This window comes from Physella acuta, unplaced genomic scaffold (assembly GCF_028476545.2).
Source record: "Physella acuta isolate Inbredline_101_S28 unplaced genomic scaffold, ASM2847654v3 ptg001037l, whole genome shotgun sequence".
Taxonomy (NCBI): domain Eukaryota; kingdom Metazoa; phylum Mollusca; class Gastropoda; family Physidae; genus Physella; species Physella acuta.
Genome location: NW_026732554.1, coordinates 106,372 through 246,725, shown reverse-complemented (window position 1 = coordinate 246,725; position 140,354 = coordinate 106,372). Strand labels below are relative to the sequence as shown.

Sequence of the window (140,354 nt, the reverse complement as noted above, 5' to 3'; positions counted from 1 at the left end):
TAGGGGGTTAATGCAGGCAGTGAGAGGGTTAATTGTTTCACACGTTGCAACTTGTGTATGAAAGATTTGTTTCACCAAATAAAACTCACTGTACTATTTAGTTTAAAAAAATGATTTCTGATTGTTTTGATTGATTAGGAAATCATGTGTATCCATTTCACATGTCAGATCAACATCAATTTTCGCGGATATTTTTGTAGACATTGGCACGGTAGGTTAGGGTATTCTGTTTGAAGTTGATTCAATGCGAATATCACTTTGATGTGACTGTTTGGCGTAGCAAGGGCTAAAGTTTAATGAGTTGACTTGTAGAATATGATATATTGACTTGATTAATATGGCATCCAATGTCACACATCATGTGGTCAATTATATGTCATCTGATGTCATTTAGATTCTTATCCATTATTAGTCATGTCACATATATAAAGGTCCGTTCTATGACATATCATGTCATTTGGACTGTGGTCCATTCTCTGACCTATCATGTCATTTATCTTATGGTCCATTCTCTGACCTATCATGTCATTTGGACTATGGTCTATTCTCTGACCTATCATGTCATTTTGGACTGTGGTCCATTCTCTGACCTATCATGTCATTTGGACTGTGGTCCATTTTCTGACCTATCATGTCATTTTGGACTGTGGTCCATTCTCTGACCTATCATGTCATTTTGGACTGTGGTCCATTCTCTGACCTATCATGTCATTTGGACTGTGGTCCATTTTCTGACCTATCATGTCATTTTGGACTGTGGTCCATTCTCTGACCTATCGTGTCATTTGTACTGTGGTCCATTCTCTGACCTATCATGTCATTTTGGACTGTGGTCCATTCTCTGACCTATCATGTCATTTTGGACTGTGGTCCATTCTCTGACATATCATGTCATATATCTTATGGTTTATTCTCTGACCTATCATGACATTTGAACTGTGGTCCATTCTCTGACCTATCATGTCATTTGGACTGTGGTCCATTTTCTGACCTATCATGTCATTTGGACTGTGGTCCATTCTCTGACCTATCATGTCATTTGGACTGTGGTCCATTCTCTGACCTATCATGTCATATAGACTGTGGTCCATTCTCTGACCTATCATGTCATTAGGCCTGAGGTCCAGTAGGGTCAAGCAAGTGGAACTTAAAGCCACCCAAATCTTCCAGAGACACGTGACGTCCGTAGAGAAACTAATGAGAAACTGTCTCATCACAAAATGGACTCCAGGAGTGGAGAGTTATTTTCCTCCTCCATTCAAGGAGGAAGATACAACTAATTGACTTGAATTACTTATGACAACTTTTTAATGATGTGAAATTGTAAGTAATGCGGTGTACGTGACTAGAGTGGCTGTGATCTCGCGTTGAGATGTGATCTCACGTGGGGCAGGTGTGTGATCTCTATTGGAAATAACCCTTTGAAATAAAAATTGCCTTCTGAGATCGGAAGTTTTCTGGGGGAGCAGCACTTAAAGACAGTCATCAGCATACGATGGTTATGGCGCCTGCTGGTGGGGAAATAAAACAAACATTGGAAAGTACCTGAGGTTCATTCAGTGATGCCTACATCACAGAACATTCATTGGTCACCCACACGTTTTACATTACGTGAGGGGATGTCTATTAATTGCGTCAGGATATTTTACCCGATATTTTACCCGATATTTTACCCGATATTTTACCCGATATTTTACCCGATATTTTACCCGATATTTTACCTGATATTTTACCCGATATTTTACCCGATATTTTACCCGATATTTTACCCGATAATTTACCCGATATTTTACCCTTACCCACCGTCTTGATACGTCGTTACAAACAGGAAGCCCCCCTCCCTCCTCCCCACCCCAATAAAATAAGCATGATTCTAGACTTTTTAGAAAACCGTTATGTCATATCTCTTACCCCCAACCCACCCCATGCGCTGTTGTGGCCCATTGTAACAAAATATGAACCCCTCACCTGCCCCCCTCTTTCTTGTGTTATCAGACGACAAAACAAGATCTGAATGACAAAATATCGAAATATCTGTTGATCAGATTTTAAAATAAATATCTATTGGTCTAACTGTGATGAAAACATGAAACAAAAACATGAGAAAAACATGAGGTATGGACCAGTGGTGCGTGGTAAAGTGGTGCCACATCCGGTGTACTGTGTGGTCTAGTACCTGGCTCTCAAGCGTACCGTGAGATTAACGTTCATGTCTCAAAACGAGGCTAAAATCTATCAGCTAATTGCGTTAAATGGCTGCCATTAGTTGAATCAAATAGAAGCCTTGATGTTGTGTGACGTCATTGGCCCAGCTAATGAAGCCTGCCATCCACCACGGCAATACACTGATCGCACCTCGCTTTTAATGTAAGTCAAGCCCTTTTTCGGGTCCTGATGATCGTTAGGGCAGATGAAGTAGAGTTCACCTGTTTCTGTCTGAGTTAGATGCGATACGCCATAATTGGTGCTATAACTGAAAGAATATTTATGTATATCTTTTAACATCTATTTTTTAACGCCCCCGTCTTTTTTGGCGGCTGGGCATGGTGCTGACCACATTATCCCTTTATATGCCGAGGTCAAGAAACATGAACTTCACTTCATCTGCCTAATGGATCGTTAGGTCTAAAGAGGAATTTTTACTTTTTTTTAAAAACTATATCTAACTAATACTTAACTTCCACATAAAGTCATGACATTAGATCTAACTAATACTTAAGTTCCACATCAAGTCATTACACTAGACTTAACTTAAAATTCATTGCTATCTGACCGTGCAATTTGTATGACAAGTAAAACATGAGAATTCATTGGAATTTGTATCCGTAAATAAATGAGAGAGTATGTTAGCGCTGGTGTGATTGGAGAACATAAGCTTATTCCTGATTGGATAGACGACACGAGGAAAAATGAAACAGGTTTAAGTTTCGTATAGTAAACATATTCAATAGCAGAATTAACTCAACATTTTGTACGTTAATTAAGTAAACATAATACAGTGGAAGAAATTGCTCAACAATAATATAATACGTAGTTTAATTTACTGAATCAAAAGTAGCATAAAAGTTTAAAATGTTTTGACTATTGTTAGAATGAAGGGTTCCTGTTTATTTTTATTTGAAAATAATAATTAAACACTAATTAATTTGAGACAAAGAAAATTAATCAAGATCAAATTTCATTAACTTTGCACAACATCATGTTTTTATCAAAATCCAGCTCGGTAATTAATCGTTTGCCCAGCCATAGTATGCTTTACATGCAAGCTAACCCCCCCCCCCCTTCTCTCTCTCTCTCTCTCTCTCTATCTCTCTCTCCCCCCCCCCCCCCCCCTCTCTCTCTCTCTCTCTTGCCTTTCTTCTTAAGTTTCCATCTTTCTTTAACAACTAACGGTTGTTCAACACCTCACTTGGGTTAGCTACAAATGACACAATGAAAGTTTCACAAGACACAACAGATATGTAAACATTTCTACCATAATTATACAGATGTATACTCATTGTTTTCATCGCTGTTTGTATTCTGAAGTAGATACTCGCACGATATTAAAATAACCATTCATCACAACACCGACTTCATGGTGTCACCCCCTCCCCTACACACACCAAAGGAAATAAACCGGGAGTGATCTCCCCTAAACTTTCTCGAAGAAAAAAGAATTGCACACCAAGGGAATGCCAAACAAAAGGTGTATGATAGTGAGGAATATTATTAGTAATTTATAAATTCACATGCATTTTTTGAGAAATCGGAAATAGCGTAAATTACAACTATCGGTCAACGAAAATTACTCAAAATTTAACAGAAGGCAGAGAAAGATCTTTTACTTACAAGTGAAATATCCTTTATCTATCTGAAACAGTACTCAAGTTATAAGCTTTTAAAAAATTCAAAGTAGAAAAAGTTCCACTTCCGATTATTGGAAATGGCTCAAAAGGTGATACGGATCTACAAATTTGATATTATACTTATATATGAAATTTCATCAACCTAGCTTTAACGGTACTCAAGTTATCGTGTTTAAAGACACACACACACACACACATACACACACACACACACACACACATACGGACAAGATTGCAAAACTATAGTTTTCCGAATCAAGGAGGTGTAAAACGTCGAGATTTGCACGATTACTAAACTTTCTCTATAGGCTACTTCGTATATACGAGAAAGTATATAATATATATATATATATATATATATATATATATATATATATATATATATATATATATATATATATATATATTATACTTTCTCGTATATACGAAGTAGCCTATAGTGTGTGTGTGTGTGTGTGTGTGTGTTGTCGAGATTGACAATGTGTATAAATACTTACAAGACATTTTAACTCTATATATTCATTAACTGAAATGGCAAAAAGGATTTTATTCTATATATTTTGCTATTTTTCGTCTTGGTGTCACCCCCTAAATCGTGTCACCTGGACGAAACCACCCCCCCCCCCCCCCCCCGCCTCGCGACGCCTCTGCTAACAACGTTTATCGTTTTGTCTACAACGTCACCCGGCTTTGACCGCGTCGTCCTCGCACTACACACAGTTTAACAAACAAAACAATAAGTAGGCACAACCTAACTAGATCCACTATCGTTGATACCATCTGGGTCTAAACGTTCTTAATCAAATATCTCTGTCCTAATCTTCTGTTAGTACGATGATGCTTAACGTCAAACCTACACATATAAGCATCTCCATTACATTTACAGAGAGAAAACAGCGCATTATTAGTTAACACACACAAAACACCATAGTATTTTACCTATACAAATACACTCATATTTCTATCTACATAAAAACACCTCCTTGTTTTGCCTACACAATAAAAGCTACACAAAAGCACCCTCACAATTCACCAATTCACAATAACACCTTCATATTTTAGCCACTTCAACACTCACTAAAATTTTACCCACACAAACCTCACTATTTTACCCACAAGAATTTCACTACTTCACCCACACACAAACTTTCCCGTAGTTAACCCACACAACCCCCACTATTTGCCACACACTCACCTCACTATCTCACCCACACACAAACTTTCGGGTTACCCCACACAACCCCCACTATTTGCCACATGCACCTCATTATAAAACTCACAAACACCTCACTATTTGACCCACACAACCCTAACTATTTGACCCACACAACCTCACTATTTTACTCACACACACCTCACTATCTCACCCACACATAAACTTTCCCACAGTTAACCCACACAAGTGTCGCGTGCACTGAGTATCAGGTCGTCATTAGTCTTTGTCGGGGTCAGTGAGTGGGGGGAGGGGGGAAATAGGTGGGTGGGGCTAATAGCTTGCACGTGCCTTGTCACAGGGATGAGGAGTACTGACCATTGAGTGAATGAGAAGAAGGGGCTGATGGCAGGGCGGGGGGGGGGGGGGGACTGGTCAGTGAGACCAGGATGGCGGGGGCTGAGACCAGGGCGGGGGGGGGGCAGAGACCAAAGCGGGGGGGGGAGCTGAGACCAGGGTGGTCGGGGGGCAGAGACCAAAGCGGGGGGGGGGGAGCTGAGACCAGAGCGGTGGGGCTAAGACCAGGGCGGTGGTGGGGGGGCAGAGACCAGAGCGGTGGGGCTAAGACCAGGGCGGGGGGGGGCAGAGACCAGGGCGGTGGGGCTAAGACCAGGGCGGGGGGGGGGGGGCAGAGACCAGGGCGGTGGGGCTAAGACCAGGGCGGGGGGGGGGGCAGAGACCAGGGCGGTGGTGGGGGGGCAGAGACCAGAGCGGTGGGGCTAAGACCAGGGCGGGGGGGCAGAGACCAAAGCGGGGGGGGAGCTGAGACCAGGGTGGTGGGGGGGGCAGAGACCAGGGCGGTGGGGCTAAGACCAGGGCGGGGGGGCAGAGACCAAAGCGGGGGGGGGAGCTGAGACCAGGGTGGTCGGGGGGCAGAGACCAGGGCGGTGGTGGGGGGGCAGAGACCAGAGCGGTGGGGCTAAGACCAGGGCGGGGGGGGCAGAGACCAAAGCGGGGGGGGGGAGCTGAGACCAGGGTGGTGGGGGGGGCAGAGACCAGGGCGGTGGTGGGGGGGCAGAGACCAGAGCGGGGGGGGGGGAGCTGAGACCAGGGTGGTGGGGGGGGCAGAGACCAGGGCGGTGGGGCTAAGACCAGGGCGGGGGGGCAGAGACCAAAGCGGGGGGGGGGAGCTGAGACCAGGGTGGTCGGGGGGCAGAGACCAGGGCGGTGGTGGGGGGGCAGAGACCAGGGCGGTGGTGGGGGGGCAGAGACCAGAGCGGTGGGGCTAAGACCAGGGCGGGGGGGCAGAGACCAAAGCGGGGGGGGAGCTGAGACCAGGGTGGTGGGGGGGGCAGAGACCAGAGCGGTGGGGCTAAGACCAGGGCGGGGGGGGGGGGGCAGAGACCAAAGCGGGGGGGGCAGAGACCAGGGTGGTGGGGGGGGGGGGGCAGAGACCAGGGCGGTGGTGGGGGGGGGCAGAGACCAGGGCGGTGGTGGGGGGGGGCAGAGACCAGAGCGGTGGGGCTAAGACCAGGGCGGGGGGGGGGGGGCAGAGACCAGAGCGGCTACGACCAGAGCGACCAGAGCGACTGAGACTTGTACGTCTGAGACAAAGAGTAATTTGTCGGCAGCCCTAGCAATGAGTCACCAGAGAATTGTTTTTTAATTTTATGGGAGGGACGGGAAGAACTAATCAAAGAAATCGTTGAAGGAAAGAAGGAAGTAGAGAATGGCCTGAATGGCGGGCAGAGAAACCGGTTCAGCTTTTGTCATGGAAGGTTTACCCACATTAGGTGAATGTGGGAAGGGTGGGAATACCCGCTAGTTGTGGGAATACCCGTTAGTTTAAAGAAAGACGTTTCCAGCTGTTTAAATTAGATTGCCGGTGCCTTTCTAAATTACTGGGTCATTAATCAAAGATCTCGGCATCTAATTTAGGCAACTGAAATAACTTTCCTGTCAATGTTTAATTAATTTTGTATATTAACCTAGCCTCACACCCCCACTTAAAACTTAACTTAACCTTTGACCTAATTACTTTTTTTTACATCTTTGCCCAGTATAGAATACGAGGCAGAAGCTGAACAACGAACAATGGTGTAAGAGGTAGTGACAGAACAACGAACAATGGTGTAAGAGATAGTGACAGAACAACGAACAATGGTGTAAGAGATAGTGACAGAACAAGGAACAATGATTGGATTTCCTCCAATTGGTTCTCATTCATAGCTCCGCTTGAGTTATATTGGCTAGTAGATACGAGACTAGTCTTGCTTCTGTGAGTCTTTTGTTGGCCGCATGTTGTTTTAAGCTGTGCATGATATGGGTCTAGGTCATTACCCCCCCCCAATTGATAATTAACCCCCCCCCCCCCCCCGCCACATTCTGAAAAGCCTTACCTAACCCTGACCTCAAACCCCAACTCTAAACCTTAACACTAGCGTCATCCCTCGACCCAGACCAAGACCTAACTCTAACCCTATCGCTAACTGGGCAGGGAGTAATTGACAGGGAGGTAATTAACTGGGAGGGGGGTGGGTATTTGCTACGTGTGTAATGTCGGGGGGGGGGGGGGTCCGGAGGTAATTGACGGGGATGGGGACGGGGATAATGTCCTGCTCCCGCCTAAATGTAGCCGTACAAGCAATAGTAGAGTGTTGGGGATCCGCTTGTTGGGATTTGCTTGCTAGTAGATAACCACTGGAAGAATTATTTCCATCACGGTTTACATTCGATATTTGCCCGATAATAAAATAAGCCGTCATCACAACATAAAAACGATTAGTGTATTATACGGTGAGATTAAACAAGCAAGTTAAACAACTGGTTCAATCGAATGTCGATACTGTCTAGACGTTAATAGAATATCGATAATGTCCTCACATTAGTATAGTATCGATATTGTCATGACTTTACTAGAGTATTGATATTATCATGACTTTACTAGAGTATCGATATTGTCATATTCTTTAGTAGAGTATCGATATTGTCATGACTTTACTAGAGCATCGATATTACCATGCCTTTACTAGAGTATCGATATTGTCATGACTTTACTAGAGTATCGATATTGTCATATTCTTTAGTAGAGTATCGATATTGTCATGACTTTACTAAAGTATCCATATTGTCATATACTTTAGTAGAGTATCGATATTGTCATGACTTTAGTAGAATATTGATATCGTCTAGACGATGATAGAGTATCGACACTGTCTAGACATTTTATATTTAAATTAATAAAGGATTCGATTCAATTAACGTCACTAATGCATGTTTGTGGCTGGTGCCCATTAAATCACAAGAAGCATTAACTATAAAAGGAACAAACGGATTTCTGTGAAGCCTGCAAAATAATTGTTACAGCAATTAATTAAAAACCTCAGTTGATATTGCACCAATGAACCAGTGACCTAAGTTGATATTGAGCCAATACGAAATTATCTGATTGTGTGCATTGCAGTTTGAGAGAGAAATATTTTCACCCAATAGAAAGCTCTAAAAATGTTTTATTTTAAATGCATTGACGTCACAAGGAACAAGCGAACACTTGCAAGGATTCTGGGTAAAAAAAAGAGGGCAAATTTAATGAAAGCTGACTGCTTCATGTCACTTGTCTTCTTCAACATTTCAGATTTGTGTCACACACCTTTTCTGGTGTGACGTAGTGTGGTGTCACACACCTTATACGGTGTGAAAAAATTTGGTGTTACATTCATTGTGCAAAAATTTGGTGTTACATTCCGTGTGAAAAAATTTGGTGTTACATTCCGTGTGCAAAAATTTGGTGTAACACACCTTTTACGGTGCGACGTAATGTGGTGTCATACACCTTATACGGTGTACTAAAATTTGGTGTCACACTCGGTGTGCAAAAATTTTATAACCAGTTAAAATTTGGTGTCACACACCTTTTATAACCACATAAAATTTGGTGTCACACACCTTTTATAATCAGATAAAATTTGATGTCACACACCTTTTATAACCAGATAAAATTTGGTGTCACACACCTTTTATAACCAGATAAAATTTGGTGGCACACACCTTTTATAACCAGATAAAATAGGTGTGACACACCTTTCAACGCGTGACACAATGTTTTGTCACTTCGTGTTGAGTGACAATTTGAAATCAAAGCGTGACGCCTAATTATCGTGACATTTTATTCAATAACATCCAAAATCAAACCATCCCAATTTAAGCCATTTTAATTAGTTAATTAGTTACGTGCTCGATCGGGCTATAGCCATCACAGTTAATGACAAACAAGTGATCTTCTAATTATAATCAGGTTTACTAATTAAATGTTAAACCTAAACCAGTTGCATACAAGTAGCAGGTCCTCACTAATTAATTAATTAGTGGTACATTAATTAGTGGTACCTTAAAATCAGTGACACCCAAATGAACTACACCCAAAATAGTCAGATATCAATGAATAACACCCCTGCCATTAAGCTCTGTCCAATTATTTTATTTTTACCGTCAAGAACCAGCGTAAAAGACAACGGACAAAAAGTAACACAGTAGGGCGCCATTAGATTGGCTCCCTTGATACGGGTGGCGCCCCCCTGTCATGCGCAGTGCATGTCGTGGCCATCATGCACTAGATGACCTTGAACTTGCCAGGATAATTTTGTACATTTGGCATTCACACAAGGCAGCGAACGTCAAGGGAAGCTCGAGCTTAATCAGATTAGCTCATACATTGATCGATATATTATGTTCATCGCCTTTCGATGGTTATCTTTTAATTACCACAATTAAGCAATAGTTTATTGCCTGCTTACGACACGTCACGTCTAAAAATAAACACCACAGGAAGCTGGTCTTTGTTTCACAACGAGGCGACTAGACACCAAAAACCACATGTGGATATTGCCACATTGGCGGCGAGAATTTTTTTTTTTATTTTGACATAATATGACGCTTACCCATCTATCCACTGTAAATAATAGATGCCGTAGGTCGTCTATCGTCGCTGTCGGTTGGTAAATATACGGGGTCACACTAAGTCAGTGAAGGTCGATTTGACCCGGTGACGTAGTGCAGTGGTGCCGGTGACGTAGTGCACTGGTTCAAGGTGACGTGGTGCACTGGTGTCGGTGACGTAGTGCACTGGTAGTGCACTGATTCAATGTGACGTAGTGCAGTAGTTCAGTGTGATGCAGTGCACTGGTGTCGGTGACACTGTGCGCCAATCTAGGTTACAGCCACTTTTATCTTTGATTTTTTTTTCTTGGTTGTGTCGATGGGTCGGTTGTACACTAAAAAAGTAAAGCGAATACAGTTAACTACTTATTTAGAAAAGATTTATTTAAAGGTTATTTTAATGTGGTTAGCTCCCTTAAAACAAAAAGTAATATTTACCTTACCTCGGTGTACACTAAAAAGTAAAGTAAATACACGTGACTACTTATTTTAATAAGATTTATTTAAAAAGAAAGCTAGTGCTTGTAGTTTGTAAGTAAGCTTGAACTAAATAGAAACTTTTAAACTACATCTAACCCAGTGGCGTAGCGAGGTCGGGTGTCACCCGGTGCGGCACTTAATGGTGTCACCCCCCCAGAGGCATAGAGACCCTTCCCAGGGACAAACTTTCAAATTTTCGATTTGCACCCCCCCCCCCCTCAAACTTTCGATTTGCACCCCCCCCCCTCGAGTTTTTCTCTATATATTTTGCTATTTTTTGCCTTGGTGTCACCCCCCTAAATGGTGTCACCCGGTGCGGTCCGCACCCCCCGCCCCCCCCCCCCCTCTCTACGCCCCTGATCTAACCTGAGGTAGGTGTATGCCAAAAATAAACGATAACTACAGCCGCCCCACTTGTGTCGTTAATATGTTTTTTTATCACTAACAAAATATTTGATGGCCTCTTTGATAAATACGTTTCACGAAACGTTGTCTAGGTCAGGGGTTGGCCTTCCATTTTGGGTAAAAACAAATAAATTTTAATAATGTAAAATGTACACACAAATATACCCGAGGAGTCGAACGGACAATTAGGTTTCAGTTATATTATTTTAAATACCGGAAAAAGCGTGCAACTTGTTATGTTAAAATTTTGACTTTTATAACATTTTAAATGATTGATTATATTGCAAGACATGTGCCGCATTCACTTATTCAAAGAGACACAGCCTATTTTAGCCGCTATAACGTTACCAGTTATATTTGTGGTAGGGCCCGCGTGACGTCAAAGGGCGCTCTAATGTTGGTTAGAGTTCATTCCCTTTGTTAGTCCATAACACACTTTTAATGGGATTTCATTTTTCGACGTCGAAAAAAAACATTAGAATGATATTTTAGTCACGATCTGATCCGCTAATTAAGCTAATTATCACTGTAATTAATACTTGACCAAAACAAAGTCTGTTTTCTGGTGAATTCTGTGCTGCAGATTAAAGCACATGACGAGCGCCAGTCATTTGCTGCAGGTTGTGACTAATCTGATGATGCTTCTGCCAGGAAGGCGACGAATTCCCTGGCAAAGACGCTGTCCGCCATCTTGTTTCATAGACGGACATGACGTCGGATTACGGAGCGTCGTCTGCCGGCGAGAAGTTCTAAGCCAGCGGCTCACGGTCGTAGAGCCGTCCACTAGCCGGCTTAAAATCTTACAAAGTTTTCATCAGGTTCTTGCCTCCCCTGGGGCCGTTGTTTCTGGCTGGATTTACTCCCCTTTTATGTTATGGAGAATAATCTCACCTTTAAAGATGGCGCTGACGAGTGCCTTATTTTTAACCAGTAAAAGAATAATTAAGCATACATTTTTTTTTTTAAAAACAAGAAAAAAAAAACAAGGAAGCAAGTTGTTTTTTTTTTAAATTTTATTTTGTGACTTGCACCGACGTGTGAGCAAAAATACTTTCTCGTGTAACTGACCTGAAAATCTGAGCTCGCAACGTTCGCAGTTTACTAATCACTCGTGTGAGCTAAAGAGCTGGCTTTATGATTTGAAAACAACAGAAAACGTGCAACCGTCACAGCCAGAGTTAAGAAACGTATGGCTATGTATGTCTTACAACGACAGCAATGTCAACATATCTAACCGTGATATTCGCTTGAGTTATGGACGGCGTGACTAGATAGAAGGGTGAACTCGTGACGTCATTTTAGGGAGCTTCGTGATGACGTATGGTAATACAAGACGCAGTGCAATACACTGATAAAATAGTGTGACGTCAGTTTCATGAACGACCCTCGGATGCCTGCGTGTTGTAAAAATAAAAAGTAAAAAAAAAATGATGAGTGCTAATCTAATTATAATTTGTTTTGTAATCTAATCTTCACGTTTCCAGGTAAAACAATCCAGTAAAAATGTTTTTAAAACTCATCTTTTAATTGCTGGAACTAAATGCTTAAGAAAACAAAAAACTTTAAAATGTTTTAATTTAGAAAACGTTTTTTTTTTTGTCGTGGGGATTTTTTCTTTTTCTTTCTTTGGTCAGTTTTTCACGTGTCAGCGAAATACAGCGATAACCGTAGACATAGTGTTAAATGCTGGGAGGCTGGTGTCACGTCATTATGTGGGAGGTTGGTGTCACGTCATTATATGGTAGGCTGGTGTCACGTCATTATATGGTAGGCTGGTGTCACGTCATTATGTGGGAAACTGGTGTCACGTCATTATATGGTAGGCTGGTGTCACGTCATTATGTGGGAGGTTGGTGTCACGTCATTATGTGGGAGACTGGTGTCACGTCATTATCTAAATGCTGGTAAGTTGGTGTCACGTCATTATGTGGGAGGCTGGTGTCACGTCATTATGTGGGAGACTGGTGTCACGTCATTATGTGGGAGGCTTGTGTCACGTCATTATGTGGGAGACTGGTGTCACGTCATTATCTAAATGCTGGGAAGTTGGTGTCACGTCATTATGTGGGAGGCTGGTGTCACGTCATTATGTGGGAGGCTTGTGTCACGTCATTATGTGGGAGACTGGTGTCACGTCATTATCTAAATGCTGGGAAGTTGGTGTCACGTCATTATGTGGGAGGCTGGTGTCACGTCATTATGTGTGAGGTTGGTGTCACGTCATTATGTGGGAGACTGGTGTCACGTCATTATCTAAATGCTGGGAAGTTGGTGTCACGTCATTATGTGGGAAGTTGGTGTGACGTCATTATGTGTGAGGTTGGTGTCACGCCATTATCTAAATGCTACGAGGCTTGTGTCACGTCATTATGTGGTAAGGGGGGAGGAATTTCACAATGCAATGGACGCCATATTTTATTGCAAATCACCATTTAAAAGTTGCAAAAACATTATCTGCCTCTATACATTTCTATAATTTTTTCAAAACCTAAATAAAAAGTGGTATAAGTATTACACTTAATTTTTTTTTTTAAACTGTAAATGGATAAAACAGTCGAATGAATTTTTACGAGTGTGAAATATCCAATTACAGCGGGCGCTTTGTAGGGAAATGTCAAAGTGATAAAATTTTTGTTCGGTAAAGTATTGCAAAGATTTAGTTGATCAAATAGCACTTAAAACAATCAAAATAGTACGAACCAAATAAACTTTTGATTACATTTTCTGCCCCAGAAATAGCTTAAAACATCAGAAATATCAATTTTTTATTATGTTTTATTGTACTAGGGACAAACATTTTGTTTACCTGTGTGTAATATTAGTTCGTTTAAATCGAAAGTTGGCTAACAAGCAGTGTACATTCTCCAGAGGCACAGCTACCCCTCCCGGCGCAAGGGGACAAACTTTCAATTTGCCCCCACCCACATAATTTTTATGCTTATAATTCAAAACTGCAGCTAAAATGAGAGTTTAATTTATTTTTGTTCAACCTATTTCGGCGCGCCTAGTGTCGGCGCCGGGGACATATGTACCCACCCGTCCCCGTCCGTCCCCCCTCCCCTTCGCTACGCCTCTGACATTCTTGCATGTCCCTTGTAAAGATAGAGAGCTAATTGTTTTAAACTGCCCGCCAATTTAACTGAGCAACAGATCTTGGTCAAACGGCGTCTGGTCAATACATTTTATTTGGCGAGTTAATTAAAAGCATCTTAATTAGATTTTAAAAGCAGATATTTCAATCTCGCTAGACTATTTTCTTTTTACAAGAGAAACTTTTTTTTAAAATATAAACACTGTAGCCGTTTATTATACCTTTACCCCAACCCCTCGTTTTTTTATCCCCATCCTGTGTGTTGACATTCCTATTCGGTGCAGAATTTTATGTCGACATTCCTGTCTGGTGCAGTTTTTGTGTAGATATTAATGTCTGGTGCATTTGTTGTTCCTGTATGGGTCAGATTTGTGTGTCAACATTCCTATCTGGTGCAGATTTGTGTGTCGATATTCCTGTCTGGTGCAGTATTTGTGTCGACATTCAAGTCTTGCAATGACACCGCCGCTATTTCCTTTAATTGACTGCGTGACTTATCTCCATTTAAAAATTTATTTTCGTTTTTAAAATCTCCAGAAATTTTAAAATGTTTCAGTGTCGACACTAGATCACTTTACACTGTCTGCGTTTTAGAAATATAATTACAATTAATCGGTTTCACTTAAACTATAGAAGGGTAGGGGAGGGGGGCGGGTTAACCAGTCGTCTGCCTGTGGGGGGGGGGGGGATTAAACAGTCTGCCTGTAGATAGAATAAATGAGGATAGCAACTTCAGTGTTGAGCTGATTGTCAAGGGTTCAAATACAAAAATAATGCGCGTGTCATCAACTGTCGGTTGTTGTGGTTCGCATTTTACCATTGCATATATATTTTTGGTTCAAATATTTAAGGCTTCCCTCCATTCGTGTATATGGAGTATATTGAGCCTGGTAGAAATGTGGGGAATACGGTGGGGAATTTTTTTATATTCATCTGAATTTCCGGACAGCGATAAAATGTTTTTCAATGAAAGTTTGTTGTAAGCTAATGCAACTACGTATTGTGCTTGTATTTTATTCCAGTTGATTATCTCAGATTTCATTTAAATAATCTTCGTATAATAGCACTGCCAATGTCATGAAGGCAATGTTGTTGCACTTAGATACATACATGCATACAAGCAGTTACATATGTCTTGCGTCTTTGACCTACCTCTGGGGCGGCGAGTTAGTCGTCCCCCCACCCCCACCCCCTTTACCTGGAGTGTTTCTGTTTTTGGACGTCTGCCTTCACTTCAATTAACATCTGATTACAGATAAACTGTTATAGAGCGGATATAAATAGGTGTATGCATATATTTGCTTTTTGTGTCTGTGTGTGTGCTTGTGTGTATATCTGAGTGTGTGTATGTGTGTGAGTACGTGTGTGTGTGTCGGAAGCTGCTGTTCTGAGCTTTAGAGCTGAGCTCTCCGTGTTTGTCTTGAAGCTCCACCTATGTCTTGGTCTAATGGGGCAATCATAATGAAATCCTACAACTGCCCGTCGTTAGTCTGAGGCCAGACTTTCGTAATACACTGATGCTTGCCTAGTAGAGTTTGTTCCTAACTTTCGTAATACACTGATGCTTGCCTAGAAGAGTTTGTTCCTGACTAATGTCTCCATCGCATATATAAATTGTATCGTATTATCTCTAATGACGTTCTGGTCAGATTGTGTCTGGACATTAGTGTCTAGATTATAGCTTTTATGCCATGTTGTCAATGCCACTTGTCTCATGTGGCAATGTCTGACCGTGTCTGACAATTTAACAGTGAGTGACATTGACCTTTGTGTCGTCTGCTAGTCCCCATGTACTAGTTATTTAGATGTAAGAAAAAAAATTTTGACCAGAAACTGTCACTACGTGGAGAAGATGAGACCACCATATGACCAACGTTTGGCTAACAGCTGACCAGCAACCGACCAGCAACTGACCACCATATGACCAACCTTTGGCTAACAGCTGACCAGCAACCGACCAGCAACTGACCAGCAACTGACCACCATATGACCAACCTTTGGCTAACAGCTGACCAGCAACCGACCAGCAACTGACCAGCAACTGACCACCATATGACCAACCTTTGGCTAACAGCTGACCAGCAACCGACCAGCAACTGACCAGCAACTGACCAACGTTTGGCTAACAGCTGACCAGCAACCGACCACCATATGACCAACCTTTGGCTAACAGCTGACCAGCAACCGACCACCATATGACCAACCTTTGGCTAACAGCTGACCAGCAACCGACCAGCAACTGACCTGCAACTGACCACCATATGACCAACCTTTGGCTAACAGCTGACCAGCAACCGACCAGCAACTGACCAGCAACTGACCACCATATGACCAACCTTTGGCTAACAGCTGACCAGCAACCGACCAGCAACTGACCAGCAACTGACCAACGTTTGGCTAACAGCTGACCAGCAACCGACCACCATATGACCAACCTTTGGCTAACAGCTGACCAGCAACCGACCAGCAACTGACCAGCAACTGACCAACGTTTGGCTAACAGCTGACCAGCAACCGACCACCATATGACCAACCTTTGGCTAACAGCTGACCAGCAACCGACCACCATATGACCAACCTTTGGCTAACAGCTGACCAGCAACCGACCAGCAACTGACCAGCAACTGACCAGCAACCGACCAGCAACTGACCACCATATGACCAACGTTTGGCTAACAGCTGACCAGCAACTGACCAGCAACTGACCACCATATGACCAACCTTTGGCTAACAGCTGACCAGCAACTGACCAGCAACTGACCACCATATGACCAACCTTTGGCTAACAGCTGACCAGCAACTGACCAGCAACTGACCACCATATGACCAACCTTTGGCTAACAGCTGACCAGCAACTGACCAGCAACTGACCAGCAACTGACCAGCAACTGACCACCATATGACCAACGTTTGGCTAACAGCTGACCAGCAACCGACCAGCAACTGACCAGCAACTGACCACCATATGACCAACCTTTGGCTAACAGCTGACCAGCAACCGACCAGCAACTGACCAGCAACTGACCACCATATGACCAACCTTTGGCTAACAGCTGACCAGCAACCGACCAGCAACTGACCAGCAACTGACCACCATATGACCAACGTTTGGCTAACAGCTGACCAGCAACCGACCAGCAACTGACCAGCAACTGACCACCATATGACCAACCTTTGGCTAACAGCTGACCAGCAACTGACCAGCAACTGACCACCATATGACCAACCTTTGGCTAACAGCTGACCAGCAACTGACCAGCAACTGACCAGCAACTGACCAGCAACTGACCACCATATGACCAACGTTTGGCTAACAGCTGACCAGCAACCGACCAGCAACTGACCAGCAACTCACCACCATATGACCAACCTTTGGCTAACAGCTGACCAGCAACCGACCAGCAACTGACCAGCAACTGACCACCATATGACCAACCTTTGGCTAACAGCTGACCAGCAACCGACCAGCAACTGACCAGCAACTGACCACCATATGACCAACCTTTGGCTAACAGCTGACCAGCAACCGACCAGCAACTGACCAGCAACTGACCACCATATGACCAACGTTTGGCTAACAGCTGACCAGCAACCGACCAGCAACTGACCAGCAACTGACCACCATATGACCAACCTTTGGCTAACAGCTGACCAGCAACCGACCAGCAACTGACCAGCAACTGACCACCATATGACCAACCTTTGGCTAACAGCTGACCAGCAACCGACCAGCAACTGACCAGCAACTGACCACCATATGACCAACGTTTGGCTAACAGCTGACCAGCAACCGACCAGCAACTGACCAGCAACTGACCACCATATGACCAACGTTTGGCTAACAGCTGACCAGCAACCGACCAGCAACCGACCAGCAACTGACCACCATATGACCAACGTTTGGCTAACAGCTGACCAGCAACCGACCAGCAACTGACCAGCAAATGACCACCAAATGACCAACCTTTGGCTAACAGCTGACCAGCAACCGACCAGCAACTGACCAGCAACTGACCACCATATGACCAACGTTTGGCTAACAGCTGACCAGCAACCGACCAGCAACTGACCAGCAACTGACCACCAAATGACCAACCTTTGGCTAACAGCTGACCAGCAACCGACCAGCAACTGACCAGCAACTGACCACCATATGACCAACGTTTGGCTAACAGCTGACCAGCAACCGACCAGCAACTGACCAGCAACTGACCACCATATGACCAACGTTTGGCTAACAGCTGACCAGCAACCGACCAGCAACTGACCACCATATGACCAACGTTTGGCTAACAGCTGACCAGCAACCGACAAGCAACTGACCAGCAACTGACCAGCAACTGACCAGCAACTGACCAGCAACTGACCACCAAATGACCAACCTTTGGCTAACAGCTGACCAGCAACCGACCAGCAACTGACCAGCAACTGACCACCATATGACCAACGTTTGGCTAACAGCTGACCAGCAACAGACGAACAACAGACCAGCAATTACCATTACTGACTAATAAATTGACCAACTGGTGGCCAACAAAAAGACTGGGGAAAAACAATGGATCAATCTTTGATGCATGTCAAACATTGGCTCAACGAATCTTCTTCTTCGTTCTTAATTGTCAGTGTTGGAAAGGATCGAGCCTTATCTGCCAGAACTCGGAACTTTGGCCTAACGATGAACAAAAACTAACCGTAGCTATAGCCACAAATAATAAACAAATAACAAAAAACTCTCCAACAAATAAAAAACTAACAAATTACAAAAAATTCTCCAACAAATAACAAAACAAAAACTCCGACAAATAACAAAAAACTCTCCAACAAATAACAAAAAACTCTCCAACAAGTAACAAAAAACTCTCCAACAAATAACACACAAAAAACACAAATACAGGAACAACACCAAATAACTAAGCCCACACCACCAGCTACCATAGTTAATTTTTTTAATGTTGGAAACAAAAGCAAACATGGTTAACACTGGTGGGATCTTTGTCGTCGACGGCATCACCCCGTACAAGTCACGTGTTACCCGTTGAGGTTTTCACAGCTCATGTAGTCTGAGTTACACAACTTGCATTCACAGCCGGTGGCGTCGAAGACCTCCACGGTGGGGTCGGGGTACCCCTCGCACTCCGTGAGCAAGGCTCTCCTCCTGGACCGTCCGGTATAGCTACAGACGGGGTGGTTGGAGACCTTGTAGGGCATCACGTAGTCGCCGAACTGGGGACGGGAACACAAGAGGGCGTGTTAATAAATAGATCATATTAAATTTTTAACAAAAATGTTAACATTTATTTTTTAACCAAAAGTTGACATCACATTTTTAACGAAAGTTGATATTAAGTTTAAAGTCAATTTAAAAGCAAAAGTTGATGTCACATTTTTAACGATAGTTTTTTTATTAAATTTAAGTTGAGTTCAAATTTAAACAAAAAGTGGCATAACAAATTTTTAATTTAAAAAAGTTATTATTATATTATTAACGATGATTTTACATTTAAGTTTTAACAAAAAAAACTGACATTTATTTTTAACTAAAAATTTATATCAATTTTTTTTTTAAAGTTAACATTTACTTCTTTTTTAAAGTCGATATCAATTTTTTTAACAAAAAAAAATCGACACCAAATTTTCAACAAAACAGTAGACGTTTAATATTTAACAAAAAGTTCACAGAGAACTTTCATAGCCTTTGATGCACTAGCTCATAGTTTTGATTTGCTTTCCATTTTTATCAGTTTAATCTAACGTAGCACCAAACCTTTGATCAAAGCTTAATCTATATTTACGATATATTTCACTTATTTACGGATTTGAGTACAAAAACAATCCCCGAGTCTGAAGTAAACAGATTTATTTTAAGATCCAGGATAATGTTACTACACAAGGACAACCCAAATTTATTTTAAGATCCAGGATAATGTTACTACACAAGGACAACCCAAATTTATTTTAAGATCCAGGATAATGTTACTACACAAGGACAACCCAAATTTATTTTAAGATCCAGGATAATGTTACTACACAAGGACAACCCAAATTTATTTTTAATCTCTAGCGCTAAAAACGAAGTCGGCGCGGTGGCGTAGCTAGGGGAGGTCGGGTGGGGCGGACGCACCCGGGCGCCGACTCCAATGGGGCGCCAATAGAGGTAGAAAAATTAATTTAAAAGCTCGTTTTAAGCTGAAGTATCTAATCATACACAGTCAAAGTTACGGAAATAGACGAGTACAAGGCTTTACACACGGATCTGTTTTCTATATCAATTTTATGGCACCGAAATAGTAAATCTTTCGGGGTAGTAACTGGTAAGGAGCGCCACAAACTTTTTCAACTTGGGGGGGGGGGGGGCGCTTTTTCCAGACAGGAATAACTGTATATAGAAACGGGAGGGACGGGGCATCTGTGTCAGCATTGTCTCTTCTTTAAGGCAACCTCATCACACCCGGTGCAGTTTTTTAAAGTAATGTCTTTGTTTAGTTCGTCTCTAACATAACGGAAACCAACACTAAAACATTGAATTGTTTAAGTTTAAAATACTTTGATCTTCTGGGAAAAGTTGAGATTTATTCAGCTTGTCTTCAGTCCGTGTTTAATGTTTGTATGAGATTTATTCAGCTTGTCTTGAGTCTGTGTTTAAGGTTTGTATAAATGTGTCAGCCTAGCTAGAAACGGAAAAATATATTTTCGTTAGGACCCGCGATTACCGCCCTTGTTGTGGATTGACTTGGGATAGAGCCATCCTAGGATAATTTGCTTATATCATGCTGCTGTAGGTTTTAGGATCCATTAGCTAGAACCGGAAGTGGTGGAGAGCCAAACCAGGGGAAGAATACGTAAAGTCGGGTTACTTTGTGGATAGCTTCGGCGTTAAGATTGTAACGTCAGATCTCTGTGTGTTTGACAGCTGGGTTGGGGGGGGGGGGGGTATGTGGGTGGGGGTTGTGTGGGGAGGTGGTGGAATCAGAAAAGTGTGGAATTGGGACTTGTGTGAGCAGGGTTTGTTTATAAGTAGGGTTTGTGTGTGGGTAGAGTTTGTGTGTGGGTTGGGTTTGTTTGTTGGTAAGGTTGGTGTGTGAGTGGTTTCCTGTGTGGGAGTAGGGTTTGTTTATAAGTAGGGTTCGTGTGTGGGTAGGGTTTGTGTGTAGTAGGGATTGTTTATAAGTAGGGTTTGTGTGTGATTAGGATTTGTTTATAAGTAGGGTTTGTGTGCGGGTAGGGTTTGTGTGTGTGTAGGGTTTGTGTGTGGGTAAAGTGTATGTGAGTAGGATTGTATATAGGGTTTGTGTGTAGGTAGAGTTTGTTTGTGTTTGTCAATGTAAATGTTGAACTCATGTCTCCCTCACCTCCCCTCTCTCCTCACATCCTCTACACTAAACATCCTCCCCCCTCCCCAGTTTCGCTCACCTTCCCTCCTAACAACTTTCCAAGATTTCCGCTTATTTTGTCATTTCTCCTTGTGTATCTTCTTACTCCCCTTGATCTCCTTGCTTAACCTAATGGCGTCCCCTGATTAAGCTCTTAACCTCCGTCTTACTATCAATCCATCCTCCTCCTCCTCCCGAACACACCCCCCCAAATTTCTCCCCTCGTTGTCCTCCCTCATTAGCGCCTCTCGAATGTCTTCCTCCAACTCTCATTACCTCCCCCACAATTCTTTCTCCATCTATCTTTCTATTAAACCACATCTTTTAGACTCCGGCTAGATTGCTTTATCTCTGGGTTTAAATGGTTTTAGAAACCTTTTTTTTCATTTACGAAATTATTCATCTCGCAAATAATGTTTGTTATTTGTATTTGAAATTTCTTTCTGCTTTTGTTGCAGAAATATTAATTGGAGTATTTTCTAAAATTGCAAGATTTCTGTTGATAATACGTATTGTGATTTTGTTAGATTTGTGAAAAATATTTAATGTGTTTTTGTTAGATTTGTGACAAATATTTAATGTGTTTTTGTCAGATTTGTGACAAATATTTAATGTGTTTTTGTCAGATTTGTGACAAATATTTATTGTGTTTTTGTCAGATTTGTGACAAATATTTAATGTGTTTTGTTAGATTTGTGACAAATATTTAATGTGTTTTTGTTAGATTTGTGACAAATATTTAAAGTGGTTTTGTTAGATTTGTGACAAATATTTATTGTGTTTTTGTCAGATTTGTGACAAATATTTAATGTGTTTTGTTAGATTTGTGACAAATATTTAATGTGTTTTTGTTAGATTTGTGGCAAATATTTAATTTTTTTTGGTCAGATTTGTGACAAATATTTATTGTGTTTTTGCTAGATTTGTGACAAATATTTAATATGTTTTTGTCACATTAGTGAAAAATATTTAATGTGTTTTTGTCAGATTTGTGACAAATATTTAATGTGTTTTTGTCAGATTTGTGACAAATATTTAATGTGTTTTTGTTACATTTGTACACTATATATCAATGTGTTTTTGCTAGATTTTCTGACAAATATTTAATGTGTTACTGTTAGATTTGTGACAAATATTTAATGTGCTTTTGCTAGATTTGTGACAAATATTTAAAGCCCCCTCTTGTCACCTATTAACCTGTGCTATTTGTGCCTTATTAGAACATCTCGCGTGATCCACACTTCTCGTGTGACGGGAAATACAACCCTCGGACATATCATTTCCGGTGCTTTTCAACACTTTCCCCGCGCGCCATTTTTTCTAATCCGTAAAAAATTGTTCTCTACTTTTTGACCTTTTATTCCACAAAGAATGGTTTCAGGTAGCATATTTTATGTGTTTTAGTCAAACTTGTCCGATTATAATGTTTGGTGTGTAAAGCGATCAGTTGGTGGTGATGTTTGGTGTGTAAAGTTGGTGGTGATGTTTGGTGTGTAAAGTTGGTGGTGATGTTTGGTGTGTAAAGTTGGTGGTGATGTTTGGTGTCTAAAGTTGGTGGGGATGTTCGGTGTGTAAAGCGATCAGTTGGTGGTGATGTTTGGTGTGTACAGCGATCACTTGGTGGTGATGTTTGGTGTGTAAAGCGATCAACGGATGTTGATGGTTGGTGTGTAAAGAACTTCTTGAGTGACTAGTCTCCTCTTCCACTTCCGGTTTCCAATAACTTGTCGACTTAACTTTCGGCGCTCTAAATAGAACATGTCATTTGGGTGGAGACCTTTCGTCATTTGTAAGTGGGGTGAGGGTGGGGAAGGGGTGATGGTAAGGATTAGTTTGTGGGTGGGGATAGGGATGAGGAAAGGGTGTGGGTGGAAAAGGGGTGAGGGTGTGGGTGGAGTAGGGGTAGTGTGGAAAAGAGGGTGAGGGTATGAAAGTGATGAGGGTGGGGAAAGGGTCAGGGTGGGGTAGTGGTGGGAGTGGCAGTCGATATTCAGTATTGTAAACAACTTTAAAATGTTGAAATGTAGTAGGAAACAGTTTGTTGTTTTCGTGTTTCATTAAAGCTTTGAAGTATTTGATCCAGTGTGGGAGAGGGAAACGATGAAGGCGGAAGGGGAGATACTATTAATTTTTTTACACTACTCACACCACGCATGCCAACACTCCCCAACCACTAAACACACTCCCCAACCACTAAACACACTCCCCAACCACTAAACACACTCCCCAACCACTAAACACACTCCCCAACCACTAAACAAATTCCCCAACCACTAAACACACTTCTCAACTACTAAACACACTTTCCAACCACTAAACAAATTCCCCAACCACTAAACACACTCCCAAACCATTAAACACATTTCCCAACCACTAAACACATTTCCCAACCAATAAACACACTCTCTTACTACCAAACCAAACTTCCACAACCCCTTCCCAACCCCAACAACAACTAGTGTATGTTAAAGTAATGATGTGTACCATTTATTTGTAGCAGCTACTACTATGTACTTGTAAAGTTGGAACTAGTTTTCTCTAGAAATAATATCTGATGTGACCAGTTAAAAAGTTTTAAAAACTATCTTCTGTTATTAAACAAGTAATTTTAACAGCTGTATCGAAACAATTTAAAATCAACAAACAACAAACAGCTTTGACACCAATTTCCTTATCCCTTATGTCTATCATTAAATTGTTCAGCTAATTTAAACAACTAGGCTTCGTTAAGATTGTCACCCACAAAATATCAATTCATTCTTCAATCTCAATTTTATGTTATTTTAAAAAAAAAAAATTAAAATTATTCCATTGATTTTTTTTTAAAAATGCGTGTTTTTATTCCTGATGTGTAATTAGGACATGTTTTTGTATGAGATTTGTATACTCTGATTGCTCAAAAAATCGAAAAGGTCAAGAGGTCAAAGTTGTTTGACACTGACGTGAGCTATTTTTAGCACTCTATCTGTCAGCAGCTAAGTGGCACGCGCTAGACAGGCACGTGGTAAGACATCGGTGAAATACGTCATACAAACACAAACACGCAGTTCTTACAGGAACATGCACTGTCACGCCCATCCACCACCCCCCCCCCCGGGAGCAAATAGATACATAATAAAATGTCTACATAAAGCAGAAAATATGTATTTAAACCAGTTTGAAGTGCCACCCCAGAATTTTCTAGTACCCCCACCGCCGCTCAGAGAATAATGCATGAAAGAAACCCTGTACGCCTGTGCAAACACGTCACAGAGAACACACCACAGTGACAAGTTACTCAGACACAATTCTCACATTAACCGAGTCACGTGACATGCAGTCACGATAGAGCCACGTGAGAGGGAGCCACGTGACAGGCAATCACGATAGAGTCACATGACAGGCAGTCACGATAGAGTCACGTGACACTGGCATGACGAAGGGTTGGGATCTGGGGTACTGACCGCATCCCTTCTATTGTTAAAGACTGCTGTGTTAGAAGTTTTAAAATAAATTTATTCATGTCGCTATTCTGTGGGTGGGAGGACGGGTGTGGGTTTGGAGGGGGAGTGGGGGAGGGGAGCTGACAGTCAGATGTAATAAGTGACTTGATTGGAGAAGTAAAATTAAAAATGTCTGGTGTGACATTTGACATTTAACTGTGACATTTGGCATTTAACTGTGACATTTGACATTTAACTGTGACGTTTGGCATATAACTTTGACCTCTAGTATTTGACTGCACTGTTTAAAGGCTCTTTGGATCAATACAAAAACGAGAACCCTTTTGGCGCCCCATCAACACATTGACCTACCACCACTAAAATAGAAAGATTTCCTGACCTACCCCCACCGGAACAGAAAGATTTCCTGACCTACACCAACCATAACAGAAAGATTTCCTCATCTACCCCCACCATAACAGAAAGATTTCCTCACCTACCCCCACCAGAACAGAAAGATTTCCTCACCTACCCCCATCATAACTGAAAGATTTCCTGACCTACCCCCACCATAACAGAAAGATTTCCTCACCTACTTCCACCAGAACAGAAAGATTTCCTTACCTACCCGTACCAGAACAGAAAGATTTCCTGACCTAGCCCCACCATAACAGAAAGATTTCCTGACCTACCCCCACCAGAACAGAAAGATTTCCAAACCTACCCCCACCAGAACAGAAAGATTTCCTCACCTACCCCCACCAGAACAGAAAGATTTCCTGACCTACCCCCACCATAACAGAAAGATTTCCTGACCTAGCCCCACCAGAACAGAAAGATTTCCTCACCTACCCCCACCAGAACAGAAAGATTTCCTGACCTACCCCCACCATAACAGAAAGATTTCCTGACCTACCCCCACCATAACAGAAAGATTTCCTCACCTACCCCCACCATAACAGAAAGATTTCCTCACCTACCCCCACCAGAACAGAAAGATTTCCTGACCTACCCCCACCATAACAGAAAGATTTCCTCACCTACCCCCACCAGAACAGAAAGATTTCCTCACCTACCCCCACCATAACAGAAAGATTTCCTCACCTACCCCCACCAGAACAGAAAGATTTCCTCACCTACCCCCACCATAACAGAAAGATTTCCTGACCTACCCCCACCATAACAGAAAGATTTCCTCACCTACCCCCACCAGAACAGAAAGATTTCCTCACCTACCCCCACCAGAACAGAACGATTGCCTGACCTACCCCCACCATAACAGAAAGATTTCCTGACCTACCCCCACCATAACACAAAGATTTCCTCACCTACCCCCACCATAACAGAAAGATTTCCTCACCTACCCCCACCATAACAGAAAGATTTCCTCACCTACCCCCACCATAACAGAAAGATTTCCTCACCTACCCCCACCAGAACAGAAAGATTTCCTGACCTACCCCCACCATAACAGAAAGATTTCCTGACCTACCCCCACAAGAACAGAAAGATTTCCTCACCTACCCCCACCAGAACAGAAAGATTTCCTCACCTACCCCCACCAGAACAGAAAGATTTCCTCACCTACCCCCACCATAACAGAAAGATTTCCTCACCTACCCCCACCATAACAGAAAGATTTCCTCACCTACCCCCACCATAACAGAAAGATTTCCTGACCTACCCCCACCAGAACAGAAAGATTTCCTGACCTACCCCCACCAGAACAGAAAGATTTCCTGATCTACCCCACCAGAACAGAAAGATTTCATTCCCTTCCGTCAACACACGAGGCAACAAAATCCACCTTGACATTTTCTTTTCGCACCATTAACCACCACTTCCGGTTCCACTCTGAAAGGCAAACCACGTGACCTATCCTGGAACAACGTGGCATCAGTCACCCCCAGCTGTGTACAAACACCCACAAGATTTATTGATGCACTCTCCAGAACTCATTGAAAACGTACGCACCATTCCTTCACAAACAAGATTCGTAGCTGCACTCTCCAAAACTCTTTGAAAACGTACGCACCATCCTTCCAAGATTTAGGAAAGGATGTGGCTTGTACAATGAGACCACGGGCATAGTTCCATCTTTGCACAGAATGGTTCGGCGTCAAAGGCACGAGTATGGTCATGTTAAATCGATTCCAAATCGATAATTTAATTTGAAACAAAATCTGAATTTGATTGCAGTATCGATTCCGTGTTTGGAACAACTAAATCAGATCTCTGTGCAAACTCGTTAGCGGCTAGGCGAGGGCCGTCATATGGCCCACCGTCGTGTCGTTTAGATGGGGAGGAGGGCCGACATATGGACCACTGTCGTGTCGTTTAGATGGAGGATAAAGTCTAAACGTCGCTAGTTTTAGGTCGAAACCTAACGTTAACCAGTGGCGTAGCGAGGTCGGGTGTCACCCGGTGCGGCACTTAATGGTGTCACCCCCCCCCCCCCCCCCCAGAGGCGTTGCACCCCCCCCCCAAACTTTCGATTTGCACCCCCCCCCCTCAAGTTTTTCTCTATATATTGTGTTATTTTTTGCCTTGGTGTCACCTCCCTAAATGGTGTCACCCGGTGCGGTCCGCACCCCCGCCCCCCCCCCCCCCCCCCCCTCGCTACGCCCCTGACGTTAACATCGATTAATTTGTTGAGCATAATCCGAAGGTCTCGAGTTCTAATCCAGATTTATAAACAACCTCATTGAGTCCACCCAGCTCTGATGGGTAACTGATTGGCGTTAGGAAAAAGGCAGCTAGGTGTAGTGCTGACCTCACAATACTGAGGTCATAAAATAAAATGACTCTACTTCATTTGTTCATGGGCCATCAGTAAGGGATCTTTACTTTTAGTTTAATTTAGACATTGACTAGGCAAGTAATTTTAGAGGATCGTTGTGACGAAATTATTACTGAACATGTTTGGTAGTTGTTGTTTTTTTCATGATTCAGGATTTTATTCCTTAAAATAAGAGCCTTGTGTGATTCTGAACAAACATAATGTGTATCAGTTTAAAAACCTTAGAAATTGTTACCAAAGTCCTACGGTAAAAAAACGGGTGTAGGGTTTTATTCAAGCAGTTGCGTCCCTTGTAAAGAAAGCATTGAGAAAATGGGAGATAAATTGTCCCCGGGTGAGGCTGCATAAATATGTAAGCTTTAGTTAATCCGGGGGTGGTCGCTGATACAGAAAACATTTGCGTACTTGTGTGTGTGCGTGCTTGTGTGTCTTGGTGTGTGTGTGTGTGTGTGCTTGTGTGTCTTGGTGTGTGTGTGTGTGTCTTGGTGTGTGTGTGTGTGTGTATGTGCGTGCTTGTGTGTCTTGGTGTGTGTATCTGGGTTGAACGGTGCCTTAGTGTGTGTCCTAAGGTTTTTTGTATATAAGTGTGTGTGTCTGGCTTTAGAGTGCCTGACAGTGGCGTAGCTAGGGGAGCGCGGATGGGGTGGCTGCCCCGGTCGCCGACCCGAATGGGCGCCAAAGGAAGTAAAAAAAATGAATTAAAAGCTCATTTTAACCTGATTATGGAATTATACATGATTAAAATTACGAAAATAAAAAACTTTACACACTGGTTTAACTGTTTTTTGTGGCACTAACATGGGAACTGTTACAGGATAGTAAATAGTAAGAAGCTCCATAAACCTTTTCAAACTTTTTTCCTTCCATATAGAAATGGAAGGAAGGGGTCAAAATTGAAAGTCCGCCCCGGGCGCCGGAGGGATCACTACGCCTCTGGTGCCTGACTATTACTTTGGCTAACTGGTTTGTTGCTTGTTTGGTTTGGTTGTTCGGGTAATTTGAGTGATTGTTTGGTTGGGTGTTTGGCTGATTGGGAGGTTGGTTGTGGGTATGTATATGTTATTATATTTAATAGCTAACCGTCCGAGTGATTCAGTCATTTTGTCGCCAACTGCAGTATTGACAACAGAAAACGTTTTAAATAAAGTCGCCCATCAGTCACGGCTAAAAATAGCCAACAGGGAATTCCCCAACAGCTCTACGCTTCACCAGTCTCATTATTAAATCGTAATTCTATTTTCCCCGATACACATCGGCCTATTAGAATGGAGATCTATCTCTTGGCGCCGGCCGGACATTTTCTAAGGCGTAAAAAAAATCAATGGTGTAGAGGTGGATTGTCTGGGTAGAGTGGGGGTAGAGTGGGGGTAGAGGTGGAATGTCTGGGTAGAGTGGGGGTAGAGTGGGGGTAGAGGCGGAATGTCTTTGAAGACTGGGATGTTCTTAACGTTACACTCGCAAGAACAGTTATAAGTGTAGAGGAAAAACAATGTAAATCCTATTACAGTAATTAAATTAGTCCCGTCCAGCAAAGTGGCTAAATACTTCTAATGTCGGGTGGACTAGCATGACCGTTCCGACATGATATATTCATGTAAGTCTGTTGGGGTGTACCATGGGTGTATATCATTTCTTTGAATTCGTCTTAAATTGATCCCCTCCCACATTTCCACCCCCCCCCCCCCCCCCACCCTCACCCCTACCCCTTCCCACCCTCCATTTTTATTAGTAAAAATGTATTTTCTTTTTATAAGCTTGATTTATATTTCTAATCTATTCGTTGGTTTGTTTTTGTTTTGTTTTTCTCTAAAAACAAGACCCATATATTTTACGGGGACAAAAGATTGGTATGGGGAAGGTTGGAGAATGAGCGTTCGACGTACAAGATTATCCACAAGAGGTATTTGTACCAATAAGCTGTGTTTCGGTTATCTGTCATTGGTCAGTCCGGACTGACATCTGGTCGGTGTAAACATACCAGGTCACTTGAGTGGAATGACTGAGGTCCGAGCTTCTTTTGAGTCAGAACCTCAATAAGGACATTGGTCTAGTCTGTGCCCAGACCCTCAAGCAGGACGCTGGTCTAGTCTCAGTGCCCAGACCCTCAAGCAGGACGCTGGTCTAGTCTCAGTGCCCAGACCCTCAAGCAGGACGCTGGTCTAGTCTCAGTGCCCAGACCCTCAAGCAGGACGCTGGTCTAGTCTCAGTGCCCAGACCCTCAAGCAGGACGCTGGTCTAGTCTCAGTGCCCAGACCCTCAAGCAGGACGCTGGTCTAGTCTCAGTGCCCAGACCCTCAAGCAGGACGCTGGTCTAGTCTCAGTGCCCAGACCCTCAAGCAGGACGCTGGTCTAGTCTCAATGCCCAGACCCTCAAGCAGGACGCTGGTCTAGTCTCAGTGCCCAGACCCTCAAGCAGGACGCTGGTCTAGTCTCAGTGCCCAGACCCTCAAGCAGGACGCTGGTCTAGTCTCAGTGCCCAGACCCTCAAGCAGGACGCTGGTCTAGTCTCAGTGCCCAGACCCTCAAGCAGGACGCTGGTCTAGTCTCAGTGCCCAGACCCTCAAGCAGGACGCTGGTCTAGTCTCAGTGCCCAGAGACCTCTGTCAGTACTTGCTGGGTATCCGCGGAGACAAGAGCCTACTCTACGCCCAAACCAGAGGATTGGGCTCATACAATCGTATTCTATAGAGGTCAAAGTTCATGTTTACATCTATTTCAGCCGAAACCTCAAGAAAGCGTGGGTTCTAGACCCGGGTGTTATCTAGAACGGTCACCTTCTTCAAGTGTTCTGGTAGTTCCTACAACCCTCACCCAAAACTAGGTTTTAAGACAACAAAGACTACAGAGGTCATAAGGTCAAAAGGTTACTCACCTCACTGGAGTCACAGCGACCCCAACAGGAGTTGACCGTGACGAAGCCGGTGCACGTGAGGAGGGTGCCGTCGCTGTCGTAGATTGGGGGTTTGGTGTAGCGGAACCGGTAGCTGCGCACGTGACATCCCAGGGTGGTACTGGGGTCGATGAGGGCAGATGGCGGCATGACAAGACTCAGGACAACAAGGAACACGGCGACAACTGCAGGAGCTGGGCTAATACAAGGTGTGTGGAGTAGCAGGGGTGCCTGGCTCATAGCTGTGGAGAGAGGGGGGAGATGTTAGGAGCTGGGCTAATACAAGGTGTGTGGAGAGGGGGAGATGTTAGGAGCGGGGCTAATACAAGGTGTGTGGAGGAGCCTGGCTCATAGCTGTGGAGAGAGGGGGGAGATGTTAGGAGCTGGGCTAATACAAGATGTGTGGAGAGAGGGGGAGATGATAGGAGCTGGGCTAATACAAGGTGTGTGGAGAGAGGGGGAGATGTTAGGAGCTGGGCTAATACAAGGTGTGTGGAGAGGGGAAGATGTTAGGAGCTGGGCTAGTACAAGGTGTGTGGAGTAGCAGGGGTGCCTGGCTCATAGCTGTAGAGAGAGGGGGGAGATGTTAGGAGCGGGGCTAATACAAGGTGTGTGGAGGAGCCTGGCTCATAGCTGTGGAGAGAGGGGGGAGATGTTAGGAGCTGGGCTAATACAAGGTGTGTGGAGAGAGGGTGGAGATGATAGGAGCTGGGCTAATACAAGGTGTGTGGAGAGAGGGGGAGATGTTAGGAGCTGGGCTAATACAAGGTGTGTGGAGAGGGGGGAATATGTTAGGAGCTGGGCTAATACAAGGTGTGTGGAGTAGCAGGGGTGCCTGGCTCATAGCTGTAGAGAGAGGGGGGAGATGTTAGGAGCTGGGCTAATACAAGGTGTGTGGAGAGAGGGGGGAGATGTTAGGAGCTGGGCTAATACAAGGTGTGTGGAGTAGCAGGGGTGCCTGGCTCATAGCTGTAGAGAGAGGGGGGAGATGTTAGGAGCTGGGCTAATACAAGGTGTGTGGAGAGAGGGGGGAGATGTTAGGAGCTGGGCTAATACAAGGTGTGTGGAGAGAGGGGAGAGATGTTAGGAGCTGGGCTAATACAAGTTGTGTGGAGAGAGGGGGAGATGTTAGGAGCTGGGCTAATACAAGGTGTGTGGAGAGAGGGGGGAGATGTTAGGAGCTGGGCTAATACAAGGTGTGTGGAGAGAGGGGAGAGATGTTAGGAGCTGGGCTAATACAAGGTGTGTGGAGTAGCAGGGGTGCCTGGCTCATAGCTGTGGAGAGAGGGGGGAGATGTTAGGAGCTGGGCTAATACAAGGTGTGTGGAGAGAGGGGGGAGATGTTAGGAGCTGGGCTAATACAAGGTGTGTGGAGAGAGGGGGGAGATGTTAGGAGCTGGGCTAATACAATGTGTGTGGAGTAGCAGGGGTGCCTGGCTCATAGCTGTGGAGAGAGGGGGGAGATGTTAGGAGCTGGGCTAATACAAGGTGTGTGGAGAGAGGGGGAGATGTTAGGAGCTGGGCTAATACAAGGTGTGTGGAGAGAGGGGGAGATGTTAGGAGCTGGGCTAATACAAGGTGTGTGGAGTAGCAGGGGTGCCTGGCTCATAGCTGTGGAGAGAGGGGGAGATGTTAGGAGCTGGGCTAATACAAGGTGTGTGGAGAGAGGGGGGAGATGTTAGGAGCTGGGCTAATACAAGGTGTGTGGAGAGAGGGGAGAGAAGTTAGGAGCTGGGCTAATACAAGGTTTGTGGAGAGAGGGGGGAGATGTTAGGAGCTGGGCTAATACAAGGTGTGTGGAGTAGCAGGGGTGCCTGGCTCATAGCTGTAGATAGAGGGGGGGGAGATGTTAGGAGCTGGGCTAATACAAGGTGTGTGGAGAGGGGGAGATGTTAGGAGCGGGGCTAATACAAGGTGTGTGGAGAGGGGGGGAGATGTTAGGAGCTGGGCTAATACAAGGTGTGTGGAGTAGCAGGGGTGCCTGGCTCATAGCTGTGGAGAGAGGGGGGAGATGTTAGGAGCTGGGCTAATACAAGGTGTGTGGAGAGAGGGGGGAGATGTTAGGAGCTGGGCTAATACAAGCTATGTGGAGAGAGGGGGGAGATGTTAGGAGCTGGGCTAATACAAGGTTTGTGGAGTAGCAGGGGTGCCTGGCTCATAGCTGTGGAGAGAGGGGGGAGATGTTAGGAGCTGGGCTAATACAAGGTGTGTGGAGAGAAGGGAGAGATGTTAGGAGCTGGGCTAATACAAGGTGTGTGGAGTAGCAGGGGTGCCTGGCTCATAGCTGTGGAGAGAGGGGGGAGATGTTAGGAGCTGGGCTAATACAAGGTGTGTGGAGAGAGGGGGGAGATGTTAGGAGCTGGGCTAATACAAGGTGTGTGGAGAGAGGGGGAGATGTTAGGAGCTGGGCTAATACAAGGTGTGTGGAGTATCAGGGGTGCCTGGCTCATAGCTGTGGAGAGAGGGGGGAGATGTTAGGAGCTGGGCTAATACAAGGTTTGTGGAGTATCAGGGGTGCCTGGCTCATAGCTGTGGAGAGAGGGGGGAGATGTTAGGAGCTGGGCTAATACAAGGTGTGTGGAGAGGGGGAGATGTTAGGAGCGGGGCTAATACAAGGTGTGTGGAGAGGGGGGAGATGTTAGGAGCGGGGCTAATACAAGGTGTGTGGAGTAGCAGGGGTGCCTGGCTGATAGCTGTGGAGAGAGGGGGGAGATGTTAGGAGCTGGATCAGAGGTGTGGAGAGAGGGGGGGGGACATTAGGTTAAATAGACGTGAATGACTGTTTATGGTATTCAAAATTCAGTATGCTGGGAAATAGGCTCGAGATAGAGGACGACATATAAGTAACTACAATTAAAAATAAAGTGGTCGGTGGTGGGGGTGTGAATGACGTACCTAATATGCCATGACATATGACACGTGTGACATCTCTCATGTGCCATATGACACATGTGACATCCGTATATGACGCATATGACATCCCTAACTCTGACACGTGGTGCCGTAGCGTAAAATTCATTAAATAAACCACGTGTTTTAGAGACCCACTGCCCTGTTGATCAGTGATTCTTCCAGACTTTTTTCTCCGGGGCGGGGGGGGGGGGGGCACTTGAAATTTTCGGGGGGGGGGGGGGGGCGGTAGACTTTCTTCGGGGGGCGGACACTGTTAAAAGTATATATTTTCTATATAAATTATAGAAATTTCATTTCGTTGGGGGGGGGGGGGGCAAAACCCAAAGAGATGCCTGGAAGAAACTCTGCTGTTAATGTCAGTACCGGAAGTCTGCTAGGAATGACAGTCTCTGCAGGTTTCTGCGGCACTTAACGGCTAAACTTGTAAAAACAACAAGGCTTCTGTCATCATTCATTAAACGGAATTTAATGAGAAGTTCGTAATAGATCTGTCATTTCTAAAAACAAACTTTGTCTAAACAAATCACATGTAAAGTTGCGGGCAAAAAAAAAAATAACAAATTAAAAACACAATCAAACTCTTAAGTCTAATAATAAAAGCAAAAAAAAAAAATAAAATGGCCGAATTTTAAAGAAAACACGCAAAAACATGTAGGCTTATTACACATATTTTTATGTAAGCGCATAATAGTAAGCTACTTGAGACATTTTTATTATCCTATAAATTTGAGAGACGTTTTTGAATGAGATTTAATTCCACTTTCTAGTCAGAACTAGCTAGCTGTTAAATCGATCCTTTGCACTGGGGATAAGGAATAATGCAACTCTACCGTTTCATTAATTAAATATTAAATGTCGAAATAAAATAAGATTACTTGGATTGTGTTTTAATTAAATCTGCTCACGTTAATGATCATCTTGTCACATCACAGTGCACGTGCGCATTAACGGTCGGTTAATTTTAACTCAAGGCTGCTTCAATCGCGCAATTTCCGCGCGGAGCTAAAAATAGCGCTGCCGCCCCTCCCCTCAAGATGCAGTGGGTGTTTTAGGTCAGAGCGCCATCTACCGGTGACATTAAGAGCCTCGCAATCAAGGGAGTTAATTTAAATGGGAAGCACCATGGGGATACCCGATGAACAAGGGTTTTGGTTGTTTTATGAATTATGGACTCCGTTAATGGAAGTATCAAATTAGCTGCGAGGATCATGTTGGATGGGAATCCACTTTCGTCGACTTCAGCGCTAAAACGTTTACAATTCACGCGACAAAGTCGTGCTTTTCAAAAGTGTATTGTTCTATTTATAGATTTTACATTTCAGGTAAGTCATTTTGTACAGCTATCTTAAAGCCAACATACAGCTACCATATGGCTACCATACGGATTCCTAACATCATATGGCTACCATACGGATACCACACAGCTACCATATTATGGTAGCTGTGTACATGTATTTTTTGCTATCATACGGATACCAAACATCTACCACACAACTATCATATGGCTACCACAAAGCCACCATATGATATGAAGGCTACTATGTGGCTACCGAACCGCTTATACATGGCGACCATACCACTACCATTCTATGGTGCAAGTAATCAATCGCTGATATTATCCAATAAGCAAGGATCAAATTATTGGAGATACTAATTCACCGGAACAGACTATGAGATGAAACGGGTGTTCATGAAACAGCCCCATCTATGTGTTAAAGTAATAATTTAAATAGCGCCACCTACAAGTTCTAGCGTAAGTTGAAACAGCGCCACCTACGGGTGAAAGTTGAAACAGCGCCACCTACAAGTTCTAGCGTAAGTTGAAACAGCGCCACCTACGGGTGAAAGTTGAAACAGCGCCACCTACAAGTTCTAGCGTAAGTTGAAACAGCGCCACCTACGGGTGAAAGTTGAAACAGCGCCACCTACAAGTTCTAGCGTAAGTTGAAACAGCGCCACCTACGACTGAATGTTGAAACAGCGCCACCTACGGGTGAAAGTTGAAACAGCGCCACCTACAAGTTCTAGCGTAAGTTGAAACAGCGCCACCTACGGGTGAAAGTTGAAACAGCGCCACCTACAAGTTCTAGCGTAAGTTGAAACAGCGCCACCTACGACTGAATGTTGAAACAGCGCCACCTGCGACTGAAAGTTGAAACAGCGCCACCTACAAGTTCTAATGAAAGTTGAAACAGCGCCACCTACGGGTGAAAGTTGAAACAGCGCCACCTACGAGAAAAAGTTAAAACAGCGCCACCTACGACTGAAAGTTGAAACAGCGCCACCTACGAGAAAAAGTTAAAACAGCGCCACCTACGACTGAAAGTTGAAACAGCGCCACCTACGACTGAAAGTTGAAACAGCGCCACCTACGACTGAAAGTTGAAACAGCGCCGGCAGAAATGATAAGATGAACTCAAACACGTGTCCGTGATGTGGGAGCAACATCACCACTCACGGCAAGACGGATCACCAGCACACGTTACAGTGTATTTGTCCGGCGATTTGCGGGCTCCAATCAGAACTGTCGTTGCTAACAACCCTGGCGACGTTTGAAGTAAATGATTGTCTTGATCTGATGGATTGGTTGTTGGGTTTACTTTGTACGGTGAGCGGGTCAAATACAAGAGTAGAGGGAGATAACTAATGCCAAGGGTACAAAGCACAGACAGGGGCATGGCTTAAAGATAACTCTTTTTCAAGGATTGGATTACTGGCCTTTGATTCTCAAACTTCTCAATACACGTGAACTTAGGAAATGAATTTTTCAACAAATACAAATGGGATATCAGCGTTTTGATTTAGACATTTGTGGGGGAGGGGTCAGGTCACTGATACATTGGTGGGGAAGGGGTGGGGTCACTGATACGTTGGTGGGGAAGGGGTCGGATCACTGATAAATTGGTGGGGAAGGGGTGGGGTCACTGATACATTGGTGGGGAAGGGGGTCGGTCACTGATATATTGGTGGGGAAGGGGTCGGGTCACTGATATATTGGTGGGGAAGGGGTCGGGTCACTGATACATTGGTGGGGAAGGGGGTCGGATCACTGATATATTGGTGGGGAAGGGGTCGGGTCACTGATAAATTGGTGGGGAAGGGGTCGGGTCACTGATATATTGGTGGGGAAGGGGTCGGGTCACTGATATATTGGTGGGGAAGGGGGTCGGATCACTGATAAATTGGTGGGGAAGGGGTCGGGTCACTGATATATTGGTGGGGAAGGGGGTCGGATCACTGATAAATTGGTGGGGAAGGGGTCGGGTCACTGATATATTGGTGGGGAAGGGGGTCGGATCACTAATATATTGGTGGGGAAGGGGGTCGGGTCACTGATATATTGGTGGGGAAGGGGTCGGGTCACTGATATATTGGTGGGGAAGGGGGTCGGATCACTGATATATTGGTGGGGAAGGGGTCGGGTGGGGAAGGGGGTCGGATCACTGATAAATTGGTGGGGAAGGGGTCGGGTCACTGATACATTGTTGGGGAAGGGGGTCGGGTCACTGATATATTGGTGGGGAAGGGGTCGGGTCACTGATACATTGTTGGGGAAGGGGGTCGGGTCACTGATATATTTGTGGGGAAGGGGGTCGGGTCACTGATATATTGGTGGGGAAGGGGGTCGGGTCACTGATATATTGGTGGGGAAGGGGGGTCGGGTCACTGATACCTGATACATTGGTGGGGAAGGGGGTCGGATCACTGATATATTGGTGGGGAAGGGGTCGGATCACTGATAAATTGGTGGGGAAGGGGTCGGGTCACTGATAAATTGGTGGGGAAGGGGGTCGGGTCACTGAAATATTGGTGGGGAAGGGGGTCGGATCACTGATAAATTGGTGGGGAAGGGGTCGGGTCACTGATATATTGGTGGGGAAGGGGGTCGGATCACTGATAAATTGGTGGGGAAGGGGTCGGGTCACTGATATATTGGTGGGGAAGGGGGTCGGATCACTAATATATTGGTGGGGAAGGGGGTCGGGTCACTGATATATTGGTGGGGAAGGGGTCGGGTCACTGATATATTGGTGGGGAAGGGGGTCGGATCACTGATATATTGGTGGGGAAGGGGTCGGGTGGGGAAGGGGGTCGGATCACTGATAAATTGGTGGGGAAGGGGTCGGGTCACTGATACATTGTTGGGGAAGGGGGTCGGGTCACTGATATATTGGTGGGGAAGGGGTCGGGTCACTGATATATTTGTGGGGAAGGGGGTCGGGTCACTGATATATTGGTGGGGAAGGGGGTCGGGTCACTGATATATTGGTGGGGAAGGGGGTCGGGTCACTGATACCTGATACATTGGTGGGGAAGGGGGTCGGATCACTGATATATTGGTGGGGAAGGGGTCGGATCACTGATAAATTGGTGGGGAAGGGGTCGGGTCACTGATAAATTGGTGGGGAAGGGGGTCGGGTCACTAATATATTGGTGGGGTAGGGGTCGGGTCACTGATATATTGGTGGGGAAGGGGTCGGGTCACTGATATATTGGTGGGGAAGGGGTCGGGTCACTGATAAATTGGTGGGGAAGGGGGTCGGGTCACTGATACATTGGTGGGGAAGGGTCACTAAGATAAGAGGATTAGTTCTAAATGAAAATACATGGGTGTAAGTGTTCGATGAATATGAAAGGGGTCTGTGATGGGTGAGTATAGGTAGTGTGAGCGGTACTATCGGGTGATAAGTTTTATGCCATGAGCGGTACTATGGTGAGGCTTTTTAAAATGAAACTGTAAAGGTTTAAGGGAAGGGGATGTACGGTGACATCGAATGTCAGTCTGTAAGAAAATATCAGTCCGACAATTCATGTCAATATGACGGGAAAATGTCATGTAGAGGGTAAATGTCAGTTTGATAGAAACCATGTTATACGTGTTAATATGTCATGGTTGAGATGTCATGTTTGCGATGTCATGTTTGTCATTCCATGGTCGATACTTTTAAGTGAGCTGGAAGATACAAGAATATATCACTGTATCCTGCAGGAATATATCACTGTACCTTGCACTAGTATATTTTTATTTTTTTCAGCCTGTCCGACAGTATGTTTAATTTAACCACTGATTTCAAACATGCGTCTAATTAAAATTTCGCCCAAACCACAAAAAAACAAAGACGCTAAACCCTACGAACGCATGCAGCCTGCAAATTGTTACGGCCTAACGCCTTCAGAACTAAAGCGGGATCGACTGTCCTACCCTAACCTTTCCCCTTCAACTGTATAAACTGTATACAAGCAAGACTTTCAAGTGGATTTTATCGAGTACAATCGGCTTATGATGACTGTGTACTTTACTCGTGTTTTCGCCAACCAACAAATATCAACCTTCTCACGTTGAAGAGGTAGGGAGGAGAGAAACTGTACTTTATGGTCGTGTGGCTTGTTGTTTTCAAGTTGTTGTTTTTTATACGTTTGTTCCTTTAACAACGATATTTATAAACAGTAATTCTTACATTTTAATTTTATAACTACTCTACGTAGAGATCGCGAGCGTACACAGACATATATATATATATATATATATATATATATATATATATATATATATATATATATATATATATATATATATATATATATATATATATATATATGCGTGCATGTATACAACGGTTTATAAAATATTAAACACTATAAAAATGTGATCCTTCATGTGTATGTGTGTACGTGTGTATGTGTACGTGTGTATATGTGTACGTGTATAAATGTGTACGTCTGTATATGTGTACGTGTGAATATCTGAATGTGTGTATATATGTACGTGTGTATATGTGTACGTGTGTATGTGTGTACGTGTGTAGTTCAGATGAAAACATCCAAAACAAAGACAACATCCCATCACAAACACCTCCTGTCGTTGTCTGGGAGGTGCTGATGGCACGGCAGGTAGACCGGCGCCTCCACCGGCGCCCCTCATCTCACCCCATTATCGCCCCACGCCCCAGCCCCGCGGTAATCAACCGGTCCCTAGCCATCGAGCCATCGCTTCAATTGCCCATTCATGGACAAGAAATTGACCATTTTCTGACCATTTACGCCATGGTATTGGACTTTACGAGGGCGGTAAATCACGCGACTGGTCCAGAGATGACAGACCCAGATGCCAGATTTTCTAGACTGTGAGGCCGATGTCATCAAAATGTCATGTCCACAAGTTAGCAGACGAATATCCCATGATTCATACCTGTTTTAATATCGTCTGCTGGGGCACTGCTCATCGTCGCCATTGTGATAAATGTTTTTCTGTCGAGTCGTTAGTTTCATTGTCTTTTGTTCGTTTCATCCGTTTAGACGTAAATCTTACAACTTTCTAAGAAACGATATCCCTTAAACTTTAAGTTAAAACTTCTAAAACATTTTGAAAGGAATTTTCCAAAGTATGTTCAATAAACAGATCATACGGATTAATGTTGTGTGTTTATACCTAACATTAGCTGGTCTAGTCATATATATATGTATATATATATATATATATATATATATATATATATATATATATATATATATATATATATATATATATATATATATATATATATATATATATATATATATATATATTGCTGCTTTATTGGAAAAATCACACATCTGGTATGAATGCAATCGACTAGTTGACCAGTAAGACTATCCGGCTAAATCGTAAGTTGTGAAGTGACGGACAAATCCAGTTTTGTTATTTGTAAAAAAAAAAACTTGGTCGACAAATCCCTGACCATGACAGCAAGTTCTGACACAGTAATCGCCCCCAGAGTCCAGAATATCCCAGACAACCCCAGACAATCCCACTCGTGGTGCTAACTAGACGGCCTAGGTACACCGAACTCTCCGGACACGGACTCCGGACACGGAATGCCCTGCACCACATGACAGGTCCGGTGGTCAACAGGAAACCAGGACTGTTTCATTAGTGGCGGGAGAACGAAGCTGTGTACCAGCAGGTCGAGTAGATTTTATGTTCAGTACATCTTCTAACAGGGTCAGCGACCTGGATGAATTCCGTCATGCGTCAAGTACAAATTTGATTAAAACAATGGTGTAAGCAAAGTAGGAAAAGCAAAATGAAATCCGAGTCAAATACGGGGCATAACATGTTGACACGTGATACTTACTTGTGTTGGAGGAAATCCCGTCTAGCATTATAATTTAGAACGAAGGAGTTGTAAAGCAAATGTCTTGAATAATTGAGTGATAGAACCAAAATAATTCACCAAAATATATTTATGTGACACTAAGTGCAGGGCTTAATAAATAATAGTCTTCTTCTTTTTTTAGTACGACTCATAAACCTTAAGATCGTTTAAGTTTTCTGATTGAATTTTTTTGTGTTGATATTCTAAAATATAACAGTCTAAGATCTTGTCCTTAAATACGTTTCACAATTTGTACTAGCATCTAACTAGAACATTAGCTGTATAATATTATTATTATAATAGTTACACATAGAACTGTTTTAATTCGCCATAAATATTCACAGTGAGTATAGCTCATGAGTATTTGTCATTAGTATGTATCATAGTTATTAGCCATGGGTATCGGGCATGGGTATTGACCATGGGCATCGGCTATGGGTATCGGTCATGGGTATCGGCAATAGGTATCGGCCATGACTATCGGCTTAGGGTATCAGCCATGGATATCGGCCATTAAGTTTTGCTTTCTATGAAAAGTCAGCAAGTCTTGACACGAGTTTTAGTCAAGTTGTCTACCGCTACAAAGATGACTGGCTTGTGGGGGCAGTGCACTGACGTCTCGGCCACTTGATTCCATTACAAGAGCTGCCAGATTTTTTGTTATCTAACCGGCAATACGTGGGTCGTTTAACGTCACTCGAGCGGGCGGGACAACGGGATTAATAATCTAATCATGGATTAATAATCCGATCTCCGCAGGAATTAGCAGAAACGTTTCTAATTTCACTTCATTCTCATTCTAAGACGCCGATCAATGCTATAAAATTGTCCAACTCAACAAAATAATTGATTCAGTTAAGGACTCATTTCTAACAAAATTATTCCAACATATCGAGTATCAGGAATAAAATAATATTTAAAATTTCGCTCTATCTAATAACAACAGCGGGTTACGACATAACACTCAGAGACGTAGTTAGTGGAGATAAAAATTGAGCGAGGAATAGGAATCCTTAGTTGAATGGTTTCGTCAAATTGTCTACAACAGAAATGTTATCCGCCTTGCTCAACATTCAACACAAAAATCTCCACAACAATTTCACTGCGCATGTCCGTAAAAACACGAACTCTTGTCTTCTTCGCTCTCTGGTATCCCATCATATTTTTTCTATTCATGTATTTATAGTTGCTAGTATCATACAAAGTACAGTTGGTCTACAGTTTAAAAGATCTAACCGACCTTGGTTAACTGACCTTGGTTAACCGACCTTGGTTGAACATAAACACGTTAAGATGGGACAACTAATAAAGTGTAGAGGTCAAAAGTCACATTTAACTGTGTCTCTCAAGACAAAAAGTTCTTATAAAAAAAATTTAGTTTTTTTCATGTTTAAATGTATTTAGATTGTAAATTCCTCTTTAAAATTTTCTCGACTTCCCTAGCACGAATAATTTCTTCTCTTATCACTAGTCATTGCCTCCTTTATCAGTAGTTCGTTGAGAAGGTTGAGGTGTTATGTCAGTCAAAATCCTTACAAAGATCCCTACAAGATCCCTACAAGATCCATACAAAGATCCCTACAAGATCCCTACAAAGATCCCTACAAGATCCCTACAAAGATCCCTACAAAGATCCCTACAAAGATCCCTACAAAGATCCCTACAAGATCCCTAAAAAGATCCCTACAAGATCCCTACAAAGATCCCTACAAAGATCCCTACAAAGATCCCTACAAGACCCCTACAAAGATCCCTACAAAGATCCCTAAAAGATCCTTACTGTTCCACTACATTATTTCACGTTGTAGGAGAAATCAGATTTTTCTTGCTAGATAGTGGATACCCAAGGGAAATGAAATAAGATTTGAGGAATTCATTATTCAACGTGAATATTAGTTCCGCCTGCCACTCTCTTGGTGTGATTGTAATCAGCCAATCAATTCAACTGTTTAAAATATCACAAACCAATCGACGGAAAATTGTGTTTTCTTCTACTAATATACACATTACTAGCCGTTGGTACCCGTTACACGTGAATTATAGGCCTATATATTTTAATGATATACATGTTTGAGAAAATTATTTTATAAAATAGTTATTGGTCAAAACGCAATGTGCTTTACTTCTCGTCGAACGATATTAGTGAAAAGGCAAATAAATAACTAAATAGCTAAAAATCCGATACATTCAAAATAGCATAGGCTACCAAAACCTATTAGAAAAATTAAATATTTTATAAAATAAAATAAGATCTTATATAAGTTATTATTCAAGACAACACCATATTAAATGCACACACTGATCAAGAGACAGATGATTCCGTTAAAAGCCCGACTGTTCAATGGTATTTATGTAGTTTTTTAAAGTAATTTGTATTAGTTTTGGACGAGAAAAGTGTATACATTTCATAGCTTACGTCTTGATAAGTAGATCTATAGAATCTAGATCTTAACCAAATTTAAATGAAATAGTTCATTTCTTTATATTCTAAAATTGGATGATGACACCATTAGTTGTGTGTACTTTCCGTAGTTTAAACTTGTGACATGTGACGTCATTATTTTATGCATTCTCAGCACAACCATAAATACTTTATGGTTACATGATTAGACATGTGTTTGTACATGCGAATATGCCTTTATTTTTATTTTCCTTCTTTAAATAAAATTTAGTTTATATATTTAAAACATCCAACATATTATTTTCACCAAAAGTCCGTATATCGCTGATCACATAGTCTCAAAAATGTTGCGGACAGAGAGAGATTAAGACAGAGATGTGTTCAATACTATATCAAGCCGCCCATATTTTCCACAACATAAGTCAGTAACCCATTAGAGCTGGGTGGGCTCAGAGACTTTCTTCTGACCTGAACGCGGATACGAACTCAAGACTTTTGGTTAAGCAGTCCAGCGCTCTATCTCTACGCCGTAGGCCTAAAGTGGTTGACTAGATCTAAGTGACCCAGCTGTAGACCTCAGACCAGAAAGTTCCATCACTCAGCTGACACACCTCGTCACCAGGAACAGGACAGATTTTTTTTAAAGCCGGTGATTTAGTAGCCGGCAGTAGAACCGGCAGTAGAGCCGGTAAGATGTCGAAGACCGGAACACGGCCGTGAAGAGCATGCCACGCTGGTAATGCGGTAAAGTGGAGGGGCGGGGGACGGTGGGGAGGTAACGTCAGGTAGAAAGAAGACATCAGGCGGGTGTGGGAAAGGTAGGGAGGGGAGTGGGGGTGGGTGGGTGGGAGGGGAGGGAGGGGTGGGGATGTGACGTCAGGTAGAAAGAAGACATCAGGCGGGTGTGGGAAAGGTAGGGAAGGGAGTGGGGAGGTGTGGTCCCAGGTAGAAAAGAAAGACTCCATCAGGCGAGAATGGGGGTGGGAGGGAGGGAGGGGAGTGGGGAGTGGGGGAGGGGATGTAGTCCAGGTAGAACAGAAAGACTCCATCACGCCCATCCCCGCCAGACACCACAAAGCTTTTTGCTGGCAGTGTACGCCGTCTCGAGGTGAGAAAACACGGACGAGGCTCGCACGAACCTTTCACGAACCTCGCACAAACACCTGACGAACCTCTCTCCACTACCACACTCTGCAGACCGTCCGTCCTTCAGACCAGGCTCCTCCGACAGTACAACATCCTCCTTGACAGTACTTCCGTCAGTTGCGTCACTTCCTAGTACATTTTTTTTTCTGACTTTCTACATTTTTTTTAACGTTCTACATTTTTTGTTTCTGATTTTCTACATTTTTTTTACTTTCTACATTTTATTTATTCTGACACTACATTTTTTTTTCGTGATTTAAAAAAAAAAAAAAAGAACCCTTCCGTTTTGAATTCTCTAATCTCATAAATTAAACTATTAATGTAGCCGTCGTTTTCAGACCAAAAGATGCACCTTTGTATTACCGTGAAATCAAACAGCATTTGGAGTGTCTAATGAAACTGTGTGAAACTATCGATGTACACGAGTAATTAAAAAATGCCATCATCTCCTCCATAGAGCTGATGGGTTGTACGCGTGAGGTCTGACTATAGTGGACGGTGTTGTGGTCGAGGGGAGATAACCAGTCCGGAAATTAAGTTTAGCAAGTGCAGGTAACTGTTTTAAGCTGCAAGTGGGGGTAACTCTAGCAAAATGTGGAAACTGCGAGAGAAACGGTGCAGACATCTGACCTGAATACCACGTCATGATTTTAGTCTAGTCACATCATCACTAAACTAAACCTCTACTAATCGTGTCACATTGTGTTAAAGCTGCCTTTACTAACCTGGCGGTGCATTGGGCAAGTAGAGTTCACCTGTTTCTGTGACCTCGGCATATGAAGGGATAGTTTGGTCAGCACTATGCCCAGACGTCTTTGCTTCCCTTACGTACCCATCAGAGCTAGGTGGACGTTCTACCGGATTCGAACTCGAGACTTATGGGTTAGCAGTCTAGCGCTTCCCAGTGTATTACGATATATTTAACCATAGATATCTTGCAAACAAAAATCTGGACCAAATTCCAGAGGTACGCTAACCCAGTAAATGGCGTCATCTACTCCCTAACCCAGTGTATGTCGTTAATGGCTATAACATTTTTGTTGAGCAAGTAACCAACACGGTATCATGTTGTCTCCAGTCCTCACGTTAACCCAACTCTATCATCGCTATTTTGTGTATTCCTATCAACAGTTTCTATTTATGAACTGCTATTTCAACATGTAAACACGAACCAGGAAAACTGAAATCATTTCACTCACAACAGGGAAACCTAATCTGTTTTAATCCCACCTAACAGTACTGAGTATTGCGTGTCCTAATCCACCTGACACTACTGCCTGCCCTAATCCCACCTGACACCACTAATCCCTTTAATCCCACCTGACATCACTAACCTCTCTAATCCTACCTGACACTACTGCCTGCTCTAATCCCAGTTACACTACTGCCTGAACTAATCCCACCTGACACCACTAATCCCTCTAATCCTACCTGACACTACTTCGTGTCTCACTGTAAGAAGAGATACCTGAATGAAACAGTGTATGCCTTTACTCCAATTACTGGGTAAAATTTCTGGTTTGAACTGGGCGATGTTGTTTTTTTTTTATATAGAATGGAACGTTGTACCAACTGGTGTCATCCAGTGCGGACCGCACATCACGCCCTCGCCTTGTGACGCTACTGTGACGTTACTGTGACGCTACTTTGACGCTACTGTGACGCTACTGTGACGCTACTGTGACGTTACTGTGACGCTATATGTGCTTTCACCAGGATGTCTGGTGTATGTGGCGTCCCCTGAAGGTCCTGTATGTGATACGCCTGTTCATACAGGCGTGGGGTGATGACAACATGATCTCTGATGAAAAACTTCCATCACCACGGCCTACATAAATCTCCACTGAAAGCAGTTTTTAGGCTTAAGACACTTATGTTATTGCGTAACTAAGTAGTCCAAGACAGCTTCAGAAAAAAAAGTCCTTTTTAAAAAGTTAAATACTATTTTTTTTTTGGTATAGAAAAAAAAGAGTAACGAAAAGGGCGAGTACTTGAATCCAATCAATGATTGCATATAAACACATTGGTTTCTTCAAAGCGAGTAGTTTCCCCTGAGTGACTGAATGACAAGTGTACAATCTTACGGTAGACAACTCCGATCTCAGATCACAGGTCACTGCCAGAGTTGTCGTTCTTGATGGGGGGAGTCACGTGACGTAGGTTTGATGACAGCTGCATGAAAGTGGCTGACGGGTGGGTACGTTGGGGGGGGGGGGGGGGGGTCACCGGTACAAGTGGTTGGAAATACCGCGGCTGACGTCACTTATCTGTCTGACATGTACTCGGGGAGGGGGGGGGGGGGGGAAGGGGGCAGTTTCCATTCTGGCTGCGTAGTGTTGCACAATTCAGCTGTCTTATACTTATATGTATTTGTTTGTAGGAATAGTTGGATGTGACTCGTTAAATTGTTAACATTACTTACATTTAACAATAAACGAATGCATCACGTTAAATTGTTAACATTACTTGCATGTAAGAATAAGTAAACAATAAAGCACTATATCAGTTGTTAGCATGGCTAACTGGATGACTTACACATTAAATGTTACTGAATACATACCATGGGTGGGGGAGGGAAGTTTGTTGAAAGTGATGTCGACGTGTTCGACGGGGTATGGAAGGTCTAAACTTTTTTAGTAAAGTCAGTATTGTGACACCATATGTTAAGTACAATATACATTTTAAGTAGAATATACATTTTAAGTAGAATATACATTTTAAGTAGAATATACATTTTAAGTAGAATATACATTTTAAGTAGAATATAAATTTTAAGTAGAATATACATTTTAAGTAGAATATACATTTTAAGTAGAATATACGTTTTAAGTAGAATATCCATTTTAAGTAGAATATAATAGATTTACTAACCCCGTTGTAAATATATTTTTAAATATTACACAGCAAAATGTAGCTCTGCATGGATTGAGCTAGGCATAGCGTTATAATTAACTTTAAATTGTATTGCTGCCTTTATGTGTGTGGTTGATTTTAGTTTCCTTAACAACGTAGGCTTAATCTTTTTAAATCTCAATATTGTTTACCTGAGTATAGAAAACATCAAATCTAAGTGCTTACAAAATCTAAAATAATATTCGGCGACAACATACTACGTGATAAAGAATATAATTTTAACAGCGATTTATTCCCAGTCGAAATACACAAATTTGAAAATTTGAAAAAAAAAAAGCTTCCCTTCGAATGATCGCACACAGCAGTTTGTGAGCAGGTCACGTGAACTGACGGAGGCTGAAGTAAGTTGTAAAGCAGCCACATATTCCCACACTCATTAGTCGAGACAAAAAACTTCACCCTCGAGGGTCGCTCTAAAATCCGCGAGTTAATTACACGTTGGCTAACGGGTGTATTTCGGCACAGCTAGCGGGGGAAATCTGGCCGGCGGTGATTTCGTGTACAAATACGTACCGCATACCCTCCCACTGCACTGTTCCGGTTCTCTGGCGGGAAAATATTTGGTTCGCACGTTTGTTGCGTTTCGCCTGTTTTAATAATTTAATTACTGCATCGCCTGCAATCTGCTGGCTGAGAAAAAAAAAACAAACACGGATGATTCGCTGTACATGCTGAATCTAAAATAAGATTTATTTGCCCCTGACTGACGTCACACATTAACAAAATCATCAGTATCTGATCAACGTTTTCTTTGTCCTGTAAATATTCCATACCCTACTTAAGATATATATATATATATATATATATATATATATATATATATATATATATATATATATATATATATATATATATATATATATATATATATATATATATATATATATTGAAACAACTTCCTGATAAAAAATATCTCGACCCTATATTTAGTTACAACCACAGGCCTACAAGTGTCCATACCTCGGATAAGGTCAGTTCGTGGCTATCAATATCAGCAGACGACAAATTTAAACGTAACCAAAGACTGTGCCGTCTGCAAGTCTGTGCTAAAATTGTCGGTTACAAAATTAATGAGTTTACCCGCAAAGGTCAGAGTTCGCGCCACATTTTCCTCGGCCTACTTTAAACATCCGAAAATGGCACACATTTTACCCGTCGAAATCCCGACGTTGATTAAGACGGCGGTGAATCTAATTACCGGGTTAAGTTAATTAAATGTACATTAAAGACGCTGTTGGGGTTTATGAATGGGCATGTGAATGGAGAGTTACTGTTCTTGGAGTGATGTCATCCTTCATCAGTTATCCTAAGCTGGACGGATCCTTTTGGTTCAAAGGTCCACGGAATAACATCTTTATTTAAAGATTTAATAATTAAATATTTTTGGAGAAAATTAATTACAAGATTACTGTCGTCGTTTTTTTTTTAAAATTTCATGTTTACATACATTTAGGTTCATACTATGTAGTCAATTGTTCAAATATGTGTGTATGTGTGTGTGTGTGTGTGTGTGTGTGTGTGAATTATCTCGAGGAGTGTGGGGTCTATGATGTGACTTTGAGAACCGTTGTCCTACAGAGGTAATTGAATTCCCCGCGCCAGTGATGAGATGTAGTACAAACACGTGCGGTCAGTTTAGTGGTGAGTAGATGTATAAGTCTGGTGAATTTGCTGGTGAGTACATACATAAGTCTTGCGAAAGTTCATGCGTCCTTGTACTTAAGTCGTAAACCAACACACATGCTAAGATAAACACCCTACACGTTATTTGGGCAACCTAACTTTACTGAGTCCCACATTAGAGCCTTGATGTCAACATTTTTTACACTGAGACCCGCATTAGAGTCTTCATGTTAACATAACTTTACATAGACCCACATTAGAGTCTTGATGTAGTTCATGTATCATTGTGTAATCTTTGGTTTCTACCTTCATAGATATAAAGAGATATCGTACCCGGCATTAAGTCAACCTACTTTTACAAAGACCCACACTTACAAATCTGTCATGAAGACAAGCGTAATCTCACAATCTCAGCATAAAGAAACATAGCAGTTTGAACACACCTCGACTAGTTGTGAACCTCCAACCAATATGCCCCCCCCCCCCCCCCCAACACACATTAGGACCCATTAAATCACGCCCCTCTTGCGGACCTCAGCAGCCATTCTCGAACATTGACCCCCAGAACACTCCCCTCCATCCCCACACGTGTCATGTCGGGGGGAGTTGATGTCCATGTGGATTATTTCTAGGCGTGTCTGTGTTGTCAGTAGCAAAATGAGCAGCTGATAAAAACATGATTTGTTCTGAATGACGTTTTTGTATTCTGATCAAAGACGATGTTAAGGTGTCTGATACAAATACGGTGTAAAGGCGTCTGATCGAAATAGTGTAAAGGTGTCTGATACAAAAAGACAGAGTATAGGTGTCTCATTAAAGAATTAGAGTCGATCTAATATGGTGTAAAGGTGTCTGATCTAATTTTGTGTAAAGGTGTCTGAACGTACAAATCAACTTGAATATTTTAGAACACTTAATCTGCAAGAAATTTAATCAGATTTCATGTGAGTAATTTGATCCGATTTTTTAAATAAGTAATTTGATCTTATATTAAGTAGGAAACGATTTGATTTCATGCATAGCACTAGTCTGATTTAGCATAGATAAAACTTGATCTTTTTGTTTTGTAGGTATCGTGTGATCTGATTTCTAAAAGGTAAAACTTGATTGGCTTTCTCAAATATGAAAATTGATATCATTTATAGTAAATGAAATATGTTCTGATTTTTCGTATATGAAAGTTTTTTTCTGATTTTCGATAATGATAGTTAATCTGATTTCCTGTATATGAAAGTTGGTTAAATTTCTCATTAATGACAGGGAATCTGTTTTCTAGTTATGAACAGTGATCTGATTTCTAGTATATGAAAGTTGATTTCTCGTGTATTAAAGTTAATCTAACTTTTCGTGTATATAAAAGTGGATCTAATTTCCGACATGACAAGCAACCTTCTAACCTTCTAACCCTTCCCCCCCCCCCTCCCCATTTTGTCAAACATTCAAAAGATCCACTCTACTGCAGTTAAAGAACTGACGCACACCATCCTACATCGTTTAAACTTGCATTACAGCTGCATTAGTCAACCTCTCCTAATTTTATTGTTAGGTCCAATAAAAGATAAATATCATTATCTATGATTAGGTCGTATACTAGATCAGTACCTACACAATTGTGCTATAAAAGAACATTGTCCTCAATTCAAGAATTGTGTTTAATAAAAGAACATTGAACTCAATTAAAGAATTATGTGTGATAAAAGAACATTGAACTCAATTAAAGAATTATGTTTTATAAAAGAACAAAGTGCTCAATTAAAGATGTTTGATAAAAGAACACTATCCTTATGTACCTGATGTTGTGATATAAAACAAATGGGCCAAGAAGAAGGAAGCCTAACACAAAAGTGCATGCTGAAACCAGATAGACAAATATCAAAGGGCAATTACCCATCTGTCAATGTTAAAAGGGGAAGTGATACAATAATGGCAGATATAATTTAGGTGTTTTTATACTTGTAAATTTTATATAATTTAAAGCTAATTATATGTACATTATTCTCTTTTTATGTGGTTTGATTATAGTTGTAATTAACAATTTGCTGAAAATATTAGCTGCATGTTTAAAAATGTATATAAATATAATACAAAATTTAAGCAAAAATAAACTGAACCAATAAACAAGATATAAAAAAGCTTCGCCACATCTCTGATGTATAGGGGAACCCAACATTGATCAAACAGCAGTTTAACTGTCAGCTACTGTATAAATAGCAGTATCTGTCAACTTCTGTATAAATAGCAGTATCTGTCAACTTCTGTATAAATAGCAGTATCTGTCAACTTCTGTATAAATAGCAGTATCTGTCAACTTCTGTATAAATAGAAGTATCTGTCAACTTCTGTATAAATAGCAGTAACTGTCAACTTCTGTATAAATAGCAGTATCTGTCAACTTCTGTATAAATAGCAGTATCTGTCAACTTCTGTATAAACAGCAGTAACTGTCAGCGACTGTATAAACAGCAGTTTAACTGTCACCTACTGTATAAACAGCAGTAACTGTCAAATACTCTATAGACAGCAGTAACTGTCAGCGACTGTATAAACAGCAGTTTAACTGTCACCTACTGTATAAACAGCAGTAACTGTCAACTACTCTATAGACAGCAGTAACTGTCAGCTACTGCAGTAACTGTCAACGACTCTATAAACAGCAGTAACTGTCAGCGACTGTATAAACAGCAGTAACTGTCAACTACTTTATAAACAGCAGTAACTGTCAGCGACTCTATAAACAGCAGTAACTGTCAACTACTTTATAAACAGCAGTAACTGTCAACTACTTTATAAACAGCAGTAACTGTCAACTACTCTATAGACAGCAGTAACTGTCAGCTACTGCAGTAACTGTCAACTACTTTATAAACAACAGTAACTGTCAGCGACTGTGTAAACACAACTCACATGCTTTACATCAGCGCAGACATCCCCCATCTATTACCTCCCTCTACCGAGCTTTATGATTAAAGACTTTATTTCTTCTATTGACCTCCCACAACATATCGCCGTCGTACGGACGCCGGTTGATGATTAAAGACTTTATTTCTTCTATTGACCCCCCACAACATATCGCCGTCGTACGGACGCCGGAATGGCTCCTGAGGGGGACATTCGCCACAAGCTTCCTGTCAATGGCGCTCTCTTAACGGCCATTAAACAAGAGGAAGGCAAACAACCTTCCTCTTGTTTTCATTGGATGACAGATCCCACGTGATCCTCGCGGGGCTCGCGGCGCTGTTTGTGTTTGACTTAGCCGGGTATTCCCGTTGTTTAAAAAAAGGTTTTGAAATGTGAAAGTGGATACTGTTGGAGTTAAGCATTAAAATTTGCCATTCGGTTGACGGGATCGTAATTGCGCTGAGTTAGTCCTCAGCTAATTGTTTGCTTTGTGTGAGTGTGGTCACTGTGGTGTGGGAAGTGTGTGGGATGGTACGGTTAGAGTCATGGGATGGTACAGCTAGACTCATGGGATGGTACAGTTAGTGATAGGATGGTACCGTTAGAGTCATGGGATGGTACCGTTAGAGTCATGGGATGGTACCGTTAGAGTCATGGGATGGTACAGTTAGAGTCATGGGATGGTACAGCTACACTCATGGGATGGTACAGTTAGAGTCATGGGATGGTACCGTTAGAGTCATGGGATGGTACAGTTAGTCATAGGATGGTACAGCTACACTCATGGGATGGTACAGTTAGAGTCATGGGATGGTACCGTTAGAGTCATGGGATGGTACAGTTAGAGTCATAGGATGGTACAGCTACACTCATGGGATGGTACAGTTAGAGTCATGGGATGGTACCGTTAGAGTCATGGGATGGTACAGTTAGAGTCATAGGATGGTACAGCTACACTCATGGGATGGTACAGTTAGAGTCATGGGATGGTACCGTTAGAGTCATGGGATGGTACCGTTAGAGTCATGGGATGGTACAGTTAGAGTCATGGGATGGTACAGCTACACTCATGGGATGGTGCAGTTAGAGTCATAGGATGGTACAGCTACACTCATGGGATGGTACAGTTAGAGTCATAGGATGGTACCGTTAGAGTCATGGGATGGTACAGTTAGAGTCATAGGATGGTACAGCTACACTCATGGGATGGTACAGCTAGTCATGGCATGGTACAGTTAGTCATGGGATGGTACAGTTAGTCATGGGATGGTACAGTTAGACACATGGGATGGTACAGTTAGACTCATGGGAGAGTCATGAGATGGTACCAGATCAGTGTGATATTACATTTACATTTTCCTCAATAAATTTAGATATGAAAGAACTTGTAGAGTTCTAGCTAAACCTTCCCTGGATATCTCAGTGATTTGTACGCAGGAACTCGGTACAGTGGGTGAGCTAAGGGGCCACAACTCGCATTGTGTCCGCTAATACTGCATCTTCTTGCTGCATCTCTTTATGTGCGTGCGTGTATTTGTTCGTTGCACACTTGAGGAATACATTTTACCTACGAGTGTTCATCTAAACTGCTCTTTGTGTATGTGTGTAATCAGAGTTTCTTCCAGGTATCTCTTCGGGAGGGCTTCGCCCCCCCGAAAATTTTTTACCGCCCCCCCCCCCCCCCGAACGAAATGAAATTTATATAATTTATATAGAAAATATATACTTTTAACAGTGTCCGCCCCCCCCCCCCGAAGAAAGTCTACCGCCCCCCCCCCCCCCGAAAATTTCAAGTGCCCCCCCCCGGAGAAAAAAGTCTGGAAGAAACACTGTGTGTAATCTCGTGTTATACAATGCTCTTTTAATATATTAGTGTCATACTACACTCTTTCCTGTGAGGGGGAGTATGCGTGTGTCATTGTTGACGTGTTGTGACTTTGTGAGGTGTGGATGTCATGTCTGTTATTGTCGTATCAAAAGTGGTATGTGTGACACTATTGTTGTCCTACATAGGTAACTAAACCGGATGCTACATTATTCTAAAGTGTAATGCCGAATCTGTTAATTGTATTTGATTAAACGTATAACATCTCACTTACATAAATACATGCATTGTTTGTGAATAGTATAAAACAATTTTAAGTGTTCAGCTTGTGAAACCTTAGTACAGCAAGGTATTAGACAACAACTTGTCAGGTTGTGCCATACTGCTGTAAGGGCTAACAGAAATCATAATTATAACAGATCAGTACGGTCAGAGAAAAGCCGTATCACTAATCATTCATGGAGATTTTAATTAATTGACTGTTTTCAATCAGTTAGAACATCCCATCTTACAATCTTATCACAAAGCTAATTTCAAAGTAAACTGCTAACTGCTGTCTTATCACAAAGCTAATTTCAAAGTAAACTGCTGACTTCTGGTCTCGCTAAGCAGAAGTTCAAAAGTGCAAATTGTAAATTACATGATATCGTACGGAATAATTTTCTTTTTAAATGAAACAATTGAAATAAATTTCTACTTGTATTAGATCTATCCCAATCTCCTCGGCTTACAAATAAACAACTAGGATAAAATGTACTTTAAAGAACATTAATTAAACAAACGCTAGTGGGAGTATAATGACGCTAAGCGTTTAACAACAACACAAATGTTCTGAAATTTGATCTCACAGGCTAGTCTCGATGACTATCAGACAACATATTGTTTAACCCCGGAGTTCTTGTCTTTAGATATACCCCCGCCGATGACGTCATTAAATATGAATGTGAGGACGTGTCTGGGGGACACGGGTTAATTTTTGACGGCCAGGGCTTGACTTACCCGGCACGCCCGGGGATTAATCAAATATGCACAGACTCAGGCAAACAAGGCCAGGGTGGGGGTCCAAATCTCCGCCTAGACAATGGTAGGACGTAATGTTATCGGAACCCAACGGTGGGAATAAGCTATTTGTTAACGACGGAAAACGATGCGATGCCGACGTTTTGAAAGTTACTCAAATATTTATCCGTTCTTTAAGACGTATTGTGTCGGGATTTTTTTCTTACATTTTTAAATATATTTTTAATGTATTGAAAACTATCTAACATATCATACACTTCATATGTATTTAAATCGGTTTACATACATACCAATAGAAACCTCACACACAAACATGTATATATATATATATATATATATATATATATATATATATATATATATATATATATATATATATATATATATATATATATTAAAAACTCATCACATACCCTTTCATCCGCTTACCCATACCCTCCCATCTTCCATCCCAAAACTAATCCTATCCTTATCCTACACCCATCAATCACTCATCTAAGACACGCCCATTCCACGTCCATCCTGCACTTAGCCTATTTAGTAGGGTCAAAAACAGTTTCTCAAGACAATGACCGCCCCACACCAAGACAATTTCCTCCCCACCCCAAAAAAATGACCGCCCCACCCCAAACAATGACCGCCCCACCCCTAGACAATGACCGCCCCACCCTAAGACAATGACCGCCCCACCCCAAGACAATGACCGCCCCACCCCTAGACAATGACCGCCCCACCCCAAGACAATGACCGCCCCACCCAAGAGAATAACAACTCTAACCCACGCAGTCACCGAAGAAACAATGTCGCTAAGTTTATCTTCTATTCCCACCCCCCCCCCCCACTCCCCACCCCAAGAGAGTAACATCCCCACCCCACGCGGTCACCGAAGTAACAATGTGGCTAAGCTTATCTAACGTCTCCATCAACACCCAACTCCCCCCGAGCCTATCAATATTAGATGATGCCACGTGTCATTAGAGACGCCATCTTATATCAGCCTGATACTGTCGCCAGTCTTTAAAAAATTTAATTGCTTTCACCTTTGCAAATAAAAGCTGGTGTTTGTTTTCTAAAATATAGTTTAACTAAAAATTAAAACGTGAATCTGGCATTGCAAATATATCTTGTTATGTAAGTGGGTTGAACATTTAGAAATAAGCGACGGAAATACAGAGGGGCCAATCGTTCTTAGCAAACTTGAGACCACGTGATGCACTAGTTACAGGATCAGGACACCAAGGGTTAGTTCGTTTACATCTCCTAGGCTAAAAAAGTGTTTAGACGTGTTTATTTGTTTATTATTGTTGTATATGGTGTGTATTGGGTGGGGGGGGGGACGCATTAATAATCGGATATTTAGAGTATGGAAACAAAAAAAATTGTAATTGGATGGGATTTTTATTTCGAAAGCTGATATTAATAAAATTACTGACATATTTGTCCTTAGCGGATATCTCGTTTGGGCAAACAAGGGAGCTGGGGACAAATTGGTCAAGTCCAAGAAGACGCCGACCCCCAACTAGATACACATTCACACTGCATGTTGTCCATCTCAATGATGAGACGTAGCCAGGTCAACATAGCCAGGAAGTTGCAGGCTTCTAGTTGCCAGAAGTTCAAGACGATGACAGAAGCCATTTTGTACAAGTACTGCTCCAAGTACCGTGGGGGACATCCATAAATGACGTCACACTCGTAGGGGGGAGGGGGGTCCGTAATTTTGTGACGATGTGTAATGAGGGGGAGGGGGGGGGGGGGGGGGTTCAGATGTTGCGACGTCACACTTTTGCATTATAAAAAAGCAATGTTAGAAAACGAATTTTAGACGTTATTTCGCATTTTAGATAACTGTTTTAATAAATTGTAATAGTTTAGACAAGATTTTAGAAAAATATCGATGTTTTAAAAAAAAAATTCAACTGCAATTTTGAGGGGGGTTGTAGGTTGAGGTGTGACGTCATTTTAGGGGGATCTGGCTTTTTGTGACGACGTGTGACGGAGGAGGGGGGGAAGGTAAGAGTCGTCAAAAAATCGTGACGTCATTTATGGATGACCACATGACATTGTTTCAAGCTGAAAATATCAGCTTTAATATTTGGGAGAATAATATTTTCAATGCATCTTATTACCTAAAACATAAATTGAAAGGCTATCAAGGTAACTTAAAGTTAAAGTGAAGTGGGTATATGATTTTTTTAAAAACGACTTAGATATATATGATATACGGTAAGACGTTGGTTCTCGGGTTAAGGTTTACAGTTTGTTATTTGTTACTGGTTTAAGACAAGAGTTAACTAACCTACTCTTTAAACATGAGTTATATAACCTACTCTTTAAGCAAGAATTATGTAACCCGCTCTTTAAATAAGAGTTATCTTACTTTAAGCAAGAGTTATCTAACCTACTCTTGAAGAAGTGAATAACCTACTCTTAAGGTGCCAAATTATACTTGTATACTTCTATTATCCTTTTAATTTGTGGTTACTCATTCTTTTTTCCATTGCTTGTTTCATAAAATGTATACCCTCCACCCCTCCCCCAATGAACCCACAAGCGCTTTTATACTATTGTTCAAGTAAAAAACAACCCCACAAAGTATTGTGAAAGAAAGTTGATGGTGACGTCTGCTGACAGTGTCGCTGCTGATGTAACAACCTGTCAGAAGTTGACACGTACCCGCTCTCGTCAAATCTCGAAACTTCACGTGTGGTTAGACTAACTGGACGAGATGTGTCAATAGTATCTCTGTTTGTGTCTCTACCTAAAGTGTGACACACCCACCATTTTGTATCACATCCACCATTTGTATCACGTCCACCATTTTGTATCACACCCACCATTTTGTATCACACCCACCATTTGTATCACACCCACCATTTTGTATCACACCCACCACTGCTTTAGACCCTCAACAACTGCTCGAGACACTCAACAACTGCTGTGCTTATGTTACGTCAGACAGCTGAAACGCTTAACCCCCACACCACGAGACTGGCCGGCACATTTTTAGAACTTATCCGACATGTGACTGACACTGTCATCTTACTCGCCGGCTGTGGAATGGCGTGGGTCGGTGCTGAGTGGTGCGCTCGGTGCGCAACTTGAGTGACGTCATACACCCACAGTGTAAGGAGCTTTAGAGAGGTGTGCAACTAGGTGAAGTAGGCTGACAATGCTCGCGTGTGACAACAAGTGGCTCACTTAGCACATAATACACACCATTCTGCATTGTTGGGGGCGGCGTGGTAGAGTGGTAGAGCGCTCGACTGCTACCCCGAAGGTCTCGAGTATGAATCTTAGTCCAGACAAAAAAAAACAGTAGGACGTCCCTGAGTACATTCTTTGATGGGTACCTGACTTACTTTAGGGAAAGTAAAGGCGGCTGAGCATAGCGCTGACCACACCTTCCCTTTATATGCCGAGGTTAAGAGACAGGAACTCTACTTTATCTGACTGTGGATCGTTAGGGTTCATCCATTTATGACATCCACACGGGGGGGGGGGGAGAGGGTCCGAAAAAAATGACTTTAGCAGACGCGTGTGGACTTTTAAAAGGGACTTATGGGAATTATGTGGACTTTTGTTTGGGGGGGGGGGGGGGGGGGGTCCAAAATCCAAAATAATTGTGGACGTCATAAATGGATGACCCCTTATGTCCCAAAAGGCGAACTTTACATTGTCGCTTTTTTTTTGTTATACCTACATTATTTTATCATTTTTATTAACAAAATGAAAACATTATTCAAAGAAAACAAAGATGTGTTTGTTTTTCGTTTACTTTTTGAAAATGTGTTTTATATATTAACATAGAATAGAATAGAATCGTCTCGCATAGAATACATTGATTATAATTAATTATAAATAATTGATGAGTCTGTAACGTCAGTCACAGGAGAAACATATTTAACCTTTCTGCTAATTAGTTCTCAAATCTAACGTTTCAAATTTAGTATTTTTTTAGTTGAATCAGGAAATGAAAAACCTATTTTCATCAGAGCCTTGATAATTAGTAACAAATCAAGATAATTAGGATACAAATGTTTGTGACAAGACTTTGGCCTACGTCTTATTCACCTCCGCCATTTTTGCCGGTTAAACTTTTTATACAATGATATTCCCAGAAGTCGGATGCTAGAGAGGTTCCATTGTGCCTTCGATTTACCGTCATTTTCTGGTCTTTAGACCAACGCTATAGTCTAGGGTCCGAGGGACCAAGTTAATCAAAGTATCAGATGTTGTTCTAAGCGGTTTCAAACTTGAAGCTGTAGAGCTTCCTGTTACAATTAAAACACGCCTTCGCTAGACACAGTCACTAACTACTAATGATTGTGAAACAAGATCTACCAAAAGTATTTTGTTGACGTCGGGTAATTAGCTTTCTGAACACAGCTGTGGAAGTGAATGTTCTCGTAAATTAATTTGTCTGGCTTTACGTATTGGACCGAGAGTCTCGTGTAACAGCCCGCATAGCAATAAGTTAGGGGTCCAGCAACTTAGGGGTCCAACATCTTAGGGGTCCAACGCCTTAGAGTCCAACATCTTAGGAGTCCAATACCTTAAGGGTCCAACACCTTAGGGGTCCAACATCTTAAGGGTCCAACATCTTAAGGGCCCAACACCTTAGGAGTCCAACACCTTAGGGATTCAGTATCTTAGGGGTCAAGCATCTTAGGGGTTCAGCATCTTATGGGTGTAGCAGCTTAGGTCTTGCGGAATTTATAACACGATCGTAGAAGAGGTAGTGAAATATTTAGCTGTATAAAGACCAATAGTATGTTATATTGCCTTTGATTGTAAGTATTCTTTTTTCTTTTCCTAATTTTTTTTTTTTGATTAAGACAAAAGTAATATAATATCATTTACTTTAAAAAATCGAAATGAATTAGACCAGTCGTGTTGTCATCAGATTGAGAACCGCTGCACCAAGTAAATAACTAGGAAGCAGATGAACTTGGCAAATGATTGATTATTTTAATCCTGACAGAACAGTGCAATCATTTTTTTTCAAACTCATCTTTCATCGTGAACTTATTTGAGATGACCTAGACTAGACAAAAGTACTTGAAATTAATGTTTTATCCATGTAGTACTGAAATAAGGTGGGCTCGTTTTTTTAAGTAGAATAGGTGTCGTCGAACTCTGCGGATCGGAGAGGAAATTGTCTTTTTCTATAAGAGGCAGGTTTTTTTTTTAAGAGGATTAAATAGGTGTGGGCAGAGGTTATGTTAATGGTCTTAGGGACAAGGCTTGGAGGAGGGGGGAATATGGTTGATTCCAAATTGAGCGTTAAATCTATTTTATGTAAAAAAAATTGTGATCTCGCCAAGACGGTGGGTGGAGGAGGGGGGGGGGGGGGGGGTAAATGTAGCAAGGACTCTCGCCCAAGATGTGAGCATCCAGGTGTGGAGGTCTCATTCGAGGGGCGGGGGGGTGGTCTTGTCAATTATCTTGTTGATGGTGTCGTAGTATCTTCAAATGGTGTAGGGATCTTGTTGATGGTGTCGTATTATCTTCAAATGGTGTAGGGATCTTGTATATGGTGTCGTAGTATCTTCAAATGGTGTAGGGATCTTGTATATTGTGTCGTAGTATCTTCAAATAGTGTAGGGATCTTGTCGATGGTGTCGTAGTATCTTCAAATAGTGTAGGGGTTGATGGTGTCGTAGTATCTTCAAATGTTGTAGGGTCTTGTAGATGGTGTCGTAGTATCTTCAAATGTTGTAGGGATCTTGTTGATGGTGTCGTAGTATCTTCCAATAGTGTAGGAGTCTTGAGTTGTATCTAAACCAAGTAACACATTAAGATGTATCATGTTTACCCCGTGTGTGTCTCTTCTTTAGTTATCACTCACGGAATTATATTCCCACAATGCAACTCGTTGTTATTATATTCTACTCCTTATTTTCTATTCATATTTATTCTATTCAGTTACTCCATTCATATTTATTTTATTCATAGTTATTCTGTTCTTGCTCAAACCTACAATGACATACCACCTACGTCATAGCACGTTTTGTTTCAACGAATTACAAGAAAAGAAAAGGAAAGAAAAAAAATATTTTTTTCATTGACGTGTCAGGAAACAGCTTATGTGCCCGTCAGAGAAGATTGGAGGGTGTGACATGCTGTAATCTGCGGGTGGGGGTGTAGGAAGTGGGGGATGGGGGTGGGGGGGGGGGGGTAAATAAGCTCGTTTGTTTGACAAAACTAATCATTTAATTATTGACAAGGGACTTTGATTAATCAGCTTTCGCCATACAGTAGTAAGTAGGACATTTGTCCTGCCAAATGTTTGTCCTGCCATATGTTTGTCCTACCATTTGTTTGTCCTACCATTTGTTTGTCCTACCATTTGTTTGTCCTACCATATGTTTGTCCTACCATTTGTTTGTCCTACCACATGTTTGTCCTACCATATGTTTGTCCTACCAAATGTTTGTCCTACCATTTGTTTGTCATGTTCAATGTTTGTCATATTAGATGTTTTTCCTGTCAAGTGGGTCTTAAGAATAATGGGGACAGTTTTGATAGAAATGTTCAAAATATGTTTTAAACATTTTTAGAAATATGAACATTATGAACAAAAAGTTGTTTGGAAATGGCCAAACAAATTGACGAAATTAGATCTAGACAAGTTAAACAAGTGCACCACCTATATAATTCATGACATTTTATTTCGCAATTTTCAAAGACTTGAAACAGTTTGTTTTAAAAAATAAAAAATCGTTATCTCGTTTTCATTTTCTAAATCATCAAATTTCGATTCTCCAACGCTTACAGACCGACAATATGAGATATAGGCCAACATATTATAAAGTCATACTGAAGTATGTTTACAAAGAGTTGCTCATTAATTAATTTTAGCTTCCGCTTTGTCTGTGGACAAAAGGGGGGAATGGACACCACAGGGAACAGTTGGAGAAACTAGCACAAGAAAGATATGTTACCACTGGGGACAGTTGGAGAAACTAGCACAAGAAAGATGGGTTACCACTGGGGATAGTTGGAGAAACTAGCACAAGAAAGATGGGTTACCGCTGGGGACAGTTGGAGAAACTAGCACAAGAATGATGGGTTACCACAGGGAACAGTTGGAGAAACTAGCACAAGAAAGATGGGTTACCACTGGGGACAGTTGGAGAAACTAGCACAAGAAAGATGGGTTACCACAGGGGACAGTTGGAGAAACTAGCACAAGAATGATGGGTTACCACAGGGAACAGTTGGAGAAACTAGCACAAGAAAGATGGGTTACCACAGGGAACAGTTGGAGAAACTAGCACAAGAAAGATGGGTTACCACAGGAGAAACTAGCACAAGAAAGATGGGTTACCGCTGGGGACAGTTGGAGAAACTAGCACAAGAAAGATGGCTTACCAATTGGGACAGTTGGAGAAACTAGCACAAGAAAGATGGGTTACCACAGGGAACAGTTGGAGAAACTAGCACAAGAAAGATGGGTTACCACTGGGGATAGTTGGAGAAACTAGCACAAGCAAGGTGGGTTACCGCTGGGGACAGTTGGAGAAACTAGCACAAGAAAGATGGGTTACCACTGGGGACAGTTGGAGAAACTAGCACAAGAAAGATGGGTTACCACTGGGGATAGTTGGAGAAACTAGCACAAGCAAGGTGGGTTACCGCTGGGGACAGTTGGAGAAACTAGCACAAGAAAGATGGGTTACCTCTGGGGACAGTTGGAGAAACTAGCACAAGAAAGATGGGTTACCACAGGGAACAGTTGGAGAAACTAGCACAAGAAAGATGGGTTACCACTGGAGATAGTTGGAGAAACTAGCACAAGCAAGGTGGGTTACCACTGGGGACAGTTGGGAAACTACCACAAAAAAGGTGGCTTACCAATGGGGACAGTTGGAGAAACTATCTCTGGCCTGCGTCCTAAATGGTCAGCTGACCAGTCCTTGTGTTATGCTAACTACACCAGAAACCAATGTATCGACCCATTTGCTGAATCCATCCACCAAAACATAAACACTACGTCGTGAGTTGCGTATTAACAGATAATGTTTGCTTAATGGACTCACTAGCATGTCTCACTAACCACAGTTTTAATGGAAGCGATAATTTGTAAGTTAAACGGAAACAATCAGCTTTAATGGCGACTTCAACTAGTACCCGGACATGAAACCTCACAATTCTGATCCCGTCGACGCCTCGTGGTAAAAACACGTTTAAACGTCAATAATGTGGCCATATTTAATTATTTAAGGAGAGTAATCGAATAAGATATCAAGGACAAGCAACTAATTAAACAACAAACTTCGAGGGCAGCGTGTTTTATTCAGAAGACCTAAAAGGAAGTTGCCTATAATTCTCTACAAAAATGTTAGGTGTCTGAAATTTCTCATGTTCTTCTCCTGTTGGCTGGAGTATGTTGCTACATGATTAGTAGCTTGATTGCCGTTTATATGTTTTGTTTAAATGTTGTAGAATGGTAGCCTGCTGTTGCATTCTATGTGAGGTAGCCTGCTGTTGTATTGTGTGTGAGGTAGCCTGCTGTTGTATTGTGTGTGAGGTAGCCTGCTGTTGTATTGTGTGTGAGGTAGCCTGCTGTTGTATTGTGTGTGAGGTAGCCTGCTGTTGTATTGTGTGTGAGGTAGCCTGATGTTGTATTGTGTGTGAGGTAGCCTGATGTTGTATTGTGTGTGAGGTAGCCTGCTGTTGTATTGTGTGTGAGGTAGCCTGATGTTGTATTGTGTGTGAGGTAGCCTGATGTTGTATTGTGTGTGAGGTAGCCTGCTGTTGTATTGTGTGTGAGGTAGCCTGATGTTGTATTGTGTGTGAGGTAGCCTGATGTTGTATTGTGTGTGAGGTAGCCTGCTGTTGTATTGTGTGTGAGGTAGCCTGATGTTGTATTGTGTGTGAGGTAGCCTGATGTTGTATTGTGTGTGAGGTAGCCTGCTGTTGTATTTTGTGTGAGGTAGCCTGCTGTTGTATTGTGTGTGAGGTAGCCTGCTGTTGTATTGTGTGTGAGGTAGCCTCAATATTAAATGTAGGGTAGCCTGCTGTTCTATTCTGTGTATGTTAGCCTGATGTTATATTATGTGTATGTTAGACTTATGTTGTATTATGTGTATGTTAGACTTATGTTGTATTATGTGTATGTTAGCCTGATGTTGTATTCTGTGTATGTTAGCCTGATGTTGTATTCTGTGTATGTTAGCCTGATGTTATATTATGTGTATGTTAGACTTATGTTGTATTATGTGTATGTTAGCCTGATGTTGTATTATGTGTATGTTAGACTGATGTTGTATTATGTGTATATTAGGCTGATGTTGTCTCCTGATGTTGTAGAATGTATGCGGTAGACTGATGTTGTAGCATGTATGTTATAGCCTGGTGTTGTATTCTGTACATGTTAGCCTGATGTTGTAGCCTTATGCCCACTGACATGGCCACCCATATGTATATGGCCCATGTCCTGACCCTCCAGTTGAAGTATTCTCGTGCTGTCTGCCCGTCAGTCTATCCCACGCCTGTCCTGTCCCCGCCAGCAACTCTTACATAGCTGGGCTTGTATATCTTGTCAGCGAGATTCAGGTGAATTTTTATAAGTTCAAATATAAAGGACCGCCGACAATAAGCCTCCCCAAATGCTGTCATCTTATTCCATCACTTCCCCCATAACAAGCAGTGGCGGAACTAGAAAAAAGGGGCCACCCCGCAAAAAAATTTTTTAGGCCCCCCATCCATATAAATATATAGGCCTATATATGTATATATATATATATATATATATATATATATATATATATATATATATATATATATATATATATATATATATATATATATATATATATATATATATATATATATATATATATACTCAAACACAAAATACGAACATAGGATACTTATTGCTAGCCTGTTCGTGTTTTGAGAAATACGTGGGTTTTTGTTAATTAAAACAAATTACAACATCATGTCATGTGTGTAAGTGCATTAGTCTGTTTTGTGAAAAGCAGTTATTTATTATGTCTGTCGTAAGTCCTTTATCATCATATCGGTCAAAAGAATATAAAACATGAAAGCTTTCTGTAAATAATGGTGTCTCGTGTCATGTTTATTTTTATGTTTTTTTGTATTTGTTTTATTAATTTTAAATACATTTTCTTTTTATACAGTGTCATTCTTTAGTAAGTAATTTATAAACAAATAATAACAAAGAGAAGTAATTGCTTTTTAATTTGTTTAGTACAAATCTATTAAAAAGAGGCTTATGAGTATCACTATTTGACTATTTAAAAATAAACCGGTAGTGATCTCCCCTAAACTTTCTCGAATATTCTTATATAAAACAACAGGGGATGGTAACTGGGGATATAGTTATGATTTTTAATCCATTTTAAATACTTAAACTTTTAAAAAAATTCATAAAAAACGTTTTAATAACAAGCTTTTATGTAATGATGCACTAAAAAGTAGAAAATAAATTATAGACTACTATTTAAATAACTATAAAGAAAAGCGTGGGTCACTTTAGTATCTATTGGATACCTTTACTAATGTTAAGGAAGACACCCACGCTTTTCTTTATAGTTATTTAAATAGTAGTCTATAATTTATTTTCTACTTTTTAGTGCATCATTACATAAAAGCTTGTTATTAAAACGTTTTTTATGAATTTTTTTTCAGTACTTTACATGTTTTATCTACAATAGAGTTACATGACTAAAAACCATTGCGCGCCTACTGAATATCACGTTCAGTAGGCGCGCAATGGTTTTTGAACGCAGCCATTACGTGGTCTTGATGGCGCAGCTATTGATGACGCGTGTGGTGTGGTTGGCTAGACATGCCTACTAATTCGGTCCAAATTTTAATTAATTCATAAAAAATCAATTAGGCATCCAATTAAGTCAAATTTAGTTTCAGATTGCATTGTCTTCATGTCTTGACCCACGTGCCAACTGTGAATCGTGTAGGTCAAGTAGAACTGTCCGAATTTTCACTCCTGCGTTTCCGTCTAGACTGACGACTGACGACAGACAGAGGAAGTGAGTTAAATAAAAGCTTGTAAAAATAGAATAGAATCTCATAAAAAAAACATTGCGCACCAAGCAAACGCCGAATAAAAACGCGTATAATAGTGCGCAATATTATTAGTACTTTAAAAATTTACATTAGTTTTTTGAGAAATCGGAAGTAGCGTAAATTACTACTTCCAGTCAACGGAAATTACTCAAAATTTAACAGAAGGTAGAGAATTAGATTTTTTACTTACATGTGAAATTTCATTTATCTATCTGAAATAGTACTCAAGTTATAGGCTTTTGAAAAATTCAAAGTAGGAAAAGTACCACTTCCGGTTATCGGAAATCGCTCAAAAGTTGATACGGATCTACGATTTTGATAAAATACTTATATATGAAATTTCATCAACCTAGCTGTAACGGTACTCAAGTTATCGTGTTTACACACGGACAGACACACACACAGACAGACACACACACACACACAGACATACGGACAAGATTGCAAAATTATGTTTTTCCGTATCAGTGAGGTGTAAAACGTCGAGATTTGTAAAAATCTCGATTTTTTTTTTTTGCACGATTACAATACTTTCTCTATACTACGTATATACGAGAAAGTAAAAAAGGGAAATAAGTCACGAAAGTTGTTTAAACGTTTGCTTATCTTTGAGAAGTTTGATTGTAGGAGAAAGAGGACTCGGCTTTCACAGTGGTTTAAAAACGAAGGAAAAATGAACGTGGGGTGGTGTATATAGAATAAAGATAATCCAACCGCAGCTACGGTAATCTTGTTTACAAAACAAACATTAAGTCAAAAATGCAAGAATTTTTTTTTAACTATAACAATTTTTTTTATGGTCAGCCGTGGGCCCCTAAATGGCGTGGGCCCCCCCGCATTGCGGGGTCTGGCGGCACTGTAGTTCCGCCCCTGATAACAAGCCTGACTTAACGGACGGGTCTATGATAGACAGTTATTTTGTTGGATGCCTTTCATGTAGTCAAATTAAAGACAAAGCAAGAAATGAGATCTATGATATCGCACAGAAGATACAATATAAGAACCCTAAACAACGGGGCCCCTTGCAGCAGGCAAGCCCTTGCATCTACCAAACACTTACAAGAAAACATGACTCCGTATGTCCACGTAAACTACAGTTAACGACAGGTCGACACTAAAAATAGTGCAGACAAGGGGAGCTACTCCAGTTGCAATTCGTCATGTTCCTATAAATATTTTACCCGTCTCTGCTTCTGTAGTTATAGAATCAATCTGTCTCGAGGAGTAAATAGTTTAAACACGTATTGTTTAAGACATAGAAGTAATGTTAGGAGTAGTGGGGCGGGAGGGGGTGAGTGACTACAATGTGTGTGTGGGGGGGGGAAGATAAGTGGGGCGGGGGTGGGTGAGTGACTACAATGTGTGTGTGTGGGGGGGGGGGGGAAGATAAGTGGGGCGGGGGTGGGTGAGTGACTACAATTTGTGTGTATGTGGGGGGGGGGGGGGGGGAAGATAAGTGGGGCGGGGGTGGGTGAGTGACTACAATGTGTGTGTGGGGGGGGGGGAAGATAAGTGGGGCGGGGGTGGGTGAGTGACTACAATTTGTGTGTATGTGGGGGGGGGGGGGAAGATAAGTGGGGCGGGGGTGGGTGAGTGACTACAATTTGTGTGTATGTGGGGGGGGAAGATAAGTGGGGCGGGGGTGGGTGAGTGACTACAATTTGTGTGTATGTAGGGGGGGGGGGAAGATAAGTGGGGCGGGGGTGGTTGAGTGACTACAATTTGTGTGTATGTGGGGGGGGGGAAGATAAGTGGGGCGGGGGTGGGTGAGTGACTACAATTTGTGTGTATGTGGGGGGGGAAGATAAGTGGGGCGGGGGTGGGTGAGTGACTACAATTTGTGTGTGTGGGGGGGGCGAGATAAGTGGGGCGGGAGTGGGTGAGTGACAACAGTGTGTGGGGGGGGGGGAGATAAGTGGGACGGGGGTGGGTGAGTGACTACAATTTGTGTGTATGTGGGGGGGGGGGGGGGAAGATAAGTGGGGCGGGAGTGGGTGAGTGACAACAGTGTGGGGCGGCGAGATAGGTGGGGCGGGGGGAGGGTGTGAGTGACAACAGTGTGTGGGGGTGAGATAGGTGGGGTGGGGGAGGGTGTGAGTGACAACAGTGTGTGGGGGTGAGATAGGTGGGGTGGGGGAGGGTGTGAGTGACAACAGTGTGTGGGGGTGAGATAGGTGGGGTGGGGGAGGGTGTGAGTGACAACAGTGTGTGGGGGTGAGATAGGTGGGGTGGGGGAGGGTGTGAGTGACAACAGTGTGTGGGGGTGAGATAGGTGGGGTGGGGGAGGGTGTGAGTGACAACAGTGTGTGGGGGTGAGATAGGTGGGGTGGGGGAGGGTGTGAGTGACAACAGTGTGTGGGGGTGAGATAGGTGGGGTGGGGGAGGGTGTGAGTGACAACAGTGTGTGGGGGTGAGATAGGTGGGGTGGGGGAGGGTGTGAGTGACAACAGTGTGTGGGGGTGAGTGACAACAGTGTGTGGGGGTGAGTGACAACAGTGTGTGGGGGTGAGTTACAACAGTGTGGGGAGAGACAAGAGAGGCGGGGGTGTTTGAGGGACAACAGTGTGTGGGTGATGAGATTGCGGGGGTGGGGGAGTGACACCAACGTGGGGTGAGAGATGAGTGGGCGGGGGTGGGAGAGTGAAGCCTGTTCACACACAAAAAATGTACATCTTCCAACAAAAGATGGCGCCGAACTTCGCCCGGGCACCAGAATGTACAGCAAGACCACAGACGACAAATTTTAAAAATCGCTCTCCATATTCAAAAGTTTACACGTTTCAGTCATTTTTATCTCTAAAAAAAATTAAGATACGACGTAACTAGTTCTTACTGGTTATGTACCGCTAAATGTTTATATGGGACAGATCAAATCATTTTACTTGTATTAGAGCGACATAAATACCATAAGAAGTAATTTACTCTTTGGACCAGTAGAGAATGTGTTGTCTTATAATTTTTTAGGGGAAATGTCACTGTAGACGATATATCTGGTATCGAGTACTCAACATGTTAGGGAACAAAATCAAGCGATACACACGTCACTGTAGGCGATATCTCTGGTATCGAGTACTCAACAAGTTAGGGAACAAAATCAAACGATACACACGTCACTGTAGGCGATATCTCTGGTATCAAGTACTCAACATGTTAGGGAACAAAATCAAACGATACACACGTCACTGTAGGCGATACCTCTGGTATCGAGTACTGGACATGTTAGGGAACAAAATCAAACGATACACACGTCACTGTAGGCGATATCTCTGGTATCGAGTACTCGGCATATTAGGGAACAAAATCAAACGATACACACTTCTGAAGTTTTGTCTGAGGTATTCGAAAAAAACATTTTCACTTTAAATCTCCGGTTATCCCTTCTTACTCGTATGATGTGTTTTTTTAACTAAATATGCGGCCTATATTTTACACTTTCCAAAAAAAAACATTATAGATGTAGCCTAAGATATTTTATACATTTTTTTTTTTACATTTGGAAAAATGTTGCAATAGAAACTGAAAGTTAAGCTAATACAGTGTAAGGTTTCAACAGAAGATTTAAAGGCCGCGAGGTTTTGCGTTACTTCTTGTAAGTTCTCTGTTTGGTTTTACATCGAGTTGCTTTAATATGTGCGTGATGGTGTATGGTTGCCTACATATTTGTCTACGTGGTGGTGTATGGTTGCCTACATATTTGCGTGGTGTTATGTGGTTGCCTACATATTTGTCTACGTGGTGTTGTGTTTATTGACATCATTTTATTTACTTGGCTGTACTATTGGAAATATGTTCAACAGAAAGCTGAACCTGTTTCTCGTGTTTGCGTTTCCCGGGCAAGTAATCCAGGAAAACATTATATGATACCAAACCAGGAGAAATAAGGAATAAACAGATAAACATATCTGTTTTGTTTTTGTTGCGGTATTGTTTTTGTTGCGGTTTTGTTTTTTGTTGCGGTATTGTTTTTGTTGCGGTATTGTTTTTGTTGCGGTATTGTTTTTGTTGCGGTATTGTTTTTGTTGTGGTATTGTTTTTGTTGCGGTATTGTTTGTGCTGCTGTTTTGAAAAGGCCCTAGGAAGCAGTATTTAATTTAAATTCAATAAATTGAGAGCCCCCCCCCCCTGCCACTCATTGAGTAATTTACTTGTGTCTATGTCAACATGGTGGGGGAATCTGGTTTTGTCTGCTTTAGTTTGGAGCAAACCCAAATAAGGAAAACAGTTGTGGAATTTCTAGAACTATCGATTAGTGTTCTAGAACCATTGGTTAGTTTCTTTGAACGTGTGTTGATGTTCTAAGACCACCTGTTATTGTTCTATAACCATCGTGTTGACTACACGTTTTTCTACAGGTTCTTGTTGAGACCCTCGCGAAAAATAAAAGGTGCATTAGTGTAGTAGAACAACAAGCGGCTGCCAGAAAGCATTAACTGCGGGACTGACTTGCGAGTGGATTGTGAGATATCACGCAGCATGGGTCGTACTTGCCCAGCGTTAAGACGGTTGGTCAATATCTACAGCTGGCGTGACACTCATCTGCTTACTTCTGACACAGCAGAAATACAGATGGGGAAATGTGGCAAAAGCTTTTTAAATTCTAAGTTAGGCCTAGCTATTTGTAAACAGTTCAAGTAATTAAGGATGGATGCGGATACTAGCTTGATTAAATAACCTCTGTTAAACAAAGAAGAAAATATAGGCATAATAATTAAATAATCTTTCTACGAACCAAGGGTATATATCTAAGGTGACGCTTGGATTCCGGGGTATGGCTAAGATTACGCTAGAAATTGTAGGTATGGCTAAGATTACGCTAGAAATTGTAGGTATGGCTAAGATGGCGCTAGAAACTAGCTGTAAAAGAAAGATGATTATAGAAATTAGGGTTGTGGTTAAATTGATGCCAGGAATTTGGAGTATGGCTAACGCAATGCTAGGAATTAGGGGTATCGCTAAGATAATGGTAGGAAGTGTTGGTATGGTTGGGGAGACGCTAGGAGATAGGGGTGTGGCTAACATAATGATAAGGATAGGGGGTGTGGCTGAGATAATGGTAGGAATTAGGGGTGTGATGATTGAAACTAAAGGTAAGACTAAGACTAAGATGACGATGTGATGACGTCAGCCTTACCTGCATGCGCCCTGGTGTTCGAGACCCGAGGATATGTCTGAAACACGGTGTGACGTCACGCTGTCCGGAGCAAATCAGGAGCTGAGAGTGTGTGGGGGAGAATTGTGTGTGTACTGGGTTCATGTCCCAGCTAGACCAAGTCGGTAGCTCCAAGACCCGCTACCTCAGCGCCTAGCATACTGTGCCTTGATCCTAGCTATGTCTGCTTACTTTATCTCAGCTAAAAACTGGTTGGACTAGATCGATTCAATGGAGCTCAAGTTAAATCTAAATGGATACCTAAAGTGTATTACTTTCTGGGGCAGTTATTTTAATTAGACTTAAAACCAAAATTAACAATAAATGTGTCACTGTATCTTTGTTAGCAAAATACTACCTGCGCTAATAATGCAACTGTTGAAAATATTTTAAACGCGTATTTATCCCTAAAAAGTTGAGTTTATTATTTAATAATCACTTGCTACAAAAATTTTGTGAGCAAATATTATTTTAGGATCACAAAAGTATCTTTAGATATTTTAACTGTAGATAAATATTCAATGAAAATCATCCACTTCACAGATTTCTGAAAGACCGCGATGCCGCGATAAACTCCATTTAAATGTTAAAAAAACTGGCCAGTCATGCTTCGCTGTTTGTTGTTGATGCGCTGTTTGTGATGCGCAGATGACACCGCTGATTACAGAATCGAGAATACTCTCAACTCCTGTCTAGACTCTATCACAATTTGTTTCCTCCAGCACAAAGCACTTTCAAATCTTGATTTTAAATGGATGTAATAACCAGTGAACACAATTAAAATGTCTAGTTGGCCTCGCAAAAATTTCAGTCAATTTGCTACAAAATTTAGATTTCTCAACACAGATAACTTTCTATTGATTATAACATTTGCTGCTATTTCAAAATCCGCCTATTTTTGTCGAGTTTTATTTTTTTTATTTTACTTTTTCGTTTTTCAAAACTTTTTTCTTAAAATTTGTTTAAGTTAATATTGTTTGCAGTTTTATAAATTTTAGAAAAAGTTAATCTTTAAGTGAAACTTTAAAACTACCTGCCACTTGACTTTACGTACTTAAAGTGGTGGTATATTGATAGCAGATTACCGAAAATGCCGCCTCTCCTCAATCAGACGACGGCTTTAAAAACTTTCGTGGCTCCGCAATTCGACGTGACGTCACGAAATATATTTTTAAACATTCACTGTGTAATACAAATCGGATTGTTTCCCCTCGCCGTAGTTGGTGGCGCTCACTGACAATCGCGACTCTGAACAGCTCCAATCTGGGAAAAGTTTGCGTCATAATTCGAGCCAGCGCGCGACGTCCTACGCCTTAGGACGCCTCCATTTTCTCTCGCCTTTTTATGTCGTGTCACCAGCTACGATTTCATTGGTTGATGGTCGATACCGTTCGTCTGATAATCGATACATGCCACACTGTAAAAAAACCTTTTTTTTTTTATTCTGACCGACTCTGAGCAGAATTTTAAGTATCTTAGAGATGATAAAATCACATGTAAATTGGGTTTTATTTTATTTTACAATACATTCAATTTGTATTCTAATATAGATCTATATCACATTAGAAACTAGAGAAAATCAAGGAAGGCATCACTTGAGGTGGTTTAAATGACGTTTACCTGTCGGCTAAATAATGCATGCGTTACGTCATCGTTTACCTAGCCCGCCTCCACGGGTGCTGACCACACTATCCCTTCTTAACATTTTTTCTTCCAGACTTTTTTTTCTAAATTCCATTTCTTTCGGGGGAGGGGTGCCTGGAAGAAACTCTTCTTCGAGGTCACAGAAACAGGTGAACTCTACTTTACCTAGAACATGGATCATCAGGTTCGTAAAGGGTACTTCACTTTTACCCTCCCCTCCACTAACGAGTTGGAGAAAAAAAAATCTTTAAAACGATCAAGGGGAAACAACCATGAAATTACAGCACGTATTGCGGATTATAATTGCTTGTGATATTTCACGAGCGCTTTTAAAAATATGCTTCAGTTGTATTAGGAAAATAATTACATCAATCTATCACCATAGCGCGTCTAGACTTTTATATTTCAATTGTTGGGGGACGGGGGCTGTAAAATTATGTTTGGGTGGAGGAGATTGGCTGAGTGTCCCTATAGCTCCCGAGATCCGTTCATAGTAATACAACAAATATGTAATTAAAAATTAAGTACAAAACACGTTGTCCACTGATTTTGTTTTCTCTGATTTTGTTTGGTAATGGATGGGGGGGGGGGGGGGGAGAGACACTAAGCCACCCCCTAGCACCAGCCTGTTTCCAAACTAACAAAGGCTGAGTGCAACTGTGTGATACCAGAAGCTTAGGAGAATTTTTTATTGCATGAGATGACCCATCAATCCACTCTCCCAAAATTGTTAAGACCACTGACCATTCAATTCAATGTAGCTTGACCCTTGAGATTAACCCCACTCTCTTTATATGAACATTTGTGTTGGTTAAGTTTACAGTCTAACCAGCCAATGTTTACCTTCAGGATCTTAAACCCTCTGGGTATTTTTCTTTTACTTACACTATACAAATTGCTGTTATATAGTTTGAAAAGATCAATGGATATAGTTTTAAATAATGCAAGACTACAGATTAATAACTCAATACTAGATGGAAGATTGTCACAGTTCTACCACATACCTAATCAACCCCCTTAAGATTTGGTACAAAGCAGCAGTTATGACAAACAGCACCAAATAAAATCAAAGTAATTAAGACAAGCAGGGTTGGAATAAGTATAAGTTTACATCTTCATAAATTTACAAAGTATGCTTTATTATACACATTTTATGTAACAAAAATACCTACTGTAACAATTTTTTCATTACACAAATTATTCTCCAAGAACATAATTTTCACAAGAAACATCCAATGGCAAATGAGTAGCATCCCATGTTGCTTCTATACTACCAGTCTATGACAGTTTATCAACATAAATAACGAACCAATCACATCAACAGCCAATTCTTCCATCCTTCATAAGAAAACAGTTGTCCTGTATCAATCAAATCCCTATGACACCTATACCCCGCCCTACTTGAGTGGCTTCAAGCGCTGCCTTATCTCTTCTGGTGAAGGCTCCACCCCTGTCACCATCCTCATGTACCGGCTGTGCTCCTGGTTCCTCTCTTTGTGTTTCAGAGCCAAGTATCTGACAGTGGACGGCAGCTTTAACTTTGCTAGAGGGTCGACAAACTTCTTTAGAGGAATCTAAAAAATGATGGGTGGCAAAATATCACTTATTACACCAAGGATATAAAAAAAAAATCTTCAAATTCAAATATGAATTTAATGAATTAGGAGCCTGAAGAAATTCCTGTGTTCCTAACCAAACAAGTGAACAGTATTAGTCTTACATCATTAATAATAGGTAGAGTCGATCTTTTTCACTCCTATTTAAAGTCTCATATTGATAATATCAAACATCTTAACATTAACATTAAATTTGCTACTGAAGATCTAATACAGCTAGTTATAATTTGTTGGCTATTAAATGTCTACTAATTATCACAACAACAAAAAATGTCAAAAACAATCAGATGTAAATAAAATAAAGTCCTTTGCTTAATTAGCCACATACTGTGGGGTTGGACAGAACGAGCATATCACTGGCTTGGGCTATCATAAACAACACGACAATCCATTCCTTACCCTCCCATCTTTGTAGTACAAGTTATCAAACTCAAAGCTGTCATCTTTGATGGGGTCTGGCCTTGTCTGTCCATCACTAGGTCTGGCTACAGGAATGGGCAGGTTCTCCAGCTCTGGCCTATACTCCACCACATTTAAACGCATCCGGTCGGCCAGCTGTTGGTGAGTCTCCTAAAATGTAAAGTTCTTTATTCAGGTGTTGGTCTGCACCATGTATTGGGGTCTAAACTTAAAATTTACCACAGGGGTCATATAAAAATAGCATTAAACTTTTTTAACATCTAAATGGTTACAAGTCCCACAATCTAAGGTTAATTACAAATTATTTTTGTTTTAAATATGTATTTATTAAAACACACAAATAATGTTTAAACACTTAAATACTAAATAAACATAAAATGTTTTCTAGACATGGAAATCAACTATAACATGCACTAAAATTGAACACTTTTGTCACCTAATCTATAATAACATGCACTAAATAGGAGCACTATTCTCACTTGTTCCATGATAACATACTCTAGAATGAAGCATTATTCTCACCTGCTCCATGAGACCTCTGAAGAAGGCTTTAGTTAGATTCTGAATGTTACCAGTCCTGCCTTCAGTTTTAGCATAGAGGTCCTTAATCCCAATGACTTCACACATTGTCTTGATCACACGATGGCAGATCAGGCCATAGCCTTAGAAAAAAGCACATCATTTGCATTTTAGAAAAAAAACTATCTCACCCTTTATTGAGTGGTAAAGAATGATCTTTTATCAACGTACATTGTTAACTTAATTTAAGCTACATTACTCTATTATTTAAGACAGTGAAAACAAAGATTAAACAATGTATACATGTAAGCTTTCTTGCAAGTGAAAGGAACATGACCCTAATTAAAAGGCAAAAAAACATGATCCTAATTAAAAGGCAAGTTGTAAATAGACTGTACCTTCAGGTCTTTTCTGAACAAAAATTGTTGTTTTTCCCTCCGTTACAGCAAAGTCATGAAATACTGGGGGAAAAAACGTTTCAACAAACTCAACTTTGGTGTGGAAATACATTTAAAGGAAAACTAAAACTTTTATTTTTGAACATACTAACCAGTATGATTGTTAAATCTTTCAAAATACTGCAGACGTTGAGCTGCCATATTCTTGGCCTGAAAACATTTTTAAAAAGAAACTATTATTTTTTTTTTTTTAAAATAGATAAACACAATGCTTTAAAAAACAAAAGCAAGTTGTTTACTCATACAGTAAACTAAATTCAAACCTTTCTCAAAGCTCCTTTCCCAGTTGGTGCTTTTGCCAATGCAAAACCTGCAAATGATTAGAATGTTAATTTAACATGTGTAATAACTTCAACATCACAAGTTTACAGTTACAGAATTTGAACATTTGCTTTTAAAAAAATACTCTGTCCTCTCTCACTAGAGAGTGAACTAAAGGCTTACCAGCAAGACCAGCACCATTTCCTGTGACTACTAGAGCACTTATTCTGGATTTTCTGCCATGATTTCCTGTCATGTGAGCAACCATTTTGTACTGTAATGGTAAATAGTTTTCAATTGCAAGTCAGTGACATGTATTAGAAAACAGGTAACAAGAAGTTCAAGTAGAGTAGATCTACAATTCTCTGATAACAGAAAATTAAACTCTTGTATACAAAAACAAGCATTATTGCATTTAAACCAATGTCTTTCTTTTTGGTTATTTTAAAAGTTATTTGTGTATTTAAATAAAAGGTTTTGTACATTTTGAAAATAATTGAAGAAAGGAATCAGATAGTGCTTACTTCTATAACTTTGGTGTCAAAACCAGTAAATTCATCTGAAATGATAGAATTATTAGAGAAAATGTTCAATTGTCTTTTTTTGTTTAAATTAAAACAAAATCCAAAAACCAAATAAAAACATGGTTTCATCCTTTTTTTTAAATATGAAACACAATCTGCATATTTATGAGCTGAATCACTTACAATCATTAATAGGATCCGGAGGACCTATGCTAGTTCCAGGAAATTTCCTACCACTGTAGCCTCTCTGTGAATAATAGCCAGCAATATTTATTGAAAAGTTTAATATGCTATCAAAATAGGTAACTTATTCTACGATGTCTGAACTGGTACGTTTTACATCAACTATTGATTTAACACAAAGGTTAACTGAAAATTTCTATCACAGGTTCAATTTCATTTCTACCCCAATAATAAATTACAGGATGTTAAAAAGAATGTAGTAGATTCTGACATTGACTAATCAACTAGGGGCAAAACTATTCAAAGCACTAAAAAAAATAATGAAATGAATAAGTCAATAATGCACCTGCAGTGCTGGAACTTTCAACCTTTTATGTTTTAGTATTGGTGCTGTCTGTGTTTCTACAGCTTCTTGCTTCTCTGGCGTGTGGACTTTCAAAATTTGTTTGCCCATAATAGCTGGACCAGTAAGGCCAGGGAACACCATACCAGACTTGCCTTGAAAAACAGCAAATTATTATATCACAAATATAATTAAGTTAAATCACAAATATAATAGAAATTAGATTTTACTTCAAACTTTGGAATAGCTAGACTGAAGTGGATAAAAAAATTGTAACTGTTTTAGTTTTGAGCAAATTAAACTTATAATATGTGCCCTAAACTAGTATTTAAATGTAGCAATAACAAAATACTAATATTACTTAAAAACAATAGTAATTATAAATTTATTTGGTATTTTTTAAAATAAAAGTTATGTTTTTGCTATTGTAGCAAATCCATACTTAACCTTGATCACAATCTTTATCGTTTGGTTAATTTTTTTGATGAACCATTTAAATTTACTTTAAGCGTACTGCATCAGGACTATTTTATGCTTTTAACAATGGATCTTACCAACTCCAATTCGCTGACCCCTATTGAGATCAACTTTTCTTTTGACATTTCGAGCACGGCCTCGTTTTCTTCCAGCATTGCTAACACTAGTAACACCCAACCATAATTGATCTGCGGACACTGTTGGAAGGAAGGATAAAACAGTCAATAGTGAATTTAATAAACAACAATAAGAAAGAATATACCTTTTATTAACTTAACTTAAACTGACCTGATTTTACAAAACTGGTGTAACTTCTGCTAATCAATAGACAGGAAACAGAAGGTTTGAACAAACTGACACATTTTTCTGAAATAAAATGTAAGTAGGCCTATAATTTTTTAATACATAAATATTATTACTGGTCTTTAAGCTATAGGCCTAATGTTATTGTAACAATGCAAAATTTGTCTTCTTCTTCTTCTTAGTCCTCTTTGCTCCTTATGGAGCATAGGGCCTCCACCATTTCCTTCCATTTCTTCCTATCCTCGGCTATTAATTTTGACATCTCCCAAGACATCCCTATTGGCTTCAGTTCTTCAAGAAGACTCCGCCTCCAGGTCTGTCTTGGGCGCCCTCTCTTCCGCTTTCCCTGGGGGTTCCACTCAAGCGCTTGGCGTGTAACATTGGTGTGAGCCTTTCGCAGTGTGTGACCCACCCAGCGCCACTTCCTCCTTCTTATTTGCACACCTATAGGCTCCTGCCTAGCTTTCCTCCATAGTTCCTCCATAGTTCCAAGTTCGGCACTTTGTCCTGCCATCTCAGTTTCAGTATCTGTCTAAGGCATCTATTCATGAAGGTCTGTATCTTTGCTGTGCTTGCCTTGGAGACTCTCCATGTCTCTAGTACTCTAGAGTAGCTAGACTGAAGACTTTGACACTGGAAAAATAGATTCTAGATCTAGATCTAGATCTAGAATCGAGACTAGCCAAACCGTGAAGCTCCAAAATGTAAAAAAACAAAACCGTCATCATTCATAATTCATAATCATCCATACCACACCAATTATATTATTATGTCATAATCGAGCAATGAAAATTTTCTTAAATTCTAAAACTTTAAAAACTAATATCGTATTTGCCTTTTGCAAAGGTGTTTATAATACATTTGGATTTCAATGTGACCGCACGAATAAGGTAGGACGTCGCCATTTTGTTCGGCAACTAATTTCAGAACGATTCTATTGGATAATACATGAAACATTAAAAAATACTCCACGTGTTGATGAAAAGTCGAAACGAAAAAAAACAATGGATCTAGGCCTAAGTAAACTTCACAGTACACTAGGCCTAGCCCCTAGATCTAGATCTACCAGCCAATCCAATACTATTCTCGCGCACTATACAGTGGCCCACTGGAAGGCCTAGATCTAAAAATAGTGGTAAATACAAAAATAGTTTAGTTTTTAGTTTAGTTTAGTAGAGATCTAGTAAAAATCCAAATATTAAATAAAATAAATACTATTTTAAATAGTAAATAGATCTAAATGCCTACTAATTTTTTAAAATAAATTACTACTAATTAATTACTAATATGAGTAATAGTATTAGTACTATTAGTATTAGTTAGTAGTAATACTTACTTACTTAGGCCTACTTATTAATTAGTACTTATTTACTATAGGCCTAGGGCCTACTTACTTGTACTTTAAAAAAAAATTTCATAAAAAACGTTTTAATAACCAGCTTTTATGTAATGATGCACTAAAAAGTAGAAAATAAATTTTAAAATTATACACTACTATTTAAATTACTATAAAGAAAAGCGTGGGTCACTTTAGTACCTAATATTTGAGAAGAGACCCACGCTTTTCTTTATAGTAATTTAAATAGTAGTGTATAATTTATTTTCTACTTTTTAGTGCATCATTACATAAAAGCTGGTTATTAAAACGTTTTTTATGAAATTTTTTTTCAGTATTTTTTTTCAGTACTTTACATGTTTTATTTACAATAGTGTTACATGACTAAAAACCATTGCGCGTCTATTGAACGTGATGGCGCAGCTATTAAACCTGATGGCGCAGCTATTGAACGTGATGACGCATGTGGTGTGGTTGGATAGACATGCCTACTAATTCGGTCCAAATTTTAATTAATTCATAAAAATTAATGAGGCATCCGATTAAGTCAAATTTAATTTCAGATTGCATTGTCTTCATGTCTTGACCCACGTGTCAAATGTGAATCGTATCCGTCAAGTAGAAGTGTCCAAAATTTCACTCCTGCGTTTCGATCTAGACTGACGACAGACTGACGACAGAGGAAGTGAGTTAAATAAAAGCTTGTAAAAATACTATTTTTTTAGTATTTATTCACTGAATAGTATTCAGTAGGCCCTGCCTATACTATACTTTATTACTAGATTCTATACTCAATACTGCCCTATCAATACTCAGTATACTGCTAATAACTATAGGAGGCCTACAATAGTAATAAATAATACTAATAATAGTAGTATAGCCCTGAAACCCTAATATAATAATTTTATTTATAATCATTTTAATTATTATTATTAGCCTATATGTAATTTTAAAATAACTTTATTATTATAATTAGGTCTCTGCACAATGGCATACACAAACATCATCAATGACTACATTGCTGGAGCTTTAGGAGGTAGGTTTACACTAACCTAGTACAGTGGCATAGCGAGGTCGGGTGGCACCCGGTGCGGCACTTAATGGTGTCACCCCTCAGAGGCGTAGCGCCCGGGGACAAACTTTCAAATGTCAATTTGTACCCCCCCCCCCCCCCCCTCAAACTTTTGATTTGCACCCCCTCGCTACCCCACTGGCCTAGTATTATAATTTATAAATCAAGTTACAAAAAATACTACAAATACGGAGTGCAATTGTTTAGAAAATAAAGTTACATATTTCCTATTTTCAAAATTATTTTTAAAATAAACTAATTTATTTTTCTTCTAATAGAAAAGTTTATAGGAAAATTTCAATTAATATTTTATTTGGTTTTACCATTACATTTAGATAATCCCATGTGTTTTTATGATAGCTCTACTGCAGTATTTTATGAGATAGATCTCCTAAAATATTGTATCAATCTCAGGTTGTGCTGGTATTACTGTAGGTCATCCATTGGACACCATAAAGGTAACTTTTGTTTTTAATTTGACTCAGACTAAAAGTATTTTTCAACTTTAGAAATTAACAATTTTTTTTTTAATTTAAAATAGATTCTGTAATAAAATTTCTTTTGAAGGTTCAAATACAGACCCAGGAATATGGAGGAAAGTACAAGAATTTATTGGACTGTATAAAAACTGTGCAGAGCCAAAGTTTGGTAATACTAAAATCTGTTTTCATTATTCCTGGGATACCTAAATGTTCATAATTCATTGTTTTTTTTTCCAAAAAAAAAAAAAAATCAGTTTAAATGGTTATTACAATTTGACAATTTTGAGGTTAAAAAATAAGCTATTGTTAAGTAATTTATGTTAAATCCCCACTGAAAATATGGTTTATGAGTTGCACGTCCTTGGGAATAGTAGGTTAGAGGTTCTTCTTATCTAATACAAGAATACAACTGATATTAAAAGCTACGGGTAAAAACCAAGAAACTATTTCTTTTTACTCTTCAGGCTAAAGGATATTTCCGTGGACTCAGTTGGCCCCTCTTTTCTTATGGATATCTCAATGCGATTTTCTTTGGATCTTATGGGATTTTACTCCAGAAATTTGGACACTCAGAAGAGACAAAGAGCAAGCCAAGATATTTAACCATTGGCCTTGCTGCAGCGCTGGCCACAGTGCCGCAGCTCATTTTCTCCTGCCCTGTGGAAGTGGTCAAGGTGATGCTCCAGTCGCAGATACCACACACACATGATGGTAAACACATTGCTAGAGTCTCATTCTTAAATACTGTTGTAGAATAAAAGGCTAATTGTCTTGTATAGTGTAGAAAAGATTTAGGTACTTTAAAATAATACTTAATTTTAGTAACATTTCTTATTAACTGTATTTGTTGAATAAATTTTGATTTTCTGCTTTATTATCAATTTGAATGTAATCCAAACCAATAATTTTTTATCGTTTCTTTAACATAAATCAGTATGAGATACATTTTTTGTTCTCTTGCAAAATTTTAGATTCATCTTTGGCCTCTGTAATATTTCTATGTACAAAATAGTGTTCTTCGAAAATAATGTTTTATGAAAAATCTTTTAGTTCCCAAGGTGCAGTTGAGCAAGTATTTTAATGGACCACTTGAAGCAGCGCGGGCTATCCTCAAAAGGTCTGGTATCCAGGGTTTTTATCGAGGCTTCTCAACCCAGTTTGTCAGGGACACCCCTGCAGCCACCATGTACATGACAGCCTACACGTTCTTCCAGTTTGAGAGCCTGCATCGCATCCCAAGTGTCCCAACTCAGCTGGTCAACTTCATCGGGGGAGGTGTTGCCGGGGTCCTCAGCTGGCTTATCATCATGCCATTTGATGTGGTCAAGAGCAAACTGCAGGCAGATGCACAGGGGCTGATGTACAGGGGATTCTGGGATTGTGCCCAGCAAGTGTATGCTAGAGATGGGGTTAAAGCATTTTTCCTTGGCCTAGTCCCCATGGCTGCTAGGGCCTTTCCAGTAAATGCTGTGACATTAATGGTTTACTCAGAAAGTTTAAAGTATTTAAAAAAGATTGAACATATAGAAGATTAAGTATAATGCATTCAAATAGTAGCTGTGATCTTAAGGTTAAAATGTTGCCTTAAAATGTCATTCTATTTTTACAGAAAAAATGGCCCAAAGTAATAATAGTTTTGTGATAAATGTATTCCTAACTTTATAATCTTACCTTACAAAAATGGCTTTTTAAAATGTATACAAGTAATGTTTTTTCTTTAACATTTTACTAACAGTTATTTCTATATTTACATGTACAAATATTGTATCAGTAATTATTTTTTCTATTATGTACTATGTATTGATGTACCAGCTATTGATGTAATTTTCCATTTTTAAATCATAATTGTAACCTTTTCTTTATTTGTCATTGGTTAAGCTGATTGCATTTTTTTCTGTGCAGTTAAATGTTAACAGTATTTTATTTAGCATTTACTTATAAATAAACTGTTACTTTTGCATTTATTGTATGACATATATCTACTAACAAATACTGGTGTTTTTTCCCCCACTAGTCGTTTTTTTTTTTTTTAATGAATTTTTTGGAAGAAAAATGCCTATACATGCTTAGCTTTCTCTGACTTGAAAAAACTTTTACATTTTGAATTCTCGTATTACATTCTAGTCTACATCTATTTTGATTCCAACTATCAGCTGTTGTTAGTTTACATCAAAAACTTTAAAAATGAAACTCAAAACAGGGTAGTTGAAAATATGAGTCATGGCAACACCCAGCCCAAAACTAGGCAAGAAGCATTTTGTGTTGCTAATGCTAAAAGGAAAAAAGTACATTGTAAATTAATAAATCAGATCTATTAATTTTACTTCTGTAAACATCGTATTGTGAAATGTGTGGGTTTTGCTAAGTTTCAATATTATATTACTTTAATTTAAAACAAAATAAAAACCTAATTAGAAATGATAAAGGCTTATGCTTTTGTAGGTTTATACACTATATAGCCTATATTTTAGTGTATGTTGTGTGATTTATGCAAGTATTTGAGTGGTCAGTTATAATTTTCTTTCTTATAACTCAGGTGTTATGTGTAACCACACTTTTATGTGAAATAAATTGTTGTTATATACATGATAAAATATTAAAATGTTATATTCACTACGCTAACTAATTAAGGCAATATTCCTAACATTATATTTACATTACTACACCATGTTATTTAAAATAGCAATTATGTAATACTTCTCTAGTCCAATATAATTTTCTAAGACCTAATTTACCCTCTTTGTTATATAATTATATTTTATATAATCTAAATTTATATTTAATATAATCTAATCAACACTTAACTTAGTATTACTATGCTTAATTATGTTACTGAATCCTATGTAATGCTACAATGTTTACAATTTATATTTGGCTATTGAAAATTCTCTGATGAAATGTGCATTTGTTCTCTCTTCATTCTTGAAATCAAAGTTTTTCAAAGAACCTCCTATCTGATCAGCAGGCAGTTATGGTCTTCTTTCATAACATAAACAACACATTTAAAGTAAAACATTACATGACTCTTATACAACTAAGTAATCTTTTTTGTTCTCATTTTATTCTGTAAGCTACGTGATACAATTTTCACAACAACAAAACTGAAAAATCAAAAATGTTTTACAACAGGCTCTTTTTACCAGTAAAGCCTATATGTGTATGTACACTAATTATATTTTATTATTTTACAATAGCATTTAAAGCTCTACAAAAATAAGTCATTTGTGCAAAGCAATATTTTTTACATTTGTATTTAGTTTCTAATCATGACAGTCATTTTTTTTGTTAACCACCATAATTTTGGCTTTAAATTTTACACTATGTGAAAATACAAGTTTAGCAATACCTCACTATACATGTAACATAAGTGATTTGAATACTCAGTCCAGGAGAAGTTAAGTTTTTTGCACTTTCAATGTTATTTCGATTGAAAATAAAATTACTATTTTTAAGTTACTTACTTTTATAGTATAAATGTTTTTTAGCTTATTCCATCCTATTAAACTCAGTTTATTCAAAGCAAACCAATTTTATTTAATGACATAGCAAAATGAAAACATGTATCCTTGCAGGTATTTTGAAATTAATAAACTTTTACATTGGTCGTTTGTTGTTGTTTTTTGTACATGAATGTATTTTGTTTTACAAACATAATTTGATAAAGTTAGCATGCAGTCAGAACATTCTTACTTCTAAAAATAAACATTTAAAATGACTACATTTAACAAGGGTGAGTAAAAGTTACTTTTACAAACAAGAATAACATTTAGTTGACATATTAAATGACAAAAACCAAAATAAAGTACTGGTAACATACAATTTTTTTTTCACTAAAGCTCCGTAAAAGAACATGCTTCTTCAGGTGTTATTTAGGTTTTTGTCCGGAGCTTTTTAAAGTAAAGAGACATTTATTTATTATTTCTCCTTAAATAATCCTAAGGGATTGACGTTACATTTTCATAACCACCGTAATTCAAATTTTTAAACTGAACTACCCATTCTCTATCCATTTTTTTTTAAAAACAGCTTTTGTTTAATTGAAAATAATCAGGCTGCCAACCATCAACGTATGCTTTAAAAATTTATAGATTCTAAAATGTTTATCCATAAAAATAAATTTACATTCAAGAAACTGCAAATGTTATATGCTGTTATCATTCTTATTTTTTTGTACCTAAAGGATGGGAAGCACAAACATAAAATCTTGAATACTGGTTTTATTTTCATTTTTTTAGTGTGCATTTGCTCAACAATTTTAACAAATATTGTCTTTAATGAACTTGTCTTTGGCTGCTAATCTGTGTTTATCTGCTTTTTAATTTGCCATACATCTGTGAATTCTTTGTAAGTCGTAATATGTTAACAAGCTTAGAAAGTTGAAAATCAACAGTGTTTTTCATAATTTCAAAAACTTGTTTTAATTAATATCATTTTTAAAAGTTGGTATTAAACCAAGTAATTAACCATATAAAGCTTAATACTGTTAGATGTACTAAAGCGTTGTCAAGCTTTGTGCTGTACTGTTATATAGTCAAGTTGTGTACTATATTGTTATATAGTCAAGTTGTGTGCTGTACTGTTATATTGTCAAGTTTTGTGTTGTACTATTATATAATGGTGCTGTGTGCTGTACTGTTATATAGTAATGTTGTGTGCTGTACTGTTATATAGTCAAGTTGTACTGAGGACTAAGTCATTTTGTTCCTTTTTCATAACATCATACTAATGGGATTATTGCTATATAGATAACAAAAAAAATGTATTGTTTTATATTTAGGAATAATGCGATTTAAATACCGTTCCAACTATTATTTTAATGCTACACATGGGAAAGCCTCTCAAATTGCCATCTAAAAAAATTTAGCTAAACAAAACATAAAATTGTACAGTTTTCCATTTCCATGTGTTTTCAGTGTTTGTTTCAATTAGCTTAACTTTTAAACATATCTCAACCATTGTCCTGGCCGTACCACACAGTCCAGTAAGGTGTAGGAACTTGTGGATGCTTCAAAAAGAGCCGGTCAACACAAACGAGATGCTCTCTGGCGCCATCAAGGGCAGGTAATAGAGTCTCCAGATGCCTCCAGACACAACCACTGAAACAAAGTGTGTGTACACTTGGTTAGGTTTTGGTTTGGTGTGACTAAGTGGATAATTATGTGAGGCCTTTGTGTGTCACAATTCTGTGAGGTCTGTGTGTAAACAGTTATGTGAGGACTTTGTGTGTCACAATTCTGTGAGGTCTGTGTGTAAACAGTTATGTAAGGTCTGTGTGTGTACAGTTATGTGAGGACTTTGAGTGTATGAAACTCTTTATATGCTGAATATTGTGTGAGTACACTATTGATTTCAAGGAATGTCTTTAGTGTTCAATTCAAAACCAACTGCGCGAATAGCATTCTTCTTTAACATTCTTTTTTGAACGGTCTTGCGACCCTCACCCTAGTACCCCCCCCCCCCCCCCCCCCCCTCCCCAAGTGATTTGATAAAACCCACCAGAGCGAAAGCCTGACTAAAACATTGAATAGCAATGGGGTGGTTAACATTTGTGGGTATGGGGGGGGGGGGGCTAAACAGGCTACTAGTACTGCCAGTAGTACAGTACTGCTACTTACGTATTTCTCCCTCGCGAAGGAGTTCTTCAAATTTAGAGCAGAGATCGTCACAAGGTTTCCATGACTCAACCTTGACCCGGCTCTGACCTTTCACCTGAATATAGAGCATCATCGAGTCGGAGATGTTGATCTGGTAGTGACGATTAAAATAATTTAATTAATAAAATTTAATGAGACGATGCCTGGTTGACAACATTTAAACTTTGACTGATGTTACAAAATATCAGTGAGCCGACAGTAAGATCAGTACAGTACCGCTATACTCAGTGATTCTTCCACACATTTTTCTCCGGGGGAGGGAGGAGAACTTACAATTTTCGGGGGGGGGGGGGGGCGGACACTGTTAAAAGTATATATTTTCTATATAAGTTCCATTTCGTTCGGGGGTGGGGGCGGTAGACTTTCTTCAGACCCCCCCCCCCCCCCCGGAGAGATGCCTGGAAGAAACGCTGGTTATACTGCGGCTGTACAGATGATGATATTATTTATAGAACCATCATTGATTTATTACTGCTAGAACTTAACCACGGTTTAAAATGCAAGATCCGCAAACGGAAAAATGCGCTACGGAAAACTGCGTAAAAAAAAATGTGCGCAGAGGAATTTATTTTCTCAATATAGATCATTCATAGATATTAGCAAAGACAGTGTACACAGTAGCATAATTAAACATTTTTTCCAACGAACTACGACAAAATTAAAGTTTATTAGAAACATAACGAAGGCATTTTTTTTTATTATGTTGTTATGTAAGGGGACAACCCACAGCCCACAAAGACATATAAATATATTAAATAGTAAGGGGGCACCCCGCAACCCACAGCAAACATGAAAGGAATCTTACATATGTAAGGGGGGGGGGGGCAAACCCACAAGAAACATTAAAAAACATAGAAGGAATCGGATGTAAAGGGGGGGGGGGGCAACAAGAAACATTTTTTTAAACATTACAGGAATCGAATACTTGTAGAAGAGACAACCGGACAAGCCATTAAAACTCAAGCTTACGTTTTTGTAAATCTTCCCACTGTAGTTGGCGGAGACTGACAGCCAGTTGTAGGCGTCGATGTAGACGGTGTCCTGTGGCACGAAGTAGGGGCGCTGATACAGGGACCGGAAGGCTTTAGCGGCGTAGTAGTTGCAGTTGATCCTAGGGGGAACCCAACGGAATGACAATAAATTTCATTACGCTTCAGTATCTATGGTCAATTCTGCTGCTAGAGTTCGTTATCTGGCGTGTTTATGAATTTCTCGTTGAATGTAAAGAGGACTTTCTTATAACAATGAGGTTAAATATACAATTATTACTGATAAAAAAAAGGTGATTAGCACAAACCAATGAGCGAAGAATTTGTCCAGTTTCCCAGCAGAGATCATGGCGAGAGTGTCCAGATGGTCCAATTTTCTCAGGTTGCTAAGGTAACCACAGCTATCGTATTTGTTCAGCACGGGATTATTGTTATAGGCCTAGTGGCGAAATACAAGGTTACAAAACTTGTAAAATTAGGGATGGTTGTTGTAGGTTTAGTGGCGAAATACAATGTTACAAAACTTGTAAAATTAGGGATGATTATTGTAGGCCTAGGGACGAAATACAAAGTTACAAAACTTGTAAAATTAGGGATGGTTGTTGTAGGCCTAGTGGCGAAATACAATGTTACAAAACTTGTAAATTAGGGATGATTGTTGTAGGCCTAGTGACGAAACAAAAGGTTACAGAATGTCAGAAACAGCCTTGTGATGTAACTTTATTGATGTAACAAATGATTGATCTGAAGATCTTTAGCAGCACATGAACTACACAAGTCAACACCTGTGTCGAGCTCAGATAGCTGTCATTACATGGACTGCGTGCATTAGATAATGTTACGAATAAGAACTGTCATTTGTCATCGCGAAATACTTGTCATTAGTCTGTCATTTGACACAATGAATAATTAATTCATGTATCTTAAAGACAATTATTCATGAAGGTATCTAACGACAACTATAAATTGATTTCCTAATTCCTAATGACACCTATAAACTGATATGCCCAATGACAACTATATAATGTTGTGCCTAATGACAAGTATATAATGATGTGCCTAATGAAAACTACATAATTATGTGCTTAATTACAACTACATAATGATGTGCCCAATGCCAAGAATATAATGATGTGCCTAATAACAACTCTTTAATGATGTGCCAATGACAACCGTATAATGATATGTCTAATGACAACTATAAATTGGTGAAGGTCTTTAAGTTCCATTCCTGCAAATGGATTGTATAAAAGGTTGCTGGAAACCTTAAATAGATGAACCTTTGTCAAATCTCAAGAACACATTAACGAGGCTAGTCCGTGTTTTAATCGTGTGGGGTAACCCCATTTGTAAAAATGGGAGATAACTTGTTCTATATAATTAGGGGAGGGAAGTCAAGCAAGGGAGGTTTTAAAAACATCGTAGTCACTTTTTTTAATATATAGGATTAAATGCAGGTTGCCCCATGTGTATAATTTCATAACATAACGACATCTTTTCGTAAAGTTTCACCTCTGCTATCTGACCAATCGACAGGTTTTTCTTTGACGTTGCCCAGTCCTTGGTCCCGTCAGTAACAATGACGGGGATGTCCCTCCTAACGTAGTCGTCCATCACACGGTCGGCAGTTGCATTTTTTATTCTGGCCACCCGGTCTATCGACTCGCAGACCTGCCACAAAAACAAAAGTAAAACTGACCTTGAAGAAACGAAACGAAATTAGAGATCAGCGTAAGATATCCTTATTTGCGTGAGCTAAAGATAGATTTTTTTTTATTCATAGGAATAAATGGACACAAGGGGAGGAAATTTTCAGGCTTGCGACAAATCAGGCAGTTACGTGCCCTGTGTAAGTGGCGAGGGCCAAGTAAATATCACTTAAGTTTACAGGAATAGAAAATAATTACAGCTTTAAAATCATTACCCCATTGTCGTGGTAGGTATTGATTTGAAAGAGAAGATTGTGTGTGATAACTCTCTTATAGAGATCGATGTCTCGCTAGAATAGTTTCAAGAAGCTGTGGTAGAGATGGACTACGACGGGGAGGTGCTAGGCAAGGTGGGGGGGGGGGGGCTAGGTGAAAGTGGGTGTAGACTAAAGGAGGGACTAGACAATAGATGAAGTAAAAAGGAGACTAGGCACAAGGAGTAGGACGGGAGGCTGAGCATAGGAGTAGGAGATGGGGGGGGGGGTCTAGGCACTAGGTATAGGAGGGGGGGGCTGAATATAGGAGTAGGAGATGGGGGAATCTAGGCACTGGGTATAGGGGGGGGGGCTGAATATAGGAGTAGGAGATGGGGGAATCTAGGCACTAGGTATAGGGGGGGGGGCTGAATATAGGAGTAGGAGATGGGGGATCTAGGCACTAGGTATAGGGGGGGGGCTGAATATAGGAGTAGGAGATGGGGGATCTAGGCACTAGGTATAGGGGGGGGGGGCTGAATATAGGAGTAGGAGATGGGGGATCTAGGCACTAGGTATAGGGGGGGGGGGGCTGAATATAGGAGTAGGAGATGGGGGATCTAGGCACTAGGTATAGGGGGGGGCTGAATAAAGGAGTATAAGATGGGGGATCTAGGCACTAGGTATAGGGGGGGGGGGGCTGAATATAGGAGTAGGAGATGGGGGATCTAGGCACTAGGTATAGGAGTAGGGGACTGAGTACAGAGGAGAATACGCACTGGGTAAGAGAGGGGGAAATAGAGTCTAAGTAACGGATGAACTAAGCAAAGTGTGGGTGTGTGTGGAGGGGGGGGGGGCTAAACACTAAATGAGGGCCTAGACACTAGGTAATGTAAAGTTATGGCGCTATGTAAAGGGGTAATGAGGGGAGGGGGTGGGGTGATAATAGGTAAAGAAGTGTCTAGGCACTATGTGAGATGGGGTTACTAAGGGCTAGTTAGAGAAAGAACTAGCTAAAGATGTTTATAGTTTTCTTTCAATTCGTGTTAAGAGATATAAGAAATATGTTTTCATCATTCTGATGAGATTTCACTTTCTGATTTTAAAATACCTTTTAAAGACAAATCTGGGTTTACTGAAAACATCAGATAATTTCAACATACTTCAGACCTCAAACATCTGTTTAAACCAATAATTGAATACCAAAATAGAAATAGGCAGTGGGCAGCAATCGTTACTCAATATTTAAAACTAAGTACAGATTGCTTTTCTCACAAGTAAGATTTCCTGGATCACAGGAGAATATTTTTTCTTTTATAATTACACAATAGATAATTTTAGTGCGGTATTAATCTTTTTTATTTTATTTTAAAGAGAAAACATTGAATTAATTCCTAAAGTATTTTCTCTGGTTGTATTCTTTGTCTCTAACCCAGGCTTCCTTGTGATTCGTGGTTCCTTCATTCATATCTCACAGAGAATCTTACCTCGCACTTGGAGGGGTCAAGGTCGTCGTTGCTGACGTGTAGGGGGTTAATCACCAAGCAGTCAGACGTCCAGTCCCATAGTGGTAAAACCTGACACACAAAAACACTTTTGGGTATTAAACTGTCATATGAATGTTGTATCATGTAGTTTATTCAGTTTGATTATGGCACTCACATCGTTTGAAATTTCCGGAGGTTGGGGTCACGGTGGGGCGGCGACTCAGGTTAAATTACACATTTTATTTATAAATTATATATTTTTCTATTTCGTCGGGGAGGGGGGTGCCCAAAGTAGATACAGGTAGTTATGTCAGCAGTTGGATACAGGCACTTAACAGTATTTTTCCAGACTTTTTTCTCCGGGGGGGGGGGGGGTAGGGCACTTGAAATTTTCGGGGGGGGGTATGGGGGCGGACTAAAATTTTCGGGTTTCCGGGGGCGGACACTGTTAAAAAATATATTTCCTATATAAATTCCATTTCGTTTGGGAGGGGGGGGGGGGTGCGGAAGAAACTCTGGTACTTATGTAAGAACTTAGATACAGCTAGTTATGTAAGCCATTAGGTACAGGTAGTGCCTGCAACTACTATACACTCCATACCGAGCCCCTTTAGGCTTTTCTCTGGGTGGGATATGCCTCCAACCCCCGAACACATTCACCTGACTCCATTGATATTTGTGGCTAGGAGTTTCCATTTTTCGAGATAGTTACATCATGGATTTCTTTTTGATTAAAGGGTAAAATGAATTGATTTTTAACTGGTTAAAAGATGAACTAGAAAAAAAAACCGACAAGTTAGACCTGTGGTTAATGGGGGATGGGGTATTTAGATCTACCTTTCCGTCTTGAAATCCAATGCTAAAAAGATTTTTTTGTACATAAGTGTGGCTAATTATCGGTGTTATCAGCAGAAATCAATGTTGCGTGCGTCTATGTCTTCGGATTTCTATGGCCAAAGTGTATGTTGTTTGTATGTATTGATTTATCAACAGGGAGGCTGAGCGTTGAATCGGGGGTGAGGAAGGGGTGTAATGGGTGAGTGTACGTTAATTCTAAAATATTTTTTGTTGTTAGAAATCTTTGTTTTGATGAATGACGTAGATGGAAGAAATGTGGTTAGGAAGAGAATCTTTTTTTTTTTTTTTAATGTAAGCCATCTTTCTGTGAAGTGCGCAGCTCTTGATGGTCTAGTTAGCCTCCTATACAATTAGTCTTGTTATTGTCGGTGGGCCTCCCAGGAAGAACAAATCGAATGTCTGAGCGCTTTGCTTGCCTTTTCTCTTCGCATAATTTTTTTTTACCAAAAATGTATAGCTATTTATAAAACTTAAACCGATTAGTCAAACCATTGTGATACTACTAAAGCAAGTAGGACTATGTCATTATTAAACTAGACATCCGGGGACCAGTGTTTCTTCCAGACTCTTTCTCCGGGCGGGGGGACTTTTTCGAGGGGGCGGACTAAATTCCATTTCGTTCGTCGGGGGGGGGGGGGGTAAACTTCTTCGGCGCCCCCGGAGAGATGCCTGGGAGAAACTCAGCCGGGGACATAGCCTTTATGCTTATAGTATAAGTCTTAAAAGTATTTAATTATTTACAGCTGTGTTTGTCTGTTTAGCTTCTTCCATACACTGTGCATGACTGTGTCGCCCCCACTAGCACTAGTCCACGTCTAACTAGAGAGTTGCGCCTTCCAGCTTGGTTTAGGCCTACAGGTCATTACCCCGGGTAATGCCCTGTTCCCATGGTGAACATTCAGTGACTTTGGCCTTGTTTGAATTCAATGCTACATCATTTAACGTCATTTATTAAGTTTTTTTCACATGAAAGAGATATAGGGGTATAGTTTTAAAAGTAAAGTCTTAAGACTTTAACTAACGAGGTATCTAAATAGAGAGTGCAGCTAACTAAGGTTTAGTCTTTAATCCCCCAAGACATCTAACACATCGCCCAAAAAACCATTCGAACTTTAGGGGCAGGTGAAGTACAGTTCACGTGTTTCGGTGACATCAGCATATGAAGGGGTGGCGTGGCCAGCACTATACCCAGTCATACGCTAACGTAAGTCAAGTACCCGTTAGAGCTGGGTAAACTCTAGCAAGACAGTCCCATATATTCAGTTAATATTTCAACAAGGCAAACATCCAGTCCATCTTTTTAATCACCGGCCATGACCTTATTTTTCCTAAAACTTTAACATCCAGTCCATCTTTTTAATCACCGGCCATGACCTTATTTTTCCTAAAACTTTAACATCCAGTCCATCTTTTTAATCACCGGACATAACCTTATTTTTCCTAAAACTTTAACATCCAGTCCATCTTTTTAATCACCGGCCACGACTTTATTTTTCCCTCAAACTTTAACACCCAGTCCTACTTTTTAATCACCTGACGTTTTTCCTCAAACTTTTGACGATTGCTTCTAAATGTTAATCGAGTTTGCCGCGGAAATGTCAACTGCTTTACAATATTTAACAATCATTTCAAACTCCCAGTTGCCATCGTTATTCGAGTAAGAGAGTTAGTCAATATTTTTCTTCAGCTGCAGAGGTTTGGCAGTTTTCTACAACAACATTACGTCGTTCAAAGATTGGCGTGTCGTCGTGAGGTCGGGTGGGTTTGGTCGATGACACAGAAACATCCTCGACCAAAAGACGGCGGTCGTTCGATACATGTGGTAAGTGACTACATGACTAAACACAATAGTTTAGTTCAGTACAACCACAGGTGACGTCCTCATCAAGTATAGTGTCAAATGACGTCCATCAAGTATAGTGTCAAATGACGTCCATCAAGTAAAGTGTTAAAGGACGTCAATCAAACAGTGTCAAATGACGTCCTCATCAAGTATAGTGTCAAATGACGTCCATCAAATATAGTGTCAAATGACTTCCATCAAGTATAGTGTCAAATGACGTCCTTCAAGCATAGTGTCAAATGACGTCCATGAAGCATAGTGTCAAATGACGTCCATCAAGTATAGTGTCAAATGATGTCCTTCAAGTATAGTGTAAAATGACGTCCATCAAGTATAGTGTCAAATGACGTCCATAAAGTATAGTATTAAATGACGTCCATGAAGCATAGCGTCAAATGACGTCCATGAAGCATAGTGTCAAATGACGTCCGTAAAGCATAGTGTCAAATGACGTCCATTAAAATGGCCTCTGATTAAGCGCCTTACTCGCCACACTGGCGATGACAACAAGTTGAACATTTGCGAATTTTAAATAAAAGCGCCTTGGCTTTTAAAGTTGAAGACTTTTTGACAAATAAATCGCAGTGCATAGTAGTTGTTTTTTTTTTTTATCTTTGAAAGCTTTCAGAGTGTGATGAAAATTTCGAAAACAGAACATTCAATAGTAAATTATACGGTACTAAAAAAAAGTATCATAATATTATGTAAACCTGCGCAGAGGAAATATATTTCAAAAGGATTGAGGAGAACCATAGTTGTAACGCCGAGAGCTATTCTCACAATAAATGGTATATGCTTCTACTGATAAATCTTTCTCTAACCCTGAGGGGTCATCGATTAGAAACATACTAAAGACGTACGTACCATGGTTGTAGAGGGGGGGGGGGGGGGGTCGGTGCCATGCAGGGATCTACACTTAAGTTCATTGATGTCTCTTGACATTTACACGAACCTTTTTTTCCTTTAATGTTAACCCGATGTTTACTTTCGTTTTGCTCGTATCGACGTAAACAACAACTGCGAGACTGGGTGGTACTAGCTGGGGGTGTATCGATGTCGGTGATGATATGTTTCTGTAGGCCTGCTCTTGCTATAGAGAGGTTGCACACACGTGACCAAAACCACGTGATGTTTCATCCGCCGCCATGTTGACCGCCATGTTGATGCCCCATCGCCGGCCTTAACAACCGGCTAGGCAGTGGAGTCTTCAGTACAGTTTTGTGTTAGACTAGTTCCAGAATGTGTTCAGCTTATGTTAAAAGCCTCGCACCTACCGAGCAAGAACAATACATTTAAAAAAATTGAACTTTTATGCATTGAAGATCCGTATCTTCTTAGTGATCAGCGTCAACTTGTAGAGTAGATGATTTCTGTATTTGGCCAAAAATTGAAAACATGGACATAGTGAACTATTTAGTGGAGTATTTAGTCTTTTCGACCAACAAAGTGACACAGGAACAGATGAGAAACTATAAAAGCATGAAGTCATATGTATACTTTACGGATGGGCTTGTGTCCCAAATAAAATGCAGAGAATTTGGAAGCAAAGTCGTCGTTGTTGCCAAAGTAAGTCAATTCTATTCTATACTCACATACTGAATCTATACTAATACTATATAGATCTAGTGTATATAGTCTAGATCTAAATCTAATAGACTAAATATTATGTCTTATGATGTTTACCTAAATATTTAAATGACTTAGGGGTAAGCAGGGTATAAGTATAAGGCAGGTATCCCACTTTTTAAGACCTGTCCATTTTTCTGGATTTTACTAATCCAATATTAATAATATTGATGATTGTTCTAAACCATTCTCACATAAAATAAACACTAATTTTACATTAAATTTGGTGACTTGTTCTGCTCAGTGGTAGTTGATGGCAACATTTGGTATGGGTTTACCATGCTTAAAACCATGACGGTAAACCCATGATGAGCCCATTCATAAAATAAAAAAATCAAATAGAAAATTAGTACCACTATAAGGTACCAAACTTTTTAGGACCTGTACATTTTTGTTGATTCTAATAATCCAATGTTTTCTAGCTTGAATTATTTTTCCTTTTAATCATCTGCAACAGTTTGATTTGTGTTTATGTTATAGCCTCAATTTGTTAATTAATACTTGTCTTATTTTGCAGGTCAAGCATTCACTGCTGTGGACAAGTGTGTGATTGAGATAAAGTGTCCTTCATGCACTAAGGAGAAATTGTTGAGTGACATATCCAATAAGGAGGCCAAAAAGCTTGGTCTGGGACCAAATAAACAATTAAGTTGCACACACCGCTACTACTATCAAATCCAGACCCAAATGGCAGCTACCAAGTCTTCATATGCTGATTTTGTCACATGGACAACAAAAGATGTTCACATAGAAAGAATTTGTTTTGACAGTAATTTGTGGTCAAGCATCTCTGTTAAGGCAGCAGAATTTTTTCAGAAAATTATATTGCCTGGACTCTTGGCATGCTATTATACCAATAAAAAGGCATCTGGCATTACTAAAGCTGTTGGCTTACCACTGACAAAAAGAAATAAGCCTACTCTGAATAAGTTAAAATAAAAATGAAATATGAAATGTGTTTTTATTTTTTATTAAATATTAAAATACAACCTGGTAACAATAAATTGTGCTGACAACAATAAATGGCATTTTTAAATACTCAAATTAATCAAAAGGCACAATAGCTGGACAAAGATTAATCAATGCACAACAAGTGATCACTATATCATCTATTAAAGGATTGCCCTTTTCATTTAAATAATCCAGTGGTAAAGTGTCACTTAGAATTTTGTATTTTTGTCTAACTGACCCAATAACCCTTTCTACATGAATCCGAACATTTGCAATCTTTCTTGTCTCAGCCACTTCCAAAGCTGATAGTTGTTTTTTTCCCTTTGTAAAAGCAGGAATAGCAAGCTTTGCACAATAAAGCCCAACACTATCTGCTATTGTAAATCCCCTATCAGCCAAAACTAAATCTCCAGTTGAAAGTTTGTTTAAAATGCCACAATTTTCTGTTAAATATTTATCACTAACCCTACCACCCCAAGCCTTAGATATAAAAGATATAGTACATTGTGGAGTGATGCCTATAAGAAATTTAATGGTATTGTTGTGTTTATATTGTGACCAGGTGATTGCTCTAGCAGCTAGACTTGATGGTCTGTCAATAAAAATTTCAAAACAATCAATAATAACTGCTGTGTTTGCACCAAAGGAACGCTTGAAACAATTAGGCATAGTTTTTTGTATGTCCTCCCTTTCAGGCCACACTATAAATTGTCTAAGGTTGTGAGCCATATGGCGAACCCATTTCTCAAAAATTCTGCTGGCTGTTGACAGTGAAATTTTAAATCTATATGACAGATCTTGCAGTGGCAGACTAAGCCTTAATTTCATCAATGTTAGCACAAATTCCTGAAACTTGGTGAGACAATTATTGTGGTTATGATTTATAGTGCCACTACTGCTATTGAAAATAAGCATCAGTACACCATAAGAATGAATACCTGTGTAGAATTTGACTTTATCATCGTCATTAATGAAAGACTCTGGGGTAAGCTCAAAGCATAATACTTTTTCACGAAGCAAATAATTCTCACACCTTAACTGTTGCATCTCAAAAAAAAGAGAATCTATATTGACACCAATGCTGCTAGTGATAGTTTTTGTGCTATCCTTTGCATATTGATGACTAATAGCCAATTGGGAAGTGTAATCTCGAGGGGGGCGGGGTGCAAATCGAAAGTTTGAGGGGGGGGTGCAAATCAAAATCTTGAGGGGGGGTGCAAATCGAAAAGTTTGTCCCCGGGCGCCGGGAAGGGTCGCTACGCCTCTGCTTGTATTAGACGGTGTATTACAAGCTCGGAATCGTGGAGTATGTAGGCATATAGTATCTTTAGCCTCAGACCCTTGCCCTAAACCACTTTCCCTGAGGGTTGGTTGTCTTTTTAAAAAAATGTAATTTGAAATTTCTTTGCTTTTTTTTTTAATTTATATATTTTTTTAAATTACAAACATAATTTTACACACAAAATATAAATGTATTAGTAGCGTGCCCCCCTCCCCCCGGGAAAAAAAAGTCTAGAAGAAACCCTGATGGTCTGTCGGGTGACAATTGTATGTTGACATACATAGACCCCGTATGTTGACATACGAGAAAGATCATGGATGGCCTGGCACCACTCTCCGTGTCTGCCTCTATCTACAGCTCCGTGTCTGCCTCTATCTACAGCTCCGTGTCTGCCTCTATCTACAGCTCCGTGTCTGCCTCTATCTACAGCTCCGTGTCTGCCTCTATCTACAGCTCCGTGTCTGCCTCTATCTACAGCTCCGTGTCTGCCTCTATCTACAGCTCCGTGTCTGCTTCTATCTACAGCTCCGTGTCTGCCTCTATCTACAGCTCCGTGTCTGCCTCTATCTACAGCTCCGTGTCTGCCTCTATCTACAGCTCCGTGTCTGCCTCTATCTACAGCTCCGTGTCTGCCTCTATCTACAGCTCCGTGTCTGCCTCTATCTACAGCTCCGTGTCTGCCTCTATCTACAGCTCCGTGTCTGCCTCTATCTACAGCTCCGTGTCTGCCTCTATCTACAGCTCCGTGTCTGCCTCTATCTACAGCTCCGTGTCTGCTTCTATCTACAGCTCCGTCTTACCACAATACACACAACAATTTCTATTGATTTTTTCTTATCTGGGAAATAAAAGTTCATCCTCTCCAGTTTCTTATAAAGATTTTCTTCCAGGCTTTTATGTAACAACGCCTTGCGGGTCCGCGGTTTTTTTTAAATGGATGGTGGCGATTTAGTTTTGTAGGTCATGCATATGTGTGTATTTGTGTGTGTATGCTCTATTATTTTTGTGTTTTAACCTTTTTATGTGTACAGATAGGTTTGATCAATATTTAATTTACAAGAGAGTTTAAAAAATACAGTAACATGTTGTTAGATCTCTGTGGCAGATATTTTTAACGTACTACATCCATTGAGCGAAGTACATCATGAAGATACAGAAATCTGACACAGAGTTTGTGTTTTTTAGGCTACACGGAACTGCAGAAATCTGATACAAAGTGTGTTTTTTGAGCGAGCTATAGATCTAATATGTGGATACAGAAGTCTCAAAGTTTGTGTTTTTAAACGAGCTACACGGAACTGCAGAAATCTCAAAGTTTGTGCTTATTCGGCAAGCAACATGGAACTGCAGAAATCTGATACAAAGCTGCGATGCTATTCTCACACTGGATCTGCCTTGACAAAAAAAACCAACAATTTCTCTGGTTGTAACAATTATCATTTGCTGGCTGGGCGAAAATCTCTCTCATAAGTAAACATCGATTTGGAGGACATTTTTTATTCGGGCGATAAATATACCTGGATGTTGTGCTTGATTGCTCAACTCTCTTCAAAAATTAAATTGCGTCGAAAAAGCGAAAGAACAAAATAAAGAGTAGTGTTAAAGATTAAGAATCAATCATGTATATGTGTAAAACTTGTTTTTCCTTTAGACAGCCCATGTTATTATGTTGAGAAGACCAATGTAAAATGTGACTGTTTCAGAAGATTTACTTGCTTTAGGCGACGCGTGTACAATTTGTAAATTGTATGTAAATTTTGTCTATATTTTTAAACGGCTAATGTACAATATGCTTATATTTCAGAAGAAGCCTATACTAGCAGCAAAGTTACATTCTCCGATCCTATGACCAGTATTTCTTTCAGACATTTTTCTCCGGGTGGGGCACTTGAAACTTTCGGAGGGGCACACGTAAATTTCGGGGGAGGACTGACACTGGTTAAAGTATATATTATATATATATATATATATATATATATATATATATATATATATATATATATATATATATATATATATATATATATATATATATATATATATATATATATATATTTATTTATTAATATATATATTTAAATTTCGTTCAAGGGAAGGGCCAATGTATGTGCTCCCCCCCCCCCCCCCACACACAAGACGCCTGAAAGAGACAGCCCATGATGTTATCTGTTCAGCCCATGTGTGTAGCCTACATTAACTGTGGTGCACCAACGACCCCCAGAGGTTAAAAAAAAACGATCGACTGATGTGGCCTACACACGCTACACATTGAAGGTGGACACAAAACTTGCCTACATATAACTCACCCACGCTTAAACAATACCCCAAAATAGGAGTCAAACCTTTCCTCACACCCTGACTGCGACATTGGTCGACCTGACGATCGCTAGTTAACAAATTCTGATATTTTATGTTGGCATTCTATTTTATCTGTAGAATTGGGTTAGTCCGCCCACCCCTTTGCCCTCACCCCATCTGTAGAAATGTGTCCCACTTTCTCCGATACAATTACCGATGTTAGAGTGAGCAGTTCAGCATAAAATGAGATTACCTCGTTCCCTCCTAGCGGAACTGTCAGGTATTGATCTAAGGACAGAACGCAATTATCTCTGCGATAAATTAATCTTAGAAAACTTTTTCCATTCAAACCCTGCTCATTTATTTCGATACGTATACCGACAGCGTTGATACACGGGCGTTACGTGGCGCGTAGTTGCGTATCCATAAATGGAAATTGTTTATTGGCACTGCGGGTTTCGACAGTAGCATCAGTAGGTCGGGTGTCACTCGGTGCGGACCGCACCCCATCCCCATTCTTAGGCATAGTTGGTGCTTCAGATTGCGACGTCAGCGATACAACAAACAGTTAAGAATGGACGGGATGTAAGAGAGTAGGCTTCATATAATTCTTTTTTTTTTAACATCTTAAAAATGCATTTCTCGTATCAGCTTATATCTGTTTGGTTGGATGGATGTGTGTGTTCTGATAATAGATTATTTATATAAGAGTTTGAGTTTGTCCCCGGGCGCCGACCTTAGGCGGCACCAAAATGGGTTGGAGAAATAAATTGAAAGCTTGAAGGGGGGTGCAAATCGAAAGTTTTATGAGCGGGGGGTGGTTGCAAATCGAAAGTCTGAGGGGGGGGGGGGGGGGGGGTGCAAATCAAAAGTCTGGGGGGGGGGGTGCAAATCGAAAGTTTGTCCCCTGGCGCCGGGAAGGGTCGCTACGCCTCTGTTTTTGGGTGTTCTTCCATAGTTTTAGTTCCACCAAGAACAATCTGTAGGAAACCATTTTTTTTGTTGAGTTTTCTCATTTAGATGGCTTGGTGTTCCCAGCTAACGAGCCTCATCAGAACTCGGGGATAATCGGGTTAGAAATCATTCACACTATTAACTTTTATAAAGCGTTGAATGATACATTTAATTTTTTTTCAAATGCAGAATTGTACGTTTTCAATACCCCCTCCCCCACCTCACGTGGACTACATAGACTATTTTCACATTTTCACATATTTTGAAGAAAAAAAAAAAGCTGTAAGCACCAGCCTTAGCTTTAAAATGAATCGCTCACAATCATCAGAGACACGCACACACCAAGACCAGAGGAGACCCCCCCCCCACACACACACACATACACACAAATAGCCTACGCCACACACAAACTTTTCACATGTACAAACAGACGACATACATCGCAAAATGTGTGTGTGTGTGTGTGTGGGGGGGGGGGGTTCAAGCGGTCATTTTGCTTAGAATTTGTGACTGATGAGCCCGTTATGAAGTTTCATATAATTCACTTGGCTTGTCATTGAACATATTTTAAAGTTGTTTCGTCCTAAAAACTTGCGTTGTATTTTTCGAATATTTTCTCGCTTAGGCTACATCTTTTTAAAAAAAATATTAGGCCTTGGGATTATAATATATTAATTTTATTAAAGTATGCGTGTACTTATTAGCTTATGCTAAAAAAATGAAGAGCATTTGATAAACTACGTGTTTTAAACATAGATATATAATTTAAACTTACCTAATTTAAACTTTCTACTTACCTGAATGGCTCCCTGTTTGCTGATTGCGCTGGCCAGTTTGTAGGCGGGGTCATATCTAAACAAAAATAACGTAGCTACGATCACAGTAGTTAAAGCTACGGCTCGCCTCTTCCATGCTTTACCGCTAACCCATATAACCGAGCTGATATGACTTGAACTTCGATTTAAAAACGGTTCGGCAAAGTGCTCTATTTGAGATGCGCTATATCCAGATTTTGTGCAAAACATATGGATTTTTCGTATTTCGCCGTCGATAAAGTCTAATTTTTCTTGCAAAGTCATTTTTTTCCCTAGCTCTGAATGTTTGCTGCAATCTAGAGCACCTGTGTCTGCAGTCCCTGAAGCTGATGATTTATCTTTTACTTTATTTGTGCCAGCTACAGACACGCGTCTTGACAGTAAACTTGCCATCTTCGATTGATCCGCAAACCTAGTTTTCATCGTGGCAATAGGTTTGCAGTTGTGTCGTGAAAATAGTAAATGTCTTGTGCGAATAGGAGTCTGTGTTCACATTTTGTGTTATTTTACTTTACTTTCGATATCGCATAGCGATAGTAAAATTACTGAGTCAAAAAGCATGGATGGTAACAAATTGTTTTGGAAACTCGGAGCTTTCTCCAAATTTGATTTTAAAAGGTTTGGTAAGGATGCAGAACGATTACAGGTGAGTAGAATTTGACCAGATCACCTTATGTGAATTATTTATTTTAACTTGCAGAGCTTGTAGTTGTAGATAGTCCGAGTGGTGGTTAATTGCGAGACGCGAAATACGAAATTGCGAGGCGGTAAATTGCGAGAAGAAAATACTGACATAGATTCAATCTGCGAAATCAGGTAAATAGCGAGACATTTTTTGTTTCATACTTTTGGACACTTTTGGTAGTTTGTTTTTTTACCAAATGTGCGAGAAGAAAAGTTGTAAACTTGTAGGGTGTGGGGAAATTGCGAGACGCGAAAAGCGAAATGGCGAGGCGGGAAAATGCGAGAAGGTAATGCGAGACATACCTGCGGAATTAAGGGTAAATAGCGAGACACTTTTTGCGAAAAAAGTTTTTTCCTTTTTTTTTTCCATCTTTATTTATTTAAATTATTTTTTTTTGTTTTAAAATAAACAAGCATTTAGCCATACCCTTTAACACGGGTGTTGTATGTTGTTATTTTTTATCTAGATACTAAGAAGATAGATAGATCTATATCTAGATCTATCTATTTAACCCTTTCCCCGGCGACTGGGTGTAATCAACCCGAAGTCGCTTTATTATTTTGCTCATATCTTGAGTCTCGTTTTATACATTTTTCTGGGCCTCATTCCCATCTATAAGGTGGTTGGGATAAACACATTGGAGGTTGTAAATTTTAAAAATATGCGTAAAAAAAATTTTTATGAGGGTTTGAAATTTTTTTATACGGTCCCTGGCAACTGGGTGCTACACACCCGTACACAATTTTGAATGGAAAAAATATTTATAACTTATAAACTGGCTTCTAACAATTTGTTTTTTACTCATTGTGGGTTAAGTCATTGTGTTACATTTTCAAAGTTTAACTATAAATTAACAATCTGAAGGTATTTGAGTAACAAAAATATCAAACCGGATTGAAGTAATCAACTTTAGTAACAAAATAATAGAACATTAACACGTTTTAAAAATTTCCACCCCAGAGAGCACAGTTGTTAGATAAAATTAAAATAACTGGACATTTCCTTTTGCTGGCAGGGAACTTTTGTTTTCTTTGACAAAATATGGGCACCCTTTTAGTGGTGTTACATGAGTCACAGGTCCAAAACATTTGAATTCCATACTTATCGGAATTGCTTGGTATGTATTGGATAAATCTACTCCCACCTCTAAAATCAACCACTTGCTAATTAGTAATGATCTCTCCAGAAACATAACACCTTTCTAAATTTGAATGGAATATCTACCATAATGGAAGCAAATATACCATGAGCCTGATGGACTGTTAGTGTTATTGTTGTGAAGTGAATATGACCCAGAAGGTTTCTGAATTTCTTCATAGAAAATTCTGCCTTCAAAAACTTCCATAAGCAAAACTGAATCGACATACAACTAAATTATTATTCTGCAGAGTGCTAGTGTCTCCTCTTGCTTTCTCTCCATCCCTGCTAATGCAGTCAAATATTGTTTGTATTATTTTTTGTATTCATGCACAGAAGAAATATTTAGGGTCAGGCTGTTTATAAATTTCCTGGGATTAGCACTTCAGGCAGTGGTCTAGTGTATTGTTACTTTGTCTTTCCTGAAAATATTTCTTTTTCTTCACTTTGCACCAGCCGTTTCATTTCATTATGAGTGCCAACTGTTGACACATTATTGATAGTTGAAATGCAGTATATTGGGTAGACCTCGTCATCAGAGCTGCTTGATACTGATGGCTACCATTCTTCATCTTCTACCTCTGATACTAATAGTTCAGACTCAAAACTTGTTGGTCATTTTCACCTGCTATACTAAAACTGGCAAATATATTCCTTTATCATTAGCACTTGAGTTTAGACAAAAACGTTCAAGACTTGTTTCTGTTGTGTTCTCAATAACGTTTGTGATTATTTATAAACCTTACTCTCAGGGTCACAACCTATAGAACACCCACCCCACTCCCAGTTTGATCAATTGATTGCCCAGTATTAACTTCCAAGCAGCATTACAAAGTTGTTTTGCCTTTTTGTCCTCATTCGTACTCCTAATGAGGTTAATGTCAAGTTACTCTGAAAGGCTTGAATGTCTCTATCTACATTCCAGAGCTCCCAAAAAGAGTACAAATCACTATATATGTCCTCCCACAGGCAATCTTACCCCTGCATTTCATTAACCTATTGTAACTCTAAACTACAGTTCTGTCTGTAACTGCAAGTCAGAGCTCCAGCAAAGAGTATAAATCACTACATGTGTCCACCCACAGGTTAACTCTTGCTTGAGAATCCCATCAACCTGTAGTATCATATTGCAGCTCTCCCATTGACAACAACATGTCTTGTGTTCCCCATGGCCTCTGTGCCCTGAATACCTCAACTGTGTCAGTATTGTTACCCACCCCACAATGAATAAAGAAAAGAATTTACTATAAGAAAGTCATTGGGTGTGATCCACCCAGTTGCCGGGGACAGGGTACCAAATATGTTGCCGGGGAAAGGGTTAAAAATCCTAACATCGTTGCTGTGCTACTGTCATCGCCCGCTCTTATTAGCGAGAGGAAAAATTCCGTCTCAGTCGGCATTAATTTAAAAATCTAGCCCGCTCATGTTTATACAAACGTGAGCTGTGTCATTGTGAATTGGTATAATCTTGTCAGCAGGACAGATATTTTGCAACATCTATTTATGGATTTTTGTACTTGCAAAAAGTGTAAAAGTATAAACAATTCTAAAAAGTGCAATTAATTTTTTTATTAAGTAATTTTAATTACAAACAAAATTTACAAACAAAATCTTCTGAAACAGTCCTCAAACACACCTCGTGACACCATCTTTCACACATAGTACACCCAACCCAGTTCATTAGACTCCCATTTATACATTTTTCTTTTGCTACTTCTTCCAATCCACATTCACAACATTTCACATTCTCATCACAGTTGACCTCCTCGTTCATCCCACAAACAACACTGGCACCCATGTTCTCATCATCCGCACGCTCGACATCTGTTTTCCGTTTTTTATAATTTGTATTTTTTATCATTTCTGTAATTTTGGCAATGTCTTGCTCATTGTTGTCACCAGCAGTTGAGTTTTTTTAAAACATCGATATTTTCCCAAAATCTTGTCTAATTTCGGTCAAAATAGAGTATTTTAATCAATTCCTATTACAATGTATTAAAACAGTTTTCTAAAACGCGAAAAAACGTCTAAAATTCTTTTTCTAACATTGCTTTTTTATAGTGTGACTTCACATCTAACCCCCCCCCCCTCCTCCCCCTCATCACACATCGTCATAAAATTACAGACCCCCCCCCCCCCTACGAGTGTGACGTCATTTATGGAAGACCCCAAATAACACCACCACCAAAACCAAAAAATTCAGATAAGTTCAACTTGGTTTTAAAAATATTTGAAGTAGGCCCATAGCTTACGATATAGCACGAGCAACTGATAATATCGGTGACGTCACTTTATTTTGTTGTATCCAAATGATGTAGGCATTTCCTTGTGCTTAGATTTATATAGTAAAAAAAGCTAGAAAAAAATGTAGGCGGCGGCTATAATACAAAATTTCTATGCAACAATAGCAAATATGTTTGCGGCGGCAGCGGATCCGGGCACGGCGATCTTCAAAGACGGTAAATCAGGCGGCCTCGGCGTTCCACACAAAAGAAAGAAGTTGATCTATCGTCGGCGGTATTTCCGTCGGTTTCGAACTAGGTGGTATTCTAAGTCGACACAAAAGATGGGGGGAGTTGACAAATCATCAGTATGTCTAGCAACGGAAAAATCGGAAGTTTTAACAATGTAAACGAAACGTCTTTGAAGTCTGGACCAAATACCAATGAAAATCGGGTGCGGTAAATTTTTCGCAGAAATCCTCGCATTTCAACACCACCCAGCGTAAGTATCGGGTTGTGGTAAAATGCGAGACAAAAAAGTCACGTGGCCGACCGTTTTCGCGCCCTTCTCGCATTTTCCCGCCTCGCCATTTCGCCTTTCGCGTCTCGCAATTTCCCCACACCCAGATCTAATCTAGATCTAGGGTATAGTCGTTGAGTAATACTGACTGTATAGTGTATAGTATACAAGTTGTTTGGTTTGCAATACAATATGAATACAAGTTGTATAAAATGTATTGTGAACCAAACAACTAGAATAGAGCTATAGCACAGTGATGTTCAAAGGCAATATAAATCGTGCGGCTTCCGTGTTCTTTTGTGTTCAGCTTGCATTTACCACCAAACCTTTTTAAGTTTCACTTAACTAAATAAATTCCTAATGTTTTATTTTAAACATAATTTAAAATTTCCACCGACAGAGAGCTTGAATAGTTGAAAGATTTTTTGCTGTATTTTTAAAACATTTATGATTAACCTTATGTTTGTGTGTTTTTATTTTACTTTTATACAAATTAGATATAATAGTGGTTTCAATTAAAACTTTATGATTTTATGCTTTTGTTGTATTTGACTTTAAACATATTTTTTTTTCTGTGTTATTAAAACATTGCTGTTTATCCTCAATTTGTGTGTTGATGTCATGATTTTAACAGAATTATACCTCCCCCCCCTCCCCAACGTCTCTCATGGTCACAAAAAGTGGGACCCAACACAAAAAATGTCATACCTCACCATACCAGTACCACCCATCTCAAAACTATAAATCGCAACAAAACAAAATTACTAAGATTGGTCTTTTCGCTGAAGTCGGTCAAAGTTGAGAATGCCTATTTTAAAATTTATTGTAATAGAGACATTTTTTTTACTAATGTGAAGCAACATCTTAAATTAAGTTTCTTACATTATTTTTAAAGAGTGTTATCACAATTTCTAACCCTGCACTTTGGAGTGTAACATTATTTATGAACGACCCTAATAAAAAAAATAGCACCTTTGGGAAGCGAGCGATGTAGTGAACAGAGTTCGTGAACCCTAGGACTAGTAGGCATTGCAACTTATCTATCTATATATATAAAAAGCAATGTATGTCCTTCTGTTTGTTTGTTTGTATTTTATGCATTACTACACCTTTCATCCGATCGGCATGAAACTTTGGGAAGCTGTTGAGGATACCCCTACAAAGTTTTCTGCGGGATATATACAGTATTTAAAAGTCAATTGCAGTTTGACACGGTTCATCCGAGTGCCTTTAAACTTTGGGGAGTTCAAGAGAATATTCCTGAGAAGGTTACAGTTTAGTTTAAACAGTGCCAAAGACTATGCATAAGATTGGGTTTAATAGGAATTCACATTATCAGACGCATTTGCAGGCACACCGGTAAGCTGCGATTTGGCTCCCACGACATCCTATGAGCACTATTGTGCCTACATTAGTTTTAAAGAGCACCCTACAATAATGACAAGCGGCACACAACATTTGATGGTTAAACCAAGCAGGGGCCGTATGCGGCGCCCCTGCAGTAGTGTAATCAGTTGCTCATGAGAGCGCCCCGACACTTAGGTGGTTAGTGATTACCGTTGATATTACGGTGAGTAATGTACGCTCAAGGCTTTCATATAGCACGCCCCATGGTGGTTTACATTTAAATAACTGTTTAGAAAACAAGAATATAGGATTGGTAAAGCATTGATGAAACCCTTCAGATATATTTCGTCAGGCTTTATTTGCCTTTATGCATTACTACACCTTTATTCAATCACCATGAAACGTTTGGAAATTGTTGAGAATACTCCTGGGGAGGTTTCTGCGAAAAAAAATTGAATTTCGCACGGGCGGCGCCTTGGCAGGGTGCGATTCGGCGCCCCGGGCTATCCCGTGAACGCTATGGCGCCTACGAGTGTTTTTAACAGTGCTATAGACTATGGATAAAATGGGGCGTTATATTCATTCACTAAATTGAATCAGGCGCTTTCGCCGGCCCCTGGCAGGGTGCGATTGGCCCGGGGCTATCCTCAGACTTTCTTCTAACCCCTGCGGCAACGCGCGGGGACGGGCACGCTAGTACTTAATATTTAGACCTTGTGCAAACATTACCGAAATTAATAAATCTTTATATCAGTTAGGGCCTAACACACCATGTTGTTGAAATAGTAAATTGAAGGAAGTTTTGAGAGGTCGACTAAATTTTTGTCGACGTCCACATGGGAGGGGTGGGGTACGACGAAAGTGGACGCGTGTGGTTGGCGGGAGAGGTCAATGATCCGAAACTTTTGTGGATTTTATTTAGATGAAGCTTATTTATTTTTGTGTTAAAATCTAGGTAAAGGGGCAGTAGTAAGGGTGGCCTTTGATTGCCAACATCGGTAAAATCTCTGCGAGGGGCGAAATTTGTGAGCTTCATATCCTCATTGTAAATTGAAGATAGCCAACAAGCTTTCAGTAGATCTAGGGCATTCAGTGGTTTAGTCCAGCGAATATTCTGGGGGACTACATCATATCGAATAACTAGATCTATTAACTTGTATAAATTAAATATTAACTGAACCATCATTTTATTTTTCTCATCATTTTATTTTATTAGTGGTTAGTAGGCCCTATATCAAGTAGATCTGACTATACTATCTAGATATTTAATTATATATCTAAATAGAAAATATTAATATTCCGGATTGTCGTTAGGCCTAAACAAATTAATAAAATATTGTGTCCAGCGAGTTCGCGTTTTATGTAATCTGGTTGTTTAGGCCAAGTACTAGGTTAGTTAAGTTTAAGATCTAGAATCTAGTACATTGTATAATTCTATACTAGAATCTAGATCTATATCTAGTTTTTTTAGCCTAATTGATGGATTCGGGAAGTGTTTAACCATTTAATTAATTTTTAAATTCGGGTATTTCTACCTAGATCTAGATTCTAAGTATTCTAAGTACCTAGACTTAGTCCGATCACTAAGGCCTATGGGTTTGTCGGTTTGTTTCGCCACATCGAGGTTCGTAGTATTACCATTAGCTCGCAACTCACGGTTCACATTTTACCTGATGTGTTTTTCGGCGGTACATTTTTAGTTCGCACTGTACCCAACACTTTAAATGAATCCGGCGTACAAGGAGTCGATGTTCAATCAACAATACTGAAAACCAGACGTTGTTTAATGATCCCTATTTTATTTTCCATAATATATTCTAAAAACAAAAATGACTAGAAAACTAGATCTAGATTTTATTAGAGATAAAATAGATAAATCTAGGTCTAGGCTAAATCTCAGAAATTTTTCTTGCCTTGAGGCCTGAGATTAATCAAGATACTATTCAATTCAATTCAAGTATTCACTATTCACAAGTATTCAGAGACCAGAGATAAGCCCCAGACTATCAGGACCAAGAGGCATAGACAAGTAACTAACTAGTATTACTAATAGTACTATGATTGAACTTTAGTTAAATAAATGGTAAGTTATCATGTTATGAACTTATGTGCATTCATTTATTTTTTTTCATGTTTATCTAGATCAAAATAAAATATTAGTCTATCTAAAATAGTTCTAGATCTAGTAGTAGCCTAGCTCAATGAGATGCACACATTACTATTAAAATTTCATATTTTTTTCAGTGCAATGGCAATGGATGAATTGTTTAAAAACCTACCAGTAGAATTTGTTGTCAAAAATCGACCTCCCGGTGATACGGTTTACCTATTTTCATGGGATAACGAAATAAACAAAGGTTGTTTTCTCATTATTAATAATATTATTATTACTAAGAAATGTTATCATTAGTATAAATAAATATTGCATTAAAGAATGTAAATCACTAGGAACTTCTAAAAATGTGTTAAAAATATTTTTTAGATGACTGGAGAGCAGACGGTTACCGGTGGAGACAAGGAGGTTCAAGCGCGAAAGACAACTTAGCTAGAAAGTATTTCAAAATATACACGGGGCCAGGTAGATGGAGCAGTGAATTCACACGCACTGCTATCTTTCACCCTGACCACCCTAGGACTGTCCTGATACAATACTCAGGTGACGAGACCAAGGCAGTAGACTTTGCCCATGGGAATTCAACAAAATCATCCTCACATTATGTCAGAACTCGGCCTGGCCTCCTTAGAAAAATTAAAGAGTGTGCAGGTAACGGAACGGCACAACAGTTGTTCCAAGAGCTGACCAGTGAGAGTCAGTGCAGCCCAACATCGGCTCCACGTAATAAGGAGCAGGTGCGCAACGCACTGAAAGTAAATAGACGCAAGTTGAAAAATTCAAATGATGCTTTGTACAATCTGCATGAATTTGCATATGAGACTAAGTTTGTACGCTACATCACAACCTTCCCAGATTTGACAGCAGTGATGTGGATGGATGAAAGTGTTCAAGTTTTTCAGGAGACTCTGAGAAACTCACATACTGTCCAACAGCTGTCTTACAACACATTTAATCTCGGAGATTTTTTCATCTCAGTTCTTCAGTTTTGTGAGCTTGAATTTGTGAACCCACCAGTTGTGCCCCTTGCCTTTATGGTACACAAAAAAAAGACAACCAAGGCTCATGAAATTTTTTGGCATCACATGAAATTAGCTTGCCCTGAGCTAATAGACTGCAAGCAAGTTGTAATTGTTACAGACCAAGATAGCTGTATATCTGAGGCCATCAGCTCAAGTGTCCCTCACCTGCCACAGTTCCTGTGTTGGAGTCATGTTATACAGGACTGCAAGCACTGGCTGTGTTTAAATGGACTGAATTCCTCAGATGAGATTACACATTACATAGACACTCTTCAATCGCTCTTGGAATCTACCAGTGAAGCTGCATATAAGGATGCCTTATTAACTCTTATGCCTAAATGGAACTCGCCTTTTTTGGACTATTTTGTAAAAAATATCCACAATGTTATCCATAAGTTAGGGTCCTGGGTGTTAAAAGAACATGGGTTAATAGAAATCAGTGGGAACCAGTGTGAAGCTCTTCATTCTCTTCTTAAAGTTCTTGAAGATTGGAAGGAGCCTCCCATTGATTCCATAGCACTGAGCTTGTACAGGCTTGCAGAGTTCAACAACACAGAAATCCTCAGAGGACGAAAGCTATTAGGGGAGTATCAGCTGCGACCAGACCTCCAAAGAGTGTATAATGGTGATGATTCGTCTCTAGCACCAGAGACTAATGTCCAGCAGGGCAGTGGGGCAGACAGGAAAAAATCTGCTGGACCTTCTGTGTCCCTCTCTAGTGTCAGTCCAACAAAAGTAGGGCAACAGGTAATTGAGAGACAACATGCTAGGGATTCTGTATAAGCAGTGTTGCTTGTGAAAGGATCTCAATGTGGGCTAGGATATTCATTTCTTAGCTCTGTGACCACTGCATTCTGACATCCAGAAAATAATTGAAACTGTAGATACATGAACTTTGTTTAATTTTTTTTTAATTTAAAATGTTTTTTTTTTTTTTTTATTGTTTTTACTAAGATGCAATTCAAACTCATTGGTTCAATTTTTTAAATACATATTTTAAGCTACCTAATGCTATAAATGTTGTATAAGTCAGTGGTTTAATTCCCCTTGTAACTTAAAATTTGTAATACTATTGTACTGACATAGAAATGAAGATTCTTATTTTGTTTTTGCCACTAGTTTTACCAAATAATACTCCTGAGATATTAAACATTCATGATAGCAGACAAATTACAATTCATTATATAACACTTACTATGCACTGTTTTATTGCTGATTATTTGGTCTCTTGTTATTGATTCTGTTGATTTGACTTGCATTTAATTAGTTGCTAAAGAAAAAATAAACTTTCCAGGTGATTAAACAGAGACCTGCAGCTCAAGATTCTAGGGTTGAGTCCAAGCCAGCAGCTACAAGTTCCAAGACCAGTGATATCCCAGCTGGTCAAAATAAAAACAAAAAGAAGAAGAAAAAAACAGACGCCCAGCTTGCTGCCGTCAAAGATGAAGAGGTGACACACTCATTACTGATGTTCTAAACACTAGTCTATACTCTTGTTACAGCTATGTTAATAGGCCTTAGTCTATACACTCATTACAATTGTTGTCTACACTAGTCTATTCATCCCTTACTGCTGTGTTACAGGGACTAGTCAATACATCCATTACAACTGTATAGACAGTAGTCTATATAACCATTACAATTTACACCCATTACAACTGTTAAAGACACTAATCTATACATTCACTGCTACTGTGTTTTTGACACTAGTCTATAAACCTAAAAGTATTACAGCTTTTTATCTAGTCTGGTCCTTTGTCTTTATGAAGATGCCGTAACGTTCACTTTGTTAAGAACCAATGCTATAAGAAAAAAGATTTTATTTTAAAAAAAAAGATGAACTGGTAGATCTATATAAAAGATGTATAAATCAAAATGGTGTTATTTAACTTATTATAAGCCTGGGTTTGATTTTGAAACTTGATTGCTAACAAAAATGTATTGTGCTATGATGTTTTACAGATCAGCTTATATTTGTTTTATTCTGAATTTTTTATCTTAGATAAGACACTTAAGAAATAAGTATCACATCCACACAAATGGCACAGATGTACCAGATCCACTAAGGGATTTTGATGAGCTGAAGACTGTGTATGGTGTCAGTGAAGTTATTCTACACAACATAGAGAAGTTGGGCTACAAGGAACCAACTGGTATCCAGCGACAAGCCATTCCAGTTCTGTTACAGGTCTGGGGGATTTTGGCTTTGCTAATATTTACAAGTGTTTTCTTTAGTTATCTAAATTTAGATCGAAGAATATTTCAAATACAGTGGTGTACAGTTGGTTGGACAACTAGTTGATCTGACTATTGCTGTCAGACAGAATCCAAAATAATAGAAACAAATCCTTTTACATAAGTCTTATATATTTTGCATATTTGGATGGCATACCTTTTAACAACCATCAGTTAACATGAGAGAGTACCACTTGGTTAAATAGAGCGTAATTTAAAGCCTTATAAATAATGGGCTGCTTCGATATATTTTCATTGTAAGTTTGGAAATTATACTAGCGACGCCTACTGAGAGATTTTACGATAATATGCTTGAAAGAATCTCTTAATGTTCTTGTAGGGTCGTGATTTGATGGCTTGTGCACCCACTGGCTGTGGAAAGACAGCAGCTTTCATTATCCCAATACTACATCACCTGAAGGAGCCCCAGGGTGGGGGATTTCGTGCTCTGGCTCTAGCCCCCACCAGGGAGCTGGCCAAACAGGTGTGTATGCTACATGTTATTTTCTGCCTGTAATATAAGTATGCCTCCTTCAAGTTTTTATCATTTTGTTTTTGTTTGTCAGATTTTGAGGGAGTTTAGGAAACTGTCCAAAGGCTCAGGACTTAGGAGCTGCTACATTGAGAAAGAAATATCAGCTATAAAGAAATCTCAGCAAAGTTTTGGTGAGCTGCATATTGGATTTTTAGTTGAATTGATAGATTAATCCATGTAATATATTTAAGTTTACAGGTCAGGATTATACTTTGCTAACTGTTGAGCTTACTCTGTTATGGCTTAATCATAATCTTTTTTTTTATTTGTTCCACCAGACATTTTGGTGACAACTCCTAACAGGCTTGTGTACATGTTACAGCAAGATCCCCCACTGATATCTGTCAGCAAGTAGGCAAATGTTTTCTAGATTCTAACTCTTGCTTGGTTTGTTCATATGTTAGCAAGTAGGCAAATGTTTTCTAGATTCTAACTCTTGCTTGGTTTGTTCATACGTAAGCAAGTAGGCAAATGTTTTCTAGATTCTAACTCTTGCTTGGTTTGTTCATACGTAAGCAAGTAGGCAAATGTTTTCTAGATTCTAACGCTTGGTTTGTTCATATGTTAGCAAGTAGGCAAATGTTTTCTAGATTCTAACTCTTGCTTGGTTTGTTAATGTTAGCAAGTAGGCAAATGTTTTCTAGATTCTAACGCTTGGTTTGTTCATATGTTAGCAAGTAGGCAAATGTTTTCTAGATTCTAACTCTTGCTTGGTTTGTTAATGTTAGCAAGTAGGCAAATATTTTCTAGATTATAACTCTTGCTTGGTTTGTTCATATGTTAGCAAGTAGGCAAATGTTTTCTAGATTCCAACACTTGCTTGGTTTGTTCATATGTTAGCAAGTAGGCAAATGTTTTCTATATTATAACTCTTGCTTGGTTTGTTCATATGTTAGCAAGTAGGCAAATGTTTTCTAGATTCTAACTCTTGCTTGGTTTGTTCACGTGTTAGCAAGTAGGCAAATGTTTTCTAGATTCTAACTCTTGCTTGGTTTGTTCATATGTTAGCAAGTAGGCAAATGTTTTCTAGATTCTAACTCTTGCTTGGTTTGTTCATATGTTAGCAAGTAGGCAGATGTTTTGTAGATTATAACTTGTGTGTTTATATTTTTGTTTTGTCATGTTAAAGCGTCATGCACAGAAATCTTAGAACCAAATTGACTGACAATTTTCTTTTTCCCCCAAGTGTTGAGTGGCTGATTGTTGATGAATCAGACAAACTCTTTGAGACAGGAAAGAATGGCTTTAGAGACCAGGTACAGTTGTTTTAATAAGTTGCAACAACAGGCTCAACAGTTCTTTACAATACCTCCTCACCCTCGTCAACTTCTACAACAGTTCTACAACTTGTCAACTTAAACAGAAAATAATCTTTCTAAATCTACCATAGTTTCCTATTTTATTTTGTCCAAACATTTCTAAAAATCTTACAGCCGTTTATATTTGACATTGTTTATATCCAGTAATGTAATTATTTCCATCAAATATTGAAATAATAATTGTTTATATCCAGTATTGTAAATGTAATTATTTCCATCAAATATTGAAATAATGATTGTTTATATCCAGTATTGTAATTATTTCCATCAAATATTGAAATAATATTAATAATTGTGTATATCAAGTATTGTAATTATTTCTATCCAATCTTGAAATAATAATTGTTTATATTCAATATACCTCAAAGTTTTCCAGCTAAAACTGTTTCAAAAGTCATGTCTTGTTTACTTTGACCCATTCATTATCACAAATTCCTATGCTTGATATTATTAGAAAGACCTATGACCAAATAATTTGATATTCCATTTCAATGAGCCCTATTGTATCAACAGCTAGGTGCCATTTACAAAGCCTGCAGTTCTAGTAAACTCCACCGTGCCATGTTCAGTGCCACATTTGCCCAAGATGTAGAGGAGTGGTGTAAGCTGAGCTTAGATAATGTCATACAAGTTCACATTGGGGCCAAGTAAGTGTCTGTCGTAAACAAATATTTATCTAGCTAAATAACTTTAACTTGGCTATTCGAAGTTATGTCAAAAGCCTTGTTGATAGTATGAAATAGAACATAACATTGCTGTATTGTAAATATCAAAGCTGATAGTTGTATCCTCTGGACAGGAACACAGCAGTAAACACAGTGGAACAGCAACTCCTGTTTACAGGTGATGAAGAGGGCAAACTGATAGCATTTAGGAATTTAATAGCAGAGGTCTGTATACACTTATGTCCTTAACCAAATGGCTCTTTATGCTCTAACTCTTGAACATTACTTGCATTTATTTAGAATTTCCTATTTCATGACAAAATTTGTACACTCTGTGCTTGCTAACCAAAAGTTGTGAGTTTAGAGACCATTGAGTGTTTCTGGACTAAACTGCCCATCATGGCCAAACCAGGTACAGATTAAACCCTGGTCAAGAAGACAGTTTGTAATGTCTGTTTTATCTCCACTCCTCAGGGAATATCCCCTCCAGTGCTTGTGTTGTTAGCTTTTCTCTCCACTCCTCAGGGAATATCCCCTCCAGTGCTTGTGTTTGTCCAGTCTAAAGAGAGAGCCAAGCACCTGTACACTGAACTCATGTATGACAACATCAACATTGATGTCATCCACGCGGACAGGCCGCAGGACCAGAGGGACGCTGTCATCAAAAACTTCCGCATTGGTCAGACCTGGGTGTTGATCTGTACAGAGCTCATGGGCAGGGGTATTGACTTTAAGGGAGTCAATTTAGTCATCAACTATGACTTCCCCACCAGTGCTGTCAACTATATCCATAGAGTTGGTAAGATTTGGGACACTAGTTTTAGAAGCATTTAGTTCAATGAATACCTGGAATGTTTTCAGCATAATGCAAAAGGGTTTTTAAAAATTGTTTTATTGGTTTTATGGTATTTGTAACCATTGTTTATTATTTTACCATAACTGTGAGTCAGTATTAAGAAGATGATCTTGAGCTGCATACTTTTGTATTGTTTAGGTCGTACTGGACGTGCTGGCAGACCAGGCAAGGCCATCACATTTTTCACAGAGGCTGACAAAACCAACTTGAGAAGGTGATTTTAAGGCTTATTATCTGGACAAAAATGGTTCAGCCTACACACATTTCATGACTTCCTTTTAAAGATGGTTTTTTTGTTATACTTTACAAAGAAATAAATATCCATAGTTTATGAATTAGCTTTATCTAGTGAAATGTGGCTTTAAGTTATTATAAAAAGACAAATGATTTATTTATAAACTTGTAAAATAATGAAAAAAATTTGCTTACCGTACAACACAACATAATGGCCTAAATAAATGTTTCTCTCCAGCATAGCAAACATGATCAAGCAGGCTGGATGTCCAGTTCCTGAGTACATGATAGCCATTAAAAAACCTAGCAGGTAGCATATGCACAATTCTAACATTACTAATTAAAAGAGCATTGACATTACCTCTGTTAGAGACAAAAATGTGTTTTTATTCATAACTCCCAAAAGTTGTTTTTTTTTTTTTAAATTTTTATTTGCTTATTGTATTACAAAGTCAAGTTACCCTTATGAATCTGATGGTGAATAGGAAAGCAGAATTAGAGTTCACCTTTTTCTGGGACTTCTTCATTGGAATGAATAGTGTGGTCAGTTTTATACCCAGTCATATTAACGTTCCCTAACTTAAAACAAGTTCCTTTCTTCATAACTGGCTGGACTTAAAGACATCCTACAGACTTGAGTCTGTACTATTGGGTACATGCCACATCATCCTATTAATCTATACAATATCTATACATTTCTAATCCTTTTGACAGATATATTGTGTAATTCTCTATTAAGGTTGTTGAATAATGTTGTTATTGTTTAACCATGGACAGAAAAGAAAGGCGAAAGTTAGCCACCCATGTGCCAGAGCGTAAACAAATCCTTACTATGGACCCCAGGGAGTACGAGAGGTTACAGCGTAAAAGGTATGCTATCTTTGGTTATTACTATCTTTGTGTCATTGGTATCAGATAGGTTTTACCTTTTACCAAGGTTGTGTTGAACTGATGTGTTTAGACCTTAGAGCATGTGTTTGTGATGGTGCAGCTTTCTTGTTTTGTTTTGTCCTCAGTAATTAGATGAAAAGACTATAAGCAATTGTTTATCAATGACTGAAAGAAAGAGTTTATTATTATTTCAGAAAATTTAGCCACAAAAAGAAGTCGAAACCAGCCAAAAAGCCAAAGACTGAAAGCTGAACTCTGTTACACTGATGTTATTTGGATGCGTATAGTTTTAAAATTGATATAGCAATTTCCAATGTTGAATAAAATTTTAATCTGCAAATGGATTAAGTTAAATTCAATTTTAGGTGTGTCAAGTGGAATCAATCTCTGTGTTTAGAATTCCTTCAAAACGTGGCAATTCATTACTGTTGCCAAGGTCTAGTGCAAGGAGTTTTCAAAACAATGTACTTTTGTTGTGGGTCTTATCCAAGTTAAAAAAAAAATTCATTTAGTAAAAACACTTGAAGAAATAGTTAGGTGGCATATATATACAGATTTTCCAGTTGTGTGTGAAATTTAGCCTCTTGACCATGATTAGCCAACCTTTGGTTGTTCCACATCCAGAGTTTCTTCCAGGCATCTTATCTACTCTTCCCCCCCCCCCCCCCCCCCGAACGAAATGGAATTTATATGGTAAACATACTTGCACCAGTGTCCGCCTACCCCGGAAAATGTTGACCCCCCCCCCCCCCCCCCGAGAAAAAAGTCTAGAAGAAACACTGTTGACATCTTGTTTGGGTGCGAGTATCTTTATGACACCTGTTTTATACATACAGGTGTTGGGTTTTTTATTTGCCTGTCTCATAAAAAATTATGGGGTCGAATATAAACCTACGGATATAAATCAACCGACCAAAATACTATAGGTCACTCCAGTAATTGCAAATTACACCAGCAGGTCAACATACAGCTGTAACCTTTGACACCCAGTGACCTTCTTTACAACCAATGTTAGGTAAGGAATGTACCACCTGATACAAGAAACTAGATCTACATAGCCAAGTACTCGAAAGGCTACTTTAAAATTCTAGTTGATTTTTTTTTGTAAATTTATTTTTTATCTCAATCCCTTTCAAGTGACGAAGGACTTGTAGCCTGATGACCAGAGTTACAATCTAAAAACTATTCTGATTTCCTTGAACTTGAAGGATATTAGTGTCAACAATAGTGGACTCCTTTTCGTTTTTTTCTATAAAGAACAATCCCTGTCATTGTCACATGAATGTAAACAAGCCTAGCATGGCATGGGAAAGAAGTGGGTAGGTCTATACATAACATGAAAATTCTAGAGAAGACCATTCAAACACATCTTTTTGTAGACAGAATAGCAAAAAAAAATTAAATAGTCATCCGTAAATGAGGTACTAGTTTTACCCCCCATACCATTACACCTCAGCCCCTTCTCAAAATTTTTAACGCGTGAGCTTGTTTTCTAAAACTGAGTAATTTAAATGTAAACAAAGCAGACGCTATATTATTGGATCAAAATTGTTGGGGCGTGGGTTTGTCCACACTACCGCCCAGACAACCCCCCCCCCCCTGGGCTTGAGGTATGAAAACTGAGTGTACGTTAACCACCCTCCGTAATGATACGGTAGTACAGTCTATATTTCGACGACCATCGTATCCATAGTGTAATGCACTCTTTGCAACAAAAGTGGGCGTCATAGTGCTTACAGGGATGCCCGTGGCGCCCTGGGTCACTCCACCGCCGGGGCTCCGGCGAATGCGCCTGTCTGGTGCATTTATACCGTTGAATTGTGTAGTATCCCTGATCTTCTAAGTAGGACGCCCAAGCAACGAAAACCAAGTGCTAAGATAGCCGCTCGGGAACTCTCATCCTTCTTTTATTTGTGTATACCGTCGACCTATATAGAACCTTCCCAAGAGTATTCTCTTTAACTCCCCAAAGTTTCATGACAATCAGATGAAATGTGCAATAATGCAAAAAGATACACATTTTTATATAGCCTATATAGATTACAAAGTGGGTTATATACAGTGACAGATCAGCAAGTCACCGTGATTGATTTAGAATAACGATTGTCGATTATTGGGGGAGGAGGGGGGGGGGGGGTGTTAGAGTCCTAATATAGTTTGGCGGCTTATGATGAATGGGGAGTAGAGAGATGAGATTTGTCTAATCTAAGGTGTAGACCCTCACACATTGTTCTACGGACCACTGGAAGGTATCGTTACAAAACACCATAGACCTACTCTAGACAGCATGAAAGTTACAGGACACGATCCTGGACACCATTACAAGACCATACCACAGGAACAACAACAACTTTATCACAAGCTCAGGTTTTAGTTAAACGCTACAAAATTTTAGTCTTCACTTAGGGGTCATCCATAAATGACGTCACGCTTTTTTTGACGATTTTTACCTCCCCCCTCCCCTCCGTCACACGTCGTCACAAAAAAGTCAGACCCCTTCCCCTAAAATGACGTCACACCTCAGCCTACAACCTCCCTCAAAATTTCTATTTAATTTTTCTTACAACATCGATATTTTTCCAAAACCTTGTCAGAACTCTGTCAACATAGAGTATTTTGATCAATCCCTATTACAATTTATTAAAACCGTTTTCTAAAACGCGAAATAACGGCTAAAACTCGTTTTCTAATATTGCTTTTTTTATTATACAAAAAAAGTGACGTCACACAATCTCCCCCCCCCCCCTCTTCCTCATCACACGCCGTCACAAAATTACGGACCCCCCCTCCACCCTACGAGTGTGACGTCATTTATGGACGACCCCTTACCAAAAGGGGCAACAAGCCTACACTACGTATTCAAGGCTACATAGGTTACATCTCTCTTGTGTCTGTGATGGTTCGTCCATATACGACGTTAACTTTAGATGGGAGAGAGGGGGTAGGACTTAAATGACGATGTGTGACGTGGGGAAGAAGTTCAGAAAGTGTAACGACACAAATTTGCATGTTAATTGCGAATGTCAGAAAATAGTTTTAGCCATTATTTCGGTTTTTTGAGTGTTAAATATTCTAAAAAAAATGTAATAGAATTTTATCAATATAGGCCTACTCAAAGTTACACGAGCCCGGAAAATATTTCATGGTTGTATGTTAAAGTTGACGTTATTTACGAGGTTGATCTGTCCTTTTTTGGGTGGGGGGGGGGGAGGGTAAAATACTTTTTGAAGAATGACGTTCTTCCTGGATGGCCCCTAAGAGTAATACGCAGTGTTTCTTCCAGGCATCTCTTTCAGGGGGGGGGGGGGGGGAGAATGAGTTTACCGTCCCCGAACGAAATGGAACTTATATAGAAAATATTTACTTTTTACAATGTCCGCCCCTCCTTTCCTCCCCCCCCCCCCGGAGAAAAAAGTCTGGAAGAAACACTGCTAATACGGCATTTGCTAGCTGCCTATCTGAAATAAATCGACGAGATCTTAACCCATGTCCACACTGATCAGCTTTTGCCTTTTATTTACTAACCTTATCAAAGCTTGACCAACACACGTTACCCCAACATACACATTTCTATAATAGTGTTCATGTGTTTTAAAAGTGTGGTCAACAATACACTATCTCGCCCCCACCTTCTTCCCCCACTACACACACTGCGAGTCTGAATTCTTATCAGAGCCTATGTTGTATTGAATGACCATTTCGCGTGTCTGGGCGTCTGACATTTGATCAGTGGCAGTGACCGCTCGGCGAACAGATCATGTAACATCGTTAATTAATCTAATCAATTTCATCCCACAGTCAAACACCCGATAACCATGCCATAAATCAGCCACGCCAGATGCTAACAGAACGCGGTAAAAGATCAAACTGGCTGTCATAGCTGGAAGCGGTTTATCGATCTGCTCTGGAATCAAGCTGCCATAGATACGATTTTATCGCTCTGTTCATCGGGCGGCCCTGTGGCGCAACGGTAGCGCGTCTGACTCCAGATCAGAAGGTTGCGTGTTCAAATCACGTCGGGGTCAACCATTGTTTTTATTTACGTATATTATTATATAGAATTTAAGTTTTTGGAATTTTAATTTATTTACAGTTAGAATTTAACATTTCTCATTTGGATACAATTGTCCAGACCACACAACGTTAAGATGTTAACTTTTTTTCTCACAGCCTCTGTTTATTTATATCTGAAATGACCTGGCTGCTCCGAACATGAACAGTTTTACTGATTCATAAATAATTTTATATTCGAATAGTTAAAAACAAAATTATTTACGTTTGATCTTGTTTATGATTTCAACTATTTAAAAAGTTAAATCGATGACTTTGTAAGACTCATAAGCTAATTTTTGTCCCCTATCGGTTAGGCATGACTTCCTTGTATAATATGTCTATCTGTGATTCCAGTCTACAAGTGGCATTAGATGACCTGATGCCCACGTAAGTCAAGCACAGAAAGACTTAGAATATTGACAAACTAGTCAGGAATGCATAGAGCCTCTTTCATTTGGGGGTTTAAAAATTTTTAAAATTTTCATTGAAGTACATGAGGAAGCTCTTTATACAATTTTTTAAAATAACTTAAACTTTAAACCATTTCAAAATTTTTATCTTTAAATTATAAATTGAAACTCCTTTTTTTTCAAAATGTCAAAATAGTTTCGTTAAAACTATTTTTTCGTTTAAACTATTTTGAATGTACTTCAGCTGGAGAACCTATCCTGTAAAACAAATATTGTTTGTCGGTGGTTCATTGCGTCCAATGCATGCAAAATACTTTGAGGAACAACCTGCAATTCTCCGCATTCTACCAAAAGTCCGAAAAAACATAGTTGCACTCATTTTACACCTATGGCGATGCTTTTGCTTTGTGTAAAAATGATCTATTAATAGAAATATTTTTAAAAAATAAGATTACTTAAACAAATTACCAAACAGGTTAACATATTTGCCTAAAACTTAACTACAAAAACAAGACAGTAAGAGTCCAGGGGCGGAACTACAGTGCCGCCAGACCCCGCAATGCGGGGGGGGGGGGGGCCCAGGCCGATTGGGGGCCCAAAAATCCTGGCTAAATTATAATTTTTTTTTTAAAATTTTAAATAAAAAAAATTAGGTGGATGTCGAGTTATCTTTCTTCTACAGTTACAAACAAACACGATAGTCGGCAAACGTCTTTGAGAAAAATGCACAGACTATAGCTCGAGAGACCGCCAGACATACAGACAACTTCAAAGACGCAACCTACCGTTCTTTTTTAGTGGCGTCGATTAGGAGAACAAAAAAGCTTTGAAAATCGGGCTGGGGAAATGTTGCGGCGACTATCCTGGTCTTCTAGACGACCGGAAAAAGTAGGCGCTATTGATGTAGATGTTCATCGGCGCTTTCTTGTCCCCTTCCCTTGAACCTTCCCAACTCTCTACCCTCCCCCCCCCTAAAAATAACCAAAAGATCTATACAGGGGCGGAACTACAGTGCCGCCAGACTGCGGGTGGGGGGCGGGTGGAGGGGGGGGGGCAGGCCGTTTAGGGGCCCACTGCTGACCATAATTAGTATTTTTTTAAATTTTGAATTTAATTTTCGTGCATTTTTGCCTTGATATTTAGTTTGTAAAAGAAAAACACTGTAGCTGCGGTACGATTATCTTTATTTTACTGTCAATATACCACGCTCTTCAGCAAAAAAATAAAATCCATTACACAGAATACAGTGTAAAATATAGGCAACGCTTCAAATTTGAATGACACATTTGACTCGTTGCCCCCCTTTGATAGCTAAATAGAGGACACGTAACTGTTTGACCGATCCTCCAAAGTGTACTGTGGCGGATGGGGCAGGGGATGGGGATCAAATTTCTTTTTATTTATAGTTGTATTTTTTAACCATCGTCGAGAGTTCTATTTCCCCACAATCAAACACACGCTGTCGCCGGCAAAATTCTTTTAAAAAAAAAACAACAAAGACCATAGCACGAGAAGCCGCTACATATGAAGTGGCTTTCATGATGCGCAGTTCCTCTTTGCGGCATAAGTTAGGGACCCGCCGAAATCCGTTGTACATTTTTCAATGTTAATATGTGTTTGTGATAGTGGTTGAATTTGTATTCTGTACTATCTTGAATCCTACAAATAATAAAAAAGAATATAATACTAGAAACTTCGTTTTTATATACGTTTACTTGTTTTTTACTTTTACAAGAAATATCATAGTAAACTTTTAAGGCCTATACTTGGAATTATCTCCCCTGAGTAAGTTTTTTAATGGGCGGTGGTACATAGGCGCTTTGTTGTCTCTTTCAAGATTTTTCCCGAGCCGACCCCCATCCCATCCCTCATTTTTAGCCTCGCAAGTATCGAGTAGACCAATGTATCGTTTATGAACTACTTCCTAACCGTACGATTCACCACTTTAGCACATTTTGTCTGACATTAGACAGCACTAGTCAACAGATATTGATTTATTTGCATAGTATTAGTGTTAGGCACATCTAATTCACACAACAGGGAAGGTAAGATTATTTTTTATATAATTATTTAGAAATTAATTAGAACGTTTAAAATTAATTGAACATTATTATATAATTAATAGTCAATTACTATTTATAAATGACGTTATTGAGGTGGGGGCGTGTGAGGGTCTGGCTTTTTGTTAGTCGTTAAAAAATGTGACGTCATTTGTGGATTCCCCCCCCCCCCCCCCCCCCCCCCCCCCCCCCTAAATCAGAAGGTTATCCGACGCGTGAGCTGGCCACATACAGTTGTGCATGTGAAAAACATGTTTCTGTCTATTTTGCATTACTGCATATTTACCCAATCGCCATGAAAACTTTGGAAGCTGTTGAGGACAGCCCAGGGGAGGAACTAGTGCCGCCAGACCCCGCAATGCCTGGGGGGGGGGGGGGCCAAGCCGTTTAGGGGGCCCACAGCCGCCCATAAATAATTTTTTATAGTTAAAATTATTTTTCTTGCATTTTTGACCTGATGGTTGTTTTGAAAAAGAATACCGTAGCTGTGGTTGGAGTATATTTATTCTATAGACACCATCCCACGCTCTTGTATATTCTTTTTCCTACAAACACACGCTGTTGTCGGCAAAATTCTTTTGAAAAAACATCAATTGCGCGAGAGACCGCTAGATATTAAGACGGCATTTTGAGACCATTCCAACTTTGGTACTGATGGATAAAATCACATCGGTGCTTTGTTGTCCCTTTTAAGTTCCTTTCTCAGACCTCCCCTCCCGCTCTTAGCCTTACAAGAAGCGAATAGATAGCGCCTCAACAACTAAGCTGGCTCATATCGGTGGTAGTGTAGACAAACTAGCGCTCCAACAACAACGCTGGCTCGAATCGGTGGTAGTTTTCATAAACTAGCGCTCCAACAACTAATAATACTAATATCCAAGAAATAAAGTGCCTACATTGTTTACGTTTGATAACCACTGTTCTAGAGAACAAGGCAGACGTCTCAAATGAATACACGAATGATAGCGTGTTATATATATACATATACATATACATATATATATATATATATATATATATATATATATATATATATATATATATATATATATATATATATATACATATATAGGGGGGCCAAAAAATTTTTTTTGCGGGGTGGCCCATTTTTTCTAGTTCCGCCACTGAGTAAGACCTAGTTTTGGGGCTAACTGTAAAGCACCAGACAAACATAAGAAGGTATTTGTTACGATGGTCGAGTGCGACCCATCTCTTTCCTTATTTAGCGGCACGACCTTGCTAATCCTAGCCTAGCTCGGCCTACCTGCGCTGTGTGATAGTTGACACTGCGCGCGCAGTTCTACTTTTTAAAAATCTCGGCCCAATTTTTATTTAAACTGGCCACTTGTTGCGTAGTCTGCTGCTGCTTTCCCTAGCAGAAAGCAGCTCAGGCTTCAGGCCCATAAGCCTTGTTTCGAAATAAATATTTTCGCGCCTTTGGATTTCGATTTTCTTTTCAAGAAAAGGCAGATTCCTTGAGGTAACATTTTAAGTAACATTTTCTGTATTATTAGACCTAGACATCTAGATCTAGAATCTAGATCTAGTCAAGATCTAGAAGCTTGATATAGATCTAGATTCTAGATCTAAATGTAAATTGTAAATGAATCTAAGAGGGCATCCATAAATGACGTCACGATTTTTTGGGACGATTTTTACCTCCCCCCTCCCTCCCCTCCGTCACACATCGTCACAAAGAGCCAGACCCCCCCCCCCTAAAATGACGTCACACCTCAGCCTATATATATTGGGCTGTAACCCCCTCAAAATTGCATTGAAGGTTTCTTAAAACGTCGATATTTTTCTGAAATCTTGTCTAAACCCTATCAACATAGAGTATTTTAATGAATTTCTATTAATTTATTAAAAAGTTTTCTAAAACGCGAAATAACGGCTAAAATGCATTGTCTTTTATGATGTAAAAGTGTGATGTCACACCATCTGAAGTCCCCCTCCCCCTCATCACAAACCGTCACAAAATTACGAACCCCCCCCCTTCTTCTAGTGTGACGTCATTTATGGATGACCCCTAATCAGTTTTATAAGTTTACTCTCACTAGAGCGTAGGCTACCAGTCGCGCGTTTGCTGCGATCTCAGAAAAAAATACCAATATGAAAAAAAAACGAACAAAAACTTAATCAAATGCCCAAGCCGATTCAGTGTTTTAAATTTAAAATTCACTTAAAATCCGGTTTTAACTAGATCTACTTTTTGAAGTTATTTCTTGACTGAAGAATCTGATCTCATAGTCACACACTATGATTATAACAAGTCTCTGTCACTAATACTGTTTACTGTGTCACACACCACACCATAAAACAAGTCTCTGTCACTAATACTGTGTCACACACCACACCATAAAACAAGTCTCTGTCACTAATACTGTTTACTGTGTCACACACCACACCATAAAACAAGTCTCTGTCACTAATACTGTGGCACACACCACACCATAAAACAAGTCTCTGTCACTAATACTGTTTACTGTGTCACACACCACACCATAAAACAAGTCTCTGTCACTAATACTGTGTCACACACCACACCATAAAACAAGTCTCTGTCACTAATACTGTTTACTGTGTCACACACCACACCATAAAACAAGTCTCTGTCACTAATACTGTGTCACACACCACACCATATAACAAGTCTCTGTCACTAATACTGTGTCACACACCACACCATATAACAAGTCTCTGTCACTAATACTGTGTCACACACCACACCATATAACAAGTCTCTGTCACTAATACTGTGTCACACACTATGAAAAGTCTCTCTGGCTAATACTATGTCACACACTACACCATATAACAAGTCTCTGTCACTAATACTATGTCACACACTACACCATAAAACAAGTCTCTGTCACTTATGTGGCGTACAGAGCACGCCCTCTAACATTTCGATATATTCACTACCAATAGGACAACCACCAGCATTAAACTGTAGCACAAATCCTAACTAGTCTACTACCTAATTGACAGAAAGTTTTGTCTTGTTAAATGAAAGCAAACCACATTTTTTTCTACACGAACAGTGGCACATTTCTACCACTTATGTACACCGTTATTTTCAATATTCTAATTACGTATACGGCCCCCAGATAAACGTGCTTTATGGATCACGAAAGTCCTTGTACATGGAGTTCCGTCAAATAATAGCACGTATAGGCCTGCAATACATTACACGGCCTGTTTTATGGCTACGCGGGACAAAAGTCCTGAAATACTTGACGAACCCAGGGCGGATCTAGACAGGAAACTAAACTCAGAAGACTTACCCCCGCCCCTCCCACCCTCTGTTAGACTTAGTATTGTTAAAACAGATAAATGTAATAAAACAATAAATTTAACACGATACCTCCAAGATACATTTCTGTTCGTGAAGCATCTATAGTTATGTGTAGGAGTTTTTTAAAGCCCCCCCCCCCCCCCCACACACACACGAAAAGGAAAAAAAATACATTTAATAAAAAATATATCCTTTATTAGTGATATAGTGTACTCTTCCCCCCCCCCCCCCCCCCGAAAAATTCTAAGTTACTAAGTGCCCCCTGAACTTTCAAGTGCCATCTGGAGGGGGGGGGGGGGCATGTCTGAAAGAAACTTTGCTCGCATCGGATACACCGGGTGACACCCCACATAAATTTCTATCAATAAACCTGATTCACGGTGACATTGGCTTTGTGACCTTGAGTCGTATCACGTGACTCGGGTGACCTTCTGACCCAAGACATCAGGCAGACTACTGTATGTGTGACGTGTCTGTCACTTTGACTAATTAATTTAATTACACCGGCACAGGTACATTCCCGCTGTACATGAATTTGGTTAGCTCAGCTCAGATTTGAAGCTATTTCATACGGTTTATTATGCTGTATTGGTTGTCAACAAACGTGTATGATGTCAAAGTATGCGCACTTGAACTTAAGATTTGATACACATCAGTGATTAAAATACAACAAAGGCCATATTCAACTCCAACAGCACATATTTAGCGCTATTTATAAAAGAATTAGGACGTAGAAAAGGATTTTTTGTATCACTAAAATCAATTTAAGGTGAATATTTGTATTGACATCTGAACAAGACTTAGTGTTGAAACAAATTTGAGTCTTCAGAACACAGACGGCTTTATTGCTGTGTTCAGTAGCTGTCCTATATCAGGTGGCGGAGGTTTCTTATCTTAGGCTGATTATTCCATTTTTACACGGGTCTCCCCCGTCCCTTCCTTAAAGTCAGCTGTCTTACATGTTTGTGTATGTGTACTCTAACACTTATACCACCATATTTAGCTGAGGTATGTGTGATGACGCAACTACTTTCAACGTCCCTCTATGGGATAGTTTAAGACCTACATAAAAGCTCAATCCTATAATGTTTCCGTTAGGGCCTATCTGTAGCCTGATTTTAGCGTGAAAAATAAAATAATTAGGCTAAATAGCGTAACGACAGACTTAACATAAAAAAACAATTATTTTTTTAGTGTATACCGTTGAATGTACGAAAGAATGACGCTTAAGCAAAGATTATACTTATACTTACTATGCAATACTAGACTGAAAGAATGACGCTTAAGATTTATACTTTGTAATACTGGACGGTAGACCTACTACAGACCTTTATATTAACCCAGCATGTAGTTATACTGTTCAAGTACATTGGTATATTTGATTTATTTTAAGCAGTATACCATCGAGTTAACTCCCGTTTAATAATGTATAGCTGCATCCAGCTAAACCTCAAATCGGATTAGTCCGGACAAAAAAATCAATGTGTCTCATCTAAGTTACAACGACAGCTCGACAAGTTGACGCTTGAATAATGACACTAATTAATTATTTATTTTAAAAATCATTACCGGGCACTTCCTTCGGTTTTTTTCCTGCGTGCTTTTCTAAAGATTAGCACCAATATTTAATGTTTGTAGGAGTCGAGTCAAAAGATTAGCACCAATATTTAATGTTTATAGGAGTCGTGTCTAAAGATTAGCACCAATATTTAATGTTTGTAGGAGTCATGTCTAAAGATTAGCACCAATATTTAATGTTTGTAGGAGTCGTGTCTAAAGATTAGCACCAATATTTAATGTTTGTAGGAGTCGAGTCAAAAGATTAGCACCAATATTTAATGTTTCTAGGAGTCGTGTCTAAAGATTAGCACCAATATTTAATGTTTGTAGGAGTCGAGTCAAAAGATTAGCACCAATATTTAATGTTTATAGGAGTCGTGTCTAAAGATTAGCACCAATATTTAATGTTTGTAGGAGTCGTGTCTAAAGATTAGCACCAATATTTAATGTTTGTAGGAGTCGAGTCAAAAGATTAGCACCAATATTTAATGTTTATAGGAGTCGTGTCAAAAGATTAGCACCAATATTTAATGTTTATAGGAGTCATGTCTAAAGATTAGCACCAATATTTAATGTTTGTAGGAGTCGTGTCTAAAGATTAGCACCAATATTTAATGTTTGTAGGAGTCGTGTCTAAAGATTAGCACCAATATTGAATGTTTGTATGAGTCGTGTCTAAAGATTAGCACCAATATTTAATGTTTCTAGGAGTCGTGTCTAAAGATTAGCACCAATATTTAATGTTTGTAGGAGTCGAGTCAAAAGATTAGCACCAATATTTAATGTTTATAGGAGTCGTGTCTAAAGATTAGCACCAATATTTAATGTTTGTAGGAGTCGTGTCTAAAGATTAGCACCAATATTTAATGTTTGTAGGAGTCGTGTCTAAAGATTAGCACCAATATTGAATGTTTGTATGAGTCGTGTCTAAAGATTAGCACCAATATTTAATGTTTATAGGAGTCGTGTCTAAAGATTAGCACCAATATTTAATGTTTCTAGGAGTCGTGCCGTCTGACGCGAGGGTGCCATTACAATATACATACACGCACACCGCTGAGGGAAGGGGAGCATTCACACACGCGCGCGCACACGCACACATTGTTTCTTTCAGACATTTTTATACGGGGTGAGGGCGCACTTGATACATGTATGTACTCTATATCATACTATATGAAACTTTTTTTTTCTATTTCGTTCGGGGGTAAGTGCAACCTTGCTGAGGGGGGGGGGGGGGTGGGCTGCCCTGCACATACACACACGTGTTGTTGCTATGTCGTAACAGCTTTTAAAAATTGGGCATTAGCTGATGTGAGGTTCTTTGGGGGGGGGGGGGGTATTTCTCTTTCATCTTTTAAATCCGTACCGTAGGTCAGTGCATGGGATCGCAGGTTTAGTCTTGCCAGGATTGAGCACTATGTCATGAATCCTGAAACAGAGTCTGTGCCAGACCGTGAGAAACATAATGGCTGAGCAAGACTGAACATCAATTTTAGCTTTTAATTTTAACACCATTTATCATCGGATATAGCGTGCTTTAAGAATAACCTGTTTGCTGGTGAATTAGAGGCGATTAGAGCTGCATGTGTTTACATCTTTAAATAAACCTGAACTATTTGGCGAGCTTTAGCCGGGAGGCAAACATTAATCCCACGAGGATTACAAGCGATGGATTTGACAGGAGAAGATGGATTTCAAACAACGGAACAATGAATAATTAAAAAAAAAAACTTAACACCAGAGCTTGAATTAAAGTACAGATATTGTTTAAGCTATTTTTGTTTTTGCTTGCCCGAGGGTGTTGTACAGACATGACGAACTTTGATGACTTCTTAATTAACAACAGCTCATTTTCACACTATGGGGAAGAGTCGACCGTTGGTACCATAGTTCCATCGAAGAAAGCAGAAAGATTCGTACTGAGAGCTGAAGTTCTACGCAAATGTAGTTCTACATGACATTCCTCTTGTCTTTGTAATTTATGTAATCATCCACGCAAACTACCTCCGCCCATTACACATTGGTTACACCCTCCCTACGACACGGCGTATGTTTTAAGTTGTACTACTTTTCAAGTAGAGCGCTAGACTGCTAACCCGAATGTCTCGAGTTCAAATCCGGGTTCAAATTAGTAGAAAGTCCCTGAGTCCACCCAGCTCTAATGGGTACCTTAACCTAACTCACGTTAGGGAAAGTAAAGGCGGCTGGCCATAGTGCTGACCAGTGGCGTAGCGAGGTCGGGTGTCACCCGGTGCGACACTTAATGGTTTCAGCACCCAGAGGCGTAGCGACCCTTCCCGGGGACAAACTTTCAAATTTTCGATTTGCACCCCCCCCCCCCTCAAACTTTCGATTTGCACCCCCCTTCAAGTTTTCCTCTATATATATTTTGCTATTTTTGCCTTGGTGTCACCCCCTAAATGGTGTCACCCGGTGTGGACCGCCCCCCGCCCCCCGCCCCCTCGCTACGCCTCTGCTGCTGACCACACTATGCCTTCATATGTCAAGGTCACAGAAGCAGGTGAACTCTACTGTAAAATTTGGAGTTGCCTGTTTGAATTACACAACCCAGCCACATCTCGCCCCCACACCCTATCCAATGTCTAACCTGTTGTATTCCAATACATCAGCAACGCTTGTCAAACCGTTTTAATAAACCCGTACCGTCCACCGCCCCTCCCCTGTGTTCTTATACTGCTGACAAATGCCTGTGTCATCTGCTATTGTCAGCGTGGTGAGTCAGTTGTCACTTACAGATCTCTCACAACAGGGAAGTCATTCACTCGACTTTAATCTTCTTCAACCCTGGGAAGTTTAGATAGCTATGATACCACTTTACACATTTTGCACATCCTATATAGCAGTCATAGTCATATTGGTATTATAAGTCATTTATATTCAAACAATTAATAATAATAGAGTTAGAATGAAAATATTTAGTGCAAACATCAAAGCGTAACGCTATTTAATTTTAAAAGTACGAATCATAAGCTAACAGAAAACATTACTGTAACGACACATAGGCATACATAAAATATGACTGTAACGTAACGAGACTTTCACTAGAAGTGTTGCATTTTTTTTTAAACATCAGTCTATAAACAATTCAAGCGAAATTTTGACAGGGTGAAGCTCAAACATTGACACCGTTTTGATGTAAACAGACAGGTGTGATTTGTTTACATGTGACTTAATCATGAGCTGTTGTCAGTTTATGTTTGTTATATGCGGTTAAAAATAGATGAATATGTAAAGCGACCTTTATGTTCGCTGTAACGTAAGATGATTTTCTATCGGAAAACAATCTGCACCAACACAATATAAGTAAGGACAGGTTGGTGAAATGAGTGTGGCTTTAGTTTTGATGGCTGCTAGTGTATCGTTCATAGCTACGTTGTCATGTGGCACTAGCTGGTGAGTCATCAATCCAGTCGTGCCGGTTCTAGGGCCGGGGCTTCGATCTGCCCGTGGGAGTCGGGGGAGAGCTGGATACAGTGGGGGAGGGGATGGTGTGGATGGTGGTAAGAGAGGAGGGTATTGGTGATGAGAAAAGGTGTTGCTGAAAAGTGACGAGGGAAGGGTGTTCGTGGTGGAGGGAGGCTCTTGTTGGGGAAGCTGAGGTGTTGATGATAAAATATCAGGGGCGTTGTCGATGAGGAGGGGGTATTGATGAGTGGAAGCTGCCTATGAGTGACGATGATGCATGCGATGAGGTGGAGGTTAAAAAAAATTCAATTATCCACCACAATCAAGCTGCTTAATTGTGGCAAACAATTTATATCGTGATCACTTTCATACATTACTTAACCTAATATTTCCTATGTTTTCAGTTTCATACCTGACCGTATAATTTATATATCTCCTGACCATATATTTCCCATATTTTCAAGGCTATTCACCCGTGAAAAGTCTGTTGTATAGTTTAATGATGAAGTTAACCCCTCCACTAATCCACCACTGAAAACAAACTGACGACCGTGCAGGTCTTCAGTACTCACGAGACCACGACTAATCCTACTTAAAATAGCCTAGTTCCGCACCGACGAGCTCACGCGATTTATTCATGCGTGCTGACGGGGTTAGCGGAATTCTAAAGGAACAATTCTTCGCTTGGTGTTTACTCATTTCATTATTCGGCTCAAAATACAACAAGGTGATGCAGTATAACTCTAAAATTGGACGCGATTTGACTTAAAATACAACAATTTGACTACGAAATACTGTTAAATGACGCAATTAGACTTCAGAGTAGAACACAACTCCGAAATACAGCACATTGACGTGATTTGACTTCAATCAAATTACAAATAGACCTAGATCTACATTAAATTGTGGTGATTTGAACTTATTTGAGTTTACTGGTATGCTGCATTTTTGTACCTACTTTGTCGTTTTATTAAAAAAAATTGAAACTAATAATGATATATTCTCTTACTAATAAGAGTTTAAAGCTAAACAATCCAATTAATTGACTAATGAATGCACAGTCATAATTAGAGAGTTTAAAATGAGTAACCAACTTGTACAAAAAACAGTCGCATTCAGATTCGCCAATAGTACTTGATCAGATATGTGACAGGAAGCATGATCGATCCCCAAGTGTTGAGCTCTTCTAGCTTCCCGGATTCGATACTAAGTCCACATTGTCCGAGCTTAATCTCTTTGACGGGGCTGTAGGAGCTAACTGGGAGCTCAAGGGAGGCTTTGTTTCCGGTCTTAGGTGGGGGATGAAGGCCATTTCCAGATGGCCTGTCAGATCAAACACGTTGTTAGACGAGGGAGAGGGTGGCCTTTTTCTTAATGGCCTTTCAATTTTAACACAGTGAGTTACGTGATGGTAAGTTGGCCATTTATAAATTGCCTATCAGTGTGAATACATCAGAATTGGGGTGGCCATTCCTACATGACCAGTCGGTTTTTTAATACATTGATGGAAGGGGTTCAGAATAGCTATTTCCCGTAAACAATAGACTTGCATAAATAAATAAAACCACTTAATTCGCACGATATTATTGCTTATCATTAGACTAAAATAACGTAATATGTAAAATCGCTGATTTTCATTTTAATTATTTATGCAAGTTATATGCTAAATATGAGGTCGCTGTTTTACACACCTCATGGATATGTGAAATATTCGATAGTTCATAGTTCTCTCTTGATAATCACCTCATCGTTATGTGAAATATGAGTTGGTTGTTCCATGATACACACCTCATCGATGTATGAAATATGCGCTGGTTGTTTAATGATATTCACCTCATTGATCGCAGTGTGCGGTGATTGAAGCCCACATCAATTAGCTCCTACCCCACAGAATCAATACAGGTGGAATGGTGGCGTCGTGTTGTACGAAGCTGGGTGATGCTGGGAATATTGGCACCATCCAGGGGTCGGCTGAGAATTGTGGCACCATCCAGGGGTCGGCTGAGAATTGTGGCACCATCCAGGGGTCGGCTGAGAATTGTGGCACCATCCAGGGGTCGGCTGAGAATTGTCGCACCATCCAGGGGTCGGCTGAGAATTGTGGCACCATCCAGGGGTCGGCTGAGAATTGTCACACCATCCAGGGGTCGGCTGAGAATTGTGGCACCATCCAGGGGTCGGCTGAGAATTGTCACACCATCCAGGGGTCGGCTGAGAATTGTGGCACCATCCAGGGGTCGGCTGAGAATTGTGGCACCATCCAGGGGTCGGCTGAGAATTGTGGCACCACCCAGGGGTCGGCTGAGAATTGTGGCACCATCCAGGGGTCGGCTGAGAATTGTGGCACCATCCAGGGGTCGGCTGATAATTGTGGCACCACCCAGGGGTCGGCTGAGAATTGTGGCACCACCCAGGGGTCGGCTGAGAATTGTGGCACCATCCAGGGGTCGGCTGAGAATTGTGGCACCATCCAGGGGTCGGCTGAGAATTGTGGCACCACCCAGGGGTCGGCTGAGAATTGTGGCACCATCGAGGGGTCGGCTGGGAATAATGGCACCATCCAGGGGTCGGCTGAGAATTGTGGCACCATCCAGGGGTCGGCTGGGACTTGTGGCACCATCCAGGGGTCGGCTGAGAATTGTGGCACCATCCAGGGGTCGGCTGGGAATAATGGCACCATCCAGGGGTCGGCTGAGAATTGTGGCACCATCCAGGGGTCGGCTGGGAATAATGGCACCATCCAGGGGTCGGCTGAAAATTGTGGCACACCATCCAGGGGTCGGCTGGGAATAATGGCACCATCCAGGGGTCGGCTGAGAATTGTGGCACCATCCAGGGGTCGGCTGAGAATAGTGGCACCATCCAGGGGTCGGCTGAGAATTGTGGCACCATCCAGGGGTCGGGCTGGGAATAGTGGCACCATCCAGGGGTCGGCTGGGAATAATGGCACCATCCAGGGGTCGGGCTGGGAATTGTGGCACCATCCAGGGGTCGGTTGATAATTGTGGCACCATCCAGGGGTCGGCTGATAATTGTGGCACCATCCAGGGGTCGGCTGAGAATTGTGGCACCATCCAGGGGTCGGCTGGGAATTGTGGCACCATCCAGGGATTCTGATTAATAGGCCCCGCGGTGGGATATAATGCAGGGAATTGTGACCCATGGAGAGGTGGGGAAATGACCCCAGATAGGGATGGAATAGTGGCCCTATTAAGGGGATGAGAATGTGGTCTCATGTAGGGATGAGATTGTGGTCTCATGTAGGGATGAGATTGTGGTCTCATGTAGGGATGAGATTGTGGTCTCATGTAGGGATGAGATTGTGGTCTCATGTAGGGGTGAGATTGTGGTCTCATGTAGGGATGAGATTGTGGTCTCATGTAGGGATGAGATTGTGGTCTCATGTAGGGATGAGATTGTGGTCTCATGTAGGGATGAGATTGTGGTCTCATGTAGGGATGAGATTGTGGTCTCATGTAGGAATGAGATTGTGGTGATACTGAGTATGGGATTTTGGCCTCAGTCCGTGATAGTCTGTGGTGAACTTGACTCCATCAGAGCCAAAGAAAATAAAAGAGAACAGCGATCACTCAATTATCCCACCATTTATTGCTTTCTAAACTTTTTTTTTTATACTTTGCATCATTTATCACTTGGAAACAAATGGAACAAGTGCGATCGATCAATCACCTAGCCCCCCCCCCCCCCTTCTCCCATCTCCCCACTTCAGTGGCTGTTAGGAATGTGACTGCTTAATTTCAAAAGGTCGCACTCAACGTTCGCATGTTTTGTAACACCTAGATGTGTGAAAGTATTTTTAAAAAAAATTCACGTCATGTACGGTCGTTAAATATAGATAAGCAGTACATTCACTCACACACACACACGTACACACACAAAGCTTCTCACCTGTACTACGTCAGACAAATGCCTACCTGGCCTCACGCTACCTGATCTCCTGGGACTACCTGTCCCGTACATCTCCAATGCTCCCCTGCGTTGCTCCTCATTCTGCTTCACATACCGAAATTACTCAGCCATTTCTAAAATTACAAATTAATTAACTTATTCATGCATTCATTAGCTGATTGTTACCTGCCAGGTTGATTAATTGACGGGAAAGATGGCTGTAACCTTAGGGGACCTAAAGAGGTGGGTGGGACCTGGAGGGGGGATGACTTGAATCGGACCTGGGTGGGGGGGGGGGGGTTGCGTGGCAGGTGGGTGGGACTTGGGGAACGGGAGTTGGGTTAGAGTATCGCTTAGTGAACAAAGTTATCAGCGGAGAAGTAGGCCTAATAGATAACTTAAATATTTACTTGATTTTAGCTCAGAAGATTGCCGACATTATATGGATTTATATAAACATACACACATCACTTCGCCTAACTTAAACCACGCCAATTATTTTCTGTGGAACCTGACAACGTTGGAAACTGCTAATGACTCTGAGCAATTTGACACGCATTAAAATAACACTGCAATAATTTCTCATCGACTCAATTAAGCTCTTACAGTATTAGAGAAACAATGTTACCTGTTTTAAAAAAAGTAAAACGAAGGCCGAGTGATTTAAAAATAAAACTGTGCGTGCAATTAAGTAGCTCTGTTGTTGGTGTTCATGGTTTGCGCTTGCGCGGTAACTTAAAAAGCAACTACAAAAAACAAAACAAACAATAGATTACAGCGCCGGTGTAAGCTGAAACTTAGAGCAATGAACCCCAGTTCTAAATATAGCACAGCTGAGTGGTAGCGTCAGAGAGTATCCAATCATCGAACGCACGCGCTTGTTGAGCGAACAGGGAGACATTTTAAAAAAAAATAATCCTGCTGCTTTAGCGTTACACAATTAAACAACCTGTATTAATTAGCTTCGGCCAATACATTTGTTCTAAAGTTTGCTCAAAGTGGGCTCACTTTTAATTATGTTTAAGAATTAATCCAATGAATATTTTCCTAAATTAAAAATAATGGGGTTTTTTTTTTGGACTACATTATTTTTAAACAATATTTGGATCATTTCCGGAAAAATCCGAATTTATTTAAAGTAAAACAAAACGGGTGTTTAATATGAATATGTATTTTAAAAAAATCATATTTAGGGTAGTTTAGTATCGCAGTGAGTCTTTTTTTCCTACCGGTATTTGTAAGGTTATAGTTAGAATTTAGAGAAAGTGTCAAGTGTTCTGTTAGTGTAAGGGCAAGTGGCTTAAGTTTGGTTACTGTAGCAAAGAATGTATGCTCAAATATGACTTAGGGGCCTACATTATAATAAAAACTAATTCATAATAACTTTTAAAAAATTCAGCTTGCACGTTTTCTGGTTTTAATTAGGAAATGAAAAAATTGGCATGGTTTTAAACCATGTAGCCCCCCCCCACCATCTCACAATATCCCCCCATCCCCCCCCCCAATACACCCAATGAGCCGTACGTTCACGCGGCGTAATCCCCCTTGCGCGTGGTGCCACAAGTAACGAGGCCAGAGCGAGCAGTTTCTGACATTCTCCCATTGAACCCAGTCGATCATTGGGTCATTCACGTAGCAGCAATTTTTTTTTCTTTGCTGCTTGTCTATGAACGTTTATTGTTTTTATTTGACTCGTGCTTCCCTGCTTGCTTACTTAGATCATTCATCAACATGTGATTCCAATGTGTAAAGAACAATCCTCAACTATAAGTAGTTGTTTCTAAAAATAGTTATTTATTTGGATTGCGGGTCGTTAGATTGTCGACAGTTTTGACACAGTCCACGCCGGTAAGTTCCATTTATTCTAAACCGCTGATTGCACTAACTAAATCGATTCCAGTATAAGCAGGGCAATTCGCATTCATGATATGCAGTGGCGTTCTTTGGTTGAAGCTATCTCAATCTCAAGACATTGTTAACCTATAGTATAGGGAAGCTTTGGGAAGTAACATCCAAGGCGTTACTATGTTTAGATCCATGTGTCCATCCCATGTCAGAGCCAAGTGTCTATATTAGAGCCATGTGTCTATATTGCGAATACAATATAAATTTGTGATGACGATGATGCGCCTAAAATGTTTTGAGAGTTTAAAAAAAAGTTCTAGTCTTGGTGCAATATTTATAACATGTAACATAAATTAATCTCCTATACAAATGTTAGTACCCTCCACAAAAGCTAATACCCTTCACAAACTAGTACTCTCCACAAAAATCAGTACCCTCCACAACAAATAGAGCCCACTATAAAAATTAATACTCTTCACAAAAATTAGTACTATTACAAAAATGTGTGCACACAACAAAAATTAGTGCACTCCACAAAAATTAGTACACTCCACAAAAATTAGTGCACTCCACATAAAAATAAGTGCACTCCACAAAAATTAGTACACTCCACAAAAATTAGTGCACTCCACAAAAATTAGTGCACTCCACAAAAATTAGTACACTCCACAAAAATTAGTCTCTCCACAAAAATTAGTCTCTCCACAAAAATTAGTGCACTCCACAAAAATTAGTACACTCCACAAAAATTAGTGCACTCCACAAAAATGAGTGCCCCCAAAAACTTGATTGGACAAGTCGCCGTTAAACAAAGAACACCACTCGGCAACTTAAAATATCCCAAAATCTCAGACTTGTGCAAACAAAAAAAGTGCGGGCGTTTAGCTTAGCAAACAATTGCCAAACGTAGCACAATATTGAAGTTTACTTCAGTAGTCCGCATGATGGTCTATGCAAACACTTTTACGGGTACGAGCCTGCTCACGAGAACGTGAAGTTGGGCTATGAGCACGTGAAGTTTGCTCCATGAGCACGTGAAGTTTGCTCCATGAGCACGTGAGATTTGCTCCATGAGCACGTGAAGTTTGCTCCATAAGCACGTGAAGTTTGCTCCATAAGCACGTGAAGTTTGCTCCATGAGCACGTGAAGTTTGCTCCATGAGCACGTGAAGTTTGCTCCATAAGCACGTGAAGTTTGCTCCATGAGCTCGTGAGATTTGCTCCATGAGCACGTGAAGTTTGCTCCATGAGCACGTGAGATTTGCTCCATGAGCACGTGAAGTTTGCTCCATGAGCACGTGAAGTTTGCTCCATGAGCACGTGAAGTTTGCTCCATGAGAACGTGAAGTTTGCTCCATGAGCTCGTGAGATTTGCTCCATGAGCACGTGAAGTTTGCTCCATGAGCACGTGAGATTTGCTCCATGAGCACGTGAAGTTTGCTCCATGAGCACGTGAAGTTTGCTCCATGAGCACGTGAAGTTTGCTCCATGAGCACGTGAAGTTGCTCCATGAGCACGTGAGATTTGCTCCATGAGCACGTGAAGTTTGCTCCATGAGCACGTGAAGTTTGCTCCATGAGCACGTGAAGTTTGCTCCATGAGCACGTGAAGTTGCTCCATGAGCCGTGAAAATGAACATTTTTGAGCTAGCGTATCTATTTAATACCAATGAACCTTTTCTCCTTTATCAAATATGAACTATGTTAATTAGTTTTAAGTTTTTTTGTTTTTTTTTTAAATTTCGAACAATGTTAAACTAGTCAAGATTTAGATAATGAAATATTGTGTACTTAAACATAGACATTTTTTTTTAAATACTAGATAGATCGAGCTAATTTATTTAAAAGCTTTGGTGAATGAAACATTTTAATTGTGACTCAGATCGTTAATCGTTATTCTCCTTGTTTTAGGTTTTTTCAGTGCATACAAACACATAAATACGCACACTCAGAGAACACACTACACAGAAATACATACAGAATCGCACCCATACACGCACACAGAAGATACACACACGCACGCGTGTATTAAACAGAATAATATGAGGCTGGGGACGGGGATAAGCCATGCGGAGTCAGGTTTCCGTGTTACAAGCGTCATAAATACCCTGAAGGTCGTAGGCGTCATGTGACTATGAGTCATTGATTTCAGACATCGAAACGGCCTTGATGGTCAGACCCATTTACTCTCTAAAAATATCAAATCTATTTTTTCTTTACGTTATTACTGATTTTGTTTTGGTAATGCAAAAGCCCAAACTATCCAAGGGAGGCAATAAAAGGGGAGAGAAATCTTGGAAAATTTGGCTCCAAGTTCCCATTTAGTAAGCTTTATTTATAGACCATCTCAGCTATCGCGCTTCTCTCTGTTTTGTCCTCTGTTGGGGTGAAGAGGAGGAAGAGTGTCTGGCTTAGTCCGGGAAGTCTGGGAGGGGGAGGAGGTGATGATAGGGGGAGGGGGTAGCGATAGGGGGAGAGGGTGGAGGAAGAGGCGATCAATACAGGCTTGTCTGGCATTTGTTGAAGATTTTTTTTTCCCCGGTAAAATTAGGACTCCCGGCTTGAGAGAATAATTTTTTTCCCCGGTGAATATTTGTTTTTAAAAGTAAAACATTTTGAAAAAAATAAGTGTAGTTACAAGCATCGAAGAGCTACATTTTGTAATAGGCCTACACCAGTAGCGTACGTAGGGGGGGAGCAGGGGGAGCGGCCGCTCCCCCTCTGGCCATTTTCAGCAAAGTGGCGCCTTTTTGGAAACTGTTTAAACTCAACGTTTTAAACAATGATATTTGTTAAAAAATATTTTTGGTCGTGCCTACCAAAAATATTTTTTTAACAAGATTTCTTTTAACAAGATTTCTTTTAACAAGATTTCTTTTAACAAGATTTCTTTAAACAAGATTTCTTTTAACAAGATTTCTTTTCATGCAGCAATTAAGCATTAGTGTACTAGTACTAGCAGAAGAGTAGCGACCTTCCCGGCGCCCGGGGACATACTTTCAATTTTGCGCCCCCCTCGGGAGCAAATTTTCGATTTGCATCCCCCCCTCGAACTTTTCATTTGCACCCCCCCTCAAACTTTAGATTTGCACCCCCCCCCTCGAACTTTTTATTTGCACCCCCCTCAAAGTTTCGATTTGAACCCCCACCCCCTCGAACTTTTCATTTGCACCCCCCTCAAACTTTCAATTTGGCGCCCCCCCTAAGGTCGGCGTCCGGGGACATATGCCCCCCCC

General features: G+C 40.1%; 5 protein-coding genes and 1 non-coding gene across 6 annotated transcripts; 3 read left to right on the top strand and 3 right to left on the bottom strand.

Moving 5' to 3' along the window:
• Window positions 1-18,850: 18,850 nt before the first annotated feature.
• On the bottom strand, window positions 18,851-71,774 carry LOC131954884 (thyrostimulin beta-5 subunit). Its single transcript, XM_059318704.1, has 3 exons — window positions 70,462-71,774; window positions 30,377-30,636; window positions 18,851-19,135 (listed from the first exon to the last, which is right to left on the bottom strand). The coding sequence occupies exons 2-3, from the start codon at window positions 30,632-30,634 to the stop codon at window positions 18,941-18,943; spliced, it is 453 nt and encodes a 150-aa protein (XP_059174687.1). The 5' UTR covers window positions 30,635-30,636; window positions 70,462-71,774; the 3' UTR covers window positions 18,851-18,940.
• A 1,470-nt stretch (window positions 71,775-73,244) lies between these two features.
• LOC131954885 (small ribosomal subunit protein uS5m) lies at window positions 73,245-78,167 on the bottom strand. Its single transcript, XM_059318705.1, has 13 exons — window positions 78,063-78,167; window positions 77,213-77,290; window positions 77,002-77,121; window positions 76,451-76,602; window positions 76,105-76,168; window positions 75,922-75,956; window positions 75,581-75,671; window positions 75,400-75,446; window positions 75,229-75,286; window positions 75,077-75,139; window positions 74,682-74,821; window positions 74,139-74,309; window positions 73,245-73,697 (listed from the first exon to the last, which is right to left on the bottom strand). The coding sequence occupies exons 1-13, from the start codon at window positions 78,130-78,132 to the stop codon at window positions 73,521-73,523; spliced, it is 1,266 nt and encodes a 421-aa protein (XP_059174688.1). The 5' UTR covers window positions 78,133-78,167; the 3' UTR covers window positions 73,245-73,520.
• A 128-nt stretch (window positions 78,168-78,295) lies between these two features.
• On the top strand, window positions 78,296-81,908 carry LOC131954882 (solute carrier family 25 member 45). Its single transcript, XM_059318701.1, has 6 exons — window positions 78,296-78,362; window positions 79,540-79,599; window positions 80,050-80,093; window positions 80,203-80,283; window positions 80,582-80,828; window positions 81,168-81,908. Exons 2-6 carry the CDS (start codon window positions 79,551-79,553, stop codon window positions 81,650-81,652), a joined length of 906 nt encoding a protein of 301 aa, XP_059174684.1. The 5' UTR covers window positions 78,296-78,362; window positions 79,540-79,550; the 3' UTR covers window positions 81,653-81,908.
• Window positions 81,909-84,748: 2,840 nt separating this feature from the next.
• Window positions 84,749-101,170, bottom strand: LOC131954881 (uncharacterized). The gene is made up of 7 exons (XM_059318700.1): window positions 100,760-101,170; window positions 90,151-90,240; window positions 88,273-88,431; window positions 87,069-87,199; window positions 86,741-86,882; window positions 85,733-85,862; window positions 84,749-85,213 (listed from the first exon to the last, which is right to left on the bottom strand). The coding sequence occupies exons 1-7, from the start codon at window positions 101,168-101,170 to the stop codon at window positions 85,125-85,127; spliced, it is 1,152 nt and encodes a 383-aa protein (XP_059174683.1). The 3' UTR covers window positions 84,749-85,124.
• A 30-nt stretch (window positions 101,171-101,200) lies between these two features.
• LOC131954880 (putative ATP-dependent RNA helicase DDX52) lies at window positions 101,201-116,921 on the top strand. The gene is made up of 17 exons (XM_059318699.1): window positions 101,201-101,423; window positions 108,761-108,771; window positions 108,933-109,045; window positions 109,171-110,570; window positions 111,118-111,273; window positions 111,826-112,011; window positions 112,399-112,542; window positions 112,625-112,724; window positions 112,872-112,944; window positions 113,780-113,849; window positions 114,426-114,559; window positions 114,712-114,802; window positions 115,103-115,376; window positions 115,572-115,647; window positions 115,906-115,977; window positions 116,445-116,537; window positions 116,753-116,921. The coding sequence occupies exons 1-17, from the start codon at window positions 101,337-101,339 to the stop codon at window positions 116,808-116,810; spliced, it is 3,138 nt and encodes a 1,045-aa protein (XP_059174682.1). The 5' UTR covers window positions 101,201-101,336; the 3' UTR covers window positions 116,811-116,921.
• Window positions 116,922-120,511: 3,590 nt separating this feature from the next.
• Trnaw-cca (transfer RNA tryptophan (anticodon CCA)) lies at window positions 120,512-120,583 on the top strand. Its single transcript has one exon. It is a non-coding gene; the product is annotated as a tRNA-Trp (tRNA).
• Window positions 120,584-140,354: the final 19,771 nt, after the last annotated feature.

Coding starts and splice junctions, on each gene's coding strand:
- LOC131954885 (XM_059318705.1), bottom strand. CDS start 78,132: ATGGCGACGTCCTACCTTATTCGTGCGGTCACATTGAAATCCAAATGT. Junction 77,122..77,212: donor CACCAGTTTTGTAAAATCAG/GTCAGTTTAAGT, acceptor TCCTTCCAACAG/TGTCCGCAGATCAATTATGG. Junction 75,140..75,228: donor AAGATTTAACAATCATACTG/GTTAGTATGTTC, acceptor TTTTTCCCCCAG/TATTTCATGACTTTGCTGTA.
- LOC131954882 (XM_059318701.1), top strand. CDS start 79,551: ATGGCATACACAAACATCATCAATGACTACATTGCTGGAGCTTTAGGA. Junction 79,600..80,049: donor CATTGCTGGAGCTTTAGGAG/GTAGGTTTACAC, acceptor TATCAATCTCAG/GTTGTGCTGGTATTACTGTA. Junction 80,094..80,202: donor ATCCATTGGACACCATAAAG/GTAACTTTTGTT, acceptor TTTCTTTTGAAG/GTTCAAATACAGACCCAGGA.
- LOC131954881 (XM_059318700.1), bottom strand. CDS start 101,170: ATGGCAAGTTTACTGTCAAGACGCGTGTCTGTAGCTGGCACAAATAAA. Junction 85,863..86,740: donor GTGGGAAGATTTACAAAAAC/GTAAGCTTGAGT, acceptor CGTCACTACCAG/ATCAACATCTCCGACTCGAT. Junction 85,214..85,732: donor CCTTCGCGAGGGAGAAATAC/GTAAGTAGCAGT, acceptor ACTTTGTTTCAG/TGGTTGTGTCTGGAGGCATC.
- LOC131954880 (XM_059318699.1), top strand. CDS start 101,337: ATGGATGGTAACAAATTGTTTTGGAAACTCGGAGCTTTCTCCAAATTT. Junction 112,725..112,871: donor GAAATCTCAGCAAAGTTTTG/GTGAGCTGCATA, acceptor TTGTTCCACCAG/ACATTTTGGTGACAACTCCT. Junction 114,803..115,102: donor TTAGGAATTTAATAGCAGAG/GTCTGTATACAC, acceptor TCCACTCCTCAG/GGAATATCCCCTCCAGTGCT.
- LOC131954884 (XM_059318704.1), bottom strand. CDS start 30,634: ATGAGCCAGGCACCCCTGCTACTCCACACACCTTGTATTAGCCCAGCT. Junction 19,136..30,376: donor GTCGCTGTGACTCCAGTGAG/GTGAGTAACCTT, acceptor TCCCGTCCCCAG/TTCGGCGACTACGTGATGCC.